Source organism: Vidua macroura, chromosome 2 (assembly GCF_024509145.1).
Source record: "Vidua macroura isolate BioBank_ID:100142 chromosome 2, ASM2450914v1, whole genome shotgun sequence".
Taxonomy (NCBI): Eukaryota; Metazoa; Chordata; class Aves; order Passeriformes; family Viduidae; genus Vidua; species Vidua macroura.
In genome coordinates, this window is record NC_071572.1 from 16,660,561 (window position 1) to 16,804,739 (window position 144,179).

Here is a 144,179-nt window from a genome sequence, read left to right on the forward strand (position 1 = left end):
GGAAGTAGTGAATCAGTTTTAAAAAGGAGCTGTATTTTTTATGAATTAGAACAGCCAGTTGCATGTTTGTGCAAACATCCTTTGCAATAGAATTGGGATGTCAGCTGTCAGGGTAGGAAGGGGAGCCATGGCCCCAGTGAGGAGGCAGGTGGTTGGTGTGGGGCTCGTGGTTGGTGAGTGGCACTGCTCTCTCTAAAACTGTGCCTCTCCTGGGTTACAGTGGCCACGACTGGGGAGCTGATACCCAAGCCAGAAGCTACTCTTGCACTTGTGACTTAAATATGCAGATGATTTTTTTCTTTCTTGCTTGCTTCCCCAGACCAAGGCGATGCAGACCACTCCCTACTGTAGCCCTCGGCACCTGGCCTCCAAAGCTGGGTTGCTTGCCAGCTCCAGCAGGAACAGCACAGTGGCCAGGAGGGAGAGATTGCTAGCTGACTCAGGGCAAACATTATTAGTGGTCTTTGTAATTGCTTACAACCATTCTGTTTTCAACATGTGCTCAGACATGTCAGCTGACTAGTAAGTACATCCACAACCAGAGAAACCCAAAGTGGGTTGGATAACAACATTCTTCCACCTGAAAGATCCTTTGCATCAGTATTTTTGCCTGCTTAGGCAATGGTTCCTGCTCTTTCATGAACATGCCCACTAATTTTTTGACACTACCATCCCACCAAGAGATCGTTGTTTCTACATCCACAGCAAATATCAGTGGAAGCTCCTCTCCACCCCAGCAACATCCTTACAGCAGGACCTTTCATCCACCCAACACATGATGGGCTTGAAAATCTTGTTATACCTGATACAGGATGAAAGGTGGTGATGATACAGCACAACCAAAACTGTTTGATATTTAAATTGCTGGCATCAAAGAGCACAAGGTCAACATTAAAACATTTCTGAAGTAAGTGGGACAAGAAGCTGGGTGTATCAACCCATTCTCTGGCCATTATTTGAGTGTGAGGTAAACAGGTTTAATTGGGAAGGAGAGGAAATGCAGAAAAGCAGCAGGTTTTTTTTATCTGGCTCTTAAACCTTCACATTTGTGTATGGAAACCCTAGCCACGAGAAGAAATAAATAAAAGCAACTGCAGAATTAAGGTTTTATGCAGGCAGACAAGTAAAAAAAAAAAAACTACAAGCATGGTTTTCTTTAGAGCATCATATATCAGAGAGCATCAAATATTTATTCTTCTAATTTTATATACAGCCCTTAACTAGAGGCATTTTTCTTGTCTTTCCCTACTTTGCCAGAACCACACCAAGACAAAATAACCTATCTTCCTATGTACTTTTGGGTTATTTATATCTCCCAAGTTTATCTGGAGAGGTTTGTCATAGATTCATGAATTCCTGAATTAGCAAAGGGAAGTGTCCCCAACCTGTCCATAATGAAAACCAGTCTTTTAGGAAATGAAGCAAGTGATTTCATCCTTAATTTCTACAGAGTCATCTCATTACAAATGATAGTGTGACAAACTAATGCTAATTATTTTGGTTGCCCTTTGTCTCTCAATGGTATCTAGTTCAAAGTAACAGCTGAAAAGTACATTATAATTTCTTTAATCTATTTAGACACTACAACACATGTAGTTATCTTAGTTCTCCTTAGAAAACAAGGTTGAAACCAGCTTTTTGAGACATATTTTTGTAAATAGAGCCTGGTCCCCACTGAAGGTGGGGAGAATTTAGAATGTACTAGAACTGGGGGGGGGATTACTTCACCAGGTCAGTTGCAGGACTCTTGTCAGATATGCCAATTTACAAAATCTATAAAAATTGTATATGCCTCTTGCAGGGTATGCATCTTCAGTGTTTTCCAGCTAACCAGCTGTGCACCTAAGGATCCTTATATAAAGGATCACCCTTTTTATCACCCTAACTGTGTCTGGCTCATATTTTTAGGACTAGAGAAAAAGGCATCAATGGTACAAGCACACTCTTGACACAGCCCTGGGACTGAGGGCCTGATGTGGCTGCTACTGCTTGGCAGTGCACAGAGAAGTAACCAGACACACTTTGCTCCTTTTTGTGCAATAGATATTGCAAAGTAAAAGTCAATAATATGTGATTGGCCAACAGTTCAAGGATGAATTTCAGAGTCCAGCAACACACTCCTGCACATTGGGTTACTTAAATGCATGAGGTTAAAATTGACATCCTGCACTTCAGTACTACATAAATCACCTCACCAGCCACCAAGATCACCAAACAGCAAGGAAAAAAAATACCGAGGCAAAAAAGCCTAAAAAAATTAAAAGTTTACTAGAACAATTCAGGAAACTGAAAACTTTGATAACAGATCATCTGTAAGTGATCAAATAAAAATGTAGGGTAACTTTTCACTACACTTTTCTTATTCCCAGATTTTACAATCTTTCCTCTTCCTCCAGGACAGATTATTAAATTTTAAAAATTCCATACAGGTATTAATAATACCAACTGGAATTATAAACTAATAGCTGAAGATGATTGTTCAGTACAGAATAAGTATCTCATAACTATTCTAAGTTAACCTACATGAATCCTGGGTGATTTTTGCCCTGTTTCCCAGAAGTTAATTAAAAAATCTGCAAGTTTAACTTCCAAGAAAATTTGTTTACTATCTTTTGTTTTGTTGTTTGCTTCTTCTCAATGTTTTGAACAACTGTACTTTCTGTCACACTGTATCCACAGGATGCTGTTATTTACATTCATTTTTGGTTTTTGATTTTGTAGCACTCTTTTGCTGTATTTTAGCATCTGTACCATTCCAGTGCTTGGAACGATGTTGTTAAGAAAAGACCAGCTCTCCAGTTTATGTAATATACTATTATGACACATTTGGGTACAAAACCATGCAAAATTCACCATGAACATGAAAAGGCCTACTTGTGCTCCTCTCATGTGGCAAGTGGAATGCAGAAGCTTTCCCTCTTCCCATGCACAGTAAGAACTGCTAGGCACTTATAGCACTTACCTAAATGAAAGGCATAGGCAAGGCCTGAAAAATGCAGGATTATGGAGAATTTACTTCAGTTTTCCAGCTTAAAACCAGATACCCAGATTTGAAAATATTAATATGACTTTTGGTAAGAGACTTTAAATATCAGAGCTCAAGTCAGATTCAGCCCTGCTACCTTATTGTCTTTTTAAATGCAAATTTAAGCAGTGGGTTGGTTTCTTTTATTTTATATATATACTTGCTTTTCACAAAAAGGGAAAAAATGAAAATTTTATATGAAGGGACCATCTTTTATGAGAAAAGGAATTTTATATCTATGACCACTATATAGGTTATACTTACATGAAAAGAAAGATGAAGCTTGATGTACAAGCCCCATGCAAGTAAGGCCATCATACACCTGAAAACATTAGGAATGATCAGGCTTGTTTTTAAGAAAGCAGATTTTGGAGCAGTGATTTTGGAGCTCTCTGTCATCCAGGGAATATTTACGACTATCAGAATAGAATTATCCATCTTTTTAGAAGGCGTCACGTCGAACTGTACAGTAGACAGATCCTAATATCTCCAGCTTAAATCTACAGCAGTTGTATTTGTCAGGAGTAACCACTGAGCTGTGAATACTTATTTTTATAAGCGTAACAGATTTAACTTTTGTCATCTTTAATTAATCCCAGATATAAAAGCTCCTTAAGTACATCTTATTTACCATGACTTACCTTGCATCTGTAAACTAAGTGAAAAACCCTAGAAAAATACATGTGCTTAAAATGTGCTTAAAATGTTTAAAGTTGAGAAAGTACGGCAATGAACTAATTTGAGAAGCCAAATGTATGCAGGTTTAAAACAATTCCTTTTCCATAGCAAGAAATAGAGGAGAACTTTCTGTCCAAGTTGCTAATGGAGACAATTTAAAATATTCCTTTCATACAGTAACAGCAGTGGAAACTACTTAGCTCTTTTCATTTCCCACGGGATGAATATTGACTGAGTAATTACAGCTATAATCTCTTCAGTCTCTTTACAAAAGTTTTCTGCAGAATTATGTCATTAAGACACAGCTTACTGTATGTAACATGCCTATAATTCAATTGTGCTTAATGGCCCCGACCTACTTAATTTTACCCATTTTCCTTTGTATTTGGAATTTCATGAATGCTTTGTCATAGAACTTTACGAAATAGATGACAAACCGAACATAAAATTTTCATTTATCTATATATAAAGGTACTGACTTAATGGTATAACTACATGAAACATCCAGATGCCTATGAAGAATCAAAAACCTTTTAGAGGAAAAAAACCCCTATTTTTAAATTTAAATTTAAATTCTATGTCTTAAGCATTGTATTTAAAAAATCTGTGTCTGAAGCATATTTACTCCTCATTGCCCTCCCTCCAAACAAATGAGCCAATTTTATACATATTTACAATATTTAATAAAGATGTCCAAACCAGTGAAAGTTTTCACATAAATGTATCAGCACTTAAAATTAAGGAGAAGCATTTAATTTGCTCTCAGCTCAGACAGTAAAATTAAATGGAAACATAACACCTTTCTACAGAAAGAATGCATTAAACCATTTCTCTCTGTGGGGAAGGGCAGTATCTAAATGTGATTAACAAACCCAAATTTAATTCAAGCAGTTACTAACTCTACTAATTTAAATGCTTAAAAGTTTGCTGCCTGACTGATAAATAATCAGCTTCTTTTGGAGTCTGCATTAGTATGTTTTACCAAATCCTTGAAGGCTATTTGATAGGGTTTTCTATAAATTCTTTGGCTACATACATTAAGGAAGTTAAATACATGTGAAATCTACCAACTATAAGTACCTTAAAAATAGTACACATTTACAGATTATACAGGGATCAGAGTGCAAGTATCAAGAGAGAATTGCTGTCAAGGACTAAGTTACTTACAACATCCATTTTTACATCCCAAACAGAAGGCTGTAGAAAAAAAAACTGCGTTTCTTAGATTTAGAAATCTCTTTGAAGAGCTTCTTGATCACCTAAAAATGCTTCAAACTGAACCACTGCTTCATGTATTAATGTTATCACTTTTAATTATAACCTGCAGTATCTGCCTCCTCTTTTTTTTTTTCTTTTGAAGAATATAGAAGTTCAGAAACTGCTCATATAAAGAACAGAAATACTGGTTGTATTCCCATATGGAATTATAACGACTTTAGATTCTTTTATGTCTTCTGAAGATATTTTTGTAAGCAAAATATGAAAGCAGAAATCCATGTCAGTCCTCCAAAAGAGCTTTGGGTTATAGTGATTTTGTGAAAATGTTTAATTTTCTTCTTGTAGCATTTCTTCTATTTCTTTATCCCAGTTTTCATCACGCTTTTCTGATTCTGTCACCACCTCATACTCTTGAAGCTCTTGTTGTAATTCCTTTTCCCAATCAGCAGTTTCTTCTAAAAGAGATAAATGATATGTAAGAATTTAACAGATAATATTGTATGTTGCTTATTTATATAAAACTAGATGAATTTGTACTGAATCTCTCTTATGTCTCCTAAACTTTATGGACTATTCTCCTCAGAAACAAGAGGCACTTCAGAAATTTAACCTTCCTATTGATCACAAGTAGGAATTAATTAATATAAAAGGCTATATTCCTGTATGTATACAATAATAAAGATATAAATAGCTAAGTCATTATGAGTATCTCTTTGCAAGATCATTTTCTACAATCTTTCACTCTACTTTCAACTGAATCTCCCTTTGCAATTTTAAATCTCCATAAAAAAATAAAGTTTGTAAAAGTGTGGATATACTGTTATGGAAAAAAGAAATCAAGATCAAATACTGTGGCTAGTTTAAAATAAAGAAGAAGGTACTCTCCTCACTGACATTTGTAGCTAGGCAAGCTCATTTAATCAGGGTTAAAGGTAATCATATTTCATACTTCAGGGCAAAAAATTAGTCAGAAGGCATTCCTGTGTTGTTAATCTCTGTTTTAATTAGCTCTGCCTATCATAGGCAAGAGTGTGGGGGAGGAGACGTGTGTTTGATGTGTTACATGTTGGCTGGTACTTCAGCCTGTATAGGAACGTTCGCAATTCCAGAGTCCAAATCAGTTCAGGCCAGCTGAGATTTCTCTGAACAAGTAACACATTAATGACCTATTGAAACACTTTCACCAAGGAACTAAATGCAAGAAATCCAAAGCACATTCTAAGAAAATTCTGCAAATTTTGTGTTAAGCATCTACATATACAAGTTTTGTCAAAGTAAATTATGTATGGCCAGAGTCACATCATCACAGACTGTTTTTATGCTCTTTACACTGATATTAGTTCTTCTGAATTATTTTAATTAATAAGCTCCACTTAATTTCTTATCATCATTCTCACAACTATTTGGTAAATTTTAACTGTTCCAAATGCCTATAAACCTTTATAGGCAGAGGCCTCTTTGAGCACATAGTCTGGTGCAAATGTTGCCATTTTAGCTGGTGCCAAAAGAAGAAAACAGAGCCTGATTTTCAAATACCATACTTGACCTACAAGGATGTCAGTTAAAGAAAACAATTCATATGCAGAAGAACCTATGAAAGACAAAGGGGGAGATAAAAAGAAAAAAATACGCCTCGCTCACTTTCATAAAAGAGCGACCTAAAACTCCTAGGTTCTTTGGATTTAAATCACTCACAGTTAACATTCTGTGTAAGATGTGGCTTGACCGTGGCGAAAATTACCATTAATTTCTGCAATATCTCACTGAAGGTTGTTTCATACACTTTGGGAAAAATGGTCACAGATCTACTTTTCCAAATTGAATTACAACTTTTTTTTTTCTTTTAAATTAACCTGTAAGAAACAGAGGTAATAGTAGCTTTACCTTCTACTACTGAAGCCTCTTTCTTTTTGTCTAGCACTAGTTGTTCCATTTCTTTTCTTAGATCTTCCTGATTCAGATTACAGGTATCAAAAGCATCACTCACAAATTCAGATACACCTGGACTTGTGGAAATCTCTTCCTCATCCTGCAACAAGACACTTCAGTATAAATTTATCCAGACAGGGTAAAAAAAGTCATCATACATACTTTCACTCGTGACTGCCTTTAACTAGAGCTGGCAAAACCCAAGTGCACTACTCTCACAACTGTTTTTCTTTACTGGCTACTTTTCCTTACAAGTATTTTTGTACAAACAAAAATGTTAGATAGCTGTACTGAAAATGATCTGGTTTACATTCTAGGCTGTCTTTGTGTTCTCTTAACAACTTTAATTCTGAGTTTGTAATCTTCAGAAACAATAATAAACTCCTGAGCAGTTCAGAACAGGACCTAAATATTAAAAATTTGACTCAGTAACACCTTTCTTCATCAAAGTAAGATTAAGAGAGGACTGTTCTTTGGAAATCTTTGCCCGCTGCATATTACTGGCAAGTGAACGCACAGCTCTGCTTCTGCCAAGAGTGTTCTCTGGCACCAATTTTACAATCCAAAAATGAACAAAGGTCGTTATGTGTCTAAGGTAAAGGCAGCTACAGTACCAAGCAAAAGTGAAATAAAACAGTGTTGCTATTGCAATGCATCCTTTAGATTCCTTGTACGTCAGCCTGACCACTGCTTGAAGAGTTGGACAGAACATGGCACACAAATACATTTTTATGAAGGTACTGCTCATGTCTCAATGCAATGCTAAACTTCTACTCCAAATGTTTTGGAAATTTCACTCTTGACAGTAAAATCACATCATAATGTGTAGGATACTAAGGAAAACATTCTTCAGATAAACTACTGTTTCTGCTACTAAAAATGAGTTCCAAGATTTTATGCTGAAAATTAATATCACAGCAGAACAGCAGCAGGTTAGGACTGTCCGATACTATATTATTATGATTTCATAGCAGAACTTACTCAAAAAGATACATAATTACTTACTAAGGAACAGCTTCACATACTAAATCCCAGATAAAATATAACAGCATTTTTACCTCTTGTGATTTTATTTGAGGCTTTATTGTAACAGGCGGTGTTTTTGGCCGTACTGTTTCTGTCAAGGGAAAAAAAGGGTAGATAACATTTCAATATATAAAAATCTAATTTAATTTGCATAGCTGTTAAATATACAAGGAAATACTGTATTTTAAGGAATCCTTGTGGTTAAAGGCTGAATTTAGCCACAGGTGAACCATTTCCAAAAACAAAGCAAAACAATTTTCTATTCTTAATTAAGACAAATTTAGCAAGCCATTTCCTCATTATGGCTCCAAACTTAATAGACAGGATCCCTCTGACCCTCAAAATGACATCCCAAGATCTTTAAAGTTACAAATGCATAGACTTGGTCATGAAATCCAGTCACTGTCTATCACAGAAGTTTTCAAACTCCCCTGGCTGGGTTCTGTTGCTCACATGGGTGCCAGTTAGCTCTTGGGCAGACGAGACTGCACACGTACTATGCACACCCCTAAGGCCACATGGGAACAGTGTTCTGCAGCCTTACCTTTCACACAGGCAAAGGAAGTCTCTGAGAAACAAACCCTAGAAGCTGGTCTCAATTTCCTAAGAAAACTTGGTATTCTGTATTTAGAGCATGGTGCAAGGAACACAACGATTGTTTACAAGCAAGGTTAGATCTTTTCCCTGGCAGGTAAAGGGAAAGCTTTTTTCCTTGTGCAACTCTGAGGGGAGAAGAGTTACAATGAAGAGCCAGGTGGCTGCAAGAACAGTTAACATTCAGGGGAGGCTGTGGTAGTGATCAAGTGCTTGCTTAGCAGTTCTCTTTGCTTAAACGTGCAAAGCAGCTCTGAGGTTGCAGCTCTGCTTTCTACAGGGTGCCCAGCTGGATTCATCCTGCTAACTCAGCAATTTCTGATTCTTTGTGTTTAATTTTTAAAATTAAGGTCAGTTTTAATTAAAATCATTCCCTAATTGGTAGCTGTCCCTGCTTTTATAGCTCATCTACTCAATGCCCACTGCTCTGTCCCATCTCTCTTTCTTCCACTTTCCTATTTCCAGAGGATCTCTCACTGCATCCAACACTGCAGCCCAAGAGGCTCCAGCATTCCCTGCTTGAGGAAGCTGTAGGACATGGCAGTAACTGTTTGCTGCTCAAGAGAGGTGCCTCAGACCCCACCTGCTGCTCTTCTGCAGATGGGACACAGCTGCTCTGCACTGGGCCATGCCCCCATCAGGTGTGACTGACGTACCATGAGCATCATTCTGGACTACTGGCCTGGCATCATCTCCTCCACTGCAGTGTGCTCTCATCCCAAGGTGACTTACTCCCTAACTACAGAGCTACCAATACATAGAGAAGGGCTACAACTTGGCATTTTGTTATAGATCTTACATAGCCTTTACACTAGAATGTGGAATGTCTTCCATTTGTCTCTTTTCCTTTCACATCAACCATGCTTATTTAACTTCCTGAAAATAGCAGCTAAGGAGGAGACACAGAAACGGAGGGCTAACAATTCTATTTTATAGACACTCAGCTTTAAGAAGAAAGCCTGAACATTATGAAGAACTACCAACAGGCAATTACTTCCAGTTTTAGCCTCCAATTAGGGAATCCAGCTTTCAAAAAGGTTACTTAAACCAAAAATAACACATATGATTCAGAGCTTCCCAAATCTATGCAATTTCTGAGTCAAACAAAACATGCATTTACTACAGTCTGGTACATGTATCTTTGCCATTTCAGAACATGCAGCCATTAGTAAATCTATCTGCATATTCCATACTGGTGGTTTGAACTGTAGAAGAGCTGCAACAGGCCAAAAGACAATGGAGTTTTTTGGGTTTTTTTAAAATGAAGGTATGTTTTGCTTTAGTCACAATGGGAATTTTACTAGAATCCGGCAACTTTCAATTTGACTGAATGGTACTTTCCAAGGGTTTGGATGACTCAAACATAACATTTTTGTTGTTCAGTAGATTGGATGCCATCTCTCCTGTAAAGCTGAGACACCAGTTAAAACAGCCATAGTTTTGGGACAGTAAACAACTGTCCTGAATAAAACTAGTGGGAACTGGTGCCTCTTGGTCTACAGTATATTCTGGAGTCGCCTGTTCTGTCAGCACTGCTTGGATGACAATGCTGACAGGACAGGCTACTACTCAATCTACTCAGAGAAAACTATTTTTTTCACTCTATATGGGGACTTTGCCTAGGCTGACACAGGCACTCCAAACAAAACCTAATGAGAAGCACGAGACAAACTGACAACAAAGGCACATAGGCAACATGGAAGCCCAGCTTTGTAATTCCATCTGTAACCTCTCCTTCACCCCTAAGTTCTGCTCCTTGTATGGGCAGCTAAGGCCCAGCTGAGAAACCTTAGCTCAGTGCAGAAGACTACTAAGCTGTGCAAAAGACCTGTGAAAAAGTCTGTAAAAAGAATAAGAAAGGTGACTCAAGAGGAAAAATACCTATATGGAAATATATTATATTCAAAAAAGAGGAAAAAGAAGTTAACTTGGCAGCAATCACCTGACTGTCAGTCAGGCCAGCAGTGTCAACAAGACATAAGTATTACTGGACTTCATGGATGACAATTCATTGATATTGGGGATATGAGAACCATTCCAAGGTGCAGAAAAGGCTTTTTCCTTCTGTCCAATCCCTACCCAGCCTGCCAAGATCCTTCAGATGTCTTATTGGGGTGGTGGGTGTACCTAGGTTAGGCTAAGATTTAATGAGCTACTGGTTATCTTTTGTGTTTCTGCCAGTAACTAACTACTTTATACTCTTTAAGCCACAGATATTCCTGCTTGCAGAATCTGTTAACATGCAAAGAGGTCCAGTCGTTTGTAAGAGGGACAGAAAGAATCACCTGTAGAAACTGATCAATGTAACTGAAGACACCTTTGTTGAAGCAGCTTTTTCATCTCAAGGCTGAATCCCAGGTAGCCTCCTGGCCCCCTTTTTGTCTCCTTCCACAATATATTATGGGCCTTTGCACACCCTGCACTCCACCACCAGAGTAGTTCTACCCCTGTATCACTCACTAACTTCTGTTTGGCATGAGGGATGAGCAAAACCCAAGAACAATCCATATGCCAGCTGGCTGGGTTGGCTAGTACCTGCTGTCTGATCAAGTGAACCAAAGGTAACTCCTACTTCTTTCTGACAAGTCAAAAATCACAACTAAGACACTAATGGTCATGAGCTGCCATAAGCCAAGTACAACACTTCTCCTCTTGAGACTTCCACTCTTCTGACAAAGTTGGCTGAAACTGGAAAATAGCTTAAAAGCACCAGGAGCCTCCTCTTCCCCAATCTACACAAAGACACCAAGTATGGTGAGAGAGGCCCTGATTTAATAAGCAATCCAAGATAAAAATGTGATGGCACCTGATGTATACAGTGAGCGTTTGTTGATGCCTAAAGATTTTTAGCTTTTTTAATGTATTTGTAGCTTTGTACATTTTTAATATACAGCTGTATAGTTTTTAGCACTTTCTCACACTTTAGAACAGTAGTTAGCCTTTCTCACATATTATGCCACATTCTTGAAATTGTTTGGTCTTATTTTCAAGAAAAAAAGAGTTTCTAACAAGAACATCCTGTTTTGCACTAGCACCTGGGCTGAAATAATAAGATACTTTGTAGATGTAACAAGATACAGGGCTAAGAATCCTTGGAGGGGCTCCAATGGGGCAGATCCAAGGGTGGGTTACAGGGCAACTGTTCTCCTATTGGATGTACTTATTAGACATGCTAATTAATTAAACTTATAAAAGTTGTGAATATTTGTGCTGCACATGCGTATAGGTATTATATGTGCAACTGAAGGCTTTCATTAAAAGACTGCTCTTTACGTTACCAATTTTAATACTGTTTGAAAAATTTTTCTTTTGATTTTAGACAACAGCATTACACTAAGTTAATGAACTGTGCTAAAACAAATGTTTCCCATACCTTTCAGTTCACTATCCTCTTCTCTGCCTTTGCCCTCCTCCTTTCCTGCTGCTTGCTGTTGAGCTGCAAGTGCCGTGAGTTGCGCAGACTGTTTAATTAGGGACACTCTGTAGAAATAATTTCTCCAGAACACTTCCTCCTTTACACTAGAGAGAACAAACAGACTTTGATTATTACATCTGGAATATGGTTCCTTTTACCATCGAGCAGTGAAATAAAGTTAAATATGCAGAGAGGAGGAATAGACATAGCTGATATTTAAGTAAAATCTTAAAAAAGAAATTTGTGACATTAACACATTCTAAAAAGTCCATCATTTTAGAAGTTCCTGATCTCTCACAAGACATTTGCAATTGACTTGAACCTACAATAGTAATGTTATAACTCTAGAAAAAGCTTAACAACATGCAGCAATACATGGTATGGAAAAATATTATGCTGTTCCATCTCTCCTGAAAAATTATGTAAACAAACTCAACAAGCCAAGCAACCCTGTTCTCTTCCCCTCTAAGCCAAACACTCTATTGTTGTCAAACTATAATTGTCTACATCTTCCCTAGACATCAGGTGGAACTGGAACATCTGTGGTGGCAGAAGCCATTCCTAGATTGCAGCAGTCCTATTTCAATATCTGCACATCTTTCAGCACATCCACAGAACCTATAGTAACGAGAAACTGCCATCTGGGAAATGGCAAGCTCTGGTAAGTGGGAGACTATTCCCTACCTCAGGTAACATTTCCCTCTGAAATTCCTCCAGCAAGAAAGACAAGACCCAACTTTAACCAACAGGCAACAGAAGACAGAAATGGCAGGATCTGTGGGGAGGAACTTGTGTAGGTTGAGAAAGCATGAAGTTACTTTCACACCTATTCAGGCAAACAGTGACAGAGACTAAGAATAGGTGAAAAAAATATTAAGCAATGTGGTAGAAAAGGCAAGGATAGCATGACCAGAGGCTGAAGACAGCATCAGAGAATATGGGCAGATCTTCAGAACTGACAACAAAGAAGGTAAACAGAATGAGGAGCTGGGAAGGTTTATAAAAGGATGAGATTTAAGACAGAAATGTCACAAAGAAAGATTTTCTTTCCGTTTTCAGCCTTAGACAAGGAGACTAATGTTAGGAACTCTCACTTAAATAGAAAGCTGAATTGTGAAATAAGCATTAGGAACAGAGTCTGGGACTGGACAAGGAATAACAGCTCTGAATAGAGCTATGTAACATAGAGCTTTTCCCATTTCCTACCCAAATGCAGTTTTTCTTGCTTGCATTTCTGCTTTTTTGTGACACATTCTATTACCATTTCTTCAGGGGCCATCTCTGACTATCTGTCATCACCTTTTTGGGATGTCAGTTACACCAACAGATCTGAACATTTTGATTGTTGCCTTTACCTTTCTTTGGAGAAAAAAAAAATTAAATTTAGCACACTAGACATGGTAATACTGAGGACCTCTCCCATACTTAAGTCAACAGGTCATTATTAGTTCTGTCTCGCAGATATACTTTTTTCCTTACCTCAAATTGCTAAACTGCAATGCACATGCAATATTGCATGTGTTAGACACTAGCATAAAAATGTATTTACACATAGGACGAACATAAAGAACTGAAGGAAGTGAAAGAAACAAAATCTATGAGTATTTACAGACGCATTAAAAACATGATGGTACAGTTACCAGCAGAAATTACTTACTGTTTGGGAACAAGGTCAAATCTCATCCTATTGAGAAGCTCATCTTCTTGTAACATGACCAGTGCAACAGGGTACATTTGATCAAAGTCAAAATGAAACTGCACACCTGCTGGAGGATCCCGCAGAAAATTCCGTTTATCCTTTGAAGAACATATTTGAAGCCATTAAATGATATCAGAAAAAGGACACCATATTTTACACACAAGAGCAGCAAAGCAATCTGTAAAGCCTTTATAAAAATAAAAAATATATTGAGCTCTGCTGTGGTTCAAGTTGAAACTGATAAAACTATTTACTCTTGCACATGATTGGTGTCATGACAGACATATTAAAAATATCTTGAAAACACGTAATTTAATAAACTTACTTAAAAAACCCAGTAGTTTTAATTTTTCCAAGAGAAAATTTCGAATCTTATAGGAAATGAAATACTTACTGCTGATAAAGCCAGTATTTGTTGTTGAATTGTCTCTTCTTCATTGCTGTCTACCCAGGGAGGCACTGCTGCTTCTAGTAGAAAGGAGGAAGATAACTACACGTATATTACTTGAAAAAAACTCACTCCAAATAACAGACCTTACATAAGGTAACATTGTCACAAAAGTAAGCAGAGTTACACCAGTAGGCCAAGTCATTGTGTCTTTTTCCTAAACTAAGTCCATGGCATTAAGAGAAACCCTAGAAATAGATCTTTGCTTATCAGAAGTAAAAAAGAAAACCAAAATAACGAAATAGTTGCTGATCTCTATAATTGTAAAAATAAATCTGTGGGGATGTCTTTGCAGCATGCACCAGTTAGAATTTGGTGCCTCTTCATTTAGCTACTGAAGTAGTGCTGTATAACTGTTTAAGGTGCCTGCAAATAATATTTCCAGATCCACTTAAAATGTGTAAACTTTGTCTAAATTAAGTTTGCAAAGTAACTTACACCCAGAAGACACCAGTTCTTTAACAATGGAGAAAAATGTTATAAATTTGTAATGAATTACAACCTCTTATACACTGAGCAAGCCTACTCCAGTTCAGCAGCTTTATATAGTTATCCAGATACTTTCGAAATAGTTCTTTGGGCTGTACAGAGAGGAAAATAAACTATTGTAGATGTATAGATATTTATCAATCTCTTCACTGTCAATGCAAATTCAACCTACAGAGACACTATGATGCATCTGTAGCATATAAATAATTCTTGTGCCCTTACTAATAACACTTATTTGCCTGTGCAGCTGATATCAGCAAGATCTTTCACCCACATGGTTCCACATCAGATGCTCATGCTTCTTTCAGTCAGGCCATCTGTCACTCCTCCTTTGGCCAATCTAGCTACCTATTTTCACAAACTCTTAGAAATATATTAAGAGAATCCCAAGTTTACTAACAGACAAAAAGACAGAAATACAGACAACACAATCTCATAAACAATCTTGCAAGTAAAAACCAGACTAACACACTAACTAAAAACACCATGAAAAATTTTATCACAACCCATTTAAAACCAGCTCATTTTAAAGATTAACAGAGTCACTACATACTCAAACTGTCAGAAATTATTGCATTCAGGTAACACAGGGTAACTTTTGCATTCAGGTAACTTTTATCTTAAAAAGATAGAAGTCAATGATGAAACACAATGTGAGAAAACTTTGCTAGCATGGTGATCTTTGTGTTTATTTCACAAAGCAGAATTTGGTTAAAAAGCAAATCTAAACCAACTACGTAATGCAACACTAATCCCACTTAAAAATAGAATCTTCCTATTCCACCACATGCATTAAATTCTGTCATAACTTAATGTATTTCATTAAATAGTGTTTTGATAGATTAGTTTTAGATACAGCTCAATTATCCAGCTTTCAGCAAGGTTTCACTTATGTGATGTTAGACATCATCAAGAAAAGCATACATTACCTGATTTTTTGGTTTGCTGCTCTTGGACAAATTTCTTCTGTTCCTTCTGAAAATCTCCAATAATTGTCTAAAATAAAAATTAGGGAACCGCACTTTAAAAAAAAATTAAAATTCACTCTTCTTGTTTTATGTTCAGTCAGAAGGTGCTTTCAAATACAGTGCATATTCTTATATCCACGGTGGCCCTTCCTGTTAGTTAGAGGTGTCTCATGTCAGTCATAGACTTCCTTTTACTGAAACATTTGATTTTGCATTTAAAACTATTGTGTATGCTTTCAAAAGTATATTTATAGTTTTATCAATTTCAGGGGACACGGGAAAAAAAGGAGAATCTTAGCTGATAATTTGAACATTGGCATACTATGCATATCCACTTACTGTCTCACTGTATAAAATACAGGCACTGCAGACTGTTTAGGTTTAATTAAACACGTTTTTAAAGCACTAACACTTAGAGATACTCTTGGCCTTACAAAAGTTTCAAGAGTTGCCTAAGAAATCTATCCATGGCAAGAAACTGGACTTTCAAAATTGTAAAGCTGCATTTCAGAAGACTTGCTTAGCTGAAACAAAGTAACTTCTCTACTTCTGTTGTTGACAAATTTTCATTTTAAAAATCATATATGGAAATATTCTATATTGAATTTAGAATTTAAAAATGGAGAATGGTCTCAGAATTTGGTATGCCATAATCTAGAACTAAGAATGCAAATGTTCTTCAAATGTGGTTGAAAGCAGAGGTAAAAAAGATGAAGCTAGAAATGAACACTTAAACCACTAACAAAAATACAACTTTATGTGGTGAGGTCTATGGATTAACAAGTTACCAAAATGCACAGAAGTCTTCAAGCTAAATCCTGATAAATTTCTTACTTTTTTTTTTCCTTCAGTAACCGAGTATTTGAAATTAAGATTACTACCAGTGAGAGAACTATAGTAGTGTCAGTTATACAAACAGATTATTCTGGTTCCTTCTGGTTTCAAATTATGTTAATTTTTTTCTACTTATGGAATAAAACAATTTATATGGTATAAGAAGAAAGCTTTATGATGATACAGGTATAATCTTGTTCCTCCTGTATATAATACTGATTAATTTAAACAGGGAATTCATATTACTCTACAACAGTAACAGAAAAAAGAAAACTATTTTTGGCATAAAATATGCTGTAGGTACTTAGCTACAGTTTCTTAGAAGCACTATTATTAGTGTATTAAATTAACAAATAACCTTGTTACTTGATTTTTCCCTTTTGATGTATATCAAAACTACATTAGACACTGATATTACCGTAGAAGGAAATAGATCTCTGTTATTATTATATAGACAACTGTCTATAAAGACAAAATGTAAAATGTGATCATAATAGAAATTAATTTGATGGAAGACAACATGAACACTAATTATATCAAGAAGTAGGATTCTGTTGTATTAAAAAAATAAACAGGTAATGCTGTAGTTCCCCAGAAGGGATGTCTGAGACAGAAGCAGGAAAAAGGGTTTGCCTGTGTCAAAACAAGGATGCACAGTCCTACTACTGCTGGGATGGTTTTGACCAGTTCCCTTCCCTTCCCAGATCTCCCAATAACAAACACAGAACACTTCATGGCACTTATTGCTGACTTTTTCTTTTTTTTTTTTTTTTTTTTTCCCTTTCCTTCTGCCAGATTTGTGGCTTACTGCACTGGAAGAACACTTGCTGGCACAAGTTAAGGAACTGGAGCTGACAGACAGGAACAGAGAGGGTAAGAACTATGGGCAGGGTCAGGGTGGGAAAAAGAGCAGGACACTAACAAGGTGTTTCATTAGCTCACTGTACCTGTATACCCCTAGGGTCCGAGGATACAGTATGTACAATGCCAAGCTAATTCTGACTTCTGCACAGAGGTGCCTATAAGATGTAAGCTACCTCATTCCTTTTTCTAACTAATTAAACTGTGGGGCAAAAAGAAACCAGTCCACACATCCTGGGACAGACATTCCCTAACTGCCTGTCTCAAATTCTTTCAGCCCTTCCACCTACATTGGCATTTAAAATATTTTCTTCTAGTCTTTTTCCAGTCTATCAACATCCTGAGGGAACTGAACAAACATGGGTGCAGCACTGAGAAAAGCAGGGTGACCATTTTTGGAAACTCTACCATGAATAAACATTGCAGTCACATCATTCATCATGACAAGAGATGCACAGTATCTCTTGAAAGACATAATATCTAAAGACAGTTTAAAGAAATGTTATCAAATGCCAGATTTTGCCACATGTTGTAACAATTGTAAGCAAACAGATCTTTCAGATCAAGTGTCTAGAAATAAATTACCTTATCAATGATACTGTCAATTTTTCCTTCTTCCACAGACTTCTTTATTGTCTGTGCTGTTTCAGCAACAGACTCAGATATCTTTTTTGTAGCAGCAGAGGCAAAATTGAAGAGGTAACCTTTCGCAGAAAAAAAAACAAAGACCTGAGAACAGATTTCTTTACATCCAGTTCTCTTTCTACATTTATTTTATCTTCTCTTTAGAAGATAAACTTAAAACTTAAAAGTTAAAGAAACTTAAAAAGTTTCTTTCAAAATAACCCAGCTTCTGGCCTACAAAAAACTCCTAAAATTCTATTTATCCTTTCCTAGTTTATATTCTTTAATGATGATGATGATGATCACAACTTTCTGTAAAACTAATATTTATATATGAACCTTGTTTACTAAATCAAACATTGCTAATGGTCCTTGAAATACTCCTTTCCAATGTGTTTTCTGAAGCAATGTCTTTCCTGACTTCATGTAAGTATTTTGGAGACATTAAATCACAAAGTAACTCAACCGCAGTATTAAAACAGAATTATATATGTTTTTAAGAAAATCAACATGCACAATAAAGTCTTATAAACTGAGGCAGCAAATCCATGAAAAATTTAAGGCAGGTAACACCTCCTTTAAAAGTCTTGGCATAGAAGCTTGCTCTTGATGTTTGCCCTTATCTGTTTTGCATTATCTTCCTCTCTTAAGGAAGAGAAAAGCACTGTGGCCCTGTTTGCTCATTTTTCTGAGCCATATTTTCTGAAAACATTCAGTGTCAGAACAGCAATGAAGAATATTCTCAAAGACTCGCGTTCTTTGTATTAGCAGTGCTGAAGTGAAGAGAGGTGGCAGGGAAAGAACTACATACACATAGCATGGCCATCTGCATGTATTATTACATTTTAATTAAGGATAACAAATGTAGAAGCATCTTGCAAGAAGCAAGATGTGTATCATAAACCTTCAGAAACATCAAGTATCAGCTTACAGACAAGTGATTTTAAAACATTGGTACTATTTCTCAGATAGCATGATGTCACAAGCACTTAATTACACCTGAATGGGTGCATTCCACTGCAGCACCTCGGTTCCAGTACATACATTGTGTCAGTGCCATAGCAAATAAAATACTTGCAGAGGGATCTAGATAGATTGGAACATCTGGGCAAACATCAATAGCATGAAATTTAACAAACATAAATGCTGGATTCTGCATGTGGGATGAACATAAATTGAGAGACAAGTGTCTGGAGAGCAGCCCTGCAGAAAGGGATCTGGGGGCGCTGCTTGGTAGTCAGCTCAACAGAAGTCACATATTTCAGTTACTCCAGAGAATCACCTTTGACTTTTACACAAAAAAACCCCACCAAAACCCAGCACTTCTGTTTCAAACAAAAGACCACCCTCCTTCTCAAGAACTCTCAAAAAATACAGTTTCCCTATGGGTTAGAAATGTAAAAAATAATCTTATAATGAAAAAAAAAAAATAAAAGTTCCTTTAACACATGGTTGTTAGCCACTGGTAGAATGAGTTACTTTGGAACACTGATGTCACCTCTTGGAAAGCTGACTATTCTCTGGGTTGGATAAAATGTTCTCTTGTAATGATATCACCAAATCAATACCAAAATATGCAGAGGTCTAGCCAAGCCTTAAAGACATTTTTTTATGTGTAACTTTTTTAATCTGTAACAAGTCACAGAATGGTGGTAGTCAAACATCCTTCAAGTACTTACCAGCATCTTTTATACCTGTTATCAGGCTTTATAACCCATCACCTGATTCAGGTATAAAAAAAGGTGAAGTTCTACATTTTAGACATAGACATATACATTATTCCCCTTATGAGAGTAGAGGAAGCAGCAACCTATTGGACTGCTTACTCCCTACCAGCTTTTATTGGTTGTTTCATGTATCCCTGGAACCTCTCCTATATGCAATTGTTTTAGGTGCAAAATGTGCAGAGGCATTTGCTGTCTGGTGACATTCCAGCATTATTGTCAAAGTGGTATTGGCCAGTCCTGGAACCACGCTGAAGAGCAAAATGCTTTTTATTTATAAAACTGCAGAAGCCTTAGAAAAATAGAATTTGTAGTGGAAAATAACATTTTCAAATGACTAAGAAACTTGTCTTCCATCTTACAAGTGTATGCGTGTATTAAAAATACGTATCTAGCAATACTTCTATTATTAGTTCACGCTGGCAAAACGCTCATAATTTCTGTATTAAATGGCATGATAGTGAGCAAAAATAATGTCTATAAGGATTCTGTTGTACCAAAAAAATTCTTTATCTGCCAGAAGATTCTTTTTACACAGCTACCCAGGTTGTTGGCCATGCAGAGGTTTCTAGGATGATGTGTTAAAACAGCAAGAAAGCCTTTCCACCACAATCTATTCTGGTGTCACAGACAATGGACCCATTGACCACTAAGCCAAATTTTCATTTGCAGAGCAAGTTATGGATGGATCTTTATATAGATAATAGTCAATACTTATTCTTCCCCTGAAACTCAAAGTCCTTTTTCCTTCCTGAACAATCAGAGTAATTTGCAGATTAGAACAATCAGAGTCAGCAGCAAGTTCGTATCAATTTACCACAACTAGACAGGTATTTGAGCACACTATACAGACTAAACTGCTGCAGTTCTGGTTGCCCAAGACAATGCACAGTACAGAAACCAGCTCAGATTAACCTCTCAGATCGCACTGATCCAGAATTTCAGAGCATCGGTTTAAAAAAAAACAAACCCCTTTCCTTAAAAAAAACTTTAGTAATGAGTGTAGGTCTATACTGTGGATTAACTTTATCCAAGAATTCACTACACTAAAGCAGGAACTTTACTTATTGCAAATTACAGCTTTCCCCATCCCTGGCAACGTTCAGGGCCAGGCTGGATGGGGCTTTGAGCCTGGTCTAGCAGGCATAGCAGGGGGTTGGAATGAGATTATCTTCAACGTCCTTTCTAACCCAAACCATTCTGTGATTCTAAGACTGCAGACATGTTCAACAAAATCATCAAACCCCATTATCTTTCTATGAAAAGAACACAAACGCCCACAGTGCAATCCATGAAGTACATTATTCTACGCAGACAGATCTATTCTCTCTACACACAAACCACCTCCCACAGTGCCAACAGAACTGATACTTAAGGAAACGCTGCTCCTTTAAAAACAGCTCTGAAAGGGGGATAATCGAAAGGCACTTTGCAGCCTTGTTTCCTTAGCTCATATTTGAGAGCCGGCAGCCCCGACACACTCACTGCCGAATCCCTTGGCCTGGCTGAGCAGCGCCTCCGAGTCCCCCTGCAGCTCGCCCTGCTCCTGCCCGGCCGGCCCTGCCTCCTCCTCCTCCTCCTCATGGTGCTGCTCCTGCTCCGCGGGGCCGCTCCTCTTGCCGGCGGGCAGCAGCTGCTCCTCGCCCGCCCGCTCCAGCCCCAGCCAGCTGCCCAGGCCGCGCAACATGGCTCAGGGGCGGCGGCCGCGCTCGGGCCGAGCCGGCGCTGCTGCGGAACCGCGGGCGGCCGCTGCGCGCTGCTTCCGCGTGCGCCACTTCCGCCGGGGAAGGGCCGCGGCAGGGCCGGCCGGGCGGAGCGGGGCGAGCGGCATCTGCCGCGCCGGGGGCGTCCCCGGAGGGGGTGGTCCCGGCCGGTGTGTGCCCAGCGGGGGTGTCTCCGGTCGCCGGCCCCCGCGCGTGTGTCCGTCCCCGTTGCCGGGGCTGCGCTCGGAGGCGCGGTACCTGCAGGCGCTGTGTCCCCCCGGGCAGGTGCCGGCCCCGCTCCGCCGGCGGTGCGCTCGGGCTCGGCTCTCCCGCGGCGGGCTCTCCTGCTCTGCGCTGCCGGGCTCTGGTCGGAGCAGCCGCCTTTAACACCGACGTAAGTCAGAGGCCTCTCCCTGCTCGGCCGCAGCGCCCCGAGCGCTCCCGCGGTGCGGCACGTTTGGGGTGCAGCGCCCACAAATCCCTGCTGGAGGCGGCAGCTCCTGTAGATAAGGCTGGACAGAGTAATTCGTGTGCCACTTCACAGCAAAAAGATTTCTTCCAGTATTCGCTTTCAGCGCTCCCTCCCCTATTTCCTTCATCTTTTACAAGTGACTTCCCAGACCACCTGCAGTTCTCCGTACCTATTTCAAGTAAAGGCGTTTCCTGAAGCTGCTGGGATATCGCTGTTTTTGTAAAATCACAGCAAACTTTTCATTTTGGTTTCTGTAAGCAAGATTTAAGAGTTCTAAAGTGGCAAGTACTCAGGGTTTATACTGTTGTTGAAATTTTCCCCCTTGTTTTCCTGAAAAGAGCTTTGAAAATGGCTTAGCTGTTTATGATGTTAATGTTGACAGCTAAGTTGGCTGAGTTCTAAAGGAATAGCCTGAAACAGAGGTAGTAGGTCCAAGTCTTAAAATCTTTGCTATTAAAAGAATTACATATTAAAATTAAATGGCAGGGAAAAGTTAATCCCTGGTGTTCCTTCTGAGTTAAATGCATTTAATGGTTATGGTGGTCTTGTCAATCATATTGACAAGCAAATAGTTTATTAATTCCTATTACCAGAAATGTAACGATAACATGCCTTGTTACATTCCTGAACTCAGTCTCCTGAAGATCTAGGCCTTATTTATGTTACTTTAGTATAATAAAAAAAAGAATTAAAATGTTCATTGGGTATCTACTGGTTCATACCAGCAGCTGAAGTACCACACTGCTTTGATTTGTACTGAGGGTCATTAGATCAAGTGCTGTTGTGTGTTGTTTTGGGTGAATTGGGTATTTAAGTAAGGAAAGATTTTCTTGTCCCTAGAGTTCTTGCTTTATGGTGAGCTATGCTGTCACTGTTCAGTGATTAGCCTCCACAGCCACCTGAATGGAATGTGAAGTCATTTACAGATGAGAGAAGTGTCATCCTGCTTCAGATGGGTGGAAAAATGCAGCTTGTAGCTCATCAACACTGGTGCCTTTGTTTGCTGAAGTGTATAAATAGTAAAAAGTTTTTGAAGTCCTTTTATGGATTTGCCACTCAGCACCCCTTTCTGTCTAGAACTGTAAATTAATACTTCAGCTCTGTGTGTTCATCAGCCTCATCAGGACCTAGGATAGGGACAAGTGTTTATCTTACATATTGGTGTATAATGTGGGAGAGGGGAGTCCTCATCCCAGACTCCAGAATGGTCATTTTTATTGTATGTTGCTGAAGGTCATTCCCATTTAGATCTTTGCAGATTGAATGTGTGATCTTCCTAGACATGAATTTACATTCATCAGATGTACATCTTTGTTGCTTTAGATTTCCAGCTCAAGGTCGTTGTGTGTGTGCTGATTTTCCAATGAAGTACATCTTGGTAACTGGTGGTGTCATCTCGGGCATTGGCAAAGGGATCATTGCAAGCAGCATTGGCACCATTCTGAAATCATGTGGTCTACGCGTCACTGCCATCAAAATTGATCCTTACATAAACATAGATGCTGGAACCTTTTCACCATATGAACATGGTATGAAGATAAGTGTTATTGCCATACACGTAAACATTTGTATTTATAATAATGTGTTCTGTTTTTTTTTTTCTTTTTTTAACCAATAGTATGGTGTTTACAACTTGTTTTATCATTATTTTGAAAGTTTGTTGCTTACTCTATGTTCTCAAGGACACTGTCTGCTCTAAGTTAAGAAACAGAAGCCTGTTTTTTTGAAGATCCTCTTATAAGCAGATGCTTCCTTTCTCTAAAATACCACTTTACTGGGAAAATCCTAGCTGTAAGACTTGTTCAGTTAATGCTGTCTTCAGTTCAACTTGATTAAAAACCCCTTTTAAATAGTGCTATGAAACTTATTTGTAACTTTAAGTCCTTAAGAGTTACTTGAGAATGCTGGTCTCTGGGTATCTGTGCCTTCTAATGTAAGTGCCTTCATTAGCGTTGCCTTAAGTTCTTGTTTTAGTAAAAAAATATAGTCAAAAACATTAGTGAAGCTTAGAGAACCTAAATTCATTGAATTGGAGTGTTGTGCTTTGGTGGATATACATTTCTGTTGTCCACATTTTTTTTTCTGCATTAGTAATGTAATTTGTTTTGCCATTGATTTATTGGGTCATGACAAAATATTTACAGCTTTTCTGAAGAACTTTCCAGCCTTACCTCAAGATCTAGTTACTTGAGTTCTGTCAGAAGTTGACTAGATTCAGAATTTAGAGACCCTAAAGGGCTGAGAAAAGTGTGAGCCCAAGGGGTATTTTAAGTGGATTTTTCAGGGTCAGAAATAACCCTTGCTGTGGACATGGTGAACCAAATATACTGGATGAAACAACTGACTCAAGAAATGGTGATTACGTTTGAAGAAGCATTTTTGTTCATCATAACTTTACTCCTGATCGAAGCCTCCATCATTAAAATAGATCCAATCAACAAGAATTTATAGTGAAACACTTTGAACATGTATAATAATTCATGCTTATAAAAGCATAGTTTTTCTCTCCTGCAAGTAAATGAATATTTTATTTGTTGCTGATTTACAATTCCTAGAGGTTGTTTTCTTCCAGTGAAGGATTATTCTGCTGTTGAAATGCTAGTTAAATATTTATGTTGCTTAAATATTTTGGCAATGTAACTTACATTTTATTTGCAAAACTATGTGTATGTGTGAGATGGACATTAGATGTAAAACTGACTTGGATATTAAGTCATACAGAATGACAATTCAGGTTGGGTTGCAACATGGCCTTTATTGATATGTTGTATATAATAATTATATAATTAGATATTATAATACATAATTTAATGTTTTTCTTCTATTTTAAGATGTCTGTGGTATTCCTGCTTTATGCTTAATGATTTCTGATTATTTTGTTGTTTTTCTGTTTGTTTTCACTTTCTTTTTTCAGGTGAAGTTTTTGTATTAAATGATGGTGGAGAAGTTGACTTAGATTTGGGAAATTATGAGAGATTTTTGGACATCAATCTCTATAAAGATAACAATATCACCACTGGAAAGATATATCAGCATGTCATTAATAAAGAAAGACATGGTGATTATCTGGGAAAAACCGTTCAAGGTAATATTTTTAATTTTGTATTTTTTTGTAATTTTAATTTTTAACTTTTTGTATTTTTTAATTTTAGTACATTCAGTCTTCACAAAAGAAGAGATCAGCTAGAACAGGCTGCTTCTTGCTCCATCACCTTACTCCTTTCTCCCTTCCAAAAGATACGGGATACGGGTGTATTCCTGTAAGGTTTGGCTTCTGGGCTCAAGGAAAGGAGAACTTGAGAAAGGACTTAGTAGTTTCTTTTTGGTTTTCTGTTCACTTTACCCCTTTTGCATTCAAAAATTAGTATGTGGAGCTAAAGTAAGCTATGCTTGCCTTCTTTGGTTTTATTTTGTAGTTGTTCCACACATTACTGATGCAGTTCAGGAATGGGTAATGAATCAGGCAAAAGTTCCTGTGGATGATGACAAAAAAGAGCCACAAATCTGTGTAATTGAGGTAAGTATGGAACCTTTTAGGTATCCTTTTAGGTATCTACAGTGAACACAATGAGCTCATTTGCTTTCTCTTTGCTCCGTACTGTAAAAAGGTCAGACTGAAGTTTTATGGAGAGCAGAAATTCAAAACCACATTCTATATTCCTTGGTTTGTTCTTAAAGGGATAGGCATGGTCTTAGCTCTACAGCTTCCATTTACTTGACTAAATCCACTCTAGAATACAGCTGAAATTGAGCATCTTAAGAGTTCATTAACTTAGAGAATTAAAGTAGTTACTGTAATGTGAACTGTCTATTTCAAGATCCAGATGTTTGACTGAAGCTTTATACTGTTAATAGTATTGAGAAAACTTGTGTAATACCTGAAATCTCCTGTGGTCTGTAGGAGAGCCTTTAACATTCCAGCTTCCATAGAACTTCAAATGTTCATCTTGTTGCTTGTGGTCATGCTTAAAGGAATATATTTAAACAATGTGTAAGTTAGTTTCCCACTTTCTGATGTTATCTTTAAGGTCTTTGGTATCAACTTTGTTAATTACTTAACCTGCTGATGTTTTGCACAATGGAAACGAGGAGTTTTACCCATCCTTAGTAGGGCACTGAGCTGGATGAATGCCAGTAATTGCTAGGAGTACTATTACAGCAGACAATAATGAAAAAATATTATAGTTGAGAATTTGACAGAAGATGTCACAGATTTAATACCAGAAGTGACTACTGCAATCAATAGCACCATAAGCTTTGTGACCCAGCAGCAGAATTATTCAGTGTTTCTTATGGCGAAGAATCTGCCTTGATTGAAATACACTTACCAATACCTATGTATCTTTTTATGATATTTACAGTAGGAGTCAAATATTTCATTTAAAACAAATACGAAAAAGTAAATACAAAAGTTGCACAAAAACATTAATAAGTGATGGTCATATCAGTCCTTTAACTACAGGTTTTTTATGGGGGTTGGGTTTTTTTTGTTTGTTTGTTTTGTTTGTGGTTTTTGTTTGTGGGGTTTTTTTGGTTTTTTTTTTTTTGTTTTGTTTTGTTTTTTTGGGTTTTTTTTTGTTACATTTAAACCTCCAGCCTGATAAAATTATTTTTCTTTAGTACTCTAAAAATAATTGTAACATTTTTCCATTGTACAAACCTGAAGGAGTTAGACTAAATGTGTGTGATTTATAAATGTAGTTGTAAGCTTTTCTGGTCCTGGGTGAACAGAAATATGTAATTCTGTTGAAAACCACTTGGTGGCACAAAAAGATCATTCTGAAATACAACTATTTCATCAGAGTTGTTTGCAAAGCTGCTTTATTCAGTGTTTAGTCTCCTATAGCTCCCTGTGTCTTTGAAAGGCATCTGATTTCCATCATTATAAATAAATTTCAGCACGGATTCTGTATTGCATTTTGGTTTGGTAATAAACAATTATTGATGTTGGAAAGCTGTGATAATACTGAGAAATGTCTCTCTCTAGTTAATCACAAATATTTTTTAATCTGACAGGAAATAAAGTTTTCCTATATAAAAACCTTTGCATCAGCTTAACTATTGATTACTGGTTCACCACTTTGAAGGCAGTGTGAAGCATGTATTATTGAGCAGCACCACACATCTTCCCACGGGAAGCTTATGTATTTGGTGGAAAGTGAACATAACAAAACCTGAAACTTAATGTTTTCCACAAGAAACAAACCGTGCAGAGTAGATGAAAGCACTTTGTAGAGTATCTTTGCAACTTTCAATTGTCAGGGTTTTTTTTTCAGATAAAAGTTTCAGAAAACATCTTGAAATATATGAGACTTTTTTTTCTTTTTTTTTTGCTTTCTGCAACTCTGACATATCCATTTCCTTTTCAGCTGGGTGGAACTATTGGAGATATTGAAGGAATGCCATTTGTTGAAGCATTTAGACAGTTTCAGTTCAAAGCAAAAAGAGAGAACTTCTGTAATATCCATGTTAGCCTTGTACCACAGGTAAGTTATTAGAATTAATAAAATAAATTTTACTCTATATTGGCTTTATATTTGTTTACTTGTCTCATTAACCCTTTCATGCTGGAGTCAAGTAAAGACTACTAACTCCTTGTACAAGACTAAAAGTATTTTTTCATTTGAACTCTAAATTTTGCTTCACTACTCACAGGGGATATTTTGGTAAGCAAAGGTTTGTAATGATGATAGATGTCACCTTCTACAGACAAAAAATAATTACTAACTACAGCTATGGATTAGAGGATTGAACAGCAATTGGTAGGGTAAATTCTGTGTATTTGAGAACAGAATTATTTACTACATCTGAATATTTCAAGAACAGATACAGAAGGCTTTGTGCTGTCTTAGACATTCTCAATTTTTTAGCCAAATCCAAGTTTTGGAATAGTCTTCTTCTTCTGCCTGAGCCAATTATATGGAAATTTTTCTCTGAAAACAAACAACAAAATAAACTTGACCTGAATTGGAACCCTGTGGTTTCTTTACAGTATTTCATATGCAGGTAATAACAGTGGGGTCATTTCTGTTTCTGGCATATTATGGCTCTCTTTGGATATGTTTATTTCCTGCAAATATTATTACTTGAAATGAATTTTGTCTTTTAATCTGTAACTGCTTTGTTACCAGATGTTAGTTGCTATTTGAGCTTTCAGCTCAGGGCTATTTGTGCCTTTTCAGCCTAATGCTACTGGTGAACAGAAGACAAAACCAACACAGAACAGTGTTCGAGCACTGAGGGGTCTAGGCTTGTCTCCAGATTTGGTGAGTCAATAAATACAGATTTTTATTTATAGGTCATCTAGAAATATCCTTGCATAACTTGTGTTCAAAGAATAAGCCATAGTCTCTCAAGAGAGATGAGAATTTTAGAAGAAATGCAAAATATGTGCTGCAAAGCTCCATTAAAGCCACAGGAAATCAAATTAGTCAAAATCACTCTAAGCTAACGAAAAATTACTCTTAAGATAGTCACACAACTAAATTTTGTGTTGTGCTTCTTTCTGAAGTTTTTTTTTGAGCTCTTTCATTTTACGTTTATGAATAAATGTGTTTTTAACTACAAAACCAATGGATTTGGAAATAGGGTATGTGAAAGATGTGTTTGGTGTCAAGTGGCTGTGACATGATAATTGTAACCAGCTTGTGGAAGGAAAGACTTATTAATGTAATGCTGTACTGTGTTCCAAGTTTCAGGGCCTAATCTCCAAAATCCCCCTTGAAGTGGTAATTGCATCGGGAAAGTTGCCTATTCTTTTTGAAGGCCTTTAAGGCAATTTCCAGGGCCTGACTTCTCCCTCCCCTCCAAAAAATAATTTTCTTTAAAAAGCCTGTTAAGTGGGTGTGTGTAATAGGAGAACAGACAAACATGGTGACTGTCTTGCATCTTGGGTTCTTGCCTGGGGCAGTTCTGGGACTGCCAGGAGCACAGTATCATTTCTGGGTTTTGACTGCTGCTGTTGACACCTGAAGCAAGGACAGATTTCACTTGAGGTGCAGCCTCTTGGTGCCCTTATAAAGTTCCTTGAGTGCTGCTTCAGGACAATATTTAAATGGTTGCTATCTTGGTCAGGGCAGCACATGGGGCAGCTCCTACAGCTGAGCCCATTTCATCCAGTTCTGAATCCCTGCTGCCTCCCTGCCTGCTCCCGGGCATCCCTGGGGTGGCTGCTCAGCTCTGTGCGCCTGAGCCTCTCTGTTCTCCCCAGGGTGTTCTGAGTGCCAAGTGGACACTGTGCTGTGGCTGCAGAGATCCTGTACTCTGAGGCAGCACTTTCAGTCTGCACTTGTCAGAGCTGTCCTGTTGGATTCAATTGTTCCTCATTTTCTGTGTGTTATGTTCCTTTGTAGTGCATCTCTCCCGTTTTTGTTGTAGTTGTTTTATTTTTGTGCTGGTTCTGATGTTTTTGATTTCTTTGTCTGCATTAACTTTTGTCTCCGCAAGACAGACAATAGATTTCAAAGTGGGTTTACTCATGTGCTCATACTATCAAGGTTTATAAATTATACCTTCAGCTTCAAACTGTACCAGATTTTACGTATGAATTGTGCTTAAGTGAGTAGAATATACAGACTGTTTCCTAATTACATTTTGATTTAAAACACACTAATTTTCCCTTATACTAGGCATTTTTTTTTGTTTCTAGATTTACTTCTAAGGTTAGGGTAAGTTAATTAGACTCCATCAGAATCAGTGTAGCTAAGCTGCATTAGCAAGGTGATCAAAGGGCAGCTAGAAGTTTTTGAGCAAAAGGGCTGAATGAATTAAGCAGTTGCATTTGCTAGAAAGATGGAGAAAGTAATGAACTAATCTTGTAACAGGATCATCCTACTTTTTGTTATACTTTCAGGCTTCAAAATAACTTAAGGGAGTAGACTGAGTAATCAGCAGGCACTTTACTAGAGCAGTTCTGCATTTTGATCTAGGTGCCTTGGAGTTACATATTGCACAAAAAGACCCCTTCCAACAAACACCAAAGCATATAATTATTTTTTTCATTGTTTAAAAATTATCAATATTTTCTAAAATTACTGGGGTTTAAATGTATCAGCAAAATACTAGCACCAGTAAAAACTCCATAGAACTATGAATTAGTTTTCTCTTCTTTGGCCTTGTTTTTGTCATGGTGTCTAAATTAAGAAGATGCTGAAATACTGAAATACTCATGCTTGTAAGGTAAATATTATTGCTCTTAATTTAAATCTGATCTTATTGATAAGTTTACAGTATTTATTTTGATTCATCATATTCATACTTATAGAGCTGCTAGACTTGAGGCAAAGAGTACTACAATAGTAGCTAGTTCAAGAAAGAAGAATATGAGGAAGGAATATTGCCGAGAATGTCAATGAAAGCTGAATGAAAATTGGTCAGTATGGGCAGGTGACAGATTTGCTTCTGCTTTGCTGGTAGATATTTGTGAGTTCTGATATATCGTAGAACTCCAACAGGAGGAAAGAGTAAAAAAAGGCACATTTGTTTGTGCTTTGCTTCCAAAGGAGATGAATTTCACTATGAAATATTGAGAATCTTCTATTGGTTTATCTAGTAAATACTTGAAGTTTTTCCTTCTCTTATGACAGATAGTCTGCAGAAGTGCAAAACCTATAGAAATGGCTGTGAAGGAGAAGATTTCCATGTTTTGTCATGTGGAGCCTGAGCAGGTCTGTACTTCAATATTACATGTGGGAAAGTATACAAATATTTCTTTGCATTTCTGTTTTCAACTTCTGACTTCTTCATTCATATGTGATTGTCTTTATATTTTTTGTCTTGCTATTATGGATGCTATAGCATTTTCAAAACATCAGGAGTATTAATGTTTTATGTCAAACAGTCATTAATAATTTAAATGCATGTTGTATAAAAGTTAATAAAAATAGATTTTGAGTGCATGGTTAGTTGTTATACATAGCATGAAACTGCACAGTTTTCACAACTATCGCTGGTTTTATTCATTATTTATTGTTATGTATTTATTGCCCATAAATCATCTCAGGTGATTATAATAATGGATGAACAAAGTGTGGTTAAAGCTAGGTGATTTCCTTATGTCCACATGGTCACAGCCACATGAACACTCTTACTGTGATTATATGTAATAGGCTATTTATGCCCTTCAGCATGCATCTGCTGTGTAGTTATATATTCTTCTATATAATTCATGTGTGATTTCCCCCCTAATAGTTTGCAATTAATTGCTATTCAAATATTACTTTTGATGAATTGACTTCTCTTTAAATATTTTTCAAGTGAGAGCATTTTACTTTTCAATGTAATGGATAATGCTGAAGGTTCAACAGATTCAGATTGAATGGGCACATAGAGAGGCATGGGGAGCACACACATGTACAAAGTTTGTGATGAACAGAAGCAGCTCGGGGGTAGCAAAGAGAGTATCCTTTACTGTTCATGTCTTGAGAACATTTGTGCTCAGGATTCTGAGCTCTGTGATCTTGGGTAAACCAAGCACAATCACCTTAATTGCTGGCAGCTTGGATGCAGTTTATAAATGTGTTCTGAACAAAAAGGTCCTTAAATGGACTGTACTCAGTAATTACATAGCCTAGTTCACTAACAAAATACATTTAGGAGACTTTGTCAAAACCAAATTTGGTCTGTTTTGTTAGGTTTAATTTGTTTTCTTGCTTTCATGCTTAATACTCCTCAAGTTTGTGAGAGGGGAGGAAGGAAGTGCTAGCAAGCATGAGTGCTTGTGGGGCCAGATGTTTGCATTAAAACTGATGCCTTGATAGGCTTGATGAGCCTGTATGATGGTGTGAAGGAGAAGTAAAACACATTTTTACTTTTTAAGTAACTTTTTCCTTGTAGATTTAATGGAAACTTAAATATTAGCTGTGCTGTCCTGCTCATTCAAAAGGAAGGTATTTAAAAACCAGAATGTGTGTAGAATAAAAAATGCATGCAGTATCAAAAAGTAGAATGAATGTTTCCTATGAAAAATGTACCTAAGTTTTTTTATGTTCTGCCTTTTTTTTGTTAGGTGATATTTATTCATGACGTTTCTTCTACTTACCGAGTACCAATCCTATTGGAGGAGCAAGGCATCATTAAGTATTTTAAACAGAGGCTAAATTTACCTATTGATGACCAGCCAAGTGATCTTCTAATGAAGTGGAAGAAAATGGCTTGCAGGTATTCTATGTTCTGCTGATTTCTCTAGAAGTGCTGTAATTCAAGTTAAGTTCTAGCTGCTATGAAGTCACCAAACTGGACTGACTGGGTGTAGTGCTGATTGACACCTGTGAATGGTCTGGGTTTAAAACCACTGGCAGTTTGGAAATTTTTGGAGATATTTTGTGGAATTAAAGAAAAAGCAAATGAGCAAATGCTGGGTTTTTTTTGTTTTGTTTTTGTTTTTGTTTTTGTTTTTTTTTGTTTTTTTTTTTTTTGTTTGTTTTTTTTTTTTTTTTTTTTTTTTTTTTTTTTTTTTTGTTTGTTTTTTTTTTTTGTGACATTTGGTGTAGTAACTGAAGAACTTGTTTTTGTCAGATACGAAAGGTTGCTGAAGGTGTGTTCCATAGCTCTCGTGGGCAAGTACACAAAGCTAAGTGACTGCTATGCATCTGTTTTCAAAGCTCTGGAACACTCTGCACTGGCAATTAATTACAAACTGGATTTAATGGTGAGAATATTTCTGGCTTTTGCTTTTGGGAATACTTTGATTCTACTATTGTATCATTCTGTGGTAACCTACTAGTTCCCATCATGTGTGGCAATTTTAATTAATGTGAAAACTAGAAAATGAATCATGCAGATAAATACAGACTGGCCAAGCATCTCATTTTTTTAAATAAATGTTTTCAGATTTAATTGTTTTATTTGGAACTAAACTCACCTGAAAGGAACACTGAAGTTACCCAAAACTGTATCTGATGAAAAGGCACACTTTATCTGCAAATTTATATTTATTATCATAGTTAGATTTCACTTGTTTTCATGACACATAGTTTTATGGTGCACTTGGCAGTCCTGGATTAACAATTGGATTCAATGATCTTAGACATCCTTTCCAACCTAATTATTTTATGATTAGAAAAGGGCAATGTACCATTCTTAAAAAAAAAAAAAAAAAAGATAAGACCAAAATTAGGATTTGGGAAAATGGCAGGTGGTCAGCCTTTTCTTGTTCCCTGGGAAGAGTATTAGCTAATAGTCTAAAAAGTTGTTTAGGTGTCCATGAAGAAACAAGAAACTGGGAGCAGCCAGAATTGATCCCTGGAGATTTTTAGATCCTCACTGGAAATGATCCTAAGCAGCCTGCGCTAATTTGACTTGCTTTGAGCAGGGAGTGAATCTTGAGAGTTCCCAATGTCCTTTCCGACCTATGTGATTGTGTCACTGTAGTGTTTTGTACTGACAGCTGCAGAGTGGGAAACTTTTATGATATGAAAAACAGCTTTGCTTATAGCAAAAAAGGTGAAAGGTACCCTGTCTGCAAATGCACAGCAAGCTTCATATTCAGCTGGTCTTAATTTTGGTGGGGCTTCTGCATTAACAAGCGTGAAAACTGATGGTTGCTGAGCTCCAGTGCAGTGTTGAAATGTTAACAGACACAGCTCCCACTCTACTTAAGTGCATGTTCATATCTTCTTTTAGTGTTTATGCCCAAGGGCTGTCAGTATAATCCTATTCTCTGAAGGAACTGCTTAATCTGAATGATAAAATGTTGATGCTTCTTTAACTGATAAATGTTCCTTCTTAATATGTTTGGCAAGGAAAATACTTGTTAACTCCAACTGTCATCAGTTTCTCTTTCCAACCTCGCAGTGTCGTAGTGTCTTTTTACTTTGTTGTGTAGTATTCTTCTAGTATAGAATGGCAACATTCAAAAGTAGTTATTTTCCTGTTGTATTTTTGATGCCTTCTGGGATGTGGAAAAAGTAGAAAACATTTGCTAGAAAGCAGTCTTGTCTGGGAAACTTTCAGCACAACTTGTCAGTTGCCTTTCTCTGCACATAGGTGAGTTTTGCCATTTCAGATGATCTCATTTTTATGGAGGATGGACTCTACATCAGAATGTGGTTAATTATGTTAATATGAGAAAAACAGATTAACAAAACCCAGAATCAGTCTCTGATCCTTTATGTCCCCAGTGCTGTACATTGTCCCTTCACTTTACTCTAGTGGTGCATCAGGACCTGTGCTTTTTAATGACTCTAGAGATTCTAATGCAGTATTTCCAGTAGGGCATAGATAATGATTCTTTCTCCCTTTCTACCCAAGAGTACCCAGGATCACTTTTCTCAAGACAATGCAGATTTTTCCAGTCTTATAATAAGATTGGGCAAGCTATGGCATCCAAAAGCCAGGAAAGTAAACATCCTGGCCGCATCTCATTGGGATGACAGGATAAGGTCAGCACCACTCCTTGTTTGGCCTAGGCAGGTAACCTGGGTTCACAGTTACAAAGCATTCTAGTTAATCTGCTTACCTGGAAGGTGCCAAGCAGGGCTATAGGGCAGACACAGCTCCTGAGCTATGCGCAAAGAAAAGGGCACAGATTGCTGCAGTTAAAGGAAACGCTTGGTTTTAAAAGCAAATACCGGGTCTTCAGTGAAGTTGTTAGAGGTTTATTGGCAAATGCACTTGAAACTCTTAATAATTTCTCTTAGCACTTGACCATATACTGTCTGTTGCTCTTTCTGTGGAAGAAGAGACCATTTAATTGCATGTTTTTGTTTATTAGTACATAGATTCAACAGAACTTGAACGTACAACAGAAGCAGAAAACTCAGTGAAATATCACCAGGCATGGCACAAACTGTGCAAAGCAGAGTAAGTGACATTGGGCATTCTGTATACCAAGTACAGACCGTGATATTTATTTCATGTGATGAAAAATGGTTCAGTGAATCAAATAATTTCTCCATGCATCCAGACTTTTGTTACTTATGTGAAAAGATAAATTGCATGGGTTGTGAAAAGCTTCAGCAAATTGAAGTATCAATGTATATTCTCAAAGTCTGCTTAATCTTTTTTAGACAAATTGCAGTTTTTTTGGTTGTTGGTTTAGGGTTTTGATTTTTTTGTTATTGGTTTGCTTTTTTAGATATCCTTTCTTTACAGTGCAGATCAGTTGTCAGTGGTTTTTTGTTGTCAACATGCAGCATAGTTAAAGGTGCTTGTAAATGCACACTGCAAATGTCTCTGTTAAGAATCATTGCTAGGATTTCAACTTGTATTTTTAAAGGGATGTTGTTTCTTGTCTATATGCATTTAGTTTTTTTGGTATTAGAAGATATAAACTTTGGGTGTTAGGATTTTAAGCAGTGAATATATAGCTAGTTTATTTAAGCAGTGGGAATTTCACTGTGAAGTGTGATATTGGTCAGATGAGAATTGGGATAGGTAGATGAAATAAATCTCCAAATTTAATTTCTTTGTATTCTGAATGGTCATATAAAACATGCCTTTCATGAATTGTGTTTGCTTAGTTATAACCTCAGGAGTCTTCATGTTGTGTAGATTCCTCTTGCTTGACTCTGCATGTTAATTCTTTTATATATGGCATATATATATGGCGTTAATTCTTTTATTACAGTGGCATTCTGGTCCCAGGAGGTTTTGGAATTAGGGGAACAGAAGGCAAACTCCAAGCTATCTCCTGGGCAAGAACAAAGAAAAAACCTTTTCTTGGTAAGATCATTAGAGCGGGAAATTACTGTGTTTAGCTAATTGATTTGATTAAAAAAAACAAACAAACAAAACCCAAACCCCCACTTTAGATAAGGATCCTGTCTTAGGAAAGCATGTGTGATGTTGTGACTATGTGGCATGTATAGAATCCCCAGGAGCATAGTCTTGTACCACATCTGCTGTATGAGGAAAGAAAAAAACCCAATCCCTTCTGCAAAGGTTTCATTTGCATGTACAAAAATGGAGAGAGTTTGCTTCTCATTGTAATTATATCACTATAATTCTCTTTATTAAACAGTATGCAGAAAACATAGATGTCTTTGGACCACTTTTGCTATATTAATTTTTTTTATATTTTTGTTTACTGGGGTATGTAAAGTCCAAAGATGTCATCTCGCATATAAGCTAAGTGCTATTTCTGTAAATGCCTCTGAGGCTTTGCTTCCTACTCCACATTCTTTACTTTTAAGTGTCTGAGTAGTTGCCAAAGCAGCAAAGTTTGAATCTGGATATACCCAGGCTTTCAGCTTCTGTTTGTCTTTGCAGTAATTATTAGTAAAATAGATGAGAGGAATAAAATATCTTTGAAAGGGCCTAAAGCACATAATTATGTCACATGCATTTATAGTGTGCCAAGTTTGAAGTGTGAATTTTACATTAAGCAGCCACTTTTGCTTTAGGTTTTTTGTAAGTCTTTGTATATGTAATGAATACCAAGATTTCAAAGCAGTCAAGTTTAAGACAGAACAGCAAGTACTTAGTCAGTCCTACTGTTTGGCCTGCAAAATCTGGAGTTTTTGTTTTCTCTTCTAGGAGTTTGCCTGGGAATGCAGTTAGCAGTTGTGGAATTTGCAAGAAACTGTTTGAATTGGGAAGGTGAGCTCAGTATGTTAGTGTGAATATGATTTATTCAGAGGAATTTTTATTCTCTGTGTGAAATGTATGTCTGTTATTAGAACTGTTTACAGATCCTGTGATTGTTAGATACTTAGCTCTTGCAGCAAGATAATTTTCAGCGAAGTACCTTATGCTACCTCTCTGTGCAAAGGAATAAGAGAACTCTTTGTTATGTGGATTGTTTGAAACCTGCTTTTTGATCTAAAGAGTGTAGAAGAAAGTGTGCTTAGAGTTCACCTCTGTAGTCTCTTTTCTGAAGTGTGCTGGTGGTGAGAAGTAAAAGCTGAGAAGTGGTTTTCTCACTTGCCCTCATTAGCCAAAGTGGCCAAACAAGAGCCATTCAGTAGTAGTATGAAGAGATTTAACTTATCAATGAATTTCTAATACTAAGAGCTGAGAGGAAAGTGTTTTGGAAAGCAGGAAAGAGAACTTACGTGTCTGAGGTCATATGCTTCCTGTGATTACTTCAAAGGTGGTGCAGGATGTGTTTCAATTTGTGAGATTGTAACATAAATGTAGACAAGCCCTGAAATGCCGCAGAGCTGTTACGAGTTTGTAGTGCATGTAGAGCAAATGTACTGTGTTTACTTTGAACTTCTGTTCCAGATGCAAATTCTACAGAATTTGACCCAGACACAAAAAACCCAGTTGTAAGTACTGTTTTTTCCCTGCATGTGTTTTGTGAACATACATATTCCTTAAAAAGGGAGTTACCTCTGTGTTAGTTAAAATCTATCTATATTTTTACGTGGTAGGACATGAGGTGATATAGTATTGTTTAAAAAGGTATTTTCTTTTGATAGTCTCTTGCCATTGCCTATTTGCTTCTGTGAATTGCCTTAGCTTTGTTTTTGTAATTTTTCTAATGGTTTCCTTGAGTGTAAACTCATGCTGGGAGTAGGCAATAATGCTTAAGTTGGCTTTACTAGGGAATAAAATATAAAAGGGAGCTGAAAGGTGTAGCTCAAGCTATTACCAAAATAAAAATTTGTATGACAAAATAAGGATTAAATGGAAATGCGTTAAAAAATTCTTATATTTCCTATATATATGGAATAAATAACCAGTACACCTGTCCTCCCCATACATCTTACAGTTCTCCTTTTGACAAAAATGTTAATGCCCCAGATATGGCAGGGCTCTCTGCATCATATGCTGATGATGGGATTTTAGAGTGGATAGAGTGGACATTATTAATGTAGTAAAACTTAAAAGTGATCAGGGAAAGAAGGTTTTTAAGAAAATGAAAAAGAACAGAAATAAATATGAGAATAAAGCAGTATCTTGGTGTGAGATCTAAACATTTGTTCTAGTGACAAATTAGGTGGGTTGCTCACAGTGACCTACTGTTTCTGTATGAATTTCCTTCAAAAGAATTTTGTTGGGATTTGCAAGTAAAACATACTTTTTTTCATGTCTGCTTAGTCTGAAATGTGCAAATAAGAGGGTTCTTAGAGCATTTGCTCAGTTTGTCAAAGTTGCTTATTTGCATAGGAAGGATGGTCTAGTCTGAACTTTTGAAGGTAAATTAAAGACCTTCAGAGTTTCAGGTGAGACTTGCTGCTAGAATTTGGTGGTGTTTGGACAGGTCCTCAGGTGAGTGAATGTAAACTTCACTTTTGGCATAAAATTTGTGGCCTTGCCATAGTTAGAGGTCTCTTCCTTTCTCCTTGACTATATGCAAAAATGTACTCTTTCACTGCAGGGGTCAATTTCATAATAGCAATATGTTTTAAAATGTGGAAGATGTTGAAAGCTTACGGTAAAATTTTAGGTTATAAGAAGGTAGAGCACAGAAGACTGATTCTGGGGCATCCTTATTTCTAGAGCTTTTTGAGTGTCAGTTTTATTTAATGGTATTTAACTGGGTGATTTGCAGTTTACATTCAAGGGCAAGTAAGGTAGATATATTAAAGAGAAAATAATGTGTACATAAAGTTAAGAAAATAATGAAGTGAATGTGTCATAGAAGATTAATACATTGTTTACAATGGAAGTGTTATCATTACAGTATGTATAATGGATATTCTGTTTTTCTGAGCTGCATTAAGGTTCTGAAATTGGTTATTGACAGTCGTATTTCAGCATCTTAATCTGATCTTTGACATCTCAGTTCTGGACAAGAAACAGATGTAAATCATTCCAAGTGGGAGATTTGCACTACCAATAATTACAGCTGCTAAATAATCTGCCTTAGCAGAGTCCAACTTGTGCTGAAAGCTGTTTAGATATCCTATATAATCAATAAAAACAGTTGGAAGAGAAGCAGATTACTGAAGCTTTTGAACTATCGAACTGATGTAGATGTTTCATTATCTAAGAAAGTTAATTGGAGTGCATCAGCCCTGATAATATCTTGTGATGCCACTGTGCACTAACTTAGGACTGAAGCAGTGTACATTTCTTTTGGTTTCCTCTCCTTTGAAAACAGAAGAGGGAGAAGAAAGGTACTGATGAGGCAGTAGTTACATTTCCTTTTATTTTTTAAAAAAAGAGACAGAACTTGACACATAATTTGGCAGGGGAACTGAGTGGCATCATAAAATATGCAACTACTTACGTTGCTTTTTAATTTGCTAAGCATTCAGGTACTTAGAACTGTTCTACTAAAGTTGATAGTTTCATCTAAAGTGCTTAGAAATATTTTAGTCTCTTTTGTTTCTCTTTGTTGACTGCATCTATGGAAATTTGAACTTTTCTGTTACAAATAAAAATTACACTTATCAAGTAGTCCTGTAACTCAGTATTACACAGAATCATTTAGGTTGGAAAAGACCTGTAAAATCAAGTCCAGCCTTAAACCAAATACCACCTTGTCAACTGGACCATGGCCCTAAGTACCACATACATCTGTGTCTTGAACATCTCCAGAGATTATGACCTCACCACATCCATGGGTGTCCCATTCCAATGCTTAGGAAGAAGTTAGAGAAGAAGTCAGAGAAGAAGTTAGTCCTGATTTCCAAGCTGAGCCTCCCATGGCACAGCTTGAAGCCATTTCTTCTCATCCTGTTGCTGGCTGCCTGGGAGAATCACCCGGTCCCCATCTGCTGCTGTTGGCAGTTGTAGAGATTGACAGGGTCACCCCTGAGCCTCCCTTTCTCCAGGCTAAACCCCAGCCTCCTCAACAGCTCCACGTCAGACTTGTGCTCCAGACCCTTCTTCAGGTCTGTTGCCATTTTCTGGACATACTCCAGCACCTCAATGCCCTTTTGCCCAGAGCAGCTTTCCAGCCACTCTTCCCCAAGCCTGGAGCATTGCCCTAGCTCAGTAGGGAAGATGAAGGAGGTACATGAGCTCTGAGCAGAGACCAAGTTCTTGGTTGATTATTTGCAGGTGATGTTCCCATTCTATATTTTTAAGCTTTCTGCTTTACTTCCTAGCCTTTTTGAAAAATAATGATAGGTAAATTTTTAGTATTCTTTGCAGGAGGATGGCTGTTCATAAAGGTAACACATTTGCTTGAGTGCAGAGCTTGGTATGAAGTTTCTCATGTAAATGGTAATTTCAATGGTAATTTCCCTTTAAAGGGAAACTGTATGGTCTGAACTGCTAGTGAACTGGATTCACTGGATGGATGAAGAGTTATTTGTTTTGTTCCATTTTCCTCATCTTCCTCTACTATTAAACTTAGCTCTTTTTTATTGATCCTTTTAATTATGTTCTTTGTTGGTTTTATTACAACTGCATCTAATACTGTTCTGGAAGAAAAAAAAAAGACTTTCTGGAAATAATTTTCCTTTTTTTTTTTTTTTCTTTGATTTACAAAATCTAATTTTAATTGTGATCATTGTTCTTCATGAACAATTACACCTTCTATAGGATCATGAACCTGAGCTTACTGCACTGGGTAAAATAACTGCATTTTCTATATCCTCAAGAAATTGTGCAGATATATTTTGCCAGTAGGTGACACTCTTAAAACATGTTAATTTCCTAGTGCCCATGTTTCCTATTCAGGATGTCAGTAACCTGATTGAATTCCAAAATTTCTAAGGTTGTCTAAGAGATGAAAAGGAATGTATGTCTCACGCATGCAAAAAGCATGTCCTAAAATTTTGTGATTGTACTTAGGTGTGTGTGTAAAGTTGCTAGTGGGGCTTGGTTAGCATAATGTGCATGTGGTGTATTTACTTTTAAAATTAAAGCATATTGTTAATTTAGAATGTTTTTGTAAACCAGGAAAAAAGTAATACATACGATTTTCTTTCTTCCAAGAAATAACACATTTCAACAACTAAAGGGGTTTTGTAAAAGAGTGACCTGGGAGCATGTTAGGGCAATCATATGATGTTTAAATGTCATATTTTTTAAGGCTCCTATTCATGCATCACTGGTGTGGAGTACCTTATTCCTCATTTCATTGAGGGGAAATTCAGGGATAGGAGCCACAGTAGTATGGGATCTTGAATGCACTTCACAGGCTTTGCAATTAAGCCAAGTCTTTAAGTCCTTAACTTAAGAGATCTACGTGATTTATCAATATAATGGATGGTTTTGGTGTTAAAATTCAGTCCAAAATTCCAAGTTCTCTAGTAGGATTAGTCCCTAATCCACTGATTACTTGTCTTCAAAATATCCATTCTTCATATTTCTCTTTTACTAATTTCTTCTTGAAGTAAATAATAATGCCCATGAAAACACATCTGTTACAGGAATCATGCAATGAAAAGGGTAAGACTGTACCAAATAAGGCTAATGAACTTTAACTGCAACAGTCACTCAGTTTATATATATACTTACATGTTCCCATTCACAGAGTCATAACAAAAAAGTACATACCTATGTAAATATAATTTAAAATGATTATCCAATGTTGCAGTTACCATACTTGGCATTGTTACATTTCTATTGAAAATAAATACTTTATTTTCAAAAAATTTAACTGCTTGTTTTATGGAGTGTCATCTTTTGTGAATGATGAAACTGAACTGTGAGGAGTTCAGGAAACATTCTTCAAATAGAATGCTGCACCTTTCTTTTTTTGTGTTTTAGAAACTGTGATTTGAAATTCTCTAGAGGTCCAAATAATAGCCCAGGTAAAGCTGGATTTGTTAAATAACACCTCAAATGTAGCGTGAAATAGAAACAGTAGTTCTGAACTAGTTGGAAGGCATTTTAGCTGGAATGCGTGGCTGGTGACTGTGGATGAAACACAATACAAACATGCTTTCTTTTCTGTTAAATCTTTATTCCATATGCTTTAAAATAATAACAGATCTGTGGGTTTAGATGTACACATCATGTAAACAAATGCCAGGCTCTTCTTCAAGGCAGTGATACTCGTTCTTCCAGATTCCTCACTGTCCTGTTATCTTTTTTACAATCATCATAAACTCATCAAAGCTGACAGATCCATCCTTATTTTTGTCCAACGATTTAATTATGTTATCAAGTGAGAATTGATCCTGTTTTTATAAGACAAGAATTAAAAAAAAAAGAGAATGAAATAATTAGATCGCAATGAGCATTTTTCTATAAAGCATGTTGCCAAGAAATGATGCATTCAATAACAGTCAGTGTTACTTGAAGGTGTTACTGATGGTGTTGTATTTACTGGTTTGACTGGTTCAACTAGTAGGACAGTGTCTGCTGTTGCCTGCCAGAAATTTTAACAAAGATGTATAACCATTTGAGAAAGATGAAGTATTACTCAGATGTCTTACTTCAGTCTTCTGGGTAAATTTGGAATCTGGGAAGTGGAGCAGGTGAAATAGCTGCAGCAGGTGCATAATCACCAGTAAAAATTAATATGCATATGACCAACTCCTTTATTAGACACTAAATTGGGTCCAGCATGCACGTTTTGAAAAAATGTTGCTACTTTCTTTATGCTTTGGGCCAGGATCTGAAGGTCTCTTTCCCTCCTTTTTCTCCCTCTTTAGTAGGAATGCTGTATTCACTGTTAAAAGCTTCTTGCTAATGTATTAAATTTAGTTTAGATTATTAGCTTCTTTTATTTGTCGTGTCTGGTAAGAGTGCATGTAGCATCCTGATGCAGTGAATATTCTGATAACAACCCTGATCAGGCGAATTAAATAATATAAACCAAATTTGGAGTTATAATTTAAATTCATAAAATGTTTTCTTTTGTTCATACCATGTATCTCTGCATGTTTTGTAATGACCTGTTATGTTTTGATATTAATTTAGTATGGTGCTATAAATATCTGCAAACAGACTTGTTGCTTGAAAATGTCTGAGGTCCAGACAGAAAACATCAGTATTGCTTTTTCTGAACAGTTCCATTTCCACATATCTGGGAAAATGTGTATGATGCTGAATTGTCTTCAGTGTTATAAAAAGCATTGTATTTCTGATTTTGCCATTTTCTGTTATGTTTTGGCAATCAATTTCTAAGCTGTCTTTTAAGGGAAAGAAAAAACCCTTTGTGTTTTATTAGGGTTTTTTAGGCAATCTGTTGTTAATAAACTATCTCATGTTAATTTAAATGACTAAATTGGATCACTGTAGTTTTCAAAATACTGTATTTTTCTATGGAGTGCCACTTATTTCAGACCTTCAGCAAAAATTGCTTTTGTGAGATATCCAAAACACAGTATTTAAAGATTAGTCTAGCAGAAGAATCTAAATTGATTCCTAATGCAATTCAGGAAAGATTTAGCAGAGAATATATATAAAATCAGAACATAGATTTTTTTCTAGCTACAGGAAATGGGTATTCCTCTCTCTAGCTTGGTGGCATCTCTCTTCTTTACTTGGAATTGTTCTGGAATGGCAAAACCTCTTTTATTTTGTGATGTTGGTAATTTAACCTAGATAGAAATTGGCTGAAGTCTCTTGCTTTTAAATGTGTTCTGCTGTTTTACTTATATATTTTTTTCTATATATTTTATAGATTAAAGATTATTTATTTAGATTGAAATGAAAAATATTTTATAAGATTCAGGTACAATATTTCAGGTGAAATAGGGCTTGCATTAAAAAAAAACCCAACAAAAAACCAAACCCAGACAGAACAGCTCTTCGATTTTTTTGCATTTGATTTCATAGGACTTTTTATAAACTCTGTGCTCAAATATCTGTTTGGATATTTGATATTTGGATATCCTTTATCTGTTCATCAATGTAAATGAAGTTTTATAAGCCAAACCTTATTTAAGAATTATGGATTTAGTGAAACCATTTGGACACAGTAATCTGCCCTGAACATCATTGCCTGTATTTCCTTTTTCTCGTGCATTCCATGGAAGCACGGTGAATACAATGAGAGTGAAACTCACCTTCAGGTACTGTGCAAATTGATTCTGAAGGAGATTCTTCAGCCCACCAATGGACAGTGCACTGGTGCTGCCCTCCTGTAAAGCATACTGGGTAAAATACTTCAGAAGGTTTTCGTTGAGTAAATGTTCCATGTTTCTCAGATGTTGTCTTGATGAATAACTGCAAACAAAACAGACAATAACAATCACAATTTGAAATATATCTGACACTCTCTTCATTTTTAATTAACCATTTAATGAGTAATACTTAACCTAGATGAAAAGAGTTGGGTTTTTTTTTCCTGTAAAATTGATCAACTTTCCCAAGAAAGGAAATTATCTAAGTTAGGTTGAAGGATTTGAAAGACCCAATATATTTAGGTTATGCTTACCTCACTCAGAGCCCAGAGCTTTCAGATGTATCCAGCAGTGAGAGTCTCAGATTGGGGCAACCTTTATAGTTGCTTGCATGCTCCACCCTAATTATGAAACTAGCATGTGTCATTGAGTCAGTGCACTAGTTATTGTGTTTTCAGTAGTCAAAGAAATAGGATACTTTAGCAGTAGAAATGAGTAATATTTTTTTATCTCTGAAACATGTCATCATCTTCCACTGCACTTGATGTATATTTACTTGGTCTTTATAGGTGATACTGGAGAGGTTTTCTTGCTTGAATTTGTGTGTTCTTCACTTCAAATGAACTACACTCAGAGAAGCGTGATAAAGACTCCTATGGCGATATGTATAGCATTTGTTATTGTAGTAGCCTTTTGGAAAATGGCAAATATAAGGGCTTTTTAAACATATCCAAATACATAAATAAAATATTAAGAAGCTACTTGCCCTTTGTCTGAGTAGTTAATCACACTTCTCCACATTTTGTGCTATTTCTTAGCACAGGAAAAAGATGAAGTTCCTCTGGAATAAAATTTTGGTTGCTAGTGTTAAGAAACAAAACATTGCATGATGTGGATGGTAAAAAACTGAAGTGTTCTAAATGAGAAAGTTGAATATGAAGTTCTGAAAACCAATCCCTTCTTGGGAACACCTTTATAACTGACTATTGTGTTCTGCAGGTTCTGAATGTTCCATTCTGAATGTTCCAATGGTTTTATCATGTTCCATTGATGGTCTGTGGGACATCCTAGAGTTGATAGTCAGCCTGTGGTTGATGCTTCATGACCCAACATTGCTAATTTTGCAAATTGCTGAGTTACTGGCTCTGGCTGTGGTTTCTCCTTGTGGTTTCTAATCTGCCTGCTGTCTGTTGTCATTTTTTTGTGCTTGGCTCCAGGCCCACTGACTAGGTTTTTCACCCTGTCCATCACTTCTTCAGAATCAGTTGTCATTTCCTCATTTATAACTCTAAACAACGGGCTTTGTGGGTCTGTAGGAGATGGATAGGGCAAAAGGGATGTTTTTGGAACTGCAGATGTATGGGTGTAGGATTCCATAACAGGTAAGTAGGAGGCTTCCTGAGAAAACCAGGCAAACTTTGGTAGATGAGTTATGTAAATATACACCTTGCATTAGCAGCCCATTTGGATGTGCTTGCACTCACTTCCAAGTGTCAGAAGAGTATTAGAAGAGTCCCTAGAGATCATATAACTAATTACTTCCTTTTCCCTGGAGTGGAGTCATCAATATTTATGCTGGATGTCTGCTCAATTTATTCTTAAGTGCCTTAAATAATGGGGAACCCACAGCCTCCTTATCTTACCCTTGTGGGTTTTGTTAGAGTGTACTACTGTGTGTCCACAAGTCTTGCTGCCCTTAAGCCCTTTGATTCTCCTGTCTCTGCAGATAGGCAAAACAGGCATCTTCCTTCTTAGAATGGCCTTTGACATCAGTGAAATTCCCCATTTTCCTTTTTTTTTCTTTTTTTGGTTCAGAAATCTTTGATAGTTTAGTCTTCCTCTGTGAGTCCTGCTACTTAGATCTAGTAATTTCTTCATGACTTTCTTCAGTTGTTTCCCATTCTCCTTGAGATGCCATGTCCAAAGTTGTGCCCCTTGTTCACCTCTCTGGGTGCTCATGGTGTTGCAGATTTAAATCGTTCCAGAGGCATTTGGTTGATGGGGACAATCTCCCTGTGTTATTTTACAGGGAGGTGTCCAGCTACAGGGTTTTAACAGTGGAAGACTTGCCAAGTTTCTTGACACTTAATTTCAAGATTGTGGAGAGGACAAATACACTGATTTAAAATTCAGTGCAAAAGCTTGGCATTGGCTTGCAATTCACAGAACTGGGGCAAGGCATCCCCCAGTATCTCTCCAGTCCAGCTGAGGGACAAAGCTGGAAATGCACTTTCCCTTATGTTTGCTTTTTGGCTCTACAGAATTTCAGGAGCTGCTGCTGTCTATCCTAATGGAACCTCTCCTCCTGCTGTGGGATATGGGAGTAGCAGTGCAAGCAAGCATGGGGCTCGTGGCCTGGAATGCATTGTATGGGTTAGGGTGGGTCCCATACACCAAACTGGGGCATGAACTCCATGGTTGTTCATGACAATAAGATAATCATAAGTCCTTTTGTCTTCTTTTTCTTTCTACCAACAAAATAAAAAAGAAATATCTACTTCTTTCTCCTTTCCTCCTCTTTGCCACCTCTGGTAGGTGGTCAAATTTTAGTAGTATTGTGTGACTGGGTAATCTGCTAAGGCTTCTGTTCCCTACCTGCTAATTCCTCCTTGCAGCTGCAGTCAGGTGCCCTCACCATCCTTACTGCTTTATCCCTTTTGGAAGCAGTGCCAGGAAGCTGGTGTGCCTGAATCTGTATTGTTGACATTACAGTGTTTGCAAGATTTGTTTTAAGTATTCAAATGACTTCTCTTTGTACCTAAGGCACCTCTCTGAGTACAAAATGTAGTAGTAAGATGCTTAGTGGTATGGAAAAGCTGCATTTCGAGGGATCACAACTTGGAATTCAGCCCATTAGCCTTGTTAATTTGCTAAGGGTTCATTAAAGAACACCACCTAATTGCAAAATAGCATAACCAGTTTTACTGAAACATCTTCCTGGGAAAGTGAGAGACCAATCTCTGAAAATGTGGGTGATTTCCTCAAGAGTTGTATGCCAAATCTGGGGATGAATCCAGTGTCCTCAGACCAGCTCTGTTCACAAGGCACTGTAATCTACGGGGCTATTTGAACGAGAGATTGGCAGAACTACGATTTGCAGTTTGATCTCCTGACTCTCCTCTTCATTCTCATTTAGCCTGCAGTGCCCTCCTCCAACAGTTTGTGTGGCATCTCTGAACTCTGGAATCAGCCACAGAACTCATTGACAGGCCCCAGTACATTGTCTTTTCCAGAAGACCTCTTTGTAGGATTTAAGTGCTCTTCTGAAATACATCCATCTTATGCAGCACAGCCCAGCAATGGCAGAGTGATATCTAGGTGTAAGGAATTCTGGTTGCTCACTAAGAATTTGAAAAACAGTAGGGAAAGATAATATGTTACTGTTGCTGCCTTTAGATGATGTGTGACTAGCAGACAGCAGCATTTATCTATGCTAAAGAACAGCACTTGGAGCTTTGATGTCTGTGTGCAAGCTAACTTCCAGTGTAGAAGCAGCAAGCCAACTTTGGTTCCAGTGCTGCTCTTTCTTGCATGTGTGAAAATACATAATTCCTGCAGTTTAGGACATAATTCAGTTGGGTTTGCCCTGGTCTAGAGAAGTCACAGTAAGCACAGTATCCTTTTGGAACTGACATTTTTATTTTTGCTTAGATAAAAAGCCATTAGCAAAAAGAGGACTAGTTTGGTGATGTCTTGCAAGTTTATTTAGGGATGCATATTGCATGTCCATGTGATGGCTGTGTGTCATTTTCTTTCAGTATGTGCAGTTTCAGTATCCACTCAAAACTGACTGTTGGTGAACATTTCCCTAGTAAACTGATTTGTTGGTATATTTGGAGCAAGCAATTCCAGTCACATTGGCGAGTAAGGGAACACAAGCTGCAGGGATGACATGTTTGGGCACCACCAAAGTGGTAGGAGGGGTGAAGTTTACGGCATCACAGTCATATGCATTTAATGATGGATTAAATGGGATGGTAACCCAGGTGCTGTCTCTTTTGCCCTTGTCACATCCTTCCGGCCACCATTGATGGCTGAATGTTATGTGAATCTGTGATCCTTGTTTACTTTAACATGCTGGACTATAAATGTAGTTGGTCTGCAAATGGATTTCTATGCCATTCATTGACACTGTCAGAAGGGACAGGGTACCCTCCACAGGGGTGGGGCTGTCACCTGAGGGCAGTGACTATCTCAAATCATGCTGTTTAATCCCCTGGTGATGGGTTAACGCCCTAACCCTCCAGTATTTTTCCACTTTCTTTGGTATATTTTATTGTAGCAGCCCCAGACTCACCTGTATGTAAGCCCAGCTACTTTAAGCAATTCCAGGGATCTCTGTGAGGCTTACTTTACAGCCTAGCCAGAGTATTGAAATGTCTGCTGTCAAAGTGAAGTTTGCTGTAATGGAGAACATGCCTTTGTGGATGTTGAGCACTTGAAAAGAAAGAGCAGGAAGCAGCTTTGTGCTTAGTGTTCACTTAGTGCTTGTGCATCATCTCAGGCTTACAGACATCCATCACTAGATCAAAGCCCTTTGTTAACTTTGCTTATTTCTTGTAGCAGAGAAAATGGGAGATGTGGGAGAAAGATGATGGGACAATTAAAGTAAATTGGGGTGGACTGGGGACTCTGTGGAACATGTGAGTCTTATCTGATTTGCAAAGAAATCTTGCAAGGTGTCAAGTTTGATTTCTTATTGAGTAAAAAAGCAGAGCAGAATTTGTATAGAACTAGTGCTGGTATAAAGAATGTATGTGTGTCTGTGCCTCTGTAAATTACCAATCCCCATGCTGCATCTGAAATTAAATATGGGATACACTGTACTGTAGATAATTTGCAAATAATGAAATCCATAGAGATGCACATGTCTGCTGCTACCATGGTGTGTGTTCAGTTCAGCTCTACGGGCTTTGGTGAGTTTTGCAGAACATAAGTCCCACAACTGCAGGAAGTCATCTTCAGACATTCTTGACCTGTCTACAAAAAAGAACAGGCTTTAAAGTTGGGATACTGAAAGCCAGTCTAACCCATGGGTAATTTTTCCATTTTTTTGTGGTGGCTGGCAGATGTGGGAACTAGCTCTGTAGTGCAAATAGGGGGGTTGTGATAGAACATTTCAGTGTTGTCACTTGGTTCTTCCTGTTAGCCTAGGAGGAGACAAAGGACTAACTGAGAGAAAAGGAACTGAGAGAAAAGGAACAAACTTTCTGAAAAAGGTCAAATAATTATGGGTGAAAAGTTCAGCAAACTGCACTACAGCCATTGTAGAGAACATGGCATTGCTTTGAGGGATGGAATTGTTAGATGGAAGTTGGGGATGAGTTGTAAAATCCTTTATGTGTCACAGGTGATGCATTCCCTATGTTAAAATTGTCTTTGTTTGTAAAACCTGTAGTGGTGACGTGTAAAAGGGTTGTCTCATCTCACAAATTAAACTTGAGCTATATGGGTTATCCTGACAAGAGTCTCTTGCACGCCCTCCCTTGTGACATACACCTAATGAGATGTTGAAGGTGTCTCCCTAAACAGGACTGGGTGCGACTGCTACAGGGATGAATTATTTAATAAGATGCATTGTTTGTAGTCAGCTTTAAATTGGTGATGTGTTATTCATTGTAACGATATGTGTCAGCTGTTGCTGTCATATGTACACATCTGGCAGACTAATTTATTGCTGAAACTCCCTGTGATGTAGATATTATATATTGCACAAGATAGTTTTGAGGGAGATTGTATTTCAGTAAGAGGTTTTATCCTTCCATTTGTGAACCTTGACTCGTGCAGCAGTGCAATCTGGTTGTTAGTGCCACAGCTGAAATTTGCAGTTATGTAGTTGTTAAAACCCTAAACCTTTTTATTCCATACTAAACTTGGATTTGTTTTTTGAAATTCTTTAGAGTGATCAAAAACATGTAAATCTCCATTCCAGCAAAGCATATATGGATTTATGGAGGAGTGGCTTTGGTTGAGTTTCAGGTAGAGCAAAGTAAGTATAAGTACAATAATGCTGGTCAAGAGGCACTAGTGAGTTTATTTATCTGGTGAGATGAGGTCTTTTCTCAGCTGCCCGTTGACACTGGAGATGCCTGGAGTCTCTGGATGTCACATCTGTATCTAAAAACCTTTCTTAATCCTGAAGAAAAAATCAATGAGGAGAGTGGGAATCAAGTTTGTAGTTCATTTTCAGGCCATTGTTGTTGCTCTCTACAGTGCACACCTGATGGACTGTTCAAAAGAGGTCTAGAGGTGCATTTAATAAGACACATGGGCACCTAATTTAGGGATTACATCACACTGAGATGCCTGATCTCAAAAGGGGAAATGTACCACTAAGAAACTCCCTTGCCCAGCATAATTTTTAGCTAGAAATAGTTATAATCTGTTTTCATGTGAGTTTAGGACTACTGTCTGTCAATGCAATAATCCTACTGGTGAGTCAGAAATGTCATATCTGGTTGTCTTGATCCTGGAAGGGTGTAATCCATTTTGTATTCTTAGAATTTATATAAAATGATTTGACAGACAGGAGTCTGATACCATATGAGTTTGTGTAGCTTTCTTATAAAGCCTACAGCTTGACATGATGGTGTGGTGATAGGTGTGGTGATGGTGTGGTGACATGATAGGATCCTCTTGATTAGCTTTGTGTGCCTGTGGGAAAGATGGGGAATCCTGGGTTCTGGGTTCTCTAAAATAATTCTGGCTTTTCTATTAAACAGCAGAAGCTGGGAGAAGGAGTATTCTGGTGTTTTCACCCCATGGACCAGTGTGCACTCTTCTGTGGTTGTACACTGGGTAGGGACAGGGGGCTCTCAGCAGTTAGCCATGTTTAAGGCCCTATAAATCAGTGACTGAGGTCTTTCATCAGAATTGTGCTGCAGTAACCCTTTAGGTCCCTGTGACCCTGCTGGAGCTGTGCTGACTTTGCTGCTGAAGTGGAAGGGAATTACTGAGATAGTGCCACAATACTGAGCTGAAGGTGCTTACGCTGGGTAATGACCACCTACATTCTGCCGGGAAAAGGTAAGTTTGGGGAAAGCAGCAGCAACAATGAGAGGTGCCCTTAAGCAGAAAGAAATGGAGGTAATTTTTTGGTAGAAACATCTGAATCTCTTCAATTTCTTCCCCTTCAGTGCTGTGTATCTGGATGGTCAGCCTTGCTGGCCCGATTAGACTCAGCAGTACAAAATGCAGAGGCGGAGAAATAAATAGAACAGTGGTAAGAACTTTGGAGCTCTCTCTTTGATTTGGAGAAAGAGGTGCTTATATGCACCAGTAGAGCTCCAGAGGTTACTAATTCTCAGTCAGAAGTCTGCAAGTAAGCCATGCCTTCAGATTATTATCAGTATTATACTATACTATCAGTATTATAAATCAGATTATTAGTGGTATTCTGGGGTATGTTTCATTACCAATGGGAAACATAACAAAAATGATGCTACAAAGTAATGGCTTTACCGTTGGCATAGAATCCCTCATCTTGTTAGCATTTTGATGTATTAGTGTCTACATATAATAGATGTTTGCTAAATTATTTCCAGAGGAAAACTGTCAAAATTACCATTAATAACTTTCAGGTCTCTCTGAAAGGTTAAAGGAAATTTAGGACAATGGAAGGAAGAGCTCCTAGAAAAGTCTCCCCCATTCTCTATTTTGACAAAGTAAGAGTGGGATATCAGGGAAAAATCAAAGAAATTAGAGGGACTAATGAGGCCTATGAGAAGAGTAGCAGTTGTCTAACAAACAGTATAGAGCAATCAGTTTTCTTACTACTTTGTATGTGATTATGGCATATTGAAAGAAATTAAGCTGTTGCTACTTACAGAAATTGTAGTTAAGAAAGGATAGTACTTGTATACCTAGCTTGATCTTAGATTTTCTTATTACCCAATTTGAATATTAAATGAAAACCAAATTATTCTAGGTTCAGTAAGTAACTGGAGTAGTAGTTTGGCATTTCTCAGTTTAGACAAGTGCATCATATTTAAACATCTGTAAACCAGAACTTTGAAGAAGTAGATTTGCATTTTCTATAAACTGAAATTAATAAATTATCCACCTCAGCCATAACTCACTTCTCAGCTTTGCTAATGAGGAAACCAACTGTCAATTAAGTTGAATTTACCTCAAAGCCAGTTTCATTTATTTTAGGTTAGTGACTAGTCTTCCCTTCAACACAAAAGGACTTTGCTTTTTTTTTTTTTTTTTTTTGTTCTTCCTGTAATACACAGGAGTTCACATCTAAGCTGTAACAAAATGTAGCTTTAAGTAATTTCTTAGGATTCAGAATCAAGAGTGGAGAGAATTTTATAAGAAAGCTTTAAGTGTCTTCAGCTTGTGAGGCAGTGCACCAGATACCATGTGGAGCTCAGCCTTAAGGCTGGCACCAGTTTGAAACAGATCTGTGTAACCCCAAGATACCTGTGCATGCTATGCTGAAACATCAAAAAAGGAGAAACATTGCTTTTCCTAAGACATTTTCCCCAGACATTGATTATCCTCTGCGAGAAGTCCATTTTTCCCAGCACCTCTGCACAGTCACCTTCTATTGCCCATTGGATCCTAGTATTCAAAAGCCCTAATATCTAGCTGTGAAGAATCTGGAATTATATTTTTGAAAATAATTTAAATAATAAATTTGAAAATAACCACTTGGTGATTATTGCATTGCTACTGAAAGATAATATAGATTTATTAGCTGTGGCTTCCATTGGCATTGTCATTTGGCCTGGCTAATTAGGGAGAGCCTGTGTAGGCATCAGAGACATAATTTGTCATGAAATTGTTAACTTTGGTCTTCACTGATGAGAAGGAAGCCCAGCATTTGCCCAAGAGCCTGGAAGAACCACCAAAACCTCAGTATTGCTCAAACTGTAAAATGAAAAATTAGTTTGACAAATCACAGCAGTCCTGCTGCATCTGCAAATGACACAGATCAGTGACAGTACTTTCTTGCACAGCTTGACTTTCTGTACAACTTTTTTGTCTTGTGGCAAAGAAATATTCTAGTCCTTCTCAGAATAATCCATTTTAAGTAGTAATAAATAGAGTTCTTGCAAGGTTTGTTTTGTCTTGCTGTTTCTCTCACTGTGAATCTGGAATTTTAAGTGAGACTGTAAAGAAACTGTATGAATTAACTAATATGAAGTAAATTGCCATTTTTGAGATTTAGTATCATTAACACCATTATGTGGTGAATATATTTATATTATCACCTTCTCACCCAACTTAACTCATTTTTACCTGCATTTTCTGAGCCGAAACTCAAGTTATGGGACACTTAATAATATCCGTCTTCTTGGAGAAATTAGAGAGCCAGTACTTAAGCAAGCAACTGAAAAAGTTTCTAAAAATCAATTTTTCAGTGAACTTACTCATTCCACCACATACTTGCAAACTCAGCAAAACGTGAAGGTCGAGTGACAAATAGCACTGAGAGGACCTTTATTTTAGATAAGGAGTTAAAAGGAGAGAACCCTGCTTTCCTCTTAGAACCCAGATTGAGCTGATGAAATACATTTGTGAACTAAGCACACCTATAATTATTTCACAGGAAGGCAATGTGTGTGGTGCTCTACAGGGCATATTATGGTATCACCTTTGCTTTAACAAGAGCACACAGGGTCAGACCACAGCTCCATGTAGACCAAAGTCCCCCTTGGCCAGACTTGACCTGTTTCTCCCTTTACAAAAATCTTTGTTGGCAGTGTCCCAACCTGTTACAGCTGCCCATGTGCCCTGTACTTCTACATTTTTGTTAAAGCATCAGCTACATTGCCTGGCATGGCCATCAGGTGATTCAGACTCTGGGTTTCTGTATCTCCACTGAGGCATTTGCCACTTGGGTGGCTGTGGATGTGTCATGATGGGCAGTTATTCACCACAGGTACTAGATCAGCTGTTTCACCTTTCAGTCTCTTCAAAATGGAATGAGTACCACCTGTTTTCAGTGATTTTTTACTGTCTGTTTTGTAACCACTTCTTTTAACACTTCAATTTGAGAGTTTCCCCTGAAGATGGATTTTAGCTTGGCAATGTCTTTCAACTCCTTGACACTGCACACAAGCAGAATGCTCATGTTTTTTCTGCCATGCTCATTGTTCTGTGTATGAGTTTTATCTTTTAGTCCTGATATTTGATTAACTTCACAATGCCATTTTTCTCCTTAAATGAGAATGAATAAAAATAATTGACTCTCAGTTATTGATGCATTTTACAAGTTTCTTCTGAAATATTTGGGGAATAGGATTAATGATTTGGTATTTATATATATAAACTTAAAAGTATTTGTGTTTCTTCATTTGGACATTTAGTTTCTGTGAAGAATGCCTTCTTGCTATTAATGAACTCCAAACTTTTTCCTTTCTTAAAATTTTCTTCATAAAAAAGCACTTTTCTAAGTAGAAATGCATGCTGGATTATCAAAAAAGCTTTGCCCTTTCCAGTACTTACAAAAGGAATTCTGTGTCACTAATTGTAAATCAAATAGGGAAATTTATGCTGTGTACAAAACATTTTTCTGAATGAAGTACATGTAGGTGAGTGTCTGTCACTGTTTGATTTAATAAGCAAAGTACCACTGGGAAACTTTGCATTTGTGAGGTTGGCTGTGTTAGGTGCCTTTGTGTGCCACTGTGGTGATGCAGCCTGGAACTTTGGCTGTGTGGCAATGTCTTTTGGTTGCTCAGTAAACATTTGTAGCATTTGAGTAGATCACTGCATTATCTGTTGAATTAATCTGTACCTGGCCACCTACACTTTTCACAGAGGAAATATTCTGCTGGGTGTGTTTGCCTGATGTCATGCTAGTTAAATGCCTGCTTGATCTGCACTAGTATTAAGTCAATTCTATAAATGTTACTTTCTTAGAAACAGTATTGGTAATTTTTTTCCTATAGGCTTTCACCATCTCGTTGCTAAATAAGAAGTGATGTGAAGATCCATTTCTCTTCCTCTCTGACCTTTTTGCTAGTGGTTCTCCATATGCATACACACATCCTCTCTGCTTCTCTCTTACTTCCTCACAGGTAGCTCTTAGTTTTGGTTTGTATTTTAAAAGCGTGTACCATGTCCATCCCTAAAAATGAAGATTTGCAATTCAGGTTTTATGATCTGTTAGCAAGCAAGAACTGCACAGGCGTGTCTGTACTGTCATGTTAACTCTGGACCTTGCTACTTGAATCCAGGCATCCCAGAGGTGCTCACTGGGGCCCTTTTGGAAGGGGAAGTGATTAGTGTTTGATGTATGTGGTGTGGGTGCAGCTAGTCAAGCCACTTGTCCCTTTGAATGGTGTCTGAACCCGACCCCTTGATTATACCTTATAAACACAGTTAAGGAAAGCAAATTCCAAAGAATTCTTGTCATTTCATATTGAAGGGGATAGAGTTAATGTGCAGGGGGAGAAGATCACAAGAAGTACAGAATTAAATTATGATCTGAACAGTGATGTTTATTAGGTTTTTGGAGGAAGTAGAACAGACAAAATGAGATGGGAGGGATCCTGCTCAGAAGGAAGACATAATGGTTTTTACTTGAAATACAAAAAAAAAGTATTGTTGGTCATAAGTGTTTTATCAGAATAGTCTTCCAGACAAGATGGTCTTTGGCCAACTGAAGTTTTTCTGAAGTGGAAGCAGGAAGCTATTAAATGTAATGTAGAGCATGTGTCTCAAAGCATCCCTGAAATGCCTGGCAGAGGTAATCAAGGTAATTAATCTCTACTCTGATATTAATATACAGTATTCCTTTTGGTTTTCTGAAGCTGAAAAGATGTTTACTGTTGTTGGATAGCTAGTAATGGAAATACCAAAGTACTTACAAGATAATCTGTTTAAAGTTGTGTTGTAATTATCTCCCTATGCTTTTTCCTAATATATTTTACAACAGGAAACTATAGGATTTAGAAAATCCTAGAATTACAAGTCAGAACCTTGATGAGCACTATATGATATCCAGCTCTTGCTTTAGTTTTTCCAGAATGAGAAGAGAAACATTATGATGTAGGTGTGGGAGGGAGGATAAGGACTCATGGAAGTAATCTGCTGTTGAATTCATGGGGGAAAGAAAATCCCATTGCTTGTTGCTGGAGAGTTTTCCAGAAGAAAAAATGTCAATATTGTATGCCTAACAAGATACCCAGCATTCATGTTCTCTATAATTTAGGAAAAGTTCTAGACATGAAAGACCAGATATGTCAAAGTACATTTATTATTCTGGGCATGCAATGGAAGACAAGAGTAGTATTTAAAATTAGAGTGATTGAGCCAGAGGCTTTCTGCCTAGATATTCCCTGTTATAACAATTTTCCTTGTGTCTTGCGGAAGGCAGAAATAACTGATAATGAAGTGGTTCAAACTAGCACAGGTCTGTTAATGAATGAGAAGCAACTGGAATGGATGCTTGCTCAGGCATGGTAACTCAGGGAAGAGCAAGTATAGAATACTGGACAATTTTGAGGGTAAAACATCTGTTGTGTTTTGTCTCTACCAGGGACAATCTCATGTTTCCATGGCTACTTTGTGTAGTTTAGGTAATGGGGCTTGTCTGTAGCCCATTCTTCCATGGCAGTTGCCTGCAGGATATAATTCTCTGAGTCAGAGACCACCCAAGCACACTACTGTTCAAACAGTCTCAGGCTGTGTTTGATTATTCCTGTCTCACCATTGTGGGTGGGGTGTTTGGTGAAGAGAGCACCAGACTCCATCTCATGCTCTAGGTTCGTCCCTGTCTTTAGGATGCTCAGAGACACAGACTTGCTTCATGCCTTCCTCTTTCTGAAATACCTGATATAGGTTTAAGGGCATTTAGTAGGGGCAGAATTACACCTACTAGGAATTGAAGCTGGAAAAGTCCTCTTCAAAGGCAGTGACAGAGTTCTGATTTTTTTAAAGATGTATATGATAAGATGAAGGCTTTCACCTAGCTATAGATTTGCTGATCTTTCTGAAATTAAATTAGTAGTTAGTCATTAGTTATGATGTGAGATGGACCAGTCTGAAGTCTGAGAACATTCTTGCACATCCTTTTTAGTAATTCAAGTCTGTGGCAAATCCTGCCCTTGGTGGCCTGACATGACTGACACTCCAGTGTATTTCTATAGCCAGCACTATCTGACCCTGTGCCTTTCACTAATGCTAACAGTCTGAAACTTTCTGCTTGATTAAGTCTTTAAGCCAACTATGGGGCATGTGTTTGAAGTAACTTGAATGAGTTCTCAAAATGCTGTTAAGCAATACCTTTATGGGCTTTGCATATCAACATCTCCATTAACTTCCTCAGTTCATTGCACTCTGCTTACGAGTGAGTAAGTACTGTTTGAAAAGTAACCACGCCCTTTTTGAACTCTTCTAGAGAAAATGTTACAAAACATTCTGTAGCAGAATTTCTGCTTAGACAGAATCCTTAGAGAGCTTTTAGACTTCAATAAATAAATGCTCCATGGCAGTTACTTAATTCTAAAATAGGAAACAACAAATCTGTGGAGAGGAGGATCACCCAAACAGGAAAATAGTTGACAGTAGTATTCTGTCGGTGTTTAAGAGTTTTAAGAAATTTAAACAGGTATTTGTTGGAATGTTTTGATACTGTGCTGTAGTTTATTGAAGAGAGTAGAGGGCAGGATTTTTCAAGCTGGTTACTTGTATCAGTATGGAATTGCATGAATCAGGTATTGATCATTTCTGCTTTGATCTTACACATGATGGTGGACATCCTTTTAAAAACAACATTACTTCAGTCAGAGTAATGGAGCACTGAGTAGTCAGAAATCTGCATGTGGCTTTGTTGCCAGTTAATTCAGTCCTAGGGCACTGTGTGCTTCAGATGGGTGGGCAGTGATGAGGTTTGCTTGGAACTGGGATATCTCGGGGGAAAAGGGTGCAAGGGAGGTCAGTAACTGAAAATGTAACCCTCATTTTTAATGAACAGGGAAAGTCTGTCATTTTGGTTTCCTTGCCAAGTTGGAAGCTCCCAGTGCCCCTGGTAGTGTTGCAGTTGTCAACTTTTTCTTTAAAATATTTGTACTAAGTTTGTTTCTAAAACAGAATAGATGTTAGTATAAACATCCCATTTGTAGGTGTCTGGGTTTTTTTACTGATGAACTTATGATGGATTGATTTGATCAAATCTAGCAAGTACTGACTAATCCAGCAGAGAAATGATGGAAGAGTCAATAAAAGAATTAATTCCTTAAGTTTGGGTTGAGTCCTTGTCAGTTCGTGCTGCTAGATTTTTTTTCATAGCTGTGTTCAGCAGGGATTAGTATTCATCAGTACCTGTCACTGCATTCCCTGCTCCTGTCAGCTTTCCCTCTACACAATCTTGTGTGTGCTGTGTTCAGAGCCTCTTCTCAGTGTTCAGGTAATCTCCAGGGCCATGGCATCTCCTGATGCTTTGATCAGCACTTACATGTGCAGTAATTTATTTCAGCATTGATAAATCTTTTGCTCACCAGTCAAGGGCAGAGTAAAAAGACAAAAAACCTAGACCCCAAACTTGTAAAAACATGCTCCAAAGCTGCTTAGCTATCAGTTGTTCAAATCAAGACATGCTCATCTCCCTCCTCAATTCCTCAAAAACCAAGCCTGCAAACAAAACCCAACCAGACACCCCCCACTCCCTCCCCCTCCCTTGCCAAGGTAAACAGAGTAGATGAATTTCTCAAAATGGCATTGCAGAACATGAGGCAAAACAAAGATAAAATGTAATGGTCCTGGCGTGATTGCTAAAATGATAGGTGTGGGGCTTTCAGAGCCTTGGCTGCTCTGTGTTGAGTGTCAGGGCTTGAAAGGTTTTCTCATTAGCTTTTATATGATTTCTATCAACAGTGAAACAATCCAGGCAGTAGATCTCTGAAAGAAGATTTCTGTTCATGGATAGTTGAAGTCACTATTCATTAGTTATATGAATAAATAGTGATCAGACTGCTTTATATCTAGAATGTGCTTTGTGTTGTGTTACAGTGATTCATTCTTAATTTCATGTTTGCTGTCTGGTGTAATACATATAAAATCTCTATGAAATCCCTGTAGTGTTGGTAGTTTTCAGAGATTTGGGTAAGAAATACCTAATTGATGCCTTCTGTATTCTTGCATCCTCCCTACTGATACTTTTTTGTTGCTTGTGGTGCCTGTTCTGTGCTGTTCTCTGCCTTTCAAAGAACTAATGCATAGGAAGAGCTAATTTATTCTGTGCTAGGAAGCATAAGCTCTTTGAAGAATTTATTCAGTTGCACAGTTGTTCAAAATGACCACTATTTGAAAGCTCTTCTTTTTCTGATCAAATAAATTCTGTATAATACGGCATAATATTCATTAATATGACATTGCTTTTCTGATTATTGTAATTTCTTTCAGCTGTAAGGCAGTAGTGGCACTTTGGTTTCAAAGGCTTCTTGCACAGATGTTGCAGAGAAACTCAAGTAATATATAAACAAGTAATACTGAGGGCTGTGCTGTTATAGTTGCTGGAGTTCATCTGGGCCACAGAGCCAAAGCAGTTCCAAGGTATTAATTCATAAATAGCTTCTTTTGTCACCTGATGACAAAAGTTAATGTATCAAACCTTGTCCATTTCTTACTAATATAACAGTATTGGGAGAGATGGAGAGCTGAAAACACACACACACACACACACATGGTGTTGAAACTCACCTGAACCTTCCCTGTGAAACCATTTCTCCAGCCAGAGTTTTGTAGGGCTGGCAGTGCCACATGGGGGTCTGACCCAGAGGATGACAGAAGCCATCAGCAGAGCAGATGCTCTACTTCTGAGACCCTCCTCTTTTTTTGTGGCCACTACTTCAGGAAAAAAGTGAAATTAAATGAAAGGAAATAAAATAAATTCAGTAAATTCCATACTTTTAAAATAATAAGGATTCAGTGAATGGGTTTTCTTTTATTTTTTGTATTTGTGGAGGGGGCCTTAGCTCAATGTCTTGCACAGTCCTCACTTTTGTGATTTGAGAGGTAATTGAAGAATCTGTAATACCCCATTGGTTTGATCACAACTCCTGCTCATGACATTTTATAAAGAATATATTGCTTATAAATAACATTTTGAAGTTATAAGGTTGTACAGAGATAATTACACAGCTGAAATGCATTGGCACAAGGCCAAAGGTTAAGCACTTTCCACCATCCCTCCTAAATTGAATAACTTCACTTTATGAAGTGTATCTTCAGATATTGTTTTCATTACTCTCAGAGGGCAAATTAAGGTTAATAAGAATCCATTTGAAATTACCCATATGTGTGAATATTTGTATTTTTAGAACTTTTCTTTGTCAATTACATTTCTCACTGACTGTGTTTATGTGAATACAAGTACATAGGTCAAGGCTTCAGCTCATGTTTCTACAATTTCAAACTGTTTTACCTCTCTTAGACAGATTTCCTCTAAACTGGATTGTGAGACCGACCCTGCAAGGTTTTTCAAACTGAGCAAAACTAAGTGCACTCATTCCACTAAGTTGTGGTTTCTCACATACTCTGAATCCCACTATCCTGGTTTCACTTGACCCACATAGAAGCCATTTGACCCATCTGCTTCAGTCCTCAAACCCAGTATTTGTATATCCTTGTCTTTAAATTTCATGTTAAATAGCATATTCTTCATACAAGGCAACCCAGTATTTTGTTAACTCTTCAGCAATCTGAGAAACCCTTTAATAGAGGTGAAGGGGGAGGAATGTTTTTCTATTTTCTGTGGTAAGTTAGTTATGTCCATAATCTGAAACAGCACACACATACTGGAGTCGCCTCTTCCCATACTCTGTTTTTACAACAATATCCTCTTGCTACAAGTGTCCTCTTTTCACTCTGCTGCTGCATGCCCTTCCCCTCTTCCTACTTCCCAAGAAAGAGGTTGGTTGTCTTCCCACTTGATAACACAGGTGTTTCTGCCTCTTAGCATAAGAAGAAGCAATATAAGAAATGGCCTAGGGTACATGAATATTTACCCATGTTATTTACTCATATTTAATATGTATAATCTTTCAACCTCTGTGAGGTTCAGGGACTTTGTTTTTCCAGAGATGGCATCTTTATCACTTGGTGGACATTTTTGGTCTATGAATTTGAATATTTAGAAATCTGTGTACTGTCTTAGCACAAAGAATAGCTTTGGGCAGAGTTATCCTATTGGTAACATTTTGGTATAATTTTTAAAAGAAAGGTGTTTTTTTCACCCCAAAAAATTAAAGTAAGAAATTAGTAAGTTGCTTTTGTTAGTCTTAACATTAAATGAAAACATTTGTCACAAACTAGTTAACATTGTCAGTCTATTACAATGCAGTATTGAAGAACAAAATATTAGAAAAACAAAAGAGAAATAATGATTGGGAATGGTTGGAGGTAAAATACATAAAGATGACACTTGAAAATCTATGCAACTTGCTAGGCTAGGCTTGTTTGTTTTAGGATTTTTTTTTATTTGTTGAATGAAACAGTGTGTGAGCAACTTTTCTCTACAGGTTATTGACATGCCAGAACACAATCCTGGAGATATGGGAGGAACAATGAGACTGGGGAAGAGGAGGACTGTTTTTAAAACTGAAAATTCTGTTTTAAGTAAGTTATTTTTCTGCTCTTATGACTTTGCCTTTTGGATAGGAGCTGTGTAAAATGGAAAATCAAAAGTGCTATAATCTTAAGCAAAGAGTTAGGTGGCAGCTTCCCTGAGCACATTCACTCTGATCCTATTATTTACATTTACTGGGAATTGGAGTGAAAAAAAGAAATGAGAGGCCTCTGTAACTCCCAGTGAAACTGTCACTGAGCATCCAATGCTTTTTTAAAAACAATGAGTAAAATGTTGAGAAAACTGAAATTCTTTTCATGGCAGTTTAATTAATTATATTCTTGGGAAGGTCAGAGTGCTTTCTTCCTATTTTCTAGCCTGGCCCTAGAAGCAGCCTTGTTTTGGGAAAGCAAAGTATCTTCTACAGAAAAGGAAAATTATTTGCTGTAACAGGATGCTTCAGATAACAAAATAAAAGCAACCAGAATATAGAAAAATATATTTAATTTGATCTCTGTGTATTTTAAAATTGAAGTAATAGTTGTCTTTTATTAGTCAGCCCATTATACAGTAGTAATATAGATGATGCTACAAAAGTGTAAAAAGTAGTTTCTTGTCCATTGACTAAATATGTATGTATTTCTTATACTGCCCTGCCCCTGATACTGATCTGAGGTATTCTCTATTTATCTATGTTAAACTTAAGGAATGTATCCTTCTGAGTATTTAAAAATTACATCTACTTCAGCAGGAGACCAGAGAGTAATACCCTAAATATGTAATTTCATTTCAATATGTAATTTAATTTCATTAAATATAGACATTTAATGAAAAATCTGCAATTCTAGAGACACCCATACTAGTGATCTAACTAGCCTGGGTGATACTTTGCCTATGTCTGATATAGATATGCATGTCACAATGTACAAGTTGTCATGTGACCTAAACACTTCTTGGAAAAGTTAATAAAAATTAACATGTGTTGTAAATCTTGACCAGTATTAAGAGTTGTTTAGATCTGTTTAGATCTTTGGAAAGAATAATAAAAAGCTATGGTAGTTTAATCAGGAAATCTGATTTCTTTTTCTTATGCTTTACAACTTGGATGGAAATAATAATTTTGAAAAGGCGGTCCCTTAAAATTAAGACATACACCATTTTTTGTAAAATGGCAGTGCTATTATTCTACAATTTTTGAAGATGTTCTTTGCAGTTTAATTCATGTACCAACCCTCTAGCAAGACAGTAATTGTCATGACCGTAGTGTAAATTGAGAGCAAGGTTTGGGCCATGATTATAAGTAAGAGATATGATTAAAATCTGGTTTACTGCATAGCTCAAACTTGCTCCTTGTTGCTGTGAAATGCGGAGTGTTCGGGATGACGCAGAGAAGACTGCCAGAGTCATTTGGATAATGAGATCAGGAAAACAGAGAAAAGCAATATTTTCTGTTCTTTGGAGGTACTATGCCAGGTGCCATGCATAATCTATTAAAATGGAACAGATGCTCCTAAAAAGCTTCCTTCCCTGCATCTTTTGTGTGCAACTGTTGTAAAACCCTGAAGAGATTTTACATTGCTGGTTCACTCAGACTTTTATTTTTTTTAGCTTTACAGTTTAAATTAGTTAAAGTGTATTTAGATTCTAGTTTGCCTAAGCTATTTCTAGTCAAGGAATATTGAATATGAATCCTGAATAAACTCAGGGAACAGTGAATTAAAAGAAACTAGTCATCACTCAGGAAGAACAGAAAAACACAGTGAGATGAATAATGTCTTGTTGTGTTTAACAAGTGTTAAATGTGACTTCTTTGAGGTTTAAATTACAAGGAATAATTATAGCAACTATTAAAGCAACACATGGGCTTTTAATTTCTCTTTTGTTGTATATTCAGGGAAGCTTTATGGTGATGAAATGTTTGTAGAGGAGCGACACAGGCATCGATATGAGGTAAGCACTGTCCTTTGTATGGGTCCACTCCTCTGTATGCAAACATCTGGGATAAGGTGCCTGAATACTTTTAGAATACTGACATTCAAGGAGACACACACGAGGTGGACTCCTGGAGTTCTCTCTGAGGTAGTTCAGAAGGGATCTGACTCCATCAGTGTCTCTAAAGGGCCTTGAACTATCAGATATGTACATGCTGTAACTGATTCAGACAATATTAACCTTCCTTAGAAGGGAGGAGAATATGATGGTGGCAAACCTGCTCACATTTGGATATTAATTGAGTGGTTAAAACATTATCAAGGAAATGAGACAGCTCACTGCAGAGCTCCTCAGTTTGAAGGAAGAGCTGCACCACAGCTTTTGTCATAACCACTGAAATTCAGTGATCAAAGGGGTGGTCAGTGGGCATCTAGTGGGCCATTTAAAAATGGGGAATTCAGTCTGCTTGGATTCAGAAGAACAGCAAGCAGAAGGGATCCTGGCTTTAATTTTTGAATATTGCATAGTAACTTTTAAAATTACTGATTCATCTCTTTATTGAATAAATATGTCCATTTTTACAAATTTATGCCAGAGTTGTTAAAACAAGAAAGCAAAAGTTCCCAACCATTACCCAATTCTCTTCGTTCTTGTATGCATGTAAAAACTATTACAATTAACTGCTACTGTTTGTTAAATCCAAAAATAATCAGAACTACCATTGTTATTGCTTTCAATGTTTCAGGTGAACCCAGAATTGACTCACTGCTTTGAAGAGAAAGGTTTGAAATTTGTTGGCCATGATACAGAAGGGAACAGGATGGAAATTATTGAACTGGAGAGTGAGTGTCTTACTTGTTCGTGATACTTATTGCATCTGCTAAAACTGTATGAACTATAGTCTGTTGAACAGCATGAAGATACAATATTTAGCTGTCTTAACAGCCATGATAATTTTGGGGGATACTGCTAACTCCACTTGTGTATTACAATGGGTGAAAATTCAGAGCGGGTTAGGAAAAGTCTTACACTTTGCAAGAACTGTGAATGTATTTGATTATGTGGGACAAATGTGCTCCTTTTCCAAAAGGTCCTAAATCTAGCTCAGGGCAATTTGTCTATTTAGAATCATCGAGTGATTTGGGAGGTCATATAGTCCAACCTTCTGCTTCAGCACAGGGCTACCTTCAAATGTAGGTCAGGTTCTCCAGTCAAGTTTTCAGTACGTCCAAGTATGCTGTTGCTTGGACTTCAAAGCACTCACCACTTTTCTTTGAATCCAGAAGTCTGGCCATTTTTTAACACACTTTGTGGCCTAGCCATAGTCCCCAGCTTCCAACTTAAAGGGTAGGAAACGATATGAAAAGCTTTGCTAAAGTCAGAATTAAGGAAAGCCAGTGCTCTCCCTGCATCCAAAGACAGATTCTTCTCAGGCTTTTTGTGCCAATCTTGCTGACCTTCATGTTCTGAAGGTCAGGAATGTTCTGTGGTTCCTTGGGTCCTTCTTTTTGTCTTGAAGAAGGGCATGGTACTGCCTTTTTCCAGTCATCAGAGACCTCTGGCCTTATACAGATTATTATCAATATGCCAGTTTCACAGTGACATTGCCTTGCTCCCTAAGCACCCTCAAATATTCTTGGTCAGGTCCCAATATGTGTTTCATTTTTCCCAATTCATGTTTCATTTATGAATTGTGTATACATCCAGTATAGCCAAAGTATATGACATTACTGGAGTGTATTTCCTAGAGAGTCTGTGAAATCTTCGTCCTTGCAGCAGAGACCTTCAAATCTTGACTAGACAAAGCTGTCAGCAACCTGATTTAACTTTGAGTTTGTCCTTGCTTTGAGCATATTGTTCTAAATAGACATACATAAATAGACACTGGAAACCAAAATACTATGAAAATAACATGATAAATGTAAACTTTGTGACTTTTCCAATTGTACCACTCTCCCTCCACCCTTACATGTTGGTACAGGTTTATTATTCAGTTTTTATGAATCAGAGGATGATTTTTCCTTAGTTTGCCCTACTAACCTTCTGCCTCTGTTGTCAGATGCTTTTTGTGGAAAGAAGTTTTCTGCTGCCTCACCCTTAAATTGACATGTGCTGCTCTGGCTTCTGGACACTAGTCTGAAATCTTCAAAGGGTTTTCCTAAAAGTTTTTCTACTATCTTCTTCCTACATTGTGTAATTTTCTTTGATGTCTATCTTGCAGATCACCCATATTTTGTGGGAGTTCAGTTCCACCCAGAATTTTCCTCAAGACCTATGAAACCTTCACCTCCATACCTTGGACTGTTGCTAGCAGCAACTGGGACACTGAATGCTTACCTGCAGCGTGGATGTAAATTGTCTCCAAGGTAATCTTTCTTTGTTGCTTGCCTGCAGTTTGACGGTCACATTTTCAGAGGGACTATCCCATCCTTCAGTTCAGAAGCCCAGAAGAGGAAAAGGAGTTCTTCAAGTACTGATTTACTTGTGACTGTGTGGGCCTGTCATATATCTGGGTGTAAAAATAGCCTATAAGCAGGAAGCACAGTTCCTCACTTCTTCCTTTTCACAGGCTATTAGGGCTAAAGCCAGAGCCCCACATTACAATCAGAAAAAAAAGTCAAAAACCATTAATAAATTCAAATGAAGATAGCAGCCTCATGTGTTAACTTCCATTGACAGTAGCTTCGTAGGGAAAGAGATTTGCCAGAGGATCAAGCAATGAAGTGAAATTCCTACCTAGTTGTACTTGAATGATGATAACAACAACAACAAAGAAACACTGATTTTTATTTTACAGTAGCTAAATAATAAATACTATCTTTCAGAGACAGGGCTGAAATAAAACAGTTGGGATACCTTTAGACTTACAGAAGGATTTGGATCTAGGTCAGAACTGGATGGTTCAGCCAAAACTGTCCTTGGTCTCTTGGACACAGAGGCTTTTGTTTATTGAATGTACCAATGTTTTTTTAGCCAGAATTAACTAATTTTTGTTTATTTCAACGATATTAATAACAGATAAAATTTCAATATAATAGCAATAGTAAAGAAATCAGAGAGAAGCCTTGGGCACAGTAACAAAAAAAAAAAAATCATAAAATGACTGAATAATAACATTGAGCAGATCTAACTCTGGAATGTTAGCTTTTCCTCTAAACAAGACTCCAAACTTATTAATTCTGTGGGTTGGGCTTTTTTTTTTTTTTTTCTCTGAGTCTTGTATTCTATTAAAATAAAGTCCGTTCGTTACGAGAGAAATAGAAATTTATTCAAGTTTGAGTAGTAATGGGAAAAGAGCCAAGCCAGACCAGACCAATCTGTTCTGGTTCCCTAGTCCTTTATGGGTATCAGTTTTTATTCACTCTGCCCAGTTGTGCAGTTGTGCATTCAAGAGAATGAATTTCTGATCTGCAGACCACAGCTTGATTGAAACACTCCTGTTACCTTAGCCTGTTACTGTTAGAAGCAGTCATAATGTTAGCTGCCTTTTAAAAGGTGTGCTGGTGCAATACACAGATCAATTTTTTGTGGTGCTTGGCAAGGCAGAGACTTCTATCACAGTGATCTTCAGCCTTACTCTCTTGGTGGGCACTCTGACTCACACTTCATCTCACTTAACAGGCCCCATAGCCCTATTTATTTCTCTGAGATAAAGAAAAATTACTGGTTTTAATGAGTGATCTGTATGTGTCCTGCTAATTTACATCCCTTAGCGTTATAACAACTATTCTATCTAACCCTGACCTACCCCACTAAGATTTACTTGAATTAATCATTCAAAATGTATGCCCAAGTCTTTTTCTTCATGTTCATAGAATAAACTCCTACCAAATCTCAAACATCTAGCGAAGACAAAAATCCACACTCCAAAACTTAATCTATAAAATCACAGATTTTGCTCTTTACCTAGTTACACAACAATCAAGCAATACCCCTGTGTCTTGAGAAAGATCACTGGAATAGGAAGGCATTTTGAGGCTAAAAGAGGAAGATTTTGTGCAGAAGAATGTTTAGGAGGGAATTGCAGTGTTAGTTACAGCACACACACTCATATTAACATACCCACCTGCTGGGTGGAAAGCTTTCCAGTGTAAACCTTTAAACCCCAGAATGCTGGTGATTTCATTGAGTTGTGAAGCTAAGGCATGTCCAAGCAAGGCTGAAAGAAATCTGAGGAGAGGATTTTCTGCACACCTCATCCAGCACCACCCACGTGAGTTTTAGTCGTGCTGTGGGCTAGAGGCAAGTAAGCTGTGAGAGGATTTGTGGAGACCAGCAAGCCGAGCAGATTACCAATGCAAGGCTACCATAAACACTAAGAAGAGAGTGAATGAGAAGTCCTGAGACAAAAGGAAATATGTATTTCAGCATGAGAGTCTTAACAGGAAACTATTACTCCAGAACATTTAATAGCTCCATAATTAGGGTGCAATTTTAGAATATTTGACACCTGGACAGAAGCCCTAGCTCATAAACAAAGCTACTAATAACTTCAAGGATGCATTACAACTTCTGGGAGAGTGCCCTAAATAAATGAAAGTGAATAAACTGTCTCTTAAATTTTTGTGAGGCTTAGTCTGGTACAGACATAGGCCCACATAGGCATGAGCATACCTAGTTTGAGACTGGAATGCATCCTCTGGGAGGAATTTAGTTCCTAGAAACGTCAGTGTATACACCAAGAGACAGTCAAGAACTGACCAAAAGATCAGAGTAACTCAATGATTAATTGTTACTTATTTACGTGAAGTACTAATTGGGCACCCAAGTTGCCTTTGTGGTTTCAGCTTCTTGTGCTTTATGGCACGAGTGCCCAACCATCAAAGCCATGCCCTTTATTTCCTTGTGAATGGTTTTAGATCATGACCTTTTCCAAGCCTTTCCATGGAAATACTGAAGTCACCATTTCACACAGAAGTGAAGAATGTGGTGGGAGGCTGCCAGTTTACATTTTCATTTTCAAGGACAAAGAAAACCAAAGCTACATGAGACTCAAAGTGTACAATACCCACAAATATGCTGCTTTAAAAAAGAAAACAAAGGGTTTTAATAGGAAATTAGTGGATGAAGAGGGAAACTTCATATTTAATGTTGTTGGCTTTTACTGAGACTTAATGTAGTTTCATTTGAAAAAAATAATAAAAACTGACCTGTCTTGGGGAACAGTATAATATGGGTTGCAAAACCACTGGTGTACAATAAAGCCATGTTGCTTGTTTTGTTTTGGTTTGTTTTTTTCCCCTTATCCAGTTTAGCATCAGCAGGCTTTATTTCTTCTTTGTCTACAACCAGCACCTTTATTAATGGCCTGCAAAATTAAGCCTGAATGCATTAATTATATTTGCAAATAATGTCATTTGAATAAGAGCTGAAAGCGCTATTCAGAACACTAAAGTAACAAAAAAATATGTAGAGAATTTAGTAATCTCTGCTGAATATAATGACACCTTTGGAGGAAGAGGATAAGAAGCTGAAGATAAATAATTTTAATACAAATATCCAGTACAAGGGATGAAATGTAGGAAATGAGAGGTGTTCCTAGGTGACTAAGTGTAGGCAACACTGACTACTGCCAAAAAGAAACTTTGCAAAGCATTAGTGAATATGCTGATGTGAAGCACCAATCCAATACCAGATACTACTAGATAGTCACAGAGTACTCTTTTGAGTTCTGGGAAAAATTTTAATGAAAGATGACATATGAACTGTGTTCAGAGAACAGAAGGAATGGTGCATTAAATAAAACACAAAAAAAATCAGGAAATTTGCCCATATGGTGATTACTGCATGAGCATGGTCCAGCTGTCTCTCAGATCAGCTGTGGAGGAAAGCACCCATGAATAGAAGAGAAAACAGCCTGTGTGACATGTTCTGGTGCCTGATATCCCCTGTATGTTGTCCCCAGTCGAGAACACATTTGGCACAGCATCATGCTTCTGCCATTGGCCAAATCCAGACATGTGATTTGATGGAATTGTGATTTGAAGATTGCCAGGAGAGCAGCAAGAGAGGGGCTGCTCCATGAAAGATGACACTCCAGGAGCCAGGGGTGGGAGCTGTCCTGGTGGGGATGGTGTCCTCACTCAGTACCACAGTCACCACGGAAGGCAAGTGCTCTGGCTCCAGTGACCTTCCAGTGGTACAGGTCCCAGGTGGGGATGGCTGGGACAGCAAAGGCCCTGTTACCCTGAGAGCTCTTAGAGAAAACTACAGAAAAGCTTTAAAGGAAATCCTTTCTTAACCATACTGGCACTTAGTAATGGCTAGTTATATCAGTTAACTTTGTCATTTAAATGTTGGATGTTTACAGTACAAACCCTTCTGAGCTAGTGACCTCAAGTCTTTTTCTGTAGTCGTTAAGTGATAATGCACTTTAGGGAGCCAAATAACTCATTATAATTGTTCTGTGGGTCAGTTACGCATTACACACTGCCAGAGCCTGTTTCTCTCCAGTGATTGTAGGGAGCTGCACGTGCCTGTCCCAGTTGAAGATATTATCCTAGGTCCAGTTATGTGAGGGCAGGTGGTTTGCAGGTCAAAACTGGGGAATTTTGGGTTTGTGCTGAGGGATTCCCAAATGAAATGATGTTTTATGGAAGCATAGGGTTGTATCATGATGACCATAATTTTAAATGAGAGATAAAATTTTTATGACCGTAAATGATATCTATGATTTTTATGACCATATAATGATCATAAAAATATATACCAAGAATATGGGTGACTGCAATTATGACCATTGCACAATCAAATATGCATTTATTCAAAATAATGTTTTGATGACATAATTTTAATAATTCAGCTTTGGGGGGGGGGGGAAATAAATGATAATAATCTGTAAATGTCATTTTGCTGAGTCCTCAAAAATTAAACAACTTAAACAACCTGTACTAAATTTATCTGTACTTCATGTATCTTTAATTTACACTGAGGAAGAAATGCACTTAGCTTGGCTCCTTGCAGGGCATAGCATTACTGTAGTAATTGTTTTAATACCTTATGTTTCTGGAAAAGGCGTTTTTTGTCAATTGTACATTAAAAATGAATGAAAGAAAAGCTTCTCTGATACTGCCAAATACTTTGTTTCTAAAGAATATTGATCTGGATTTTCCAAGTGAAAAAACAGAAAGTTCACAGAGTACTTTTACAGGAGCAAAGTGACCAAAATTCTTCATCGTAACGACTACAGTGACTAACTAGATGCAGTGACACTGCATTGAGTTTTGTTACTGTTTTCTTCCTTGGCCACCATTTAATACTTAAGGTCCCACAAAAACAAATAAACAAAAAAAACCCTGTTGGGGTTAGGTCTTAGAACTGGTGGCCTCAGATATGCTCAGTAGCTCCTTTTTGTTGGAGTCCACTGTTGTAAGAATTGTTACAAATAAGATGAAGTGAGTGTCAGGCTCCTGCCCAAGATAATACTAATTAATTTGAACACAAACTAAGAGAAAACTTGCTGAAGCAAATGTAAGTGTATTTTTTCAGTGGTTGGCTCAGTGTGAAAAAGGATTTCATTAAGAAAACCTGGGCTTATTTGATTTCTCATTACCACCACTTTCACAACCAGCAGATTTAAGTGAGGTTACTTAATATTACCTACTGTGAGGACTAAGCATCCATTTGGGTTTTGTGTTTATTATCTGTGTACAACCCATTGTAATTTGGAACAAAGTACACATTTATTCCAAAGAGAAAAGTTGGCTTGCTTCTGGTTAATGCCACCTACGGCTTTCGTTCAGATTACACATGATACTAATATGTTTGACATCAGAGTAAATCTTAGAAACCTGACACCAGTGCTGGTTTGAAGCTGTAACACACAGGTGTAGATATGCCAAGTTTCACGAGTCCCTGTTTGCTTTCAAGTCCGCTGGCAGCCTAACTTTTGAAGTTCAAGTTTCCTTGGGGCCCGAGTTGTTATTTTTAAGATGATGCCACAGGTTCTGGGTGTGCTTAGACAAATCAAGCAGCTGAAACTGAGACTGACAACTACCTGAGTCTGAAACTCAAGGGCTGATCCTTACCTGGGTATTTCCCCTACCTTTCTTGCCCTGTGGCCTGCTTGTGAGACGTAAAACTGACTTACACCCCATAGAGCAGCCCTAAAGTGGGGGAGGCTGTGAGGTGCTCCTGCAGAAATCAAGAATGTGATGATGACAGCCCTTCTCTGGGATTTGATGTCAAATCTTGTACTGAAATTGGGCAGCATGGGAACAGGAACAAAGTCGTCATTAGCTGAGTTAAGTGTTTTAGCCTCTGCACTAGTGGCCAAGTGAGCCTCAGCTTCAGCAAACTGAAAACAGGCTTAAGAAGTTTGGGTGGTAAGTTAGTGAAATCACAGAAGCATCCAGGCTGTGTGACTACTTCTGTGGGCAAATCCCTCTGAAGACTATGTCACTGAGTGGGGAAGGACCTATGAGGAGAGTGCTGGGTGGGGATCAGCACCTGACTGCCTCCAAGAGATGAAGCTGGGCAGTTGTCCACTCACCCCATTGGTTGGTGAGCTTCTACTTAAGCATCTGACTCCCATACTGTGTTGTTTACAGAACTCTGGCATGTTTTTGGGCTGGGATTGCCACTGGGCAGCAGAGCTAATTAAAAAAAATGTTCTCTGAAGACTTTGGACTTAAATCATGACTGTCATAAGATTGTGCAGTTCTCTACAATCAGTTTTACTCTCTGATCTGTGGACAGTATTTGCTATTTTGCTGTGATGTGAAAATGCAAAACTGTTTTAATAATACTGAATTTTTGTTCCATGTTTCCATGGGTACTTTCAGAAAAAAGTAAGTACAATGTTGGTGATGTTGTGTTTGTCTGTGTGCATCTGGCATGCTTGATCATACTGTTAACAGCACTTTCCTCACTTGAACTGTGTAATTGATGACCAGCTGATGAAATGATCAAATGGAGCACTAGTCTGGTGTGACACACCCTTTATAAGAACCACATCAGCAGTGTGTGTGTCATGCAGAAAAGGGCAGAATGCTGTAGACAAAGTCGTAATGTTAGGACAGCCAGAATATCTATGCTAATTTGGTACAGTGACTCATTGTAACTGTGGGAAATTTTCCTAACAGAGGTAGAAATTAAATGAGGTGACTGTTGGTGCCATTCCTCCTGTCCCACTCTGTTTAAGTGTCTGCTTTTTTTACTTATTCTTTCTTCAGTTTTCCTTTTCCCTCAAAGAAGAGAGGGTGAAATTCAGGCTACAAAGCAGTGCTCAGTACCAAGCAGCAGAGTAGCTGAGTGCAGTTTGTTCCCTGTTCCACGGTGCAGTCTCATCAAAGATCTCCAGCTGCGGGGCTGCGGGGCTCCCTTGGAGCAGTACCCAGCAGGCAGTCACTGATAAGGCTCTGTCTGGGTGGGCCATGTGCTTGATGTCTCAGTAGGAGATCATGCACACGACGTGACTCCGGTCCTGTTGTCCGGAGGATGAAGGGGTGTGTGGTGAAGGGGAGATGTGACAAGACAGCTGTGCAGTCAGTGCCTGGCATAGAGTTGGCAGCCAAGGCTGTCATGATGTTCCCACACAAATGAAGTCTGAGATCCCCACTGCACTGTGCTAAACATGGCCTGTGCTCTGAAGGGTCACAGGACTGAGCAGAATTACTGCTGCTCAAATGTACTTACCTGTTCCCTGGATTGCCTTTGCTGGCTTCTCATCTGGGGAAATTAAAATATCTGGAAAACAGACTGTAGAAGTGAAGTGTAGTAGGGAGGGGTTGTGGCTGGAGGCACTTCTGAAGCATACTTAAATTTAAGATAAACTTGGAGACCCAATAGACATCACACTGACTGAAAATCTGGTTTGTGGGCACTTCTTTCTCTCAGTCACCGTGGTGATTCCTGTTCCTCACTGTTTCCTTGTTCTTATCACTTAAAAAACAATCACTTGCATGGCAGTTGGGTCTCTGAAAACCAGTCTGCATCTCTCAGGACACAACAAAAGGGGATAAAACCTCTAGGAAAACTGTCAGGATATTGCTTAGTGCAATGAAAATTATTTGTGTTCTAACTAAAAGAGCAAGAACTGTAATTTAAATGTAAAATTGTGATCTAATAAAGTTGTCTTAACTTTTTTTTTTCTTTGTTAAATCAATGATTTTCTTTACCATAAGGGAGAAATTCCTTTTATTTTAGCTCTGAATACCTGCTATTATCTATCTTGTTAACCATGATCATAGACACGCAGCACCAGCAAAATGCAGAATGAATGTACAGGAGAAAAACAAAAAGAAATCAAATATACTATTTAACAGGTAGAGCATTATTTCACACCAGGTCTTAAACTCCAAACTTCAGCCCATTCCTTTAGAAGAAGGTTTCTAAAATACCATGTTTTTAGCTTGAGCCTAAAGAAGTTTTCTAGAAATGGGTTACATTTGAGGAAAGTGTTGATCATATGCATCATGGGTTGGAGGGCTTGAAATAAAATACTTGGTTTAGATCTTTCTGAATTCTTATTGGTTCCAACAGTGACAGCTACAGTGACCTAAGTGATGACAGCTCTCCAGAAAAAGAGTTTCCTTATTCTGACACAAGCTGAAATGATTATATGAGAGCACAGAAATGGATGATGCTATTGAGGTAAACTGAAATGTTTTGATACTGCTTTATGACTCTGATTTATTCTAGACTTAAAATAGGAGAGACAGTTAACTTAATTTTCGCATTTGTTTCAAGTCCCATCTGAGATCTTATGTCTTTCTTGTGTGTAGCATTTAATTGTTTTCCTCTTCTGCTGCTTAACTCTGAAATTGAAATGTTAAAGTCTGATAAGTATTTTGGGTACATCTTTTATGTAGGATGCTGTACAAAACCAAGTTGTGTTAGTGTTTGAAGATATATTAAAAATAATTTTTTAAATTATACTTTATTTTTTTGTGTCTTCAGTTTACAATTTGGAATAACTTCAACTACATTGTGTAGACATTACTTTTTATTTTGTCTTAATATTCACCTGTAATTGCATAAGATGCATTGATACCACTAAGACATCCCAACATAAATACTTGTATTTGATCTGCAGAGTGACAGAGATACAAAGAGGTTTTATAAAATTGTAGCTTTGTTTGCCATAGGCTTTTCCAGAGTGATATTGGATTGGTTGTTTATTCACCTGTAAACATGGTAGTAATAGATTTCCTTTTAGTTTGGAAGTTGTATTTCCTGTGAGACACCTGATCTCTGCAGGATCTGGGCTTGAAACTTGGTCCTACTTTATTTTTCCTATGCAGATTCATCAGAGCTGGGGCTGGTATGACACTCTAATTCAGCTTCTCGTTATTTCTGAGCACTTCTGTAAGGAGGGCATAACCTTCCCTTTTGACTGTGTCTCACGTGGTGTTGACACTAAGCAGCTGTGCCAAGCAGACAATTAAGGCTACATAAAACCAGCATTTCTGCCTGATGGTCTCCTGATCCAAGTAATGGCATAAGATACTAGAAATTGGAGTTCAGTCCTTAGATGCATGGGTTTCTTCTGTGATTTTCAACTGAATTCTTTTTTGCTCTCCTGTATTACATGTTAAAGATAATGATCCATCCCCAAATCACGAGAGCAAAGAACAGAATGTTAAGAGATGTAGTGACCTGGTACATGTACATGTACAGTACTGATGCTTTAAAATAACCAAAAAATAAGTAGACAAGATATTCCTTTTCACTCTTGCCTGGATCCTTCCCACCTCCAAACATAACAATGTTGCTGTTTCTTGAGACCAACACAAGGGAAAAGCCCTTGCTTTCCTCAGTGGAATTTATGAATGGTAGTTCTCTGTTTACAGTTGCAGCGTGACTTGTTCAGTGCTTGGATGAATGCACTTTTGTGATGCTTTTAAGTAGTTATCAGTAGCCAAGCTGATTTTGTTTGAACATGTCACAAGTGGATAACAATTGTTATTCAACAGAATTACTCTAGAAAAAATTAAATAACTAAATCCAGATATCAAAGAATGAGAAAATCATTGGCTTTTTTTTTTTATCTCATGGTTAATTCTACCTGTTAATCAGAGTTGGATACACGTGTAGATTATATTTGGCTTTGTGGTTTCAATTTAGATAAAATGCATCTATTAATAAAATTTAGATAGGACTACTTTGAAATGAGTCAACAAATTTGAGTGAAAATTACATAAGCATGAAATAAACTGAGTTAAAGATGAAATTTTTTTAATAATTGATATTTTTACATTTATTCTTCTTTCCCTCTTTTTATGTTACAGAAACTTGGGAACAGGACAATATTGAATAGAAGAAAGTAGAAGAGTAAGCTGCCTGCAGTTCTCATACTGTTTCTTCCTCTGCTATGTTCAATAATTCTCATTACAGATGACAGTTTTACTGTTCTTTAGCAAAAATCGTTCTGTGTAAATGCTGTTTCAAAAGTTACCAAACGATTCTGCACCTTAGCTGTTAATCATTATTATTTTGTTGTATATTTTAGAGTGATCTCAGGTGAATATGTATCAATTCACTAGTTCACAGCTTTCTTGATTTGAAGGAAGATTTGACTGGTTTCAGTTTGCCTTGGAACAGGAAGAAAAAACGTATTAGTTCTTGGGAATTAGTTCTTGGGAATGCTTCTCTAAAGCATTTAAGAGAAAATTGTCTTTCTCTTGAGCAGTAGAAAACCATTTCAGTTTTTTTTCCTATTAAGCTTGTATATATATTTTTATTACTTTTTTTGCTGTTCAATATGTACAAATGAAAAACTGTTGCTGTATCTCAGCTTTATGTAATTATAGTAATTAATGTTGGATACAAGTTTTTTCACTTTGCTTTTATAAGCAATTTGATTTCACATAAATTCATTTGCTGTATTTCTTCTGGAAGACTGATAATCCTGAACATAATTCTAACCTACAAAATTACAGAAGTGATATTAGAAGGTGGTTTCATATTTGTATTTTGTAAGAGAGAAAGTAAATACGTTCATATATTAAACTCCAGTTTTAACACTTTTGTGAAAGTTGTAGAAAAACCAGTGTAGAAAAACACCTGGGGTGTTATCTGGGCTCCAGCTGTGCCACACTCAGTTAGTTGCAGTAAATAAGTGTGAAGCAAATTAAGTAAGGTTCACCCTTGTTTTCCTGCGTCCTGTGACCACTCCATCATCATGGCACTTATTCCCGAATAAAATGGAATGCTGTGTTTTAAGTTAGAAATCACAAGTTGTTCCACTGCATCACAACTCAGGCAGCCCTGCAAAGCCAGGGCTGGAGCCTGAACCACTGAGACAGAAGAGGAAGGTGAGAGGTGCTCTCTGGGTAAGGCAGCATTAAGGTGTAAGGGGTGTAAGGATCCCATTAGCATTGGGGCATCACCAAACCTGTCACAGAAGGTGAACCTGAGCTATATAACTGAGGGGCTCCAAATGCTTAGGGCACACTTTCTTATAAAGAAAAATTCTGAATTTTGAGAGTTGGGTTTCATTTGGTTTTGGGTAAAGTGTCTTCTTTAATTCATCAAAAGTCAATATCCACACAAAAATAAGAAGCACCATGTTCCTTATTGCAGCTTTATAAAACAAAAAGTTTGAGAGCTGTGCATTGCTCTAGAAAATCTCAGGTTACACAGCAAGTTTGTCTTTTCACTAAAAGAAGCTTTAATGGTAATGCAACATAAAATGTATTTTTATGGCCACACTTTCCTAAAGTAGTTTGTGAATATGTGCCTTAGAAATACTGACAGCAAAATTGGTGCCACTGTATGTCTTCCCCGATGAGAGACACTGGCCACTGCTTTATGAAAGGTGAAGAATTTCCTAAGATTGTCTGTAATGTGCAAATGTATTTTGAAAACATTTTCAATAAATTGTATTATTTGGAAGTGTTTGAGTTCCTGCTAAAAAGTCATGGTGCCAATTGTGAACTGTGGTGTTAAAGAAAGAATTTATCATTTAATCATGAAGCTGCACTTGTTTGTAAAGAAGGGGAGCAGCATCCAAGTTTGGATGGGACTGCAGGGTAGGTATTGCATTTGGCTGATTCAGTGGACAGAGCTGTATCTTACTGAGTGTCTCCAGTCCAGTATTGCATCTCAGCAGCGCGGGTTCCTGTTTCACTGTCAGCTTTACAGGTGAGCTCCTTTAGCACCTGCCTAACGTACTTAATGTGTACTATCCCGAAGCTGAGGTTGCTTCCCCTTATTTAACTGCTTGGAGACATAACCTTCTTGTGCTAGTGTGTCATGCTTGCAGAGCTTGCATCTAAGGAGGAGGATTTGCTTGACCAAACAGACTATTCCTCATCAGGGAGTTCTCGTGATGCTGCATTAGGTTGCTGTTTTTCTGAAGCCATATTTATATGAGACAGAGGGTGAGTGTTGATTCAGAGCAGTATTAAAAAAGGCTTACTGTGACCTGAGATTCATGGGACTCTGGCATACTTCTCTGGAAATCCTGTTGAGGCATCTAAGCCCTGGCTTTCCAGGAAGACACTGGAAGTTTTGAGCAATACCTTAAAAGCAGAGGTTGAGTTCTCTGCAAGAACCTGTGTAAGCAGGAATTGCAGCCCAAAGCTAAAGGAAGTTTTCAGGAAAGAAAAGACTGATTGTCAACAATCGTAAAGGCAGGGTCTTGCTGCCCAAAATGATGTGGAGGATGATAAGGGAGAGTCAAGTGTAAGAAGAGAGCTGTGTTACTGCTGCCATGGCAATGCAAATGAAAGTTTCTCCCCAGACTCTGTGTGTATCAATGAAAGTAGGGAGGGTGATTACAGCCTAGAGAACTTCTGAGCTGGCAGCAAAGCCAGATCAGCACAAGTGAACAGGGGCTGTGGAAACCTGTGTGGGACTGGCTGAAGCTCATTTCCCACAACTTTGCTGTCTGCATATGTGAGGTGACCAAAATCTGCTGAGAAAGGGAGTGAGGTGGAGCAAGGGGCAGTCAGAATAACATTGTCCTTGGGAGAACATGTGGCCTCTTCCAGCATGCTGCAGAAACTCACTCACTCACTGAGCTTGACAGGGAAGTAAACAAATGATACAGTTGTTTCTGTACCTAGGACTGAATAACACCTCATCCTTGCACACAAGTAGAAGGAGGCTTCTTCCCTGGGACATCTGCATGGGAGTTGTGGTGTATCTCTGTGCCTCCGCATTTTATCCCATACTGTGCTTAGTTTTTCCCTGCTAGCAAAGTGAATTGGTAGCTGTTAGCTCTGAGATAACTTCCAGACAACCTCTTCCTCTTATCACTTCACCCTGTCCTCACTGTTGACATGGTTGGTACTTTGTTCAGGGATTTCTCACATTTTCTCAGGTGGCAGCCTTTGTATTTTTGATGACAATGAACTTAGTATCTCAGATATTTCTCCCTTTATTGGGCACTGTCTAGATTTTTCAGGAATTCAGTTGTGTCTAAATTGGTAACTAGCATGTGCTAACAAGGTGAAATGAATTGAGAGCTCATCTAAAATAACTGCATGAAAAGGGTCTGCATATGTTCTACTATGCAGCAGGCTCATATTTGTAGGGCTCCCCTAAAATGGCTCAGAATATTTACATCAGCATCTATTAGATGTCCAAAGAAAATGTCTGTGTTGCCTCAGTTGGAAATTCCCTCTGAATAACAATTCCAGAAATGCTGATTTTCCAGCCTCTGGTTGATTGTCTTGATTTTAGCTGTAAACATTTTTTAATTTTTTTTTTTTAATGTGAATTAACTTTTCATGGAACATAGAAGTGGACCAGTTCTATTGTTCTTTATTCATATAAAAGTAAGTCATCTTGAGTACTGTCTAGTTTCTTGCTCTCTAAAATACCTCATGGATTGCAGGATTTAACATCCTGTTGTGACCTAGCTGACCTACTGCTGGAATAAAGTCTATTAAAATGTCTTTCATCTTGTAAAAATTGTGTACTTTAATCTTTAGACTTTGATGATTTGTTTGTATATGGAATATTTTCCCTGCTTCATCATCCTAATTCATTTGAAGAAATTGGTTGCCTTATTGGACTCCTGGTAACATGCTCTCACAAATTTGGATCAGAGCCTAGAAAACCAGTTTTTCCTGAAGTGTAGATGACATTCTGTGTTTCAGGAATGCTCCTGGAAAGGTAAAGCTATCTTTTCTACATCTCTGGACCCTCAGTTAATAATTTAAGAAACTTAAAAGTTGGGAGCTGCTAATGAAGCTCACAGTAGCATCGTTTGGATAACTTAAGGACCAATCCAGGTCTTGGATTAAAGCATAATCCAAGACTCCATATATTTAAAGGAATAGTTAGGGTAGTCTGCTCTGAGCTTCTGCATAACCTATCCTCATCCAATAGCAGCTTCAATAATCCCTGATTTCACAGAGTCAATCTGAGCAATAAAAATAGGACCTCAGGTCTTTTTGTTTGAATATCGCTTGTACTACCTTTGGAACATGGTCCTTATTGCCTAAGTACAGATTTGCAATTTGGAGAAATAGTGCAGATTTGGAGCAAACTTTCTTACTACATGTGATTGATTTCTCACAGCAGCTGTTGTGCACCAAATCTCAGATCCTTTTCAGGAAATAAAATTCGAAGATTCATTCCAAAAGCTGGTGTAATTCAGTTCTGGACCCAACCAGGGAAGAACACTGCCACAGAATGCCTCTTTATGGGTGTTGTATTCACCTTCCTATCAGCCTCTTTGTTATTGTTGTGAGGGTTTTGTTTGTTTGTTTTTTGGTTTTTTTTGTTTTGTTTTAAGTTTTATTTTTATGTTTATTTTTATTTTTATTTTTATTTTTATTTTTATTTTTATTTTTATTGTTGGAAGCTTCCTCAAGGTTCCACACAGGCACCATGCTCTGAGGTGCTGGGGATGTGTTCTCATGTAAGACCAGAAACCAGGCAGCAGAGTCCTGGAGTCACCTGAGCTGGTCTTCTTTGAGCTTGGTAATTGTCCTACTTGAGTGATAGAACACTGCAAAATGCAGCATCACAGACAGGCCTTTGGGCCTTGTGGGCCATGCTTATGTAAGCCCCTGCACTGCTAAATATTGATACCTATGTGTGAGCTACCCACCACAGGCTTCTTTTGTCCTCAGCAGACAAACCAGGAACTTTTCAGTAGGCCTGAGCAGATCTGATGAATTACCTGTGGGTATTGTTTCTTTCTTGGCATGAACCTTAAAAAAAGAGCCTGGCCCAAATGGCTATGATACATATGTTTGGTGAGATGATTCTATTCCTGATAGGTGTAGGTGCTGAACTGGGAATCAGTCACTACCATCTACTCATTGTTACTAATCAGCTAGATGTATCTGGCTCCCTGGTTTTGGGGGCTCAGTTGAACAGTCTCACCCATGGACAGCCTGAACGTCCCCAGAATACAAAATTCATTCTTCTCTTGGGCCTCAAACCCATTTTTGTGTTAGTCAAAGCCTTGAATTTAGCAACTCTTTCTTGTTGAAGCTCAGCCTGGAACCTGTCCCTGTGTGTCATGTGGGTGCTTGGGTAAACATCTCTGACTGCCCCTGCTGGGACCAGCTCCACACACGACACAGCAGCAGCAGAATCTGTCATCATGAGCTATCATGTAGTGCCTCCCTCCCTGGAAAAATAACAATCCCTTTCCCAGGGCACTCCCCCAGGACGTAGGAGACATGACCAGGTTCCTCCTGAGTTTCAGAAGCAGCCAGGCCCCCTCTCCTCTGGGGGCTGCCCACTCCTCCCGGTTAAAGCCAGTTCTCAGTCCCAATGTTCATGGCTCTCATAATATCAGGGCCATCTGCCAAAATCCCCACTGGTCCTGTGTTGGAAAAACAGCAAGGACATGATTCTGCAGGTGAGGCAACAGGAGGTTCCTTGAGAGGGAGGGAGGGAGGGAGGGAGGGAGAGTGATGCTGTTGAGTCAGGGACGGGATGAAAGGACTCCAAGTCATAGAAGGTGAAAAAGAGAGTTTATTATTAAGAAGTAGCATCCTTGCTAAGGTGAGACCTCATTGGTCTCAAAGTAAAAACCTTTCACACTATTGGTGCACTATGAATAGTACACTATTGTGGTAGAACATATCTATAAACAACATGAACAGAAAGAGAGATAATAATTGTTTAAATTCTTTCTCTCTTAAGTTTCCCAGGCCTGAAGCCTGGGAGAATCCTCTGTTCTCTCTTCGGCTGAACAGAGAGCCTCCACAGGAGAGCACCCGAGCCCATGTCTTTAGACTGTGTATGAATTTTAAACAGATACTGAACAAAAGACAGAAACTGTAATTGGAAAAGGAGCCAGAGCACAGGACTCCCATTTGTTAAACCAGTGCCATAAAAAAGAGACTTTCTGGTTTTGGGCAAGTAAGTTTTGAACCCTTTTCTCTGGGGTGGCACAGATGAACAGAAAGGAGTGACAGCACCTCCCCTCTTTTTTCTCTCCTATGGATGGAAGTTGCTGCATCATTGCTTCGTCCATCCAGTTACTGTCCCTGCTGGCTTGTAAGAGCCTGTTCCAGTTTGTGCTTCTGCTAGTGCTAGCCTCAGGCACTAGCTTATTATCTTTTCCTCTGCTGGATATGCTACTCATCATCTGTCCTACCCAGGATTTTAATTTATTTTCTCACAAAAAGGGATAGAAGGAAGCCTGTACACATAAAAGTAAACTGTTCTCAGTTTAGTTCCGATGCCTGGAAGAGCTTGAACTCTGCTTAACATACCTGCCTAATAATATGCCGTGGTTGAGTCTCTAGGTTTGGGAAATTGAAAAGGTATCCAAAATTTTGAACAGTCAAAACATTGACTTCTAAGGCTTGTGGCTGGCTAATGTACTTCCCCTGTGTTTAGTCTTGGGAGCATAATGTGCCACCTTTTACAAAGTTTGGACAGTGCTAGTGTATAGTTGAGTTTGAAGCAGGTTAACTTTTAAAGATTTTTCTGTGTATGTTATCTTACTGCCAAACTTTTGTTTACAAACTTACAGGGATATCACTCTTGAGAGCATCTCCTTTCAGTTTTGCATGAGCTTTAAGAAAGAAAGGTTTTGACCAACAAAGATTTCTCTCCCATTCACAGAAGGTACAGAGCTCTCCTGGCTACACGAAGTTAGATAGCAGCATAATATTGTGTGAGCAGGAGAGAATCAGACCTCCTGAGGGGCATGAACTAGGAGATTTGCTGCTCACATAGCTAAGTGAATTAGGGATGAGACTATAATTGTAATGATCTGCTCTTTACTCAGGGTAATGCAGCTCTGACTTTGCTGGGGAACAGAGACATGATTGCTTTTAATTTGTGAAGTGTGTAGAAGAACTCCTGGGATTGTTTTATTTGAGACTTTTGACAGAAAGCTTACTAGGATGGGTCAGAGGAATCACACAAAGGTCATGCTTGTGTGCTTTTTATATATTGCAGTGCTGCAAATGTAGTTCAACCAAGATCATAGCTTAAAATATGACTGTATAAAGTAAAAATCTTGGTAAAAATTAAAATGTGCCAGTGGCAGTCCTCTGAAATGGCTTTTTCCAAGATGATTTGTTCAACATCTGTTGGTCATCTCATTGTGTGAGAAGAATATGTGAGTGTGAAAAAGATGAAAGACCCTTACCCAGTCTGTTTGTTTTGTTCTTTAACAGTAAGGAGCCTTAATTTACAAGGCTGCTAATTTATGTTATTTTTGTTTCTACTGTACAGGCTTAAAAATTCTGGTAATATTTGCTGTAGTGTTCAGGAATATGAACTTGATAAAAGAATGAGTGTCTGCTGCTGTCTGAACTAATACCCTCTGCTTTGCTTTGCACATGGATTAGCATTTTGACTGTGAAGTTAGAGGAGAAGCAAACTTGGTGGCAGATGTAACTGTTCTCATGAAATTAAAATACTTATTTAGAAGTGTTTTGACAAGCTTTTGGGTCATCTGAAGGAGAGCTTGTGTACTTGAAATTTAGTTTGTTTTTCCAAGTAATATATCTTGATCTAATAAAAACACTACTTCACCCCAAAAATCCATATCCCTCAGCAGAGCCTTCCTGCCTCCAGCAGGCCAACGCTCCCTCTTGCACAGCTTGGTGTCATCTATAAACTGGCTGAGGGTGCACTTGATTTCCTCATCTAGATCATTGATAAGGGTATTAAATAGGACTAATAATGCGCTTTGAGGGACCCCACTGGTGACCAGCCACCAGCTAGATTTTTCTCCATTCACCACCACTCCTGCACCCAGCCATCAGCCAGTTCTTAACCCAGCGCAGAGGCCACCCATCCAAAGCACGGGCTGCCAGCTCCTCCAGAAACATCTGTGAGATGTAGCAAAGGGTTTGCTGAGCTCCAGGTAGACACATCCACAGCCTTCCCCTCACCACCAGGCAGGCCACCTTGTCATAAAAGGAGGTCAGGTTGGTCAAGCAGGACTTGCCTTTCCTAAATGCTGGCTGTGCTGACTGGCTGTGCTGGCTGGGCCTGATCCCCTGGTTGACCTGTGTGCGCCACATGATGGCACTCAAGATGAGCAGCTCCATGAGCTTTCCTAGCACCGAGGACAGGCTGACAGACCTGTAGTTCCCCAGATCCCATCTGTCCCCATAGACCTGTGAGCATCTAAGTGGCACAGCAAGTTACTGACTACTTCCTCTGGATTGCAGGTGTCTATTCTGCTCCTCACCTTGTCTACCAGCTCACAGGGCCAGTTGCCCAGAGGATAACCTGTCTTTCTGTTGAAGGCTGAGACAAAGAAGGCATTTTCCAGCCCTTCCATCTCAGTCCTTTTCTCACCCTTGGTTACAATGTTCGCCTCCACATCTAACAAAAGATGCAGATTTTCTTTAGCCTTCCCTCTGTTGTTAATTTATAGAATCACTTTTTTATTATCTTTCCCAGCAGTGGCCAGATTGAGTTCTAGCTGCGCTTTTGCCTTTCTAATTCTCTCTCTACATGACCTAACGACATCCCTGTACTCTTCCTGAATTGCCTGCCCCTTCTTCCAAATACCTTAAACTATCTTTTTTTTCCCTCTGAGTTCAAGGGAAAGCTTCCTGTTTAGCCAGACTGGTTTTCCTCACTGGCTTACTTTTTGGCACATAGGGATGAGCTGCTCCTGTGCCATCAAGACTTCCTTATTTAAAGTATGTCCAGCCTCCGTGGACCCCTAGGGGCTATTTCCCAAGGGACTCTGAACCAGTGTCCTGAACAGCCCAAAGTCCACCCGCTGGAAATCCAAGGCAGAGGTTTTGTTCCCATTCCTTACTTCCAGCTTCAGGTGCCCAAAGGCAACATTTGGCCTTCTCCCTTCAGCTGAGCTAAAAATGGTAGGAAAAATTTATGCTACAGCGGCATTAAGAACTTAATTGCTTTAAAGGTAAATTACCACAAAGGACCTTCTACTGCCAACTTACAATTAAAGATTTGTATATTACGGTGAATCTGTAACACAGGACTGAGGTGCTACTATAGAACAACCATTTCAGTTGCCTGATTTAATAATTATTTAATAATGCATACATTTATTAAGAATTGAATTCCAGAACATAACCCAGAATTTCCCCTCCCCATCTGAGATGAAATATCACTATTTGCTTCCTAGTTTTAATTTCTTCTACTAAATAAAAAAGTCGTATTGTAAGTGAGCTTTCTAAAGAATGATGTGTGCTGGTCATATTCTTTGTAGGGCAATTTATTAGGGGGAACCTGGAACATTTTTGCTTTCACACAATCTGGTTGTCCTTACTACCAGCTAGGGATTTTGCTATTTATTCGTAGGAGAATCCAGTCTGAAAGTAAAATATATGATTCTGCTCTTTTATATGCTGTTTTCTTTAGTCATCTAGAAATGGACAATATAATGACACATTCTTCTGAATTTCCATTTGATTTCAGTCACTGCCTCTAAGCAACATATTTTGGCTTCAGTTTATTTCCCTCAACCAAGGAGACTAGAATCTCATTTTGGCTTAATTGAAATAAAAATGCCATGGAAACTGTGAAAAGGCATTCCCTAGATGTAAAATCCTAGCCTTGTTGAATTCAAACACTGCCTAAACCTACTCCACAGTTGCCTTGGTCTACTTCTAGTGTAATCTTCATTAAACACGGTGTCTGTACTGGGTCTCTTTCCCATGCTACCAATGGCAACTCTGCAGCCCAGGTGTTATTTTTATTTGAGCCCAGTGTTCTAGACAGCTGTGGAAAATGTGTGCTTTGGAGCACATTAAATGTCCTCTTTAAGCATTCTCATTGCCATCAGAGATGAGGGGTGATTCCCAGAGCAGTTGCCTGTGACTTCAGGCCAGAAGTGCTCCTACCAAGGCTTGCTTTGGTAGCAGTGTTGCCCAAATCTCTGGTGTCTTTTGGCACTAATAACTGCCTTTTACCTAGGTATTTCTAACCTATTTCCATGAAATTTGGAGGAATTCAATATTTCTGACACCCATGATCTTTGTTGTACTTTGAAAATTTCCTAAAAATTGTAAGAACTGACAGACTGAGGAAGGGATAGGGAAAAATGCTGCAGTCACAGAAATAATTTTCTTCTTATGAAAACAGGACAAAAATTATTATAATAATTGTAATTTTTAACCTCCCAAATCTCTTACTACAATCACAGCCTTATGGCATGCCAATGTGACAGAGCTCTTATCATAAAGACCCTATAATCTGTTTTAAAAAGATAGACAGTAGAGATGAGCAATTCTGAAGTGTTTAATATATCACTTTAGAAAAAAAATATGGTTTTGAATTAGAGTCCAGAAGCAGCCTACTGTCATGTATGCTTATAGTCATTTCCACTTAGTGCAGATTTGAAAATCCAAATATTGAATTTGGTTATGTGTAACATATTTGGGGGAAAAGAATATTAAAAAAAGTTGCAAGTGCTAGTCTACCCTATGTAAAACTATATCCCAAAGGCCAAATTACAGTATAATGTTACTTAACAATGCAATGAGCTGTAAAATAGGCAATTTTTATGCAGCTGAGCCCTCAAGCTTATTCTTCCTTCTAAGGCACTGCTTTCTTACTGTGGAAAGAAACAAGTGAATAATATACATTGCCTTTTTTAATGTTCATTATGCTGCTATCATTTTTGAACAGGGAGGACAATGAGATAATCTAAATGATATAGATCACTTGTTTTCTTCCCTAATAGGAAAGATAATGAATGGCTTTGTTTTGATGGTTTTATTGCCTGCAAGATAATGAAATATCCCAGCATGGATTTCATTAGACTTTCTCTAGTCTCACTATGATAGACCCATTAAGAGGCCAGATCTCCTCTTCAATATAAACGGAACCAGATATTACAAAGATTTTAGCACACTGTGAAAATCTGGGCATGAGTTGTCATCAAAACTGGTGGGTCTTTAGATCAAGGCTGGCTTTGGCCATGAGAGACACAGAAGCACTAATACAATTTATCACAGTGAAATAGCTCATGATGACAAAAGTATGAGGCTATGAGAGCTTTGGCATTTAAACTTTGTCATTATTCTCAGGGCTCAGGGTTAGAGAGCATGTGCTGCTTAAATATCCAAATCCTTGCACAGGGCACACAGCTCTGTCCTGTCACCAGCAAACCAGTCCTATGGAGAGAGTCAAGCATCTGTGCATCGAGACAGCTGCAAGGAAGGAATCCTTATGGCATTAATTGGGGAGCATTTTAGCCACCTGGGGTAGGAAAAGAGATGGTTATAGTGTCCTTCAAACAGCCATATTGTCTGTATTCTCATCCCAAGGATGAAAGGAAGAGACTAGAGGGAACAGAGACATATGAGCCCCATGAGTTTTTTTTCTGCTAAAGCTTCATGTTCTTATAAAGAACAGCAGCATTTTTTATTTCTACAAGGATGACAACAAATGTGTGTTGGAATAAGACCAGGAAGACACATTGTATGAAAGCAAAAACAATCCATATTTGATTCTTACATGAATAGGAGAAGTTTGGGAGCTGGAAGTAAGATATGCCAGAGGGTAAGGTTATGCAGTGACTTTAAAAAGTTGTAAATTTTTTGGTAAATTTTTTGTATTTCTTTTTTTTGGACAATTGTTCATTGGGAAAAAGCCTGCCACTGTTCTAAGGTTTAATATATGCCTTTTGGGTGGAAGGGATCAGGAACCACAGGAGGCCACACAGAGATGAGTAGCAGTAACTAAAATAAGAGATGAAAGCTGAGAAGAATTTGAAGGCATCAAGTTAATGGGCTATGCCACAGCCAATGCTTTATCATTTCTTTCTTTTCTTCTTGTGATCTCTGCAACAGATAATTACTAGCTCCCATCAGTGATTATTTTCTTGTATCAAAGTGTTGTAACAATGCTCCAAATAAAAAAATTGGCAGCAAATGTAAACCAAACTAGCGTAGAGAAAAAAGTGATTCACACTGCTTGCTGTAGTTTCCTTAAGGTGACCCTTACACTTCCTAAAGCCAGGTGTGCCTGCCAAGGGAAGAGAATCACAGGTGTGATGCCTGCCAGGGCTTTTATCTCGTGAGTTTCCTTCTTTGCCATGGAACAACTTCTGTGAGGGGCTCTCAGCCAGACTTGACCACTGCACTACTGACACTATAAAATGCTGCAATTTGAGATGAAGAGAGGGAAGTGGGTTTCTCCCTCTCCTTATACTTGTCTGAAATGGGATTAGTCCTTTGCTATATCTGTATTTGTTATTTCATGGCTCCTTTCCCACCATGCAGATAGGGAAGCTGAAGGGAGATGGTGTAGTACTGGCAGTGCCTGTCTTCATGACTGCTATAGACAAGTAGCAGACACATCAGGGGCTCTGTCTGATGAAGCAAAATAGCAGGAATGCCAGGTTGGACTCCTGGCTGAGCTTCTCATCAGTCACAGCTCTGCATGTCTGATTCAGTATTGTACAATGACACCTGCTTTTTAAGAACACTAAAGCTAAATTGAGATGAAACTAAGAAAGTTGCCTGTCTGTGTGCTGCATTCTAATGCTTTCCCTGTGTCTGGCCTTTTTGTCCATGCAAATTTATGTCACTTTTTTACAAAGCATGACTTAATTCATATTTGAATTGCTTTTGCTGGGTTTTTTTTCATGCATTTTCAGGATTCAGATTCACAGGAGAGGAGACACAGGAAATAAGCTGACCTTCTCCCATAACAGGTAGATATTACAGGGAAACCTAGTTTGAATAAAGACTGGAGATTACTTCGTTAATCTCTCAGTGTTTACATGCTGCCCAACATTTCCAGCCCAAATGTTTGACAACTACTGAAATACAGCATCACCTGTTGTGTTTTCCTCGTTTTGTTTGTTTGTTTGTTTTGTTGGGTTTGTTTTTGTTTTTGTTTTTGTTTGGTTTTTTTTTATTACTAGGACTAAATTTTGGCAGCAAAGAGATGCTCTGTGACACAAACTTGTGCTAAGAATTTACGCAACATAAGTTGAGGCTGAAGACAGATCACTCCTGCTAGAATACCTGTGATGATTTCAGAGGTGATTGCTCCCCCAGGTGGAGCAAATATGAGGTTTTTTGTCCACCTCAGGGTAAAGTAAGCCAGAGCAGGTTAAATTGTCTTCTAGTGAATATTTAATCAACATAACGCTGGTACAGGACTGATGAAGAACTCCAATCAGTTCTCACTGGGATGGAGGAGTGTTCCTCTCCAGCAGAGAAGTGACAAAAAAGGATTCAACAGTCTTTTCTGTAGACATGTATGACCATGGTTATATTTCCCTTTGAAGGCCCCACCCAAGGAAATGAATAGAAAGATTTTGAAGACAGTCCTTAAAAGGCTGGATTTCTTAAATAAGAAATGAAAAAACAACCAAGCCCAAACCCACAGCTAGTCAGATAATAAAATGTTCAATTTTATTTCTTCCCCGGTGGCCTGAAAAGATTATTAGAAAGATCATCAAGGTCTGCTCTGACAGCTATTCCTAAGCTCACTGAGACTTAAATGGGTTAGGAGAGAATTCCTTTAGGCATAGTGGTGACAGGGTTATTGATGGCATTGATGCCTGGTTGGATAAAGCTTGGTTGCCTCTTCTGTTGTGGGCCAGGAATAGTCAGCACACATGCTAGAAGAGAAGAGGATTACTAAAATTAATGCGTTTATTTTGCCTGACATTTTAATATGTATTGATTAGAATTCTGCTTTTATAAAAAATATTAATCATTTTCTGTCACTCACAGCAATATTTTCTCCTGCCTTATGATGTGCCATCACCTCTGCTTCCTTCCAGTCCCTGTTTTTCCTCTTTTCCTGGAGTTCCTCATTGCACTCAGGAACCTCTTGGACTGCATTGAAGTTTCTGTCTGGCTTTCACTGAGGGAATTTTGTCCACATGGAAACCACCTTGGAGAGGACACTGATATGTGTGAGAGCCTCCACAGAATGTGAACTAGAGACACCACCTGGGTGCTTGTCTTGAGATAAAATCATAGAATGGTGTGAGTTAAGATGGACCTTTAAAAGTCATCGAGACCAAACCCCTCTGCAGTGAGCAAGGACTTCTTCAGCTAAACCAGGTTGCTCAGAGCCCTGTTCAGCCTGACCTTGAATGTTTCCAGGGATGGGGCATCCACCATCTCTTTGGCCAACCTGTTCCAGTGCCTCACCACCTTCACAGTCAAGAATTTCCTCTTAATATCGAATCAAAACCTACCATCATTCAGTTCAAAGCCATTAGTCCTTATCACTACATGTCCTTGTAAGAAGTTCCTCTCCAGCTCTCTTGTAGCCCCCTTTAGGTACCTTCCCCTTTAGGAAGGTGCTATAATGTCACTCTCGAGCCTTCTCTCCAGGCTGAACAACTCCAACTCTCTCAACCTGTCTTCACGGGAGAGGTGCTGCTGCCCTCTGATCATTTTTGGCCTCCTCCAGTCTCACTGTGGCAAGCTGATGTCCTTCCTATGTCAGGGACCCCAGAGCTGGATGCAGTATTGCATGTAGGGTCTCATGAGCACAGAGCAGAGGGCCAGGAGCCCCTCCCTCACCCTGCTGGCCGCACTGCTTTTGATGCAGCCCAGGCTGCAGGTGGCTTTCTGGGCTGCAAGTGCACTTAGCCAACTCATGTCTAGCTTTCTTTTGGATACTGGTGATTGCCCTGATGCAGGTGCAGCACTTTGCACTTGGCCCTGTTTAACCTCATGAGGTTCCCATGGACCCAGTTCTTGAGCTTTTGGTCCTTTGGCACCTCTGGCCCAGCCTCCTCTTCTTCCTGTCCCAGGCCTAGGTCTGAGTCTGCTGTACCTGGCCAGTCTTTATTTCTGTTATTTTGATTTGCATTCCTTATTCATAAAGAGCTGGTCCCTCCCTCGGGTTGCTTGAGTGCCACCTAAGGTACAATTAAGTACAAATTCTTTGTTTATCCCGGGTAGGTCTCAAATGACTCACAGCAGCTGTTCAGGGGAGTTTCCCAGTGCTCCTGTGTGTTGAGAAGTTTCCTGGATTGCGTCAGTGAGGGAAATGGGTGCACTGTCTGCAGGGAGGGCTGGACCTCTGGGCATTTCAGCTGTCAAACACTTCAGAGCATCTGTGGAGTGTCTGAGGACTGTGAAGCCTAGCTGAGTTTAGCTAGACCCTATGGGAAGCACAGTTCCAGTTTCTGATGCTAGCTTCCACTTTCTACTGCATTTTAAGTACCCCCTCTGAAGCAAAGGGTAAGAAGGTGAAAATAATTGTCCCAGAAAGTTACATGGATACTGCTTTGATTCTTGGAAATGGTTATACTCTTTTTGATAACATTTTCTGGAAAAATTAGTCAAAATTAGATATCACATATGGACAATTTCAGTTCAGACAGATGAAGCTCTGCAAGGAATATTTAGATCAAAAGCAGGTTTTCTAATAAGAAATGTCCAACCACTTTCCTAACAGGCAGCATTACTAAATTTGCTATGACTAATCCTTGGTATTGATTTTCTTGGCTGGTTGGAAAAAGACAGTTTGTCTGACTTCAGTAATTAAATTTACTTAATTAGAATAAGTTGCTATGCCATTTGTCAGGATCACTGCTTACTTGCCTGTTTTCTTTTTACATGTACAGGTTCTCTTATGCTGCCCCAAAGACCATCAGACCATGGAATAAGGTTCTCAAAAACTGACACTGTCTTTTTGTATCTGAAGTTGTCTCTTTTCAGTAGCTGAGCCAAGCATTTAAGTAACCATATTGCATGATTTTCAAGATTTCCAATACAAAAATGCTTGCAAAAATATATTTATTGTCTAGCAGACATATGCTCTCTCTATCTAACTGGGGTATTTTAACTGTGGTTCTACTTGTGCTGTCACACAGTACAAGACCCTCATTTCAAGAAGACAATCTCTCTTCAGTGGGTGTTTGAAGTTACTTAGTGACTCCAAGACTACGGAGAAAAACTTCAGAATAAATGAGAAGGAGGGGCCTAGGTTTTGTAACCTTGTCACACAGCATCTTAAGCCATTCTCTGCCTGGACATGCCTCTGTTCTGATGCTGGGTTTAAGAGCTGTCTGTTAAAGGGTTTTTTAAGTGGTGACAGCATAGATTTTGTGCTATTCCTGATTGTCCTGTTTTTCATTTCTGAAGGCAGTGAGCTAGATTTTTTTCTGAGTGTTGTTAATAAGGCTGCACTAAACTGCTCTTAGTATAAGGACAGAAATGGAAGAAGGTCCTTTTCCCTCTGTTTCTCTACAGGGAGGAGATTAAATCAAGGCATTATTTTGATGTATCTAGAAAATTGGAAACTTATTGTGTTGCTCACAAAGGGTGATGCTGATTAGGAGAGAATTGGAACATTGAGTGCTCAGTTGAAACAGGAACAAAGAAGAGGTGACGAGCCTGTGATGTGTCTCCACAGTGAACAATGCAATTCAAGGTCATACAATAAGTTCTCCTGCCCCAGCTCTTCACTCCAGCATAATCTTTGACCTCATCTCCTCCTCCTCTTCCTCCTCCAGGGATTCAGAATCTCTCTTCTATGCCCTACAGGAACCCCACTCTGTAATAAGGCAGGGCTGGGAACCAGGAGAGCTGCCTTTAGGGGCAGGTGGTGAATGCACATCTCTTGTTCTGCCCTTCTGCTCTGCTGCTGAGCACTAGGAGTTGCTTGTGGAGTCAGGAATCCAGAGGCTCTGGGGCCAGGTTGTGCAAAAGTCAGTTGGGCTGGGCTGTATGCCATGATGCAAGGCAAGGTGTAATGCCTCTGTTATGAACACTGCATTTCATTTGGATGTACATGCCTGAACAGCATTGGGACTGTTGGGATTACATTTGTGTAACACCACAATACAGTCACAATGGCAGAGTGCCTGTAGCAGGCTGGACCTGTTTCTGCCCCCTTTCTGTGTGAGTCCTTCAAAGCTTAGGTGTGCTGGGAAGTGCACAGAGTTCTCACAAAAACCCAGGTAAGACATGCTCAAGTAATGCTGAGGTGCATTTTCATAATGATGATACAGCACGTGAGATTGTTCTGGTCACAACTTACTAGGGGGTCTAACAGGTCTTTTGGTTCTGTCCATATGGGCCTCAGACAAACCACATCTCTGGCTCTCCTTAATGAAGATTTTTTTTTTTTAAGTCGCTTGATGCCAAAAGCAACATATCCTCATAGCTTTCTGCATCAATCAATGGGATAATTAATGACTGGCCATGAAAAACAAAGCAAAGACTAGAACTAGAAGCACAGTCACTAGAAGCAAAGGGATGCTTTATGGGGTGCCCATGGAAACTGAGGTTAGTTTCTTACACCCTGTGGTGTGCTAAGATCTGTAGCAATCAGCATCCAGAAACCTACTTGGATGTCTCTGAGGTGAAATCAAGCTTCACCTACTGCTGGCTTCTCCTGGGCCCTGTAGATGCTCAGGGAAGCTCAGAGGCATGACTGGTAGCTGCTATGGTGTGGTGGTTGTAATATGGCAAGAGAAGCACCTTTCCAGGCAGACTAAACCTCTCCACTGGCTTGCAAGGCTAACTACTGCATATGCTATCATAATTCTTCTTGCTCAAAGGACAGTCCAACAGAAAAGCTGTGTCAGGCTCCTAACAGACTGGGCCAAGTTGGACTGATCCCCAGCCTGGAAAATCAGAGCTGTCAAGAAGAATGAAAGAGAGAGGAAGTCTCATTCTCATCACAGCTCCCACAGGACTTGAGCCTTCTTTGCACAGAGTTGGCATCCCTTGGTGCTTTTAGTTTGCCCTCTGCAATGGGCAATATCCCACAGGGCCTGAGTAGGGGTGGGTTGATGATGGTGGCACGATCCACCAACAGTCCCAGAGGAAGCAAGGTAGTAAGTCATGTCCAGAATCCATCTGGCAGCAGCAGAGAAACTGCTGCAATGTGACTTTGAGGTTCACAAAAGATGCAGGGGCAGGCAGGACTGGGACATGACAATGACCAGGATACTGAATGGCAAGGGATGCCACAGGGGGCAGGGACCTGTGGTGTAAGTCCAGGCAGGGCCAGGGAAGCTCCACATGGTTAACATTGTTAACATTTATTAACATGGTTAACAAATCTTAACATTTGTCTTACTCTAAAGGAGTTTTACAGTGTAAAACTCCTTTAGAGTAAGATTTTTATCAAAATTTTAAGTCCAGTATGAAATATTAAGTCTCTGCTCAAATGATGTCATTCTGGAAATAGTAACAAAACATCTTGACCACCTGAATAGCTCCCTCAAATGAAGATCACCTCATTCTTCTTTTTTTCTTTTTTTTTTTTTTTTTCTTTTTTTTTTTTTTTTTTTTTTTTTTTTTTTTTTTTTTTTTACATAGAATATTTGGTTTGATAAGGAATAAGGAACAAAATGAGCTGAAAACAGTGTTTATCACGGCATCTTGTGTTTCTCCTTGTCTAGAAATAACATTCTCAAGACCTTGGTGTATGCACTTATTTCTATGTGCAGGCACATGAAGCAGTTCTGGAATAGTTCAAGTGTGGTGGAGAGGATTGCATGAGCAAATTCCTGTAACCCTGGCAACATCTTGTCTTGAAAACCTCCAGCTTCTTCCTTTGTATGTCTTGTTTCCCTTAAATCTAGCAACTAGGTCAAATCCTCTAGTTCTCCCACATGTGAAACTAAACACTTCAGGTGATTATAGAGACACTTGTAAGGATGGCAGTGAGAGAGGCTTTTTGTGCTAGAATTAAAAAAAAACAAATGTACTGTTGTACTGTGTGATTAGCAATTAATTCACACACATTTTTGGCGGGCTTTTTTCCCCTTGTGTTAATATTTGTACTTGCTTGTATGAATGCATTTGAGTAGATTAATATTTGAGTACTTCTTCAAGATAAAAACATTTTAAGAATTGCAATATGAATGAGGAAACTCCCTTCTCAGATGTAGAATGAAGAACCATGGCAAAAACAGTAAGGCACAATTTTCCTGGGTTTTCTCTGTATATTTCTCTGTATAGAGAAGCAGGCATTCTTAAGACTGATCAGATAAAAATGAAAGAGCAGATCAATGATAAATAAAAGACAATTTGAAAATCAAGAAGCATATGGTGGCAGAAAAGTGGCACTCACTTAGACTTTGTAATGTACTTTAAATCAAATAAGAAGTTTATTCAGCAGAATAGGTGCTCAAATAGACATATTCCATCACAGAAAGCCTTACAAATAATTAAGCATTATTGTGTTTTCAAGTGAGCCCAGTAATTCTTGATGATAAAATATGCCAATTCCCATAAACAAATTTGAATTCAAAATGCTTAATGCAGTCAAACTAGAAACTTAGGCAATATTCATCCCATAATTCTAAAAGCATCATTAAAGGCAAGGAACTAGATGGGGAATGGTAGAAAACGCAACATAGATTTGCCATCTCCTGACAGTAGATTTTGTCAGTCTAACTTAATACTTATCCCTCATGATTCAATTAAGTTTTGATAAAAGGGGAGTGAAATAGCTTCAATCTGCCTGGACTTACGTTAAACATTTCCTCACTGGAAATGATTAATAGGGCTGGAGTTTTGTATGTGAATTTGTACAAGCTAACTAAGGAAATGTCTGATAAACAAAATGCAAGGGGCGAGGGGAACTAATCAGTAGTAGAATAAAGAAGAACTGAATTCCTTGGGTACTGGATATGGGACTCAGAAATATCTTAGAGTTTGGCAGAAAAAGTAGAAACATGTTGATGAGTTCTTGATTGCAACAGCTGGGAGGAAGGAACAGTACAGGAACAAAAGGATTACTTTAAATCTTGACATAATAAAGAAATAATGACATTATAGAAGTCAAAATTACAAGGTCACTAATTAGCTAAAATTCCTGCTGTGAGCTGGTGCTCATCAGCTGGAAACAAAGGAAGAAGAAACAAGACCGTGTTATTCTAAGCAGCTGCAGGGTGAGCAGGTTGAGATGGAACTGTGGGGAGGCCAACATGGGGCTTGTGTCTGGATCAGGCAGAGTGCTTTCAGCAGACACTGGAAAAGTCTTATTTATCCTCTGAGAACCACTGATAAGGTCCCACCCAAAACACATCACATGGTTGTGATGATCTGTCCTTTCTGAAGAGGAGTAAGAACAAGGGTAAGAAGGAGAGGAGAATCAGAAGAAAGGAAACCCTATTTTCTGGCAGCTAACCAAAGGACCTCACTGCATTTAACTGACCTAAATGCTCATAGAAAAACAAGTGGAAATAAACAAGGACAAGAATAATTTCCAAGTGGAAACGAGCCAAATGTTCCTAACCAGTGGATGATCACTGATATGAGTGAAAAATAAACTTAGATACTTGTCTCTTTATGGGAAAATGTGTGTGACATGGCTAATAGGAATAACAGAAAGCTAGATCTGATGACCCAAGAAAATCCTTTTTTCTTAATGTCTTCACATAGTTTCATCCTCAGGAAAAGGAGAAGAATTTGGGCAAAAATCCACCAACTTCTCTTGTCTTTCAAATGGGCATGAAATGGGAAAAGGGGACATAGTGTCTGTCTGAATACTGATCTAACCAGATATCCACTAGACTGCTTTATTCTGAGATATTTTCCTATTAGAATAAACAAGAGCAGTTTTTTCAAAATACAGTTTTTCAGTACCTAGTAGTAAGTATTAAGAAATATTACTTATTTAATCGCCATTATCAATACACTTGCTAATACTCATCTAAAAACAGCTTGTAAAACATTGAAGGGGCCATACAGAGGAGTGTTATAATGTATAGACATGTGCAGAGGCATTTAATTACAGAATAGGAACAGGTTGTGTAAATGCAGCAATTATTTAGATAATTACAACTACATGTGCTAGATAAAAGAGTCTTTAAGAGTCTGCTTACTTGTTGACTCCCTTCTGAGACATCTTATACTCTATATCAAATACAGGATATCTATATCAAATACAGGATATCTAAAATAGAGCATGCAAGGCTGAGAGGGCCGAATAGTAAGACGGATGACGATGCCAACAGAAACTTTTGCCTACTGCAAGGGGTCTGCTGAAAAAGGAAAAGCACTGCAGGAGATGGATATAAGGTTTGCATATGGCAAAATTATCCCTGAAATCCAGCTTGTTTATGAATCTGCTGCTTGTATTTTAAAAAATGGTCTCATGAATAGCTGTGTTGTTTGCAAAGTAAGATATTGGTACGATGAAAAAAAACAACACTTCATTTATTGAGATTTACAAGTAGCACAAACATTGCCTGCTGTTGCTGCAGTTTTCAGAGAATAAGCTGAGACTCAGTTTTCAGAGACTCTGCTTATAGGTATTTTTTTCCATGCATTTGGAAACAAATCAAAAAGCTGCCTTACATGACTGTACATAAGAACTTAATAACTGTCCTTTTGTATTTTTTTTTCTCTTTTATGTAGAAAATATTGTGAAATCACTGATGCAATTATTTAATTATTTTGTGTCTATGTAATGTCTTCCACTTGACTGTAAGGGTGTCATTATGATAAAGGCTTTTCTTTTACAAGAAAAAACAAAAGTACTGATGCTACTTCTGGGAATGATGATAAACTTGTTCAGTTGTGGGGGTCATATGTGCTGGTAATTACTTTTGTATTTGGAATCGGAAATGACAATCTGAAATCAGAATATCTCATTACTAGTAATGCATTTTAATTTCTGACAGTGAAGTATTGCCAAGGAAATGACAGATGTTAGAGCTACGGTGAATTACATATGGCTTAAGATACTTCAAAAAGTAGCAAAACATTATAAAAATTCCTTAACTGCCTGGAGTAACAGTGTGAATCAGTCTTTGTTACTATCCCAAATTTTTACTAGGTGAAAAAAATTTGAAGGCTCTGGCAGACTGCTAAAGAAACTCTATTTTAGCACATTTTGATCTCTTGCCTAACAGCAGCTATCAACACACCCTTTTTTCCTTTGTTTTAAGTTTAAGTAGCAAAAAATATGTTTTAAATTCAAGAGCTTACAGTCATTTCCTTTCAAATCAAGACAGATGCAGTGACACAGGTCTGTATCCCAAGAGGCCTTTTGCTTATTGGAAAGTTCAAAACCAGCCTCACAAAGAGCTTACATGTAACTTGGGTTGGTCTGAAGTCCACACTCAGGACAAAAGCTAAGCTGGAGCCAAATCTGAGGTATTATAGTGACTACACCTTCTGGGTGTACATTATCTGAATATGAGCAGGAAGGAAGAATGCATTACCTGTTCTAGGTGACTGAAATGAAGTGGAATCTGGAGTGGCAAGAGGGAAGCTGGATCACCAGACAAAGGCTGGGCAAGAAGAACTTTGACATCACCTCCAGTCATGTTTTATGTTTTTGAACTTGTGAGGATGAAACTTCCCTCAGGCTCTCTGCTTTTATTCCAGACATGAAGCAATGACTAAGCAGTTTTCAGGACAAAACCTCCCCACAGAATTGACTGCCAAAATATCTGCTCAACAGCAAGGTGATGTTTGATGCCCAGGTCAATGGTGTTGTGCCATTGCTCTGGAGACCCTTTCACTGATCACACGTCTTGCTGCAGGGGACTGTCCCATCTGGTCCTCTTACTTCCTTATCCATGCTGCATTTTACCCCATTTCTCTCTCCCTTCAGGGAGTTTGGATTGTTATAGCCCCACATAAAGGATTTTGAGTACTTTTTCTCAAGAATTTAGAGACATATATTATAGTTTTCCATGTGTTTAACCACTGCTGGTTTTCTGGGAAACAGGCTGTGGATGCCAATTCCAGATCTGAGTGAGAAGTGTCTCTGAGGGCCTCAGCAGTGATGACTGCTCAATCCTTTTTTCCATCATCAAGATGTGGCACCAGTGTTGTGTGACCCCATGCTAGAACCATCACACCCCAGATTATTTTGCTCCTGCAGTTTAATGCACTGTATTTCCCCAACCCTGATATCAATGGCTTATCCTGAAAGAGATGGAGTAAGGTGAAGCAGATCTAAAGAGCTGAGGAGTAAACACTCTTCACTCTCTCATGAGGGAAAATACATCTTTATTGCCAGAAAGACACCAAAAATATGAAATAGAGAGCAAGTCAAATCACTATGAAATGTATTAACAAAACTCTTCAGGAAAATCAAGGAGGAGATGTTACTATTATTCTTGCATTCAAAACATAGGAGGAATGCACTTGAAACTCTTGAAATTACTCAGAACCCCTGAGTGTGCTGTGAAAGACATTTGGTGAAAGTGGTGCACAGAGAGATCAAACCCCTCACAACAGAGAGGGGAAAGGAGCTCTCCAGAGAGTTTGTGGCAGAATCCTGTTTCTATTTCAAATACTGTTTTGTTAATATGTTTGTGTTGCTGTTGTCCTTGGAAATGCTTACTCAGAGAAAGCTCCCTGCATGCTGGGCGCTGACCAAAGGCCATCTTGCCCCCCACTGGACAATGTAATAAGCTGACAAGCTTCCCTGGATAGGCATGGGCGGGGTGGTAGACGGTGATTGCAGAAACAGCAGGTGCCCTTCTCCATGTCAAAGCTTCAGCAGCCAATGCTGCAAAAGGTGACTTGAAGAGGACAGTGAAGGAGGCACAGAATGGAGAAGCTGAGGAGAGCTTTTGTACAAATAATTATGTGCCAAAGCACGTAGATGTGCTTTAAAAACTCCAGCAAAACAGTGTTGCCTGGCTTCTGTGCAGTGACAGATAATGAAACATTCAGTTGTGTAGGTCAGGTATGGCAGAAAACAGGGAGAAAGCAGACTCCATACAGTCTGGCTCCTGGGATATGGGGCTTCAAAGCCATCAAGCAGGTGCAGGGCAGAAACTTCTGGACTTCCCTGCCATGTAGCACTGCAGAAAAGTTTTTCCTACTTAAAATCCAATAAAAAAATTAAAGACAACAGTTATACCACAGATTCCCCTTCAGCCTTTGTCATTCAGATATCTGTTTTTCTAGGCAGACAGTCAGGAATCACATCTATATTTCAAAAAGGATTCAGGTTCTAGGTATGATCAGTGGCAGAAACACACAGGTTGAATAAGCCATTCCCTGTCATTGTTCTCTGAATACTACCAGTATTTGGGAAGCTATCGCCAGTGGTACAAAAGTAATTTTTCCAGTAAGAAAAGACTATTTCAAATCAGGAGAAAAGTGGCAAATCCAGCAAGCTGACAGACCCTGTGTGTTTGTGTGAGCACGTGTGTAGGCAAAATGCAATCAGTGCACAAGGGAGGCAGAAAGACAATACCTTAACCTCGCAGGAACATTCTGAGGGCTGTAGAGCATGGTATTTAATTTGCTTTGCTTGCACAAATGCTTTATTCCCCATATAATCAAATAAACCCTTTAATTTTGTCTTAAGATGTCTAGCCACTCTACCAGCAGTATCATTTATCATCAAAAATACTGGTGCAGATGGAGTAGAAACTATTTTTCAAAAGCAGATCATAGTCAATTTTGAGATCATCTTCTGGCCATGTGCCCCTACTACTCTTTCTCACCTGCAGACCACCTTCCTTCTCCTAGCTGCTTTTATTGGCTCTCTAAAAGTTAGAACAACTGCTTATTTGGAAAACAGTTTATGCTTTATTTTAATGTGGTTTGGCAAGTTAGCAGTGCCAGGTGCTGTCTGCTCTGAAGGCAGATTGACAGCTGTCACTGGGTTAGTCTGTGATCGACTGGGATCAGTCTAGTGCACAATGTCCATCTCCTGTGCAGTAAATCAAATACTTTCACCTCTTAGGCATGGCCAGGAGCTACCACAGGTGCAGGTGGGCAAAGCAGTGGAAAGGCATTTAATGACCCTGCTTTCTTGCTAGATCTTATGCTGGCACTTTTTCATCCATTCCCAGGGTGCTGTGCCTTGACTGCTGTCCCTTATGCATGCAGCTTTGACATTCACCTTCTGTAAACTTACACTGTAAAAAGCCCCCTTCCCTCCCTGTTCACAACAAGCAAATGCAAAAAAATACTGGGGAAAAAAAGTAAAATTTAAAAAAAAAAAATCCACTCTCCCACTGCTGCAGGCAACATCATCTTGCAGTCATTTTCAGAAACACACGAGGCTCCAGCTTAAGGATGACTTATTTTGTTGTTCCCACAACTCTAACAAGAAGGTTGTTTTAAAACCTCATTGCTTTGATATCTTGAAGCCATTATTAGACACTGATTACACAGTTACATGCCATCAAGGATGTGATGATCTATATACATCCTGTGGTCAATTCATTCTCAAGTGTAAGTCTTATCATTTTATGATTGCCCCTAGCTCAGACTTTTTCTATCATCTATCATTTGAGCTGTAAGCTCAAAGTTAGAGGAAAGACTTTTGTTGCATTTGTTGGGAGTACTATGTGTACCTCAAGAATTAAATTAATAACGTGTTGCACTTGTAAAGACTGAATATGGACTTTGAAATGCAAAGCAAGATAAAATTATTAAGTAGAACAACTGGTGAATTAAAAATAAGCAAATAAAAAACTAAAGCTTAATAAAAACATGGGTGATCATGTATTTACACAAGAAACACCTCAACAGAAGAGAGAGCAAATAAGGGGTATCGGATATGGAGACTATCAGAGTAAATAGTCAGAGAAGGAATTTTGAAAAAGAGTAAACATAAAAGTGAATGTGTTGAGTTTACCTTGGCTGGCTGCCGGGTGCCCACCAACCTCCTCCATCAACAGGACAGGGTGACAAAATGTGAAGAAAACTTGAAAGCTGACAATAATGAAAGTGTATATCTTAATTAACCTGGTTCCTGATGAAACTAAGCTCAATCTCTTTTAGTGCAGAGATATGTCAACCATCAGCTCCCTTATCAATAATTTTCAAACTTGCTGTTTAGTTTTAAACATATTTGCCAGACTCCTGAAGGTCTCAAAGACACTGCACTTCCACTAATTTTCTTCCTCCAACTAGAGCTCAGATTGTACCATTTGCCAGAGGATCCATGTGAAGAGCCAAGGGATGCTCTGCCTGTCTTCAAGGCCTCTTGTGAGTTGTGTTTCATGGCTGATTTTCAGCTGCAAAATGCACAAGATCAAATGAAGAGTCCTCTCCTGTGTCAGAGGCTGTTTCCTAAGGAGATTAGCTAGCATTAACTACTATTACTAATAAAAAAACCCTCCCAACTGGCTAATAGCAGTTTTCGTCAAAATTAATATTATTACTTTCTCCCTGCAGTGTTCTGTCATGTTTACTGACATGGGGAGTTCATGCTGCAAACTTCATGCAATTCAACTGCCTACAGAAATCCAGTGGAAACTGGGTTCTGCCAGTTCTGGAACTAATTCTTGAATTTTTTTTGTCAAGGTAATACTTTCTCTACAGCAGTTAGTGTGTACTAGACATCACAACTGTCATTCTCACCACCACTGTTTTATCTGATGGGAAATTTTTCTATTGCAACCCAGCAGAAATGTCCCCTTCTTACTTTTCTATGGCACAATTTGCTTATGAAAGGGAAAAAACAAACAAACAAAAAACCCCAAACCCAAACTTACAGGAGAATTCATTGGTATAATTTAGGGAGGTTTCAGCTAAATTAATGAGGTGCCATTACCAAGGGAACATGGGCTGATTTCTGCATAATTACTACTATTTGTATAACCATCCAATCCAATGTATTATTTCCACAGGCTTGAAGCAAGAATGAGGCTCCTTTGAGCTGCTGTTCATGCATAATACATTTTGATGTCCAGGCACCCCCCAGTAGGAAATGAATAGGGACCAGTTCAAAGTCACAGTGCAGCTGCCTGTTGGTTTTCTCAAGAGCGAGGCTGGGAAATAAACCAGGATGTGAGCTAATAGGCTGTTCATTTTACTATAATATCCCGTTGTTATTAATTGACAACAGCTGTGTGGCAAGTTGTGCGACACCCTGGAATAAAATAGCTCCAAGTGAATTGAATGTATAGGATCCTAAAATGAGGTAGATACCACACAGAAAGAGAAATCATGTCCTTGTTTGCTCCTACAAGGGGAGCGAGTTTCTTGCTCCACTATTTACAATACCAGTTCTGTTCTTGTATAATGCCAGCACAGTTCCCTGTGCTGGAAGAGTTCACCACCAGTTCCCTGTGACCTTAATGGATTTTCCCTTGGCTAATACAGAACAATTGCTTTAAACTACATTAGTCAGACCAAACTGAGACAAGAGGGGTAAGGTAGAGCTTTCTCATCCCCTTGATGTCCTCTTTGCCTGACCCAAGAAAAGTGACCAGCTCTTAAGTGATGTGGAGTGCCTTACTTGACTTTCCCTCACCCCATTTGATTCAACTTGAATCTGTTTCAAGGAAAGAACTGCCCCATGCCCATATCACATCCTGTGCATGGAAAAGAAAATGTGTCTTTTTCCCTGTATGACCACTGACAATAGTGCCAAAGTACAAAAAAATACAAACCCTGATTTGCGAGGGAGAATTTCTGTGTTGCCCTGTAGTAGCTAAATTTCAGTCTCCCTAGGAGAGGAACTGGCAGAGAAAAGGGGGTTACTGATGTTAGGAAAATGTTTCTAATGTACTATCTAAAGGTCTCTTCAGTGAAAGTTGAATCCACAGTCATGGCCTTGATTTCCATGGAAGATATCTTGCAATACAGTCAGTCATAGCATGGTGCTAATAACACCAACTGGGTTGTGGGTTTGATCCCTGCATGGGCCATTCACTTCAGATTTGGGCTTGATGATCCTTTAGGATCATCCAACTCAGAATATGCTGTGGTTCTGTGAAATTTCAACTAATTTTTTTGTTCTAGGCTATCCTTCTCTACCAAGCTACATAAAAACATATTCAGACAGGATTTGCCAGTTGAAAAATACTTTATAGTTTTGTCCAGTGGCATTGGAAATGCCTCAGGTCACTCAGTTCTCTCTTCCTAATCTGAGAGATGGGAAGGATGGAGAATTTTTGACTGCAACCATGCCCAGACAAGCCCCTGAACTTCTCTCTTCATATGAAGCCAAGCATGCTGGCAACTCTGAGTATTCCTGCCCTGACCTGCTGCCTCAGGCCAATGTGGACAGGCAATAGCTCAGCACATGCTCTTGTGACATTTCACTAAAAAACACTCCAGTCAGGCTGGCTCAGCTGTTTGACTCAAAAGCAGCTGTAATACAGAGCTCATCAATTATATATCAAGGTATCCTCTAAATCCATTCCCTTTGGTTGCTGAAAAATTAATAAATTAATTGGTATGAGATGACAGGACTTGACAGTAAGGAATGATATCTTCAAGATGTAGAAAATAAAAAGACTTCTATGTTTATTTGGAACAAATTATGTGTATTAATATGTTTACTTTTTATTTGTCAAAAGAAATTTTGAAAAAGCATTTGGTAGAGAAAATAACTTCTTCATTCCCTTCAATGGATTGTTTGACCTGGGAAGCCTGTATTTTATGAGTTATTACACTTGGTTTCACACCTGTAAAATATCCATATCTGGTGTTTATGCAATTGATATTTCTGTCCATATTAAATTTTCAGGTTGTTGCTCAATCATCTTCATAGAAAATTAGAATATTTGAAAAGAATTTTTGAAGCAATTTTTCTCTTTAGAATAAAGACAAACTGTAACTATAAAATTCTAGAGCTTATGTTTTAAAACTATGGGGAACATAAAGTTCAACAAAAACTAGAATAAAGCATACAGAATTTAATAAAGTAAAAATAAAAACTTCCCTAGGCCCCTTTTAGCTTCTTTCCAGTGAAAGGCCTTCAGACTTTTCCAGAGCATGGCTCGTTTATCAAGACAATAGCTGCTATCATTAAGATTTTTCATATCTGGAAGGTATGTTAGCAAACCCATTGGCTCTCAAATGTTCTTGTTCCTGCAGTCCTCCTCTCCCTCCACACCCCAGAGCTGTGGACAATCCTTCCCCACAGGCTGCTTCTCTTTCTCCCCACAGGTTTGTCATGTATAAAGCAAGACTCTTTCCTATGGTCAAGTCTTTATAAAACAGGTAAGTGATTTTTCTGACCCAGATTCCTTAAGTGGGGCTTCCTGGTCATCCTTGCTGGTGCAGCATCACATTTCAGTAAGATTGCCCCAAGCCCATCTCTCCCCACATCACCAGCTCAGGGGCTGCTCTTCCACTGTCTGGAGGCCCTGGCTCTGCTGCTCAAGTAGCATTCAGAGATTGGTTTTGGATATCTGTTTGTGTTGCTTGAAATAATTTGAAAACAGAGAAGAGGAGGCACTTATCTGTCTGTCAGCAACAAACAGGCACTCCAGTGATTGAGGCCTGTGGACCTCAGCATGAGAGCAAGCACAGGACTGTCTTTGCCAGGTCATCCAGCCAATGCCTGGGAAAATGGATTATTTCAGGGGAACAGAGACTGAGGAGTGATAAACGGGAAATTTAGCCCCAAGTGGGAAGCATGGAGGAGAAAGCCGGGAAACCTGTGCCACTTTTAGCTCAAAGCTGCAAGAAGGGCAACTTCCCCTTGCTTCTCTAATAGAGGATCTGTGACTGTGGGGTTTGGGGGAGCAGGTGAAGAACCACCAGCAAGGGTTATGCTGGTTCGGTGGGGAGAGCTATGGGGACAGCTACAGCTTGATGAAGGCACTGTGACTTCTCACACTGAACTGTTTCGGGAAAATGCCTCAGTCCCTCCAGAATAGTCTTGGCAGGGAAGCAGCCCCCAGCACATATTGTGCCTGTGGTCCAGGTAGATAATGGTAGCTGCAAACTGGGAAAACTTTCTGGTTCAGAGGAGAAATAGTACCATGACAGGCTGCACTGCTGCAGAGACAAGGGCTCAGCTGGGCTGGTAACACCGCTGCTCAGCGTGTCTTTCTCTCAGAGGCTGGTCCCCTTTCACAACAGCTCTGCTCAAAGTGCTTGGGGGCCCACAGCAGCCCTCCTTGGGATTACTCACCTTTGCAGTCCTGCACAGCACATAGAATCATAGACCTCTTGACTGGAAAAGACTGCTGAGATCATCTTGTCTAACCATTAACCCAGCACTGCCAAGTCCACCACTAAACCATGTCCCTCAGCACCACATCCATACATCTTTTAAATACCTCCAGGGATGGTGACTCAACCACTTCCCTGGGCAGCCTTTTCCAATTTTGAAAGAAGTCCAATCATTTTCCATTAAGACTCATCTTCAGATTTGAAAGTTAATATGGGAATGAGTCCACAGATTTTCTTACTGGTTATGTGCTGCTTTTTTTGCCATCACTCCTTGCAGCATTTTGTCTAGAAGCAGTCCTGACACTTGGAGAGGAAGCAAGATGAAACATAACAGAGCAGTTGAATAACTTCACCCAGAAGGAAAGTAAACCCCTCAATAGCAAACTCCCTTTGTCCAGTGTCTCTTTTTCCACCCTGAAAAAATATTTTCACTCTACAACTGTGATAGATGAACAGGCAAACCTGCAAGGAGGTCAGCCTTTTCCAGAGGTTTGTTTAGAAGTGTCTTTACAGAAGGTGCTTAGAAAACTCCCTTGTCTTCCTTTTCATGTTGTTTGTATTCAAATCCATAAATACACAGCAATAGCCTGAGTTTAAAAAGCAGGCAAGAATGTCCCAGTAAGTAGAGATAGCAAAGTAGCAGAGTTTATTTTCAGCATATATTTGTGTTTGGACTTTGGAAGAGTACATGAGACATAGTATTTTGCTGATAAAACTTGGCAGATTGCACATTGTGAACTAAAAATCAGGTTATTTATATCTGTTAAAAGGGATTTAGAAGACTTTACATATAGCAAACTGCTTGAGCATAGGACCCTTATACTCAGAAAAGAAAATGGAACGTGTTTTCCATGATCCATAGGTATTCAATCCTTTTCTTTCATACACGTGTTATATAAATTTAAACCTGTAAAACTATTTTTCTGAGCTATTCACTAAATACTAATTCATTTATCACTGTGGAGACTTAGCACGTCTTCTAGGGGAGATCAAGTTTCATTGTTGAAACCGATGAAATAGACCATGGAGAACTTCACTTTGTGAACATTTATACTCTTACTGTGTTGTTGTATAGGGCAGAAAACATTGCTATCAAAAACGCAGCTCAGTCCTTATTTCCAGCTCAAGACAAAGTGATGATGAGTTGCTTGAAGAACCAACCAATTTCCTGATACAAAGGTTCTGCGTTGGCAGCTCATGAAGAGTTGGTGGAGGTCTGGGTCAGCAGACAGAAGACATGGGCAGCAGTGCTGTTGGACACAGCCACTCAAGGTGGCTGTGCTCCTGCACAGAAGGCAACTTGTTTCTGGCCACAGTCCTGTAACTCTGCAGAGGCAGGTGTGAATCATTAAAACCGAAAACCACGGACAAAGACTCTCTAACTAGTGTAAGTTAGAAAGTGGTATGTTTATTATGCTGGTGGGCGGCACGGGAGGGGGGGTCATTCTTGAAATGCGTGACCGTGCCGCACAAGGATTTTTGCCTTCTATTTATTTCCCAAAATAATACATATGCACAACCCCAGCACCTCCCATCCCCACTCTGTATTAAAATGAGGATATTAGTCCTTCACGCGTGCACAGTTCTTCTCTTGAATTGGGTTGGTGGTCTCAAATTGGGTCAGTGGTCCCAGGGATGAAGTCAGGAAAGTCTTTGTCAGGTCTCTGTGACCCTCTGGCATGATCCAAGGCCCCCAGCTTCATGATGGATTGACATAGGGTCCAGGTGCTGGGCATTGTTCTACTGGTTTCAGTATGTTCCTATAATGGTTCATTTGCTCCACTTCCTTCTACAAATAAGATCATAATATAACAATTAGCTTTAGCTTAAGTATCTAATAATCATTAATTTAAAGTTTGTGTATCTAACTTCAACAGGAATTGGTTCTAACCCTCAGCTAAAATCTTAAGTTTTTAAAATCATAATTCAGGAGAACACTTGGGAGGGTGCCAGGATAATTAGGTGGGAAACAACTTACCAGGACTCATCTGACAAGCCTTTACCACTCCTACCCTATTTATTACCTCCAAAAATTTGAACCTGTTTCATACCACATTTTAAATCTATTCTAGACTTGCTGGCTTTTGTGTCATTTTGCACAGTCCATTCCTGTAATGTGGACTTTCTTTTTATTTGAAAGCCTGCCCTCCCATTCCATTTGGTTTGTTAATGTTCATACTGCCTGTTGCCATAGCACTTAGAAACAAAGCTATTTGGAAGGTGCCCTAATTAGATAAATACATAGTTCCTGCAGAAAGGGTTGGCCTTTGAGGTGCTTTGTTTTGCTGGTCAGTGATGGGTTTTGTCTTCACACAGTGAGTTGGTGGAGGGAAGGACATCCAGAACTGCTGCATGGCTGGACTGCACGAGCATCCCTGGGTGGCTGCTGAACCACAATGATGGTGCTTTTTCCTTAGGCACGGAGGGTCAACGAGACCTCCCTCTGTCTCACTGTGTGCTCAGGGCCAAGACTTCACACAGGACACCAGGAAGTGGGGATTAACAGCTCCCCATTTTCAGCTCTGGATTTTGCAGCAGGCAGGTGGGGGTTGGCAGGGTGCAGGCATCCCTGGCAAGGAATGTGCATGAACATAGCTGAGCCCTGTTCTTTTTTCCAGTCTTTTTTTCCACGGCTGTGAGCCTGTTCAGCCTCAGCCGAGTCCAGAGCTTGCCTAGGGCAGATTGCACCCAGCCCAAGGCAACAGGCTCTGCTCTACTTTCTGTCTCTGTTATGCAGCAGTTTGGGTGTTGTTATCTGAGTGGGGAGGAAACCTGCTGAACTGGGTTTTAGTGTAGTGCTACTGGATTTGAAGGAACAGTAAAGATAAAATGTTTGAAATGTTGTGATAAATCACAGCTCTGGCTGAACTGGTGGTGGAAATGCATAGCACAAATATGAAAGTTCAGTAAAATTACCTACCCTGATGCATTTACTTCAGTGGTTAAACATCTATTGGGACCCAGCCAGCTGCTCTGGACAGCAGGTACAGCACTAGTGACACAAAAAACCAGCCCTGAGGGACCTGTCTGCACTGATTGTCAGGAGGGGAAAGAAAGAAATGAAACTGAAACATGATGCAAACTGTCACAATAATAGCTGAAAAGGGGAATACTGGAGAGATGGAACAGATTTTGAAGATTCATAAATATTTCAAGATTTTTCCTTTTAAGAAAACATCTAAACAGGAGACTGTGAGCAGAGGAAGAGGTGGGATCTCCAAAATAACACTCTGATGGGTATTTGCTTGTGAGAATTTATCAATAATAGCAACATCTGCAAACAACCCTGACAGAGTAGATGAGGACAGAGAAATATTTTGGGTGGCTTTAATAATTAGTTTTTCTTCTTCTTCCTTTTTATTTTTTTTTCTTTTTTGTAGCTTTTTTCCCAGTTCCATAAATAAAGTACATTACTCCTGTTTTCTGTGACAATAACTATGATTTTGCTTTTTCCTCAAGATTGGTCCAGCACTAAATAGGGGTTACAAGGTGAGCTGACACTGGGGGATCCTGTGCCTACCAGAACAGCACATCTGGTTAAAGACTGGGCTGCAGCAGGGAAAGATGGGTTGTTCATGGATCACAGCAGTGTGGTGGGGCCATGATCTTCATTCCTCAGCCACAGACTTGTGATGCATCAAAACCAAAACTATGTCAATCTTTTGACACACTGACTTTTCCAGGATTTCCTTCAGGGTACACCAAAATGCAAACGTCCTACACGATGCACAGACCTGCAGTTAAGATGTCATTTTACACAGGCACACTGACTTCAGGACCTGAGGCAAACTCTGCTCCCTGTTTAACTCACCAGGAATACTATAGCTGACTTCAGTGAGGCGGTTCTTTTTGTGCCATGTCCGTACGGAAGTGATGATCTGAAGGCAGTGAGCAGAGATGCATCAGGATTTTTGCACAAAGCAGTCAGCAGCTCTGCATGCAAATTGGATCACATTAGCAGGGGTTTTGTGGCTTTTCTTGGCTCTCTGAGTCATGCTGGAGGGTTTTGTCCCTGCTGCTATTTTTGTATTCTACAGATAATGGAGAAAGGCAAAACATGTAAAGACAGAGAGCTCATTTTTTCACACATAAGCATAAGCTGTCTGTATGCTGAAGTGCAGATGAGAAAAGCCTGTACTCACTACTCTCTCAGTTGCAGTAATTGTTAACTACATTTGTACCCTACTTATTTAGTGAAGTGTCTTGCTGATGGTGTATGCTTGTATGTATATAAACATTAGCAAATAACAGCCCACTATGGAGTTCAACACTGCCAGTATCAAAATGCATAGCAACCCTTTTCAGCAACATACTTGTATCAGTGCTAGTTTTCAATTAAAACTGTAATTTTATACATTGCAATTTCTGCATGTTAATAAATTCAATTCCAGAACTCCCAAAAAAAGGACATGGAACTGTTGGAGTGAGTCCAGAGGAGGCCATGAAGATGGTCAGAAAGCTGGAGCTCCTCCCTCTTCCCCTTAAAATTTACATTGAGATTTCTCTAATGGTTAGTAAGTCCTCACCCTTGAACTACCTGCAGAAATTTCCTGTGACTGTTCACTGAGGATAGGAGCAGAAAGGAAAAAATCTCTGTGGTCAGTAACTTCCTTTTAACCTCTGGATGGGATCCACAAGTCTGTGCTGCAGCCACTATCAATATATGGCTTTCAGCAATATATGGCTTTCAGCAATATATGGCTTTCAGCCGGCTTTTTTGGGTACACAGTGACTCCTAAATAAAAACTTTGTTGTCCTTAGCTATCTCTATTGGGGAATACGATAAATTTTCGATTATGAGGCCAGGTAAAGGATTTCCCTGGCTCATATCTGTGTTGGTCCCATTGTTAGTGCAGGCTGGTCCTATCTAAGCTGCACAGCACTTGGCCCTGGGTTTCTGCTGGACCCATGTGGATGCTGCTCTGCCCCAAAGCTGGGGTTACTCTTTTGTGTGTTATTTCACACACAGGCAGTTAGAAGGCTGTTAGAGGGCATTTAGAGGGCTATGTTTTTGACCATCTGAGTTGTGTTTCTATAGAGTGAGATAAAAGACCTGTGTCCTGAAGTGGGACATCTGTTTAAGAGAGAGATTCTGCTATCATCTGGATTGGGCATGAGTGAAGTACTAGAATGAATTAATTGAAACAATAAAAACATTTCAAGGGATAAATAAAATTATAGATGCTCAAAGGTTCAGTATATAAACTTCCTTCCTGTCCCTTTGCATTTTCTGTGTTGACAGTCCTAGAGTCTGGAGGGTCTGTCTTTTTTTGTTAACTGCAAAAGGAGATTAGGAAGGCCATATATACATCCTTACATAGCTACATAGATGGCAATGAACATGGTATAAGCATAATTGGAGGAACAGAGGATCAGTCAAATGAAGAGCAAAGTCTCATTTTTACACCAAATTCCTCCAGTAAAACTTTCATGCAAGTCTGTTTTGGGGTTGGATACTATTCTTTGATATAATTAGTATTTAGAGCCTGTGGAATGAGTCATACAACAGAAAGGTACTTAGGCAGAGAGTAAGTCATATGTGAATATATAGATTAAGTTAAAAGTGGACTCATTTATTATTTGAGAAGAGCAGGCAATCATACTTCTTGTACCTGCAGATTCTCAGGAAACATAAATCTGCATTACATGAGGCAGTAGAAATCTGTCTGGTCTGAAAAGGCACAAGGATTTCTAAAATGAATGAAGTAAACTGATGCTGACTTGTATCTTGGAAGATTATTTTTTTTTATCCAGATCTATATGCAGACAGAGAGAAATTAATTGAGTTACCTGAACATGGTGTCACTTCTGCTGCTTTTGATACCCAAGACATCTCTGTGGAACAAGGGAATATACAGCCACAGGAGAGCTGTGTCCTGTGGAGCAGCATCTGTCAGCTGGGGACATCTGAAGGACCGTCCAAATGAAAGTAGATAGCTTTGTGCTGGTGACTGAACTGTGTCCACTGCTTTGAAGGGGATCCTTTCTGAAAAAAAATAGCAACCAAATAGGAAGCTTCTGTTTCACTCTGGTATTTGGCCTTTTCCCACCTGGACTTTTCAATCCCTTTGAAAGGTGTGGGTGAGCCAGAACATGCCAAAAACTGAAAGGTGGCATTGATAAGAAGGATGACTTGAGGATGTCACTGCTGAGGGATATGTTGAAAGTACTGCCTTTTTTTAGTCTTAGGCAGGAAGAATAAATGTGTTGAAGATCAAAACAAATGTCTTATACACATTTCTAAAGGTAACATAAAAAAAGCACAACAATTTACTGTTTTCCATGTTCAGTTGTTTTCCTCAGATGGCAAGAAGTGTTCAGGTTAATTACAGAAAAGAAGATGTAAGTCTGATTTTGGAGAAAATAAATCGACTCTGTAGGTATATAGTGACTGAGACATGGGAGACTGTGGCATACTCCTCATCAGAAAATTTCAAGAAGTGACTGGACAGTGTTGGCTGATCTGACACTGTTGTCTATCAGTGTGGGCAGGGACCAAATAGTCTCTTGAATTTCTGCTTTGCAGGTGATTTCTTCCCCAGCTGATCATACCAGTATTCACAAGCAGTTTCCCAAGAGAGCAGCCCAATCCATTACAATAGGCAAACAAAACAGGCAAAATAATTTGAAGGCAATGGTGCTCTGAGGAAAAAATGAACAAGCTCTTAACTCCAGGGCTGTATATAGACCCTGTGCAATCTTGAACAGTTTTGACTTGTTCCTCTGTTAAAATGTTTAATAAGCAATTTTAAATGCTGGCCTTTGGTACCATTCCAGAGGAGAGGCAAGGGGCTGCCCACTCAGGGCTGTGCATGTGCTGCTGTGCTCAGTGCCTTAGAGAACATTTTCATTCTATTTGATACAATACCATGTTTTGCAAGTGTTAATATGTCATTTTAGTTCTAGAGAAGGTGATTTTCTTGCTAGCTTTTCATGTGAAGCTGAATGGCTCATTACAGCATGGGCTGTGAATTTCTGTGCAGGGACTGTTGAAAAATTACATACCAATTATTAAGAGTGGGAGAATCTCATCAATTTAGGTTGACATCTGTGTCTAAAGAAAACTGCTCATCTTATATAAGCAGGGTTCAATAGTGAGACAGAGTTCCAGGAATGCTAATATAATATTCTGCCTGAGCATGGATTGGGACCTGGTATTTATTAGGTAATAAAACCTGGATTTCAAATGAGAAAAAATATAATTGGGCAAAGGAATACTTTGTATTTGAATGAGCAGCTTATTCTTCATACAGTGCTAGTTTCTAAAGGCCCTATTTGTAGCTGTAGGGGAAAAGGAATTGCTGAATCTAATGAATAATTTAAATGTATATATGTGTTTGAAATTTCTTTGGTAAGTAGTTTTTATGGTCTTGATATGTTCAGGAGACCAGACATAGCCTAGAACTACAGCAGAATGAGGATAATAACATTTTACTACTGCCAGTAAAACTTAACCACTCAAGGAGAAAGGAATCAACATTACCAATTGCTTAGTGACAGCAAAGGCTTGAAGTTATATGAAATTCATTCCCTTTCTCCATCACCATACTGTAAATGAAGGAAATTTAATGGAATGTGGGTTGAATGCACCAGAAGCTGTTCCTATTGGGGTGAGAAGAACACTTTCTGATAACTTCACTGGCATTGTTTGTTCAGCCTACATGAAACCTTTGCACTGTCCAGAAAAAAAATATTTTCTGAATAATAATAAAAACAAAAAGTGAAGCCACTGAGGCTGGTTTCTGTGTGCACTTATCTGTGCTTCCTAAAGAAAAGAAAAACAAGAGCAACTTGAAGAATGAGATTACTATTTGTGAAAATTATAATTGTGTAATATTTTGGCCAGTGAAAATTCTGTTCAAAATTTCTGAAACATAGAAGTTTATTACTGAACTTTGACACACATTATAAATACTGAGTAACTGGGGGATTCTGTCATAAACAAGGTAATAACTACTGTTTTCACCTAAACAATGAGTTTTGTAGTTACCTTTTGCTTATAGACTATGGCTTTTCCAGATATATTTATTTTGTTATTCTATCATGAAGAAAAATATTACAAACACTACTCCTAATCTTCTTGGACATTGTAGCTTTGGCCTGGTGCTAGAACTGCATCTTCCCCGAGGCAGTTGGATTGCAGCATGATTACAGAGCTCTGACTACTCTGAATGTGATGCAAGTTTAGTCACTCCATGCTGCAAGCCATGGAGAGCATCCTTCTTCTGAAGCTCTCCATCTGGATTGGCCACTGCAGCCAGGGAAGTGTCCTTGCCCTCTCTGTGTCATCTCAGCTTGGTCAGCCAGCACCAAACCTCAGGCAGCTGCTCACTCAGTCCCACCAGCAGGACTGGGGAGAGAATGGGAAAGGTGAAAGCTGGGGAAGTCATGCATTGATAGAAAGACAGTTTAATAGGGAGAGCAAAAGCCAGGCACACCAGCAAAGCAAAACTAGGAATTCATTCTCTACTTCCCAAGGGCAGGCAGGTGTTCAGCCATCTTCAGGAGAGCAGGGCCCCACCATGTGTAATAGTGACTTGGGAAGACAAACTCCATCACTCCAAACATCCCACCCCTTCTTCCTTCTTCCCCCACTTTATGAGTATGATGTCAGATGGCCTGGAATATTCACCTGTCCTGGCTGTGTCTCCTACCAGTCTCCCCTGCATCCCCAACTTTCTCACCAGCATGGCAGTAGAAAGGCACCCAATGAAGAGGTCCTGCAGAGCAGAGTTATCTCTGCATACAACAGAATCACTTATCTTGTCTCTTCTACACTGGTATTCCCAGGGGAAGAAAGCCACAGACTGAGAGCAGCATGAGGAATCCCAGGAGTGACTATCAAGACTGAGAAGGAGATGAGAGAAAGTTAATGTCAGTTCTCTCTTTGTACTGTGCTGGGTGGCACACAAGCTGACAAACTGAAAACCTCTGCAGCTGTAAAGTGAAACTTTTCATGCTGCCACAAAAAAAAAAAAAAAAAAGTGTTGTTATTCAAAAGCTAAATACTCTTGTCTGTAAGACCAGCAAGACAAAGACATCTTCCACACTTCAAGCTGTATTCCAAAAGTTAATCATATTGACTGCATGAGCAGTAGAGGCATGAGCAGTAGAGGCATGATTGCTTGGTTCACCTGGCATCTCCCATGAGCCTTTCTTGACTCACAAAAGGCACATCCAGAAGGGCACCTTTCCTATCTGGCTCACTGACTAATTGTGAAAAGAAACTATAGTAAACAACCATTAGGAATTCCCTGCTTACTTTCCACCACAGTAACAGTAGAGTATTTCCAGCTGAGGTGTGAGACATTGAAATGTCTCATAAGGATTAGGGTCGTGAATCAAGAGATTTTTCCTGAAGGCCTGTAGAATAACTAACTCATTTGTTAGTTAACTGGCTGGGTGATTCACAGAGAATATCAATAACATTTTTCTTTTGCCTCTATCTCATTTAACCCATAGCCTCTTAAATGCTATGGATCCCTAAAGGGATCCTTAAAGTGAATTAAAGTAAAACCTTTACCTTAAGGAGAGTCATATTGCTTCACCTTGCCAGTCCTGCTGGTCCCTCCTGAAAAGTCTGTTCCTGATCTTCCTGTAATAATGATATAATTTGAACAATAAGTATCATCAGAACTGGACTAGTAATAACTCTTTGATTAGACTTTTGCAATTTCAATTAATATGGCTTTGCATAAAAAGGTGCATTGCTTTAGCCACTGAAATTGTGTGAGGTATTTTGTTTTGAGCCTTAATTTCAATTTGAATTTACTCTATCCATAGTTTCTGTGTTCTACAGGCAATATTTGATGTCTGAAATTGGGCACTCCCTGCTTGTTTAGGATATGCATTAGCATCTGGTGCACATCAATATTCAACAACGCTTTCACTGTAGTTTCTAGCTAGCAGATACTTTCTGTCATGCCTCAGATGTGATGTTAACACAGCTCTTGTGGTGTTGTGGAAAAAGGGGTGCCTTTCCTCTTGGGAGAGAGAACACTGCTCCCTTACACCCTGCAGGCTGGTAGTCACATTGCAAATGAAAATATGTTTTCTGATGATTTGGATCTGTTGAGGTGAATGATTTCTTTCACAGTGTTGTACTTTTTCTGCTTCCCCATACTTGTTATCAGTCAATAGAAGACCAATGTGAAAAATGTCCTTCTGTATTGTGTTTGAAGGCCATACAGTCCTCTGTAAATGAAAGAAGAAAAAAAAGAAAAAGCATTTGAGCTTTGCTTTTCTTTGCAGAAGTCTCCATATATGACTGAAAGTTTGCAAAGAAATTTAATTGAGAGGAGACTAGATTGTAGAACTTGTATATATTGGGCAAATTCCTACTGTTTGTTTATAGGATATGAAAGACTCTGACTGAAGAAAAGACATGAAAGATCTTCTATAAACAGCAGATCAAAATCTTAGCACAGAGCAGGAGCAGGGTGATATTGCAGTGGGAAGGATGCTGCCACCTCCAGCTGTGGGAGGCAGGGCTGGGTGAAGCCCTCGCCTGGCCTGCAGACAGAGCAGGATGATGGAACTGGGAGCTGCAGGTCTGCATCTGAGCCTTGTGCCTGGGCTTGAGACCTGCCAAGCTCTGCTTTCTCTTGTCAGTCACTGCACATTCTGCAGGTTGTTCACACAGATTACTACAATTCCAAGGGAGCCTGTAAAATCTGTCCCAAGAGAAATGCTGGGAATTTGAACCATGCTTTTTTTTGACTAGTTAAAAGTCGAAATTGTGGATTTTCCGTATGAAGAAAAAGATTCTATAGCATTCCACTGAAGCTTTTTAACCTTTGTATAATGAAAGTTATATTTTATTATGAGAAAATAAAACATAAAAAGACAAAACAAATTTTCTTTCAAATTAGTGTGTTTCCACTGGATATCTTTTGCCCCTTCAGATCTTCTTCAAGAAAAATCATTCTGTGAGAAAAATATCAACAACTTTATTCATGGTAAAGGCAGCAAAAAGTTGAACTGCATTCCTTAAGTCGTGTGATTTCAAAATGTCCTGCCTTGCCTCTTGCTTAGCATAGCTAAAGAATTCTGACAAGGTTTAGTGTTCACATCATATAAATTATAATGCTTTGTTTTCTTTCCCTCTGCTGCTCATATGCATTTGAAAGTGCCTGGAATTTGGGTCTTAATAACTATTTCATAGGAGGACACTGAAAACAGAAAAGGAGCATAGCTTTATGTAAGAATAAGGGGAAAATTTGTCAACAAGTTTCTTTATTATTGCTCTCCAAAACTCAAGATGAGAATCCTCACTCCATTTGCAAGTGTTGGTGACAATTATTATGTTTCAATCCTTATGTCTGCAAACCAGTAAAGGCAGGAAAATGTCTTTGTCATGTGTCTGTAAAAACTTGAACCCAGAGAAAATGTGAAAAGGGAGCCTCCCTGCCTATTGAGCTGTTATAGTTCCACCCCTGGTTTGTAGATTAAAGAAAGAGAACTGGGAAATAGTATCTGCTTCCTGTTGGTCTGCTGTTGCTCATTAGGATGGTGCAAGCATGTGGCAATCCAATGTTCAGCTGAATAGTTGCTGTGCAAGTATTCTGTTATTTGATCTCCGCAGATTAAAAGATTTCTTGCACTGAGAAATGTGTTCAATCAGCTGTTACATAGGGTAAATCTCAGGCCTTATGGAGCCTGGATGAGAGGCAAAGTGGATAATGAAGGGCAAGTTTGCCAAATAATGAAAATGTCAGCACTGTTTGAAAGTTTAGATAGCCTCAGCAGTAGATTAATTGACGGCAGTCTATTGAAAAGATGGGAAAGATTTTTATCTTAAGCAGCATAAAACAAAGATAAATTTCAGTACTCAACATGTCACGGACAGTGTTCTCAGATCCCTACAGCACTTCTGACAGGCTGCTGGTACCACAGACAACAGGGATACACAGAGATGCCCTGTCAGGGCTGAGCTCCTGCTTTGCCAAGGCAGTGGCACTCTGCTCCCTCACATGCAGCATTTTCCAGGCCTGTAGCTCAATTCCCTAGAGTTGTACTGATCAGCTAAAAGGTCTGACAAACAGGATTAAAGTTGTTCAGATAAGTGCAGTTTCTAAACACCTGCACTCAGAAGTATTTTTTGGAGTGTGATCAGAAACTTCATGAGCACTCATCTCATTAGTGCAGACAATGGATTTAATGAGGCATCTTTCTTCTGCTGAGTGGAAAATGGAGAGTCTGGACATATGTAAATTTGTTTTCAGTCAGAAAAGAGTCTGTAAATCCAAGCAATCAGAGGTATGCTGCTCAATAGGGGTTAAACAGAGGTACCAAATTCTTTTCCTTAGTACATGGGATTATTGCAATGGTTCATACAGTTTTGTAACAAGCTAATCACAGCATGTATGGGGAATCTGCAGATTGAGGCTTGCTGGAACATCAACAATTTCTTTAAATTCACTGGCTACAGCCAGGAGCTCTACAAATTTAGAAGATGAGGCTGACTCAGACACCAGCAGGTGACCCATGACTCTCTAAGGAGAGAAAAAACTGGTCTTGGACAAACACCAGAGCTTTTGGGGTGATTCAGCTACCTGGTGCAGTCCTACCTTAATCCATTCATACAAACAGAGTTGGGCATCACCAGAGGTTTTCTCTCAGGGTTGCCACAGGGGTCCAGGAGGGAAGCTGCAGGATCTGGGAGACTTGGTTGCTATTTCTTGTGGGTACAAGGACATGGGAGTCACCTTTTTTCCTCTTGATCAGAGGAAGCTGTAGGAGATACTACTGGGAGCCATATTCTCTCACCTAGGCGCATCCTGTAGAAAACAGCAGATCCTCACTCTGGAAGATGTGAGATCTTTTCTTCCTTGTGGTGAGGACAAGGTTTTAAACTTTAACATCATCTTGCATTTGTAAGATTCTCTTTGTAAACCATGGCTGCTGTCACTGAATTTCCATATTTCCACATAAGTAAAAACTATTGTTTCAGAGTGAGAGATGTTCAAAACCATGATTTATGTCTTTCTCACTGTGTTTCACGTGCTTTGGTAGGAAAGGAGCTCTCTCCTCCCTGGATGGCAGAGTCTTGAGAGCTGGCTCAGGCCAAAGCATGGGAAGATCTTCAGACTAAGGGTACCTGCCCTGACAGAGCCACAGGTGTGGCCAGCAGCAAACTGGCAGTACCTTGCTTTGGGGAGAGGCTTGTGTTCCAAATTCCCCAAGAATCTGGAGGGATACCAGCACCCTGAAACACAGTCTGCAGCTTTTAGTGAGGTAGAAACCACGGCCACAAAATGAGCTGCTCGTGGTCTTCTGCTTCCAAAGGTGTCTGCATGCCCTTCCTGTGGGTCCTGCCTTGGGAATTGTTGTGAAATGTGAGCTGAACAATTTATTAATTTGCATCAGAGTAAAGTAGAAACCTACAAACTGTTGGAGATTAAAACTACTGCTTGAAAGTAATGGAGGATTTAGGGAATTTCTAATTTTCAAGGCAAGTGCATCTATACATCTGTCTGCTTTAATTCTCTAGAACCTGTGTTTAAAGACATTTTTGTGTTTCAGAGAAAATACTTTTATTATCTCTGTGTGCTGTGTAGCCCTGAAATATATGGTTCACAATCAGACATCAGATGATTAATCAGACTCAAATGATTAATGATTAATTTGTCTTTGATATAGCATCTATAGTATTTCTTCAGGACATATGGTTTTCCCATATGTCCTGAAGTATAAATGTTAGTTTCTAAAATGTATGGTTATCACAAATGAAGATCTCTTCCTCTTTTCACTGCTACTTGTCTCACCAGGAATGATATTTTCTTCCATACTTTTTTCAGAAATGTATATTTTTCTCGAGCTGCAAAAAAAAACATTTCTTATGCTGCAAAATCTCTTTTTGTATGTTTCTCAAATCCCTCATATAATCAAATTGTTCTTGTGCCTCAGAGAAAAGAAAGGACAGTCTGATTTTATATTAGTATACTTCTAGTTTTGCAGAATTTGCCGTTTCTTGATATCTGTAGTGCTGTTTATTCCCCTTTCCTATTCCTTCCTATTCTTTCTTTGGCTTCCTTGGTGCTCAGGGACAAAACTCTACCCTTCTATCTCTCTCTTCTTTCTTTCTTTCTTTCTTTCTTTCTTTCTTTCTTTCTTTCTTTCTTTCTTTCTTTCTTTCTTTCTTTCTTTCTTTCTTTCTTTCTTTCTTTCTTTCTTTCTTTCTTTCTTTCTTTCTTTCTTTCTTTCTTTCTTTCTTTCTTTCTTTCTTTCTTTCTTTCTTTCTTTCTTTCTTTCTTTCTTTCTTTCTTTCTTTCTTTCTTTCTTTCTTTCTTTCTTTCTTTCTTTCTTTCTTTCTTTCTTTCTTTCTTTCTTTCTTTCTTTCTTTTCTTTCTTTCTTTTCTTTCTTTCTTTCTTCTCAAATTTTCCTTCTCATAGCCAAGTTAGCAAATGACAAAACCCCTCTTAACTTTCTCTCTTGCTATTATCTGCCATCCCATTGACCTTGGCACTGTCATTCAGCTTCTCAGCTCACAGGTATAATTCACTCTTTTGTTGCTGTTTCAAAATATGTCTTTCTTTTGCCAGCTCTATTTTTTGGAGGGCTTTCTTCATCCAGCTATTTTTATTCTATGATTGTCTAAATGTCCTCCTAGAACACTCTTATTCATGTTTTGTCTTTTCCTTTTCTTACAGGTCCAATATATTATTTTCACCTCTAACCTCCACACATTGACTATTATTTTTAATGGAATTGCTGTGTCCATTTCTACCATCTGTGTAGCTCTTGGATCTGAGATGCTTCAGAGGTGGTCGCTACTACTCCAGTTAAATAAAATTGCCAAAATTGTGGTTCAGATAATAGAAAGTAGACTTTTCTTTTCTCAAAGCACACACATGTAGGAACTACTACTAATGCTTATGGAGTGTGGGATTTTCTTGACATTTTTCTGTTAGTAAATCATCCAACAAAACAAGATCCTCTCATAAAAAAGCTGCTCTAGTATAACCTTAGGCTTCACATAAAGTGTTAAAGAGAAATGCAGTCTTCATCAAGGGAAGAATTTGTGATACTTAAGATATATCTTGGTAAATCATGTTAACTATGCCCATCTGTAATTAAAAAAATAATAAAGTGACATTTAGGCTCATGGACATTGTTGGGATGACATTTCTGGAAAACGAGCTACCCAGCTAACAGAAGAGCAGCCAAAGCTGGTAGATGAACAGCCCTGACACTCCACACACAGCAGGAGACCTCAGGGGAAAGCACAGCACCAGTCATGGTGGGACCAGCCGTGCTACGATGTCAGCAGCAAAATCAGGACTGACTGGGTCAGAACTCCTGCAGAGTTCACAGTGTCACAGAACTGTCCTCACCTGCTCTTTCAGCCCTGCCATGCCCAGGGCCAACCCAGCCTGTTTGGGAGGGCCATGAAACTCCAGGGGACAAGAGGAACACCAGGGCTTGGCCAGCAGCATGGCAGGACAGGCATGGCGTGGGGAAGGTGAAGGAGGGGAACTCTGGAGAGGAGGTCCTGGGGAGAATATGGGGCATTTAATCTCTGCTTCCAGTCCCTGTGAGTGGTCCACATGCTTGATCTGCTCAGGCATTTATATTTCTGTCTCAGACCAGATGGACCACATAAACACCAGTCTCAGCAACTGCTGAAAGCACTGGCCCCACGCAGGGCCCACTCCATGCCCCTGCCTGCTGCCCTTGCTGCTCTCCCCCAGAGAGCTGGGAAAAGGAGGATCAGGAGTGGTTGGCTACCACAGCAGAGCACTGGGTTTGATCATGAGATGAGCCCAGGAGGCAGCGAGGGAGGACATGTCTGGGCAGAAATGGTCCTGTAGGTCTGCAGCTGAGCTCCTGTCCTCTGGTACAACCTGCCACCCTCATGTCTTGGCTGTTTACTGTAACATATACCAAAGCAAAAGCAAAATGAGGAAAAAAAAAGGAAAGAATACCCCAAACCTCACTGTCAAAAAGATTAATGCATTTATCCAAAAAGAAAAATGAATTTGAAGGGACATGGCTACTCATGGAGAAAAGAGCTATTACATACAGTGATGAGTATGCAACCTCAAGAACTCCTTAAAATGTTGGTTTCTAGAGGCTGGGAGGAGTTGTAAGGGCAGAGGACTGTTTTTTGCACTCTATTAGTAAGAATGTTTCAGAAATCTGCTGTTAGACTGAAAGACCCTTGCTCTGAGTCTGGGTATGTTTACATTCTTAGGAGCCCTCTTAGACGTTGCCTGTAGCACAGTGATGTATCTCAAATCCCAAGTTTCTAACTCCCTTGAGCCACAAATCTGAAGCAGGGGATGTCCAGGAACTTCCCCATGGCTGATTTATGGAAGCTTCACCCACGTACAGGTTAGAAGTGTACAGGGTGACAGCTCTGTGCAGGTGTTGTCTCCTGACCTGGGGCAGGGACGTGGGGAAGTAATGCAGAGCCTCTTGAGACATGATTCCCAAAGAGGAGAAAGGCAGTGAGCAATCAGGCAGGGCATGTTTGGAAACTTCCAGAGCAGATCCAGCTGACACAAAGCAGTCAGCCATGGCTGACCTCTCCCAGAGGCAGGATGCTATTTCTGCAGCTTGGGTCACAGCATGCTGCAGCCATGAGATGAATGGCAGTGCTGCCCTGTGGGGAAACACAGCTCCCTGGAGAGGCACAAAGGGTATCCACAAGTCAGCAGTGGAGGGTACAGCATGGGAAGGGAAGGGAAGGAAAGGCCTGTGCAAGTGTAAATGTGCATTTTTTTTGCTGTTCAGAGCCTGCATTCCCCAGAAAGCTCCAGTACTGTTGCAGAAATGAGCATTTAGGGGATTTCTTAGCTTTGCAAAACACTCCAAAACGGGATAATTCCCAGGGGTGGCAAAAGAAAATGTTGGCAGCAGAGTACCTTCTGAAACCAGTCCCAAATTCCTCACCCAGTAAAGCTGCCACTTGACAGGAATGCACAAACACCCATGCCAGGTACTTTGTCAGGCAGACATGATTTGTAGAGTAACAATTCATCAAACCTGTTCATAATGGGCTCAAAGCTGATTGCATTTCCCAGCCTACCTGCCAGTTGCCTGTTGTGAGGGTGGGATACACTGTCCAAAATGGCTAATGAGAACAGCTTGGTAATTTTCTTATCTGGTATGTTTCACTGCAGGACAAAGCAAGGGTGAACAGAAACACCATCCCCTGCATCATTAGGAAAGGGATAGTCAGGAAATACTTTCAGAATTTAGTCTAAATTATAGGGAAGTCACTTTAATTTTGGGACAAGGTAGCATAATAGAATCAGTTAATGATTACCTCACCTGCTTATAGTTGTTCAATAATATCCTGCTTTCCTGCTCTATAAAACTGCATTTTCATTCCTGCTTAATGAAGGAACTTGAATTTTTCTTACCTCTTGCAATGAGGCAAGAAGGATGTATTTTTGGTCCATACATCTCAATTTACACTGAACATTTTGCTGTATTTGGTTTTGAACTATACCAGAGTGGACTGGAATACATTAAGTGATAAAGAGATGACGTTGCATTATACGTGACATCACATAAACTGTACTCATTGGTCATGCAGGGCTCAGCTGTGTTGTCAGTGCTCACTCCTGAGTCAGAGGTGGAGAAAATCTTCCCCCAGCTCTGAGAAGGGTGGAGGTGTCACTTGCTGAAGTGTCACCACCACCTTGCTCACTGTGTTGCCTCTAGACTGGGTGCTCTCATCATTTGCATCCCTCCTCAGCTCAGACCCACAGCAGTCACTCTACTCCAGCTGTCTTTGGCCTGTCTAGAGCTGTACTGATGACACATGTCAAAGGGTGTTCCATGTGGCCCAAAATCCTCTGTGGCTCCCTGCAGCCACCATCAGGCAAGATGAAAAGTGCTCAGCCAGTAACTGGGTGCATAGAGTAAGTTTGCATTCATGCTTCCCTGGTAGGATCTCTTATCCACAGCTTGCTGTCAGGGGCTTCTCAGTCAGAAGGTGTGTTTTTTTTATTATGAAGCATCTTCCTTATATGAATTTAAGGAATATGAATGATAATATTATATATTATTATATTAATTATATAATTCATATTATATATGAATTTAAGGAATCTCTAATTGTTTTTACATATTGTTCCCATACTTTTACGCAGTTTACAAATTTAATTCTATTGAATAATTTGACCTTATCATAATTTCAAATCTGTCTGTTTTTGATGCTTTCATTGGAGGGCTCTCAGGTCTCAATTATTCCTTTTCCACCCATATCTCCCATTCCTTTTTTTAATTTCTCTCTGCTATATATTTACCTACTTGAAGGATATCAGTCTCTTTCCATATGGCCCTGTTTTCTTTCCAGAGCAATTATCAAACTTGCTGCTCCTCTCTGCATATTTCCTCATCCTTCAATGCCCTTTTTGAGATAGTATAGCCTTCATGAGCAATCATAAAGAAGAATATGATACCATCTATGTGACATGATGTGGTTCTTCAGAAGAGCTACACAGCCACTGACCAGAGGGAACAGTTTTCTATGATATGTCACAAAGAGCAGAGGACAAAGACTTCATGGCACCAACTGAAAAAGTGATCACATCAGTCAGTAAAATTTTATCAGGCACACTCCCTTGTCAATTATTTTTTTATTTGTTTCTGGTCCTTACCTTGTTACTCCTTAACACCCATGCTGTGTCCAGATGACAAAGGTCATTAAACTATCTCTGAAACAGTGCATGCATGTAGTCTTTAGTTGGAGGCCCTGGGATTTACAGCAGAAAAAATGATGACAATTTGATTTCCTGGCTGAATATTAATTCTTTCATGAGGACAATCAAAAGAACAGGAATTGGCTCCTGAGCTCCTTGCTGAGGGCCCCTGCTCCTGTGGTACTGAGCAGTGTTCCCAGAAGGAGATCTGACCAGCACTGCACTTGGCAGCCTGGATGATGCTCCAGTGCATCAGCAGCTCCTGAATGTGCTCTGAGTGGGACAGAAAGCAACTCCAGTGAGAAAGCAGCTCCTCCTTTTCTCTCTGACTCCCACAAGATCTACCCTTTTTCCAGAGCTGACTTGGCACATCCGTTTTGGAAGGCTGATCAGAGAGGTCAGAAGGTGGATAGATGTGACTGATGGGAAAGACTGCCATGGGAATGGTGGGAGCCATGTCCTGTGGCATCCGAGCTGTTGTGGAGGATTTGGTCCTGCAGAACCATGTCCCAGCAAGGGCTGAGCAGCACCCAGAGGTGCAAACATCAGATGGCATCACCCAGGGCAGAACTGCTTGCACAGTGTCATCACAGTGTGAACAGATTTGGGGCAGGGCTTGCCAGCTCCCACTGTGTGCAGGAGCGGAAGCACAGCACAGTGAGTTCCTTTCTGTCCCTACCAAGATGAGACAGGTTTAGAAGCAGAAAATTTTCTCAGTACTTTTTGGGCCATTACTGCAGCTTCTGGGAACTGACTTCCCAAGAAAGCTTTAGATGGTTTAATAGTCTTAAATGCAGAAGCCCAGTGAGGTTGTTGTCTATGGGAACCTGCTCCCATGACTGGACATCTGCTCTGCACCTGAGCCCTGCTGCTGGAGAAGGTGCATGCTCCAAGTGCAGGGAGGAGTGCACCAAGCAATGGTGGTTCAGAGAATCCGGTCCAATATCTGAATGTTAAATTATACCAGAACCTCAGTGCCATTAAAAACTGTATTAACTCTCATTACTGAATTGTACATTCTGTTAATATTATTTGACACATGTGGTCATGGGCAGTTATCTTTTATTCTTATTGTAAAGGCTAAAGGTATCTATCCTTTTCAATATAATAATACTCCAATCAGTGATGGTAATGAAAGAGATTTTAATTATGTCAGGCTTTAAGGCAATAACTGTCCTAAAACTCTGTCTGTGCCCAGCCCTTTCTGAGAGGAGGAAGAAAATAAGAGACTGAGGGCACAGGTGGAGGTAAAGGAACAGACACAGAAAAGTACTTGACCATGGAGTACCTCCCTCTCCTATCTGCTGTCCCAGCAGAAACAAAGACAACTCATTTTACTCCGAAAGTGGTGGGTTGAGGAATAAATAAGGGTGAAGGCACAGTGATGTTGTAAGCTGTATGCTCAGCAGAGGCAGGAGCCTTCAACAGACACTCAGCTTCTCTGCTGCTCTGCAAGACACTGTTCAGACACCTTTTCCAGCAGGTACAACCTCGCTGCATAGGGTGGGCAAGTTGGGGAAAGGTACTCTGGTCTTGGAGGTGAGAAGGGGTGACCAGAGGAGTAGGACTGATGGGCTGGACAGAGGGGAGTTATTTGTGAATTAAAATCAATAGATGGAATCAATAATAGATGCATCTTTAGCCTACTAATATATGACCCCTGTCCCTTGCTGGCTGTCTGGCAGCAAATCTGAGGAAAGAGATACCTGTACTCCTGCAAGCTGCAGGCTCCTACTCTGCCTGCAGGATCTGGGACCTCTCCCACGTGCTTTCCCAGGGGTTTGGCTCTGCAGGTCTCACCACAATGCTGCACTGGGACTTAGTGCTTTGTAAAAGTGAGAGAGCAATTCCTCACCTTCTGATGTCCCACTAACCCTGCAGCACTTCTAATGCACTGGCCCACAGAAAAAAAAATGATCCTTTAAGCTACTTTGGACATTAAGCTGCTAGTTTTTGTAGCTCAAATACTTGAAAAAATAATCAGGCCTTGGAGAAGTCAAACATAAATTCAACATTTCCAAAAGAACTGACTGCCTAAAATGTCATTCCTGTAGCAACAATGCCTTGGAAATTTGATAAAATGTGAGAAAAAAGTCTCATGCACTACTTGCTAAATTTCTTATGTGTTCACTTCCTTCAGCTGATCACTCCCATACTTGTGAATGATTAATATGTGGAGTTTTGTTTTCTTGAAAGAAAAGTGTCTTGCTATTGTTCTGATCTTTCTGACCTAGAAATACAAACAGCTGATATGGCTCTCCTCACTCAAAGTTGCTCAAAATGTCTCTCAAAGTTGTCTGCACACTGTAAGGCCTTTTTTCTGCCTGTGCCTCCTGATCCTCCTCCTTGTGTCCTTGTCTTTAAACAGCCACTACACTGCTATTCACATTTTGTCCATTCCTTTGAGAAAAAAAAAAAAAAAAAGAATATTCAAACAAAACTTTTTGAGAAATGAAAAATGGAAGTGGAAAAAAAAAGTACCTTGTCAGGAGGAAAACACAACCTTGCATTGAAAAATAAAATGAGGTTAATAAATGGGGATATGAAGACTTAAGAAGGACTTCTGGAAATTTGCACATAGAGAAGTAGCCTGTATTAGGCTTTAAGCAAAAATACATCAGTGTGATGCACATGCAACATATCCCACACATGACACTTCTGATGCAAGCAAAAAATAACTTCTGTTTGGATTTTCTTTTTCTTTGTGGACTCTTTTTTTTCTTAGAAAGAGTGGGACTATGTAAGTAGATACAATAATTTGTTCCTATCCTATTGATTCATCTAAGTTTGTTTTGCTCCTCCATTCTATTGGGATTATATGAGGGATCTGCCCAGGGTTTTTTTCAGATTGCTCAGTCATACACATGATTGCCCCCACAAATTAAATATGGTTGCCATTTATCTTGCACCTTGGGTCCAAAATAATTACTTTTAGCAGCAAGTAGCAAATTACTTTTATTTCCCTTCTTTTCATTTGCCCAATTTGGTCCTTCAAATGACCTTTGGTTTTTTTTTTTTCTTTTTTTCTTTTTTTTTTTTTCTTTTTTCTTTTTTTTTTTTTTTGTGAGAAACTAGGAATCTATTAGGTAAGTTTGTATCTATTGATGTAAAAATCAAATTCTGAGGAAAAATCTGAGTCTTTCAGTCGCCCTTCTTTCCTTTGGAGTTGTGTGGTGGTGGCTGGCCCCAAGCTGTGTGAGCTGGAAAGGGCTATCTTTGTGCTTAAATGTTTCTCCCAGGTCCACAAAGACTGCAATTGATTATATCAGCATGTAGATGGAAAACCGTGTCTTTCCCCACTGTTTTTCTTGCACTATTACTTAGGAATGAACATCCATCCACAACTGAGCAGGAAAACATCCTGGAAGTACCCACAGGGCTGATGGAAGGAAGAATGTGGACCTGCCCCAGAAAACGACCAAACCCCCCTTTCTTCTATTTATACAGAATGAAGGTATGAGCAAAGAGAATTCAATCCTCTGGCAGCCAAACAAAGTCCTTGACCAAAAAAGCATGGAGACAACACTGGAATGCCATAAAGGTGCTCCAGGGCTGACTTAGTGTGGGGGTGATCTTGTAGAAAGCCTTGCATCATCACATACTGCTTAGGGAAAATGTACACCATCTAACCACTGAGCAATTTGTGCTTTCCTGCCTAAGTCATCCCCCAAACAAATATATTGAGACCAATTAATTATTCTATGTATGAAAGATTAGCCTTAGTACTGTGTAATTCTAACTCCAGAATGAATCAGTAAAAGCAATTAAATTATTCTTGCACATAATTGCATGGATTCAATGCAATTACATAGTAAATTTGACAGTTTTCACTTAATTTTTTGTTCTTTAAAATGATTGTGTGTGTTTCTCTAATTCTTTGGAGTGCATGAAAGAGAGAATTACTTGGAAATGGAGACTACTTGGCAATGTGTTTTTGGAAGAGAGTTGCAGGAGCTACTACAAATTCAGCAAATGTTTTGTGTATGGAACAAAAGGATTGATGGGATGTTTAAAGGAAAGAGTCCTTCATTCCAGTTCTGTTAAACTTGGCTTCAGGTTTGAACTCTTTGATCTGATTTACTTTTCTGTTTTCTTCTTTGATCATGAGCCACAGATAGATGGGTCTGCACTCATTGTAAAACACAGTGAACCCCACTTTAAGCGTTATTGCAAAATGTTGAGGTAACGGGCACTGCTGGGAAAGCTGCTCTGGCTAGCTGGTGTCATGTGAGGCACCTTTACTTGCCATGTAAAACCAATTGATTGTGTTGGCAAATGGAAAAAAAATAGTTCTTTGGGTGCCAAAAAGTGCAATATTTTCCAGGTTCTTGGTTGAAACTCAGTGTTTCAGTGGCAGGTCCTTTACATTGGATATCAGCCCTTACTGCTGCTCTTCAGTTCCTGAGAGAAGGCAACTTGGGACTAACACTTTGGACTTGATTCTCATGCTTGCTAGGGGACTGGCACCAAAAGAAAGCAACATCAGCCCTGAAAATAACTCACGTTAACACATTTCCACCTTTCCTTAGCTTCTAGTCAAGCTGCAGTTTTGGGCTCCATCTTCAGTGCCAGAAAATTGGCATAACCAAAATCAGTGCAGTGAAATCCTAGGATATCTCTTACTATATATATAAAATTCAAGTAAAAAAAGGAAATATTTAAACATGGGAAAAATCTACATGTCCAAAATAAAATTAAATGCATCATATCAGGGCTGTACTATATTAATCTGCAGCCATGTTGAATTAAGTGGTCTAAATGCTGTTTCCTGGTCCAAACACCAGACAAAACTTTCAGTAGTCTCACTGATATGAAAGCAAGAAGGTTTAGGTGTCCAGGAAGTAGCTAAGGACAAGCTCATCCTTGAGAAAGAGCCTCTAAAGCCAATGATCTAATTTGGTGATAAGTAGGTTCTGCTCTGTCTTTAATGCAAGGACAGAGTGGAAAGCCTGTTTATGACTTTGATACCTGTCTCAGAGTTTTAAAGATCTCAGCCAAATTTTCTTGTTTTCTGGCCATTAAAATAATTATTTTAGCATTTTCCTTCTGTTATTTGTCTTGCCTTTGGAGCTCCACTGAGAATGGCAGGGCACCGGAGAGTGGGAAAAGTGAGAATGCATGTTTTGTGTGATATAACAGCACAAGGAAGACAGCTCTTGTTCCTGTTCTATGTGTATGCACAAAGGATTCAAAAGCCACAGCATGACAGCTATTTCAGCATCCTTTAAAATATAGATTGAATTATTGGGACAATCCATCTGTATAAGAAATTTACAAACTACCTTGGCACTCTTTCAATGGAAGTCAGAGATAAGAAGGATTTAGTGGATTCAGAAAGATTATTCTTGCTTAAAATATGCCATAGTTTATAATACTTCAATTTTTTTTTTATTTTTTAACTTTGTCTAGATTTCTATCAGCTTCTCCTAAGTATATTGTTTATTCTTGTGAAGAATTTAATTTTAATGCTAGGTGAGACAAGTCTATTGGATGTTTACTCAACTTTTCAGAATTAATCAGTTCAATAATTTTCTACAGTACTTAGGTTTGCAATTTGCTCAGGCATTTTTGATTGCCTAGGTAATCTTGATAGATGTTTCTGCCTTATGCTAGTGGTGAAATGCTATGTTTCAACAGGAAACGTTGTTCTCTTTAACAAGATACTTTGCAAAGTTGTGCAAAGTAAGGACTGACTGTGCTTCATTGCTAAGTACGTGGTATACCATCACATGATATATCATGCAATTTAGTGGAATGGAAAGACAGGTGTGCTTCAAATGTACCTGTTTATTGACAGCATTTGTTTACAGCCTTGTGCATTCGGGCTAATATGTTTTTATTTTTTTTTTTTCTTGTAGTCTGTTCACTTAATTATCACTTCATTAGTGATAATGCAAAGTGAAAATGCACCCAAAATACTTTGCAAGAGGATGGGATGGCTCAGAATTAATTTCATTTAGGAAGTAATTTGTTCATTCTCTGTGCAGAATCAGAATTACTTTTTTTTAAAATATATATATGGGATTTTACTTTTAGCACTGGATAAAGCTCTCAATATTACTGACAATCACAGTTACCCAACTGGACAAATGCAATGGGCTGCATCCTTATGTGAAATCAAAATAGCACATGGGTGTGACGATGCCCTTCAGTTTAGACTGTAACCTGTCATTTAGAAAAAACAATCAAACAAAATCTTTCCAACATGCAAATAATAAATTTTTAAATCCTTTCCATTCAATTATAGTAGTGCATAATATTTGATAGACACAGCTCTAATAGCCGCTGCCAATACAGATAGAGTATCCTAAGCACATACCTACTAAATTCAGCATACTTTTCCTTCTGTTTAAAATGGATAAAAATCCCAAAGCAAATTAAAACATCTTTAGTTAGCATTGAAATGGAGTTGAAGAGATGACAGAGGTTTGGCAAATGTCTGAGGATAAAGAACAGTCTAGATATTCTGGCCTAGATTCAGCAGAGCACATCCTCTTGCACAATGTATGGCTTAGACTGGGGAAAAGTCAGGTGTTGGTAGGTCTTCAGGTGTCTAAAGACTTGGATAGGGAGCCAGTGCTTTAAATTTTATTTAGTTCTGGCAAAGATGTAGGCAGCCAGTCACCTTTTCAGAGATCCACACCTACTTCATCTGGTGTCAATGGATGGTCACTTTCCACACATCTCTGAAATTAATTTGGATGATTCTCAGCCTCTTTAAGCACTAATATTATTGAGAAAACGCACACATAAATGCCCAGTTAGGAGTGCCTAAAAGTGACCTATCCATAAGTCACTGTTTTACCAGCTATTCCTATCATATGACAGATCTACTTCAGTGCACTTATACTTCAGAAATTACTGTGGTTTGTGCAATTAGCTTGTTCCTTTTTGTATCTAAACCTCCTCTCCTCTCTGGTCTTCAGGGAATACTAGGTGGCAAGTCAAACTTATTAGCAAAGAAGCTCAGTCACCATGAGACCACCTGCTTTCTGCAGGTCCTGATTACTTATCTCAGTCCCACAGAGACCAGTGACCTTATACCTTGTTTCCTTTCCCCTCACCTAGCTCTGCTCCACTGGAATAACAGGTCTTTTTCTATCAAACTGTTGAATGCATTAATACAATTATGTGAAACTCCAGCAGTTGTGCTTTGCCCAGACTGAGCTTCAAGTTTCTTATATTGCAAAAAAAAAAAACAACAAACAAACAAACAAAAAAAAAACAACCCACAACCCTAACCAACCAACAAACCATAACACAAACCAAACCCAAAAAAACAACAAAAAAATCTTCCAGACAAGATTTCTGGGCAACAGATATGCAATAAAAGGCATTGCATCTTCTACTACACTTGCTTTCTTTTGCCTTTACACTGTTGTGAAAGCAGCAAATACCAAGCCTTGTGTTACATGCCTCTTGACCTGAACTCCCTGTTTTGAGCTCAGTTTCACTTAGACTTTTGGTTTGTTAGAAACATCGAAAACTTATTACTAGGTTTGTTAAGAGTATATCTTGAGCTATTTTAAGAGCATGTCTTTCTTTTTACCTGGTGCATGCTTACCATGATATAGCACTTTCCAGCTCCTGTGACAGATATTCACCATTCATACCATTATGCTCTTTGAGGAAGGGTTTTTTCTTCTCCTTTTTTCTTGTTTTCCTATTCTTCACAGAAATCTTACCTTCCAATTTTTCCAAAGTTGTTTTGCAAGTGCAATCATATGTGATATGCACACAATTTCTGCTTTTCATTTTCTGGTACTTTTCTGGAACTATTTATCTATATCACAATGGGGTTCGTGGTTTCATTCCCATTGTGCTGAACTGATGCAAGTCCTCGCATTGACTCAGAGCACCTTTTATATTAAAAATATGAGCGTCACATACAATTTAAGAGAAGGGTGAGACAAGTAAACAGGGAATACACAAGGGAGGCTTGCACTTAGTAATTTTTCAGAGCACTGCAAATGACTGTATCAGAACTGTGCTGCTGCATTCTAATGATCATCTGCTAAGACAGGTGCCTCAGTAAAAAAAGGTTAAAATTATATAAAATTTTACCAGCAGAATAAGGTACAGATTTGACCTCGCAGTTTTGAGGACCCGAGTTCCTGGCTAGATTCCAACCCAGGACCACTTTCTGCCTGTGCTGCAGTGGCCCCTCCACCCAGTCATGGGCTGCGCAGCCACCCCAGGAGTGAGTGGGGAGAAGTGGCTCTCAGGAGTGCATTGACTAAAAGGTAAGAACAGGAAAGAGACAGCCACACTTTTCTTCCTGGCTGAATGCAGAGGGAAAACAACAGCCTAGGTGATTATGGCCCACAACTCTTTTGTATTGCTTCTGACTCATCTGTGTATTGGCAACCAGGGAAAAAAAAACTCACTGCAATTTTATTTCAGATATAGATTATTCTTCTTGCTGCAGTGGCATAATACCAAGATAAAAGGAATTTTTAGGGAATCGATATTTTTGTGGGTGTTTGAAATGCAGATCCCTAATAAGGAGGAGATAATAGTGACTGCTGCTGACGTTGTGGTGGAGGGCCAATTTCTGGTTCTGCCTTAGACCCTAAAACCAAAATGTACAGAGAACAAAATGGGAACAGAAGTTCTTGTTAGGACTTTGATTTTTCTGCAATTTAGTAGTTACTATATCCATTCTTTGTAGAAAAGAGTGAGAAGATTTTCTAACCAACTAAAGTTAGCAAAAATTTATTTACTGACTCCAGCGAAATCAGCATTAGGACCTCTGTGTGCCTCTACACCATGCAGTGTGAGCTGGGCTATATTCATTACTCCTCCTCCTAGACCACATGATATCATAGATGATTTCATCAGAGGAGTATTAAAGGAATTGTAGTTATTGCTTCCTATGGCTTCAGCCCTTTTTCTTCACACACAAAACCTTATTTCCACACAGTTGCTTCCAGATTGGAGTTCACCACTACAACCATCCCTAATGCTCTCAAAAGCTCCATATTTCTGACATGAAAATATTCTTAGTTCATCTGCATCATAAAATCACCTGCCACAGACTGCTTGCCTATCTGTAGCCTTTCACATTTACATAGCAAGGACATGTGGCTAGCAAGGAAAACTAGCAGTGCTCTAATTCAGTGACAGTGAGAGGCTGTAAAGCACCTGAAAGCTTTAAACCTCCAGAAAGAAAATCTTTTGGCACAATAATCTTTAGGTTGTGGTTCTGCAGACAGACCAAAAAGGTGTAGAAACACCCTGACTATTTGAGCAACTAGGGATGCACCACCTTAACAATATTAAAGAGTCAGTTAATCTCATTTTTAAAAGACACATGTGTATAAGAAGTGAATGCTCAATGAAAATAAACACTGATCTCACTGTGCTCCTTGCCAATTGTGTAAATTATGTAGCACCAGCTATGTCAAAGGTCTGAGGTACATTGGCATTAATGAATGCACAGTGGAGTTTTACACTAATTAATTTATCTTGTCAGATTGTGACAAAGTACTTTCCAATAAAATTTGCCGAGTCACAACCCCCATCAGCCACCAGACAGCAATTAACGAGATGCTTCAACTATTTGACTGTAATTCCTCATTGCAACTCCAAAGGAAAGCCTGGAATATCAGAATGCACCAGCAAAAGTAGAAGAAAAATGGACTTGAAAACAGTTAGGAATAGCTGAACAATTTTTAAATTAAAAAAGTCATACAGAAAATTAGAAAATTTTGTAAAATACCTTTCTTTTCAAGCAGTGACTATACTGATGCAAGGAAGAAACAAAACAGTAGATCTGCCAAATGGATTTGGAACTCCAAACACTGAATATAGAAAAAATAGATGTATCTTTCTTCACTGACTACTTTATCACCTGTTTCCTTTACTTGGGGACACTAAGCAATCACAAGTGTCATTTGCCAGAACTCTTTCATAGAAATGTAAAATATTTTCTGTCTCATTATTTTCCTTCCAGAACTCCTGATCTGGAAAGCTGGTGACATTCATCTTATGCTTTTGTCTGGAATGATATTCTTGGAGGATGAAATATGATTATTCTGAAGATTCAGGACCATGGAACTCTGCCTTCATTTTTATTTCCTTATCCCATTCTCCACTAGTCACACTATTTTCCTCTTTTGTGTACAATGCCTTTTTTTTTTTCCCTAAAGAAAATCTGCAGCTTATTTTCCAGGGAAGCACAGAAGATTTGCCTCCTGTCAGCTTCTGGGAGAGACTAGAGAGAACTGATCTGCAGAAGATGCTGTTGACCTTGTACATCCAAATAATACACAGTTCAGTAACCATAGGGCGCTCATCATAATGCTAGCACATAAATCAGTACGTTAAATTTAAAGATTGATAAGATGTCAAAACATATATTAAGATATGAGCCCCCAAGGCTGCCTGCCCTGATGCAGTTCACCCTCAGCCTGATATTCTACAGTATCCTACAGGCAATAAAAAGACAAAGAGTAAAGCAAGATATTATCACAAATGCTTTGAGCACAAACCACTCAGACTAACGAGAATAATTATCCTGCATAATCTACATTTTATTTGATGAGAGGTAGAAGGAAGCTGTAGTTGAGAAGAAACTTATTTTCCCCCCTTTGAATTAAAACTTTCCCCCAGAGCCAATTACATGTACTGTGTCAGAGTAATAATATTAGCTCAAACCAGAGTCAGTCTTTACAGCCCCTTCACAGTGATGTTACCAATGGATGTGATCTCAGTGGTTTTCAGGATGCAATGACAGACAAACTTCTTGTCTTCCAAAAAATCAGAAAGAGTTCCCCAGGGATGTTATTATTCAAGGAAGCCTTTGTGAATATGCTCAACTTTCAGTCTCCTCTGGATTTAAATGTGAACTTAAAATACAAAATATACTCAAGACAGAGAATGACACAAGTACATTTTCCCTGAGACCTAAAAAGATAGAGTGGTGAAAATTTTCAGTTTGCCTGAATAAAGGATGGGTTATGCCCAGATCTTTCTGGAAGATGACATGTGATTATGGGAAGGTGTCTCTGTGTCAAATCTCATTCTCTTACTAGGCCCATGTTGTCACTGAGCTCTGGGTTGGATGTGCCTGATGTGTAAGTGCCTGTGAAATGCACCCATAGGCTACACCTCTACAGCTTGGCACCTTTAAAATGTGTGCAGGGAGCTTGTGGCTGCCTGGCTGGTAAGCTGCTACCGTGGTTAAACTGCATTGTGCTGAGATACTCTTGTGGGCTCAAAACATTCCAAAAGCAATGTGCTCAGGAGACAACTCCTGCACTGATCACTGTGAGAGTGCCCACAACATGAAAAGATATGTGAAAAAGAGCTTTTAAGAGTGTGAACATTGAGACTATCATACTCTTCAAATAACATCTGAATGACTTCTTACTTAGGGACCGAGAGCATGTGTCAAATGAGCTTCCACACATGAGGCTTTGTTCTGACAGGGCTTTTGCATGTTTATGTAGTATAAAGACAGATACTTACTCACTGGCCACGCTTTTCTTGTTTTAGTTTCAGATTTGAAAAAAAAATATTTTCTAATAAGATAGTGCCATGGTTGGCCCTCAAAGATCTATCTATATCTATATCTATATCTATATCTATATCTATATCTATATCTATATCTATATCATCTATATCTATATCTATATCTATATCTATATCTATATCTATATCTATCTATATATCTATAGCTATATATCTATATATATGTGTGTGTGTGTGTGTGTGTGTGTTTATCATACAGAGCTGACATCTCCAGAAAGGTTTTATTGCAACTGATTTCCAATCCCTAAATTAACAGTTTGAAACTAGTGGATGCTTGTGATTGCTTTTACCATCTGACAGACTTACATGCAACTGTGTCTGTAATTCTTTTGTGACTTAAAGTACCCAGAGGCTTCCCCTGTGCCAAGTACAGCAACAGTGCATAGATAGGGGTGTACTAAAGGAGAACAGGATGAGAAAATAATTTAGGAGGGTGCAGACGCCCATTCTCATTTTCCTCCTGTGTTAAGACCTCTCATCTGATGTGTCATTATTGTCAGCAACACAGTGGACACAGTCTGCTCTGAAAGGTGTTCTTAATTTGCTTCCAGTTTTGCTGGCACATTTTTTCAGCCAGACAGTGGGCTCCATGTTTTGCAGCTTCTTGCTAAATTGCTTAGAGCATTAAAGGCAGCTCTGGACACAGAGCATCCCTGGCAGTCTCAGGTGGTTCATTGTGTTTCCCCCTCTGGTGACCCGTGGCAGCAGCCCCTTGCTGGCTCCTGCAGGGTGAGGGTAAATGCTACAGTGGCTCCACGTGTCCATGGGGGGAGATTCCTCTCCTGAGGGCTGCTCAGCTCTTGCACAGTGGCCCTGGGCTGACACAGTGCCATGGGCCTCTCTCAGCAGCTGGAGAAGGGGATACTTCCTCCTTTTTCCAAGGTGATGGAGGGAGGGAAGAGACACTAGACCCACAAAATTACTTCATGTATTCAAAGTCCCTTTTGTTCCTGGTCACCTTACTTTTCAGTCATGCTTCCAAATAGACTGGATGATAATGGCAAGCATGCCAAAGGAAAAGAACAGTAGCAAAAAAGAAGAAAATAATCATCTAAAGGTTGAATCAAAAGAAAATAGAAACGTGTAAACAACACAATTGTTAGAAAAAAGTCAGGTTTTCTCTCCCAAAGCTACTGCCAGAGTCTGTTTTACTCATGAGACACAGTCCACTACCCTATGGCAGCTGATACTGCTTATCTCCAAGATGCCAGAGGCTGTCAATTATTTTCCAGTCTGGGTTATGTACAGCAGTATGTCATGGCACCAAAAATAATCTGAAAAGTTCCACTCATCAACAAAGCATTTCAGATGTTGCTTAAGCTGGCAGCGACTGCAAATAATTTATCAGGTTATTTCTTTTTCAGGCATGAGCAAGTCTATGAAATGAAATGTAAATTGAGTGTGTTCAAAGCATTGTCCAAACCAAGGACTCTAACACACACAGATGTTCTATGTAAGAGTTTTAGATCTTTGCTGCTTTGAGAAAACAGATACATACCAACCAGAGCCACATTTCATATGTTTTTGTTGGACAAAACTTATAGATTTATATTAGTAAAATGAACCAAGTAATGACTGTGGAAACAGGAGTAAATATATAGAAATATACTTATAAATACAGTCAGATAAAGGGGAGAAAAGGCATAACAGCAGGTAATGACAGGTATCAGAATAAAAGGGCTTCGTGTGCTGAAAGGCAAACAAATGCCCAAAGCTATCACACCAGTTGAATTTCATAAGTGGGCAAAGTCTGTATTTCTCTGCCAAAATAACACAGCAAAGAGATTTTATGCTTTAAGCTGCTGTCATGGTCACAGAACTCAGAAAAGGATTGTTGGAGGCTCAAGCTTTTAATGAAAATGTTCAAGATCCAGTAGCGGATTCCAAAACAAAACTCACATTGGAGAGCAGGTCTGGTACCTCCATCAAAAACCTTAGTCAAAACCAGCATTGAACATTGATTTTCCTTTTTGCTTCCTTTACTTACTATGTCTACTTACTATGTCTCTCTCTCTTTTTCAAAAATTCTCCTCTTGCCACCAATGCAAATTCTTTTCTTTAGAGATCTCCATCTCATTTGATGAGCTCCACTGAAATGAGCGCTAGATATGATAATGCAGTTACCAGTTCAGATTGGCTCTAAGCTTTTGCTCCCAGTATCCTGACCTTGCTGTCTCAACCCAATCTTTAAGGAGCTTCTGTGAGTCCTTTTTGGAGAAGATGGAGGGCTGTCACAGGGGCATGAGCGATGCTGTGAGAGGCTCTTAAAAATGAATGGAGAGCACAAACATGTCAAGGAAGTTCTGCTTAAGTGAAATTCTCAGTTCATTTACCAAAGCAACTGCAACATCTCTCATGCTGTTGGATAGAAAATGGCAAGTGATGTATCTCTTATCATTTATCTGCTTTCAGGGAGTTTTAGGGGCATTAACATTCAATAGAACAAGTGCTCTGTGGACTCTTAGTCTTTGATGACTATTGTTTAGCAGGTAATCCAGGAAACCTATATGAGATATTTCTCACTGCTGGTTTGTAAGGCATATCACTAAAGCATATTTCTTATGTATTTTCTTTTCTCTGAGATTATAGCAGAATAATTTCCTCAGTGTTAGCTCAGAGTATGCTGATAGCACTTACATTGGGACCCCAGACAGCAATTTTTCACAAGTACTTTAACTTTAGATCAAAGTAAGTTTATGGGCATATTTTCTCAGCAGCAGATATTTCACTGTGTTAACGTAGAAGGATGCTCTGTGGATAGGCTGGGAGATTGGATGTCAGCAGAGCTGGTCACTTCATGCATGTCTGCTCCCTGAGTGAATGTTGTTTCCAGGCTATCCACTCCACAGACATCTAACCAGCTGGTTTATTCCCATCTCAGCCTGTTATGTGATACTGTGACAGCATGATTTCCCCACGGTACAAATCCCTTCTGAAACCTCACAAGATCTCTCCTGAGATCCCTATCAGCTGGAATGTCTGTCCATCTGTGGCTGCTGGCCCCTGGCTGTAGCCCCTGCAGAATGCTGCTCCTGCTCTGCTCTCTGTGTGACTCTTCCCCAGTCTGTAGCAACCCTGTCTCTGACTAGAGGCCTCTCACATCAGCCCACTTATTCCACAGAGGCAGCAGAAGCTCCCTGCTCATGAAATCAGATGTGCAGCTTGGCAGGACTCTCTGAATGGCCTCTGGTCCCCATCCTTCTGGAGTTGGGACTACCCCCTGTGCTGGATTCGACTTTATCTCACATTGTGTTGATTGTCATACATGAGAAAAGTGTACATTGGTTATATTTTGGGTACTACTAGATGGACATGATGATCACTCCTCACCCAGCTGATGATATCTGCTTCTGGCTGGGCCAGCACTGTTGCTGGCAGGAGCAGCTCTGGTTTGAAATTAATTTCCCAAGTGCCAAGTAGTGCCAGTGGGTTTGAAAGCAGCTTGAGCAGAGTGAAATCCAGGAAGCAGTGGGTCTCACAGGGTGTGAGATGGGACACCCTGGGCTTAGCATCAAGTCCCGTTGCATTTATGAGTGGTAGGACCAAGCAGTGCCACTCAGCAAGAGCAGATGGCCCAAGTGAGATCTCCACTGCTTTAGGCACTCAGCAGACAGCATCTGTCCTTCTGGCTCTGTCTGCAAGGGTGAGGACCAGCACCTCCATCTGCGTGGTGCCTCAGCAGGCTTTCGGGGATGCAGCCTGAATGCTGATCATCCCTTCCTGGTGCTCTGTTTAATTCTTCACCAGACCTTCCAGTACTATTGCATCAGTCTTGGCAGCCGTGGGGTTGGGACCCCCATTACAGTGGCCAGAAATGTGTGTACAACCCACCCTCTGATGTGGGGACAGTGTCTCCCCTGTGACATGCTGCTCAGACTCTGCAGTTCTCCCTGTCCCCTGTGCCTCCAGGCTCTCCTGGTCAGGCCAATCAGGCAGGTCACCCATCCTGCATCTGACTATGGAGATGAGTGCAAGGCCATGGCACTTGAATAGCTGCTCTGCAAAACCCCAATACTGTCCTGGTTCCTTTTTTCATCTATTTGCAGAGAGATTTTAAAAATATATGGCAAAACAACTGAGAAAGAAACAAAAAAGTGATGAGATAATGAAATTGTTTAGCATAAAACCAAATTTAAATTTATAGCTACAGTTTAAGCAAGCAACTCTGGCAGGTCTGACCAGGGGATTTGCTGAGAAAGAAGAATGATGGATCCTGTACACAGCTTTTATGTAGCTCTGAGGAAGTGTTTACTTTCTTGTCTTCTTTTTTTGGTACATCTGTGAAACAATCAACTCCTGATGGTCGTGCTTCTGCTCTGCACACCCTCATTGTCAGCCCCACGCCTTTTGCAGTGCCCTCTTTGTAAAACCTCATTTTGTATTCATCATTCACATTTGGAGGTTCTCCAAGGTCTGTTGCCATTTTAGTGTGAAGCCCACTTCACCTGTGCAGTAATATTTTACTTCTTTGTAGATGGAAAACCTGATTGCCTGGGTAAATAAAAATTTAGTGATGTACTGTGATTAGTTAATCCACCCTTTAGTGCAACTGGTTATTTTGTAGAAATGTGAGGAACTATCCTCTCCCTCCTTGACCAACTCTTTCCTTTTTGCTTTGGCTGCTGAAATGTTCCTGTGATGTGAGAAGTGCTCTGTGCCATAGCTTTCCATGTATGTTTTGGCTCCATCTCACCCTGAAAAGTAGAATTTTTACTGAGAGGGAGAAAATTGACATTTCTTCAGTCAAAATTGAAAGCAATAATTTTGTCAGAGTGGGAAAATTCAGATTTTCTGTCAGAATAGGAATGTGTTAAAACACAACTAAACCTAGTAGGTCTGCAAGTAGCGTTTGGATTTCTGCAGCTTGCCAGAGTTCTGGAGGTTCTTTTAGTGAAAACATCACCACTCTTTATGTAGGAAATATTTCTAATCTTCTTATTCTTGGGGTTTTTTTGAAAGCATTTATTTAAAACCTGACAAATTCTACCAATAACCCTTGCATGATGCATAATGTCGACTTATGCCAGATTTAATAAAGCCAGCATGCTAAATGAGCCAAACCACAGAGCCTTAATATGACTGTTGCTGTTTATTGATATTGCTCAGTTCCAGTAAACTCCAGCCTATTCCTGTAGTGTAAAGTTATGAGTCAGATCTTCTTTGATCAAAATCACCCTAATGCATGGTAGCAAGATAATACATGGCAACAAATCCTACCTATTGGAAGCAGAACTCTTCGGGAATGCTCTGTAAAGTACCATAAAATATGCACAAAATGCAGAGCTGGATTCAGCACTCTCAGGGCTGGGTTTGCTCCTAAGCTGTGCAAAAGTTCAGTTCTGTGGGTGGTCACTACACATATCTGTGACTGTGCAGCGAGGCTGCAAACAGGCACTGCTGAGATGGAGAAACATCTTGAAGTGATCCACTCCCCACACTTTGACCTTCCATTAAAAGCCACCTTTTCTAACTGCTCCAGCCCACTCAGTCTCATTCTTTACACTGGGCTTTTCAGTTTGTACTGGCGAGGAAGATTTTCCTCATTATCTGCTAAAGAATAATTGCGCTTATTTAGACTTGGCTTTTTTTTTTTTTTTTCTGATGAAACACTGGTGTGAGCTTCAAAAAGACATAGAGGGATATTCCATTTTAGAACCAAAATGTATTTCTTCACAGGTCAGGAGTACTTTGGAGGCTTTATTGACATCTTTGCTGAAGTACAGCAGGTGATTTCTATCTCACAAATCCCAGCTAAACCAGAAAAACAGTCTCAGGGAGAAATGTTTCAGGTATTCCAAGGTGCAAGTTTTAGGAGCATTTTGGTCTCATAGTGGCAATTTTCTCCCCATTGTTTTAAGCTCCCTTTTCATCCTGTTAACTTTGGATGCTATATTTGAAGGTGAAGTATAGATCAAATATGGTAAGTTTAAGGGTAGAATACTGTTCTCTTACTCAGACATTGCTGGGGCTTGAGGCAATCTTGTGTTCAGCAGAGTGCTGGGTGAGACTGTTTGAAACCCCTGAACCCCCTGTGTATATAAGCCCCTTTGGTGGATTTTGAGTGGGAGGCCAGGTTCTCCCTCCATCTTGTTAGCACCATTGTTGACCCATTTGACCTCAGAGGTGAAAATAGAAAAAATCCTGAGGACTTCTCAGAGCAAAATATTTCTCAAATGCAAGCTGTCCTTAGCCAGAACAGCCTTCTAATTCCCTTTTGGGGCTCTGCAGTGTCCTGCTGACCCAAACCCTGGCAGCTCTGCTCTGTTGGCTTGGGGAGATGGAGGAGTGCTGCACGGGAGACTGCAGCACACACATGAATGCTGGGAATATTATTCAGATATATTGACTCTCCCCTCAGTTCTCACTTGCACTTGGGATAATATTTGACATACAAAGAAGGCAATAAGATACAGGCAAAGCAAACTTGCAAGTGTTTCTTGAATCAGCTTGTGTCCTCTGACTGCAGATTATGGACAGACACAATTGCTGTGGATGGCAACAGTTTGCTCACAGCAAACTATTAATTAGGATGAGACACTTAGGACTTTGCATGATGAGAGAAAGCAGACATGAGGAAATACACATAAACTCTTTGCCTGTTTTACTGTAGGGAGTTATTGAAGAGCTTAATCATTTCTGAAGGAGGAAAGCCTTCTTTATCATGCACTATAAAAAGCGTAAGTGCTGTGCATGTGTGCAGAATCAGTGAAGAACTCAATCATAATGCCTGTAACCAAGTCATAGCAGGAAATAAATACCTGTAGGAATGACGTCTTGTTTCTCTGCTATCAGGTCCTACAGTGTTTTGGTCATGTGGGAGTTAAGCAATTTATTTAAACAGTTATTATACAGTGAGTGTTCATTGCTTTCTTAAAGAAAAGAGATGGAGAAGAAGGAGGCACAATATTTCTGAAGGCAGCTAAAATCTTCCCCGAATTAAAATAAAGATAATACAGTCGTAATATTTACAGTCAGCAGTTGGCCTTGCTGATGAAAAAGGAGTATTTAAGGATACATAAATCAGTTCAAATAATTCAAAGATTTGCAAAAGTCTTGTTCCAAAACAAATGGTTTAGTGAGCCCCAGTCTGTGCAGTTGATGTGGATCCTTATGCATTCTTATGGAGCCATGAACAATAATAAGCCATAAATCCATGCTTCTAGCCAAGACTGGATGCTTGTGGAACAGCTGGTCTTAGTTCAGTGAAGATTGTAGATGTTTCTTAGACATCAGAAAGCATCAGCTTGGTTCAGAGTTAGTGTGTTCAGGGCTAAACTTGGGCACTTAAATACCTGGAACTCTGCCATGTGCTCTTTAACTAGAGGTTCACATGGGGAGAGCCTCTCAAAAAACTTTCTTTCTTGGCTCTCTAAGAAGTTGTTAAGGGTCTGGGACGTTTGGCTAATCTTTCTGAAGTGCTCTGGTTTTCTTTCAGCTGGCTTCTGATAAATGGAAGCCTTGTTCCTCGTCGCAAATCATACCAAGTTTAATGAGTGTAATGAACTTTCTGCTCTCAAATTGCTTCTTGATTCTCCTAGACAGCAGACTAATTTGTTAATGAAATAGAAATAAACACCAGACATTCAATTGGTCAAGGGACTTTAACTCATGTGCTTTATCTAAATTATACAAAACTTGTCATATTTATGTAATTTGAACTCAGCATCAAGTAGGCTCACCAAGAGGGTTTTCTCAGTAGGACAACTGTTTTCTTGTGAAAATGAAGTGATTCTTGGGACATTCAAGTGATTTACTCAGTGGTTTATGGTCATGGTATTGTTTTTCTTCAGTTTCTCAAGAAGCTGGGACTAAAACTCTGATGGTCCAGAGAGCTTCTGGAGTGTGGAGAGGAAACAGCTTGTGATCTCTCACAGATAGTAGTGATCTGCAGTGGAGAGAGACAGACCCATCTGAGAAAATGGGATGCAGAGAGAGAGCCTTGCTCAAATAGCAGTACTTGGGAAGAGGTGGGGGCATGGTTCCTGTCTGCCACAAGCACCAGTTTGCTCTGCTAACACTCTTCTTTTCCCTACAATTTGGCTTTAAAGCTGCCCACTGCCATTGTTGGTGGGGGAGTGCAAGGGAATTATTTATACAAGACAAATCAAAAGTTTCCATTTCAAATTAATTAATTTCAAATTAATTAACAAACTTCCACCCAAAGCAGTGTGAAAGCACAGCTCCCACACACGGCCCTCTGCTCTGCCTGAGCAGAGCATGTAGGACACTGCCCTGGCTGCTTCAGGGACATCTGATGTTGTCATTTTCTCCCTCCCCATCCCTCTGCATTGAAGACTCCTGCAGGAGTTCAAGTGTGGCAATGCTCTGGCTGTTACCTCTGTCTCCAGAACTGCCTCGTCTGGCTGCTGCTTCCTTTTCTGCCAGCCACTGAGAGGAGCAGGAGCTTTTCATACCAGTGCTGCTCAGTGAGCAAGAGCAGTCACTGCTCCTTGCTTTCTCACCCCAAATATTTCAGTCACCCTTCAGGAAATGAGATTGGTACTATTCAGGTGCATGTAATCAGTAATAACCCACAAAAAGGAGGCTCCTGAAGCAAGTGGTTTGGAAATAGGCCATTAGCCAGAAAACTGCTCTAAATTTTTTGCTTACTCTTCAGGACAGCAATTTCTCTCACAAATCAGGATCTGTTTATGGCTGATTCACAAAAGGAAGATTAAATTCATCAGACTGTGTATTTAAAATGAATAGTTCAACATGCTCCTGGCTGATAATGTATCACCCCGCTAAATAAGTTCAGAGAAAAGAGTAATATAGGAAGACTCTCATATGTAAAGCTCAGCAAGTTAATGAA

At 39.1% G+C, this 144,179-nt stretch overlaps 2 protein-coding genes across 4 annotated transcripts; one reads left to right on the plus strand and one right to left on the minus strand.

Moving 5' to 3' along the window:
- Positions 1-5,248: 5,248 nt before the first annotated feature.
- On the minus strand, positions 5,249-19,663 carry SYAP1 (synapse associated protein 1). The gene is made up of 7 exons (XM_054002777.1): positions 19,642-19,663; positions 17,770-17,888; positions 13,543-13,682; positions 11,844-11,989; positions 7,909-7,967; positions 6,806-6,950; positions 5,249-5,376 (listed from the first exon to the last, which is right to left on the minus strand). Exons 1-7 carry the CDS (start codon positions 19,661-19,663, stop codon positions 5,249-5,251), a joined length of 759 nt encoding a protein of 252 aa, XP_053858752.1.
- Positions 19,664-21,055: 1,392 nt separating this feature from the next.
- Positions 21,056-76,856, plus strand: CTPS2 (CTP synthase 2). Of its 3 annotated transcripts, XM_053971016.1 has the most exons (19): positions 21,058-21,629; positions 23,031-23,236; positions 24,622-24,792; positions 25,124-25,224; positions 27,077-27,193; positions 27,890-27,973; positions 30,293-30,373; positions 31,714-31,865; positions 32,223-32,355; positions 34,420-34,508; positions 35,275-35,369; positions 36,183-36,245; positions 36,873-36,916; positions 61,042-61,138; positions 62,983-63,038; positions 63,766-63,862; positions 65,242-65,386; positions 73,503-73,613; positions 75,251-76,856. In XM_053971016.1, exons 1-18 carry the CDS (start codon positions 21,115-21,117, stop codon positions 73,570-73,572), a joined length of 2,316 nt encoding a protein of 771 aa, XP_053826991.1. In that variant the 5' UTR covers positions 21,058-21,114; the 3' UTR covers positions 73,573-73,613; positions 75,251-76,856. The 3 variants fall into 3 exon arrangements, with proteins under 3 accessions (XP_053826992.1, XP_053826993.1, XP_053826991.1); XM_053971017.1 differs by lacking the exons at positions 61,042-61,138; positions 62,983-63,038; positions 63,766-63,862; ... (1 more) ...; positions 73,503-73,613; positions 75,251-76,856 and adding an exon at positions 43,481-43,784 and having other exon boundaries at positions 21,056-21,629; XM_053971018.1 differs by lacking the exons at positions 61,042-61,138; positions 62,983-63,038; positions 63,766-63,862; ... (1 more) ...; positions 73,503-73,613; positions 75,251-76,856 and adding an exon at positions 44,137-44,328 and having other exon boundaries at positions 21,057-21,629.
- The last annotated feature ends 67,323 nt before the right edge of the window (positions 76,857-144,179 follow it).

What these genes read in the sequence shown, in the direction of transcription:
- SYAP1 (XM_054002777.1), bottom strand. Translation starts at nt 19,663, where the DNA reads ATGAAACAACCAATAAAAGCTG. An exon ending in TTGACAGTATCATTGATAAG is followed by an intron (nt 13,683 to 17,769) that starts GTAATTTATTTC and finishes TGTTCTTCAAAG; the next exon opens with GATAAACGGAATTTTCTGCG. An exon ending in TTTGACCTTGTTCCCAAACA is followed by an intron (nt 11,990 to 13,542) that starts GTAAGTAATTTC and finishes TGTTCTCTCTAG; the next exon opens with TGTAAAGGAGGAAGTGTTCT.
- CTPS2 (XM_053971016.1), top strand. Translation starts at nt 21,115, where the DNA reads ATGGTGCTGCTCCTGCTCCGCGGGGCCGCTCCTCTTGCCGGCGGGCAG. An exon ending in AAAGAAAAAACCTTTTCTTG is followed by an intron (nt 35,370 to 36,182) that starts GTAAGATCATTA and finishes TTTCTCTTCTAG; the next exon opens with GAGTTTGCCTGGGAATGCAG. An exon ending in GACACAGGCATCGATATGAG is followed by an intron (nt 63,039 to 63,765) that starts GTAAGCACTGTC and finishes TCAATGTTTCAG; the next exon opens with GTGAACCCAGAATTGACTCA.